Consider the following 143764-nt stretch of genomic DNA (forward strand, 5'->3'; position numbering starts at 1 on the left):
TCTATCAGGACGCAGTACAGTATCTGTCTGCTATTCCATGTCGCTGCTGGTTCTATCAGGACACAGTACAGTATCTGTCTGCTATTCCATGTCGGTGCTGGTTCTATCAGGACACAGTACAGTATCTGTCTGCTGTTCCATGTCGCTGCTGGTTCTATCAGGACACAGTACAGTATCTGTCTGCTATTCCATGTCGGTGCTGGTTCTATCAGGACACAGTACAGTATCTGTCTGCTGTTCCATGTCGCTGCTGGTTCTATCAGGACACAGTACAGTATCTGTCTGCTATTCCATGTCGCTGCTGGTTCTATCAGGACACAGTACAGTATCTGTCTGCTGTTCCATGTCGGTGCTGGTACTATCAGGACACAGTACAGTATCTGTCTGCTGTTCCATGTCGCTGCTGGTTCTATCAGGACGCAGTACAGTATCTGTCTGCTATTCCATGTCGGTGCTGGTTCTATCAGGACACAGTACAGTATCTGTCTGCTGTTCCATGTCGCTGCTGGTTCTATCAGGACACAGTACAGTATCTGTCTGCTATTCCATGTCGGTGCTGGTTCTATCAGGACACAGTACAGTATCTGTCTGCTGTTCCATGTCGCTGCTGGTTCTATCAGGACACAGTACAGTATCTGTCTGCTATTCCATGTCGCTGCTGGTTCTATCAGGACACAGTACAGTATCTGTCTGCTGTTCCATGTCGCTGCTGGTTCTATCAGGACACAGTACAGTATCTGTCCGCTGTTCCATGTCGCTGCTGGTTCTATCAGGACACAGTACAGTATCTGTCTGCTGTTCCATGTCGCTGCTGGTTCTATCAGGACACAGTACAGTATCTGTCTGCTATTCCATGTCGCTGCTGGTTCTATCAAGACACAGTACAGCATCTGTCTGCTGTTCCATGTCGGTGCTGGTTCTATAAAGGCTCTATCTCCAAAAAGATGACTCCTGAGATCATTTTCTTTCAAATTCTGAACCATTGTTGGTTTGAATGGTGTCCATCAATGTTTATCTAGTATTCTTTTGAACATAACAACATGCATTTTGGTATTTAGAGTACTATACAGGTAGAGAACATTGAACAGAACATGGCTACATCAATAGCAACATGTTGACAAAAATGCAGATAGAACCTCAGTCCCAAACTCTCCAAATGTTGAAGTGGTGAATGAGAGGAGGGAGATGGAGGGAGGTTAAGAGACTCTGTCCCTTGATCTGACAGAGAGAGAGATGGATTTTGTCAGATCAAGGGACCAAGAGTGAAAAATGGAGGGATGGAAGGAGAGAGAGATGGATAGATCTGTTAAGTGCAGCATTACAGCTGCTCTCTCTGATCACAACACACTTCACTAGAAATCACTGGGGTAGGATTGCCAGCCTGTTTACCCAGAGTAGCAGCTGGTGATGCAAATCATTGAGTCAGGTTCAAACCTCCATTACAGACAATAATGACTTATTATTTTCTCAAGAGAGAAAAACACCACTGCTTCAGTGGACAATGGTAATTGTGAGTAGGTTTGTTGGTTATTAGTTTGATCAGATAAGTCATTATCTTCATCCCATATGGCACCCTATTCCCTTTATAGTGCACTACTTTTGAAGGAGTGCACTATATAGGGAATGGGCCGCCATTTGAGGCAGAGGCATAAACTCGTTATGCCAGAAGGTGGCAGCACTTGTTTACAAACATGATGCGGATCCAAGAGGATCTTTCAACAACTGTTCAGATTTCTCCAGCTGGTCTTTTATAATGGCATCCGTATTTATCTTTATCACAGATACTCCAGTGAGTAGAGGAAATATCATTAGGATCGGATTAAATCATCAAAAAGGTCTGAAGGATAGTGAAAACGTCACCTGTTTCCCAAATGCCTTGTGCACAATACAGTGATTTTACAGCATCCAAAAACAAAACGCAACTAAGATTTTTGCTGTTATTATTCCCTCAAAAATACCAAAACATGACTCATCTCTCATCATCATTCAGGCACCACCAGCGTTTCCAGACCAGGTCTGATCCACGTGATGGATCATCTGCAGCTGATGAAATCACTGAAGAAAGGAGCTTCGCTCTTATCTATCCGTCTATTTATAGGAGAGTGTTGACAGTCCAATGACATATGGGCTTCAGTCATGGTCTATGCCCAGAGGGTCTGTGTCTTTTGACCACAGCTCATAGGGCTCTGGTCAAAAGTAGTGCACTATGTAGGGAATAGGGTGCTATTTGGGACACAGACAAGGACTTGATTCATTGGGAATGTGGGACAGGATCCATTATGATGGATTGAGCCGCCTCTGCCTCCATTTGAAACGCTGAAGGTTCCCAAAGTGTCAACTGAAGAGAATTGATTTGATTCATGACATTACAGATAGTTTGTTGTGGTGTTGATTGGTTGCCAGGGTTGGAGAGTAACTGAATACATGTATTAAAAAAACACTTGATTATTACTTCTTGTATCACTTAAATTCAGAAAAGGACGTTTGCGAAAAAATACATTGACACCTTTCTTTTTTCACAATTACATTCAATTCAACATTGAAAAGCGCAATTTCAAATTTGTTCACCAGAGCGACTCTACCCACAAGTCAGAGACCACTGTGACACCAACTGCGTAAGATGGATCCGTTTTATCTTCCTCTAATGACTCTAAAAGGGGAAGTGATCCAAAAGTAACTGAAAGTAATCAGATTACGTTACTGAGTTAAGGTAATCCAAAAGTTACACTACCGATTACAATTTGACAGGTAGTAACTAACAGATTACATTTAAAAAGTCACCTACCCAACAACCCTGTTGGTTGCTGTTATAGATGTCTAATTCTCATTCTAACATATTATACAGTGAATCTTTCAGGGTTTTGGTTGCTATGGCTAAAACTATTGATCTTTGGTGGGCATTCGTTGTGTTCAAGTTGTGTTATACATCTCAGGTTTTTACTGTGGGTAAAATTTTAACTTAAAAAAAGGTCAATGAACTGTGATAGCAAATTTGACTTGATTCATTGGACATTAGACGGTCGATATAAAGGACAAAAATACACCTGCTATCTGTGCAGGGCAGGCTGTATTTGTTTAGCTGTTGCTCTGGGTTGCAACCCCATGATGATTGACCCTTGTAATGAAAGCAGACACTACAACAGGTGTGTGTTCACTATCTCTTTGCAATCAAACATAATATGCCTTGTGGTCACTCTCTTTTCAGCATCCCTGGGCAGCCCACTAACTTTTAATAGAACCCTTTATTACAACAAATTCCCCTAGGCTATGGTCATGGTGCTTATTTCATGCCCTGGCTAACATATTGAATATCCAGCTAAATAAACTGGGCCTACTGAAACAGCAGCCGTAACGGCTTTCTGGCACTGAAAGTATGCCCTCCTTATTGGTTTACTCTCTGTTGGAGTGAAAAGCTTTTTCTGTGTCTTTAGGAGACTACAATAAATTGATGTGACTTATTTGACAATAAAAAAAAACAAAGGCACTCCAGCTGAAGACAGCAATACATACTGTATATTAAAAGGTTTATTCCCATTGTTTCCCTTGTACAGTGGATTGAGGTAGACGAAGAGCCTTCCCTTCACTTATTTTCTATGTTCTCCTTGGGTGTTCTCACTGGAACCAGGTGATGTCACCAGGGTCCCAGCTGCTCATGTCACGTGTTCTGGGAAAAAGCTAGGTTATGATGTCTATAGTGTAGGCATCATAGAATTAGGAATACTAGTAATTTAGCACATTTGTAATTTAATATGATCTCTATGGTATTGTAGCTAGGTCAAGAGCTTCCTACTGCTCTATATGATAATACACAGAACCATTTCCCTTTGGTTACTGGAGCGCTAGCTCTTTGGTTACTGGAGAGCTAGCTCATTGGTTACTGGAGAGCTAGCTCTTTGGTTACTGGAGAGCTAGCTCTTTGGTTACTGGAGAGCTAGCTCTTTGGTTACTGGAGAGCTAGCTCTTTGGTTACTGGACTATTTGCATAACCGTCTGTACATTGTGATGTGGTATCACACCTTTGACAATGGATAGTTTGAATCTTCTACAATTATGCAAATGTTTCGACCATGTATGCTACAGTATCTCTAGTGACTGATGTGTTAGTCTTTCTACCGTTTTGAAAAATGACGGACAGGTATTTGAAACCTGTGTGTCAGGGCCCTTTCCTCTCTGGTCCCACGTTGGCCACAGTGGTATGGACGGCGGGTTGCATTTTAAAATGTCCGTCATCTGGAAAGGGAGAGGCAGGTCTTCTGCTTAACTTTACCTTGGGTCTTACCAAAACACTACTTTACCAAAACACTACAGGACACATTTTCCACAACACTGTGTTGTCCTTTCCCACAGACTAAACAACACCGAGTCTACTGAAATGAACTAGCATCTAGGGAGGCCATCCTTTAGACATGAATAACATTGAACTTTTGACCCTTGCCTCTGTCTCGGTCCTCATAAAATCTACCATTTCATTGTTTTTAAAGTCAACTCCACCTGCTGAACACATGCTTTCCTAGAGGCTGAAGACATACCATATACAAACACATAATCCCACATAACTACAGACAATGCTGCACTAAATAAAACTAACAACGTGTGCAGTATACAGATTGTTTACCGTTTAAGTTTTTATCAAGCACATGCCAGATAAGAACCAGGGTTTGTATTCCTCCCCCGTGGTTCATTGGGCTTCCTGCTCTTATTTTTTACTTTCTCTTTTTCACGCTGCCAGACTCGAGGTGAGTTCTCTTTTTACGTTTGGATTTCTTACTTTTACATGCTAACCTAGCCCTTGTTTTTAGACAGATCTTGTGTGATGGTAGGTATGCAGGTCTGAAACTAATTATTTAAAAGTTTTTGAAATAATTTGAGAGTAGATCAGCCATTATAATGAGTTAAATGGACATACAATAACCCCACAGGGCATAGACGTCAATTCAACGTCTATTCCACATTTGTTCAAGGTAATTTCATTGAAATGACGTGGAAACAACGTTGATTCAACCAAAAAAAGACTGTATAAAGTAATACAATGCTATTTTTTGGTGAAAATTATATTTTATACTAATACAATTGCTTTGTTTAACAAATAAAAAAACAAATCTAAAAAAAGAAAGTCAAAATAATTGGCACTCCTGTTTTCAATACTCCTACACTTCTTTCAAAGATGTTTTATGAGATTGCAGAACACATTGGGAGGGATCTTAGACCATTTCTATATACAGAATGCAAAACACACATTTATTGAGGTTCAAGTCTGGAGACTGAGAAGACATTTGCAAAATGCTGATGTTGTGGTCAATTAACCATTTCTTTGTGGATTTTGATGTGTGCTCGGGGTTATTGTCTTGGTAGAAAATCCACTTGCGGCCAAGTTTCAGCCTCCTAGCAGAGGCAACCAGGTTTTTGGCTAAAATGTCCTGGTACCTGGTAGAGTTTGATGCAGTTGACCTTAACAAGGGCCTCAAGACCAGTGGAAGCATAACAGCCCCATAACATCAAGGATCCACCACCTTATTTTACAGTAGGTATGATGTACTTTTCTGCATATGCATATTTCTTTCAAGGCCAAACCCACCACTGGGTGTGCGTGGCCAAAGAACTGTATTTTCATGTCATCCAACAATTGTAAATGCCTGGAGTTTGCTAAAACAGCATTGGCACTTGGATTGGAACCGGTGCTACGATCAGATGACACACAAATCGAGCCCTTTGATCACGCACACCAGTGGTGGGTTTGGCGTCGAAAGAAAGATGCAAGGAGAGGGTGCCGGAGTATTGAAAACAGGGGTGCCGATAATTATGTTTTACTACTTAGAACAATATAATTGTTTTGAATATAATACCCGACTGTACATCTATATAATCCGTCATGACCCTATGTAAAAAAATATTTAAAAAAACTCTTGTAAACAGAGTTAAGTGACCAACACAGAGGAGAGGCAATTATGTCGACCAACAAAATAATAACAGGAAGGGTTTGAAGCTGTTGAGGCATTTTTATTAAGCTGTTGAGGCATTTTTATTAAGCTGTTGAGGGGTTTGAAGCTGTTGACATGGTGCACAGTTGACCCCAGTTAAAGCTAAGGGGGACAGGAAGAGATGGAGAGACCTTGTGGAGGCCTTACACGCCACTCTGTGCAATGAGGCCCAAGTAAAGGGGACATAGCATCCCATTGCATACTCAGCAGAATTACCCTCAAACTTGACGGTGTGTTTCTGCACAACTAGAGCCACATAGGGAATAGGGTGCCATTTGGGACTCAGCCTACATAGTCCTATGGGCCCTGGTAAAAAGTAGTGCACTATATAGGGAATAGAGTGCCATTTGGTAACCATCCTACTGTGGACAGCTCTCAGCCAGAAGCAGGAAATAGGTCACAGCACAAAATCGTTTGCATCACCACTGTAGCAGCAGCCATCTTATTCCCACAGAATATGTACCTCCAGTCTCCTGTGAAAGTGAAGTGCAATGATCAAAGCTTTAAATAGAAACAGGTACTGACAAAAGACGTTGTCTTCCACTTCAGTGTTTGGTTGAGTTTATGGTGGCCAGCCAGTCACTCACTACATCACACTCCAGATTTAAACTGGCATTCCTACAATGGGAATGCAGTAAACTGGGAATCACACAGATAAAAACCACAAAACACATTTGATAAAAACTCGAATGAATTGCAGCATGACCTTGTGTTTGTTCTGTTGGTTTAGAGCCCTGTCGTGGACAGACTACCTATCTCACCAAATGATGCAACATTCGTTGTTTGTTTTCCTTCTTTTTGAGTTGACTTACTTCATTGTCCTTTGGGCCTAGTGTTGACATGTGCTATTGGTTTAGCCTTTTTTGTGGGATGAAGACATCAAGTGTACTAATCCCGTAACCTGGAAAGCCTATGACTAGATGACTCAAGTACTGGCATAAAAACTTTCCCCATTTAGTTTATGCTTGCAGTTACATGGTGTGCAACAATTTCATGAACATAAAGGAGCACATTTTCTGAAGGATTGTGCATGTAAAGCAGAGCACCAAGATTGTTTCACATAGGCCAAGGCTTTAGTTGACTGGTTGTAGGTCTAGAGTCATAAAAACGCTCAGAATATCAAGACGTTAGATATATGAAACTTCAGGAGCTAGTAAATGAGTTGTCAAAGGGATGATACGGCAGACATGTCCTAAGGTTTACAACAATCCTTGCCATATCTTCATCTTATAGGTTAGTGTTACCTTTACAGGGTCAAAACCTTTGAGGCAACAATTTTCATTGTCACCCACCTTTTGCCGGTTTAGTCCCTTCCCTCATGGAATGTAAAGCCAAAGTGAGACCATAAACAGTCTATAATAGTGATTGACAGGTCTAGGAGGCATGTGGCATTACACAATGTGTCGACAGGACATTGGGCATGGGCTAAATTGAATCTAGGCACCACCAGGTCTAGGGACACCTGCATTCCAAAAGCACCTGGAAGAAAGGGAAGGAAGGGAGAGAAAAAAAAGTGTTTGTCACTATCTCTGCAGCCTCTAAGGTCAAAAGGAGGTGAATTTACTACCACAGATGTAAGATGTGCTTGGAAAAATGATAAAGGATGCATCTTGGAGCTGGTAGTGGTTAGTTATATGTTATACAGTAGACTATATTATATATGCAGTAGAAGAGAGATAGTTTTAGAAACTATCTGGATAGGCAGTTCCTCTGTCCTTGAGATGGTTTTAGAGAACAGCCGGGTTTGTTTCCTTTCCACAACCATTATGATGATACCCTGTATGTATGTGGTGCACAGTTAGCCTATTTAAAGACTATCAAGTATGGGACATGTCAACGCAGCATGATAAGAACACAGTGAATAGAAAGGGAGTCACTGTCGCTGCACGGAGTTGAAGCCGAGCGCATTTTTTCCTGCTCAAGTCTCTCAGGGCATGACATATCTCACTATTTAGTTTCCAGACTAATGACGTGTGTTCAATTTATGCTTTAGAGCAAACACACCTGATCTCATCAGGTTCTCTTTCAGGAGCCTGCAGCCAGGCACTGTTCAAACCCCAACTGCATGGTAGCAGTGATATAGTCAACACGACTTCTCAGCTGGGAGCAAAGATGCTGGTTTATGAGACCATCAAAACAAAGGCATCATCTGCCAACAAGCTGCATGCTACCATCTTTCTGCCCTGTTAAATGGAAGGTAATAGAAATACAGAACTGCTGCTGGGGTCTACACATGGCACAGAATAAAAAGGGGACGACAGAGGCGCATTACTACACAAATCAGCTCATTTTTACAAGAGCACAAAAATACAATTGCATTATTAATGTTCATGCAGTAATTCTTGCTGGATTAATATGATTCTTATTCATTTGGATTTTAATGTGGATTTCCTCCCGAGTGCAAAAATAATCCCTTTATCTGCCTTCTTCTGAATGGAAAAGTGCTGTTTTCTTCCATAACACATCTGCGGTTTTACTGAATTGGCTGGCTAGGCCTTGGCTTTGGATAAAGTTTGGCAGTGTTTTCCATTGAATACAAAGATTTTTATTTTAAACACTTCAGGGGGGAATAACATGTCCAACAGTGAAATGACTCCAGATTCCCACAATGCCCTCTCTCTGTGAATGGACAATGATTATAAAAATATGGGTCACACTTTATTCGGATAGTCCCATATAGAGGATGTACAGATGGTCATACTATCAACAAACTGTCTGTTGATGAGCAAATACTTGCTACGGGTAGGTTTAGAATAAGGGGTGGGGTGAGGTTAAGGTTAAGGTTAGGCTAAGGGTTAAGTTTAGGGTAGGGCTAGGGTAGAGGATAGTTAGTTGAAATGTTGTTGACGGTTATTGAACATCTACTAGGGACTATCCAAATAAAGTGTTACCAAAATCTGTTACACATTTACTACTGGCTAATACAGTCCTCTACAGATGACTAATCTCACACACACACACACACACACACACACACACACACACACACACACACACACACACACACACACACACACACACACACACACACACACACACACACACACACACACACACACACACACACACAGCCATGTAAACCCATTCCTGGGATACAGTATTCTATGGTCATTTCTATGTAAAAAAGGACCCATGAGCACCAACATGGGAAGTTTATAGGTACATATCAAATTGTGTCAAATGAAAGCGAAGAGTCTATATTTTGGGGAAATGAAGGCATAGATACGTTTACAAAAATGTTTTACATCGTAACCATTAAGAATAAGCAAAGGCTTTGATTTATTGTCACGCAGACGCAAGAGAGGTCTTAAAAACATCTACTACAAAGTCTTAAAATGTATTTGAAATATATTAAAACACAATTACATTGAAGTTAAGGCCCTTGCCAACTAATATCAACATTTATATTTAGTTTTGCAGAAATGATTTGCCTTCTATAAGTTTAAGAAATATTGTCTAGGGTCTTGTCATTCTGTGACCATAACCCCCATATCTTTAAGATATTTTCACATTTCTCTCCCTCTGTTATCAAATCAGAGTGACCCGAAAAATCTGTAACAGAATAGCTGCAATTGAATTGGTCACAATGGGAAATCATAGTAGTCACAAACTAGTTGCAGTAGAGCACAGTACAGAGCTGTAAAATACAGTACAGCACAGTAGAGTATAGTGTAGTACAGTACCGTAGAGCACACGAGTAGAGTACAGTATAATGTAATATGCTCTACTTTACTGGACAGTAGTCTACTGTACTATACTGTCATGTCCAAACATATGACTGGAACAGATTTAGTCAGGTCTAGACCAAACAAATTTGGTCTTGTTTGGGGGAGGAGCTTGTTAGCCAGTGTGTAGAATAAGACCCAAACATGCAATGGAAGATATGAAATGTTTCTACCTTTGTGTACATATTTCAGGATACATCACCATGAAGAGAATTACATAAATAAATGATGCATTTACAGTATGTTTAGTACAGATCATGGACCAATAATGTAATTATGTTATCATCATCCGAGTGTTGATCCACTTCACTTACTGTAGCTCAATAAACAAGAGATTTTTTCAAACTCAAGGTATCATATCATAGCTGACACCACAGGAGGCTGCTGAGGGGAGGACAGCTCATAATAATGGCCGGAACAGAGCGAATGGAATGGCATTAAACATATGGAAACCATGTGTCTGATGCATTTGATAGCATTCCACTCCAGCCATTACCACGAGCCAGTCCTCCCCAATTAAAAATGGCACTGGGTGCTCTGCCTCAAAAAAAATAAAAAGATTTTACTATTCAATTACAACATCAACATAGGCCCCCAAACAGATGGCCTTCATCTCCTCCTCACACACAAATTGGGTTGAGGGGTACTATGACACCCTAACTAAAATAGAGTGTTGCTTTGTGCAAGTTATTTACAGTTATGAACTAGACACAAATCAGATTAAGCTTCCTGTTGGCCTCATTGAGGGGCACCTACTGGGCTCAGACGTCAGTTCAATGTCTATTTTTTTAATTTACATTCGGTTGAGCCGTGCGAATTCAACAAAACATTTCACCACCATATCCGCCGATGTTGCACTTCCGCATCTTGCAGTGAAAGGTGACAGCTAGAGCGGTGTTTGTCAGACCATGAGATATCCCAACAATCGGTCTTCTCGTGTCTTTATCGTCCAAACGGGTTGGCCTACAAACTATTATGACCCCTCTATGAAAAGGTGAGACTCTCACTAATATTTCAGTCTCCGGTTGGCTCTACGACCCCCACAAACGTCTTGGGACTGTATGATGTCGGTACAGCCGATCTGCCAACTTCTGAGACTTTTAAACAGGTACATGTCGGTTGTTTTGCTCTAGGACGCCCACAGGCCTCACAAGACTCTTCTGAAGGCCCCCCAGTACCCATTTTTTTTTTTTAAATGAATGGAAGTATCTCTTATAGTCTTATATCTCCCTCTCTAACTTTAAGCATCAGCTGTCAGAGCAGCTTACAGATCACTGTACCTGTACACAGCCAATCTGTAAATAGCGCACCCAACTACCTCATCCCCATATTATTACTTACCCTCTTGCACCTCAGTATCTCTACTTGCACATCATCATTTGCACATCTATCACTCCAGTGTTAATCGCTAAATTTTAATTATTTCTCCTCTATGGCCTATTTATTGCCTTACCTCCCTACTCTTCTACATTTGCACACACTGTGTTATTGACTGTACGTTTGTTTGTAACTGTTGTTGTCGCTTTTTTTAATATATATATTTTGAACCTTTATTTAACTAGGCAAGTCAGTTAAAGAACAAATTCTTATTTTCAATGACGGCCTAGGAACAGTGGGTTAGCTGCCTACATGGTTAAATAAAAATAAATACATGGAAACTGTTTAGTACCAAAAATAATGGGTTAAATGCATGTAAAAAAATAATAATAATACAAATCTTTATATCTCTCAGGTACAGTACCAGTCAAAAGTGTGCACACCTACACATTCAACAGTTTCTTTATTTTTTACAATTTTCTGTATTGTAGAATAGTAAAGACTATCAAAATTATGAAATAACACATACAGAATCATGTAATAACCACAAAGTGTTAAACAAATCTAAATATATTGTATATAGTAGCCACCCTATAGCGTCGCACACTCTTTGTATTATCATCCAGCTTCATGAGGTAGTCACCTGGAATGCATTTTAACAGGTGTGCCTTTAAAAGTTCATTTGTGGAATTTCTTTCCTTTTTAATTTGTTTGAGCCAATCAGTTGTGTTTTGACAACGTAGAGGTGGTTTACAGAAGATTGCCCTATTTCAATTAAGTCGCACTTTCCTTTTCATTAGGGACAGATAGTTTGGACAGGTAGCCAACTGCTTGTAAAATGTACGGAACATTTTAGAGTATGATGAAGCAAAAGGGGGTGAGCGCATGTTCATTGAGGTCAATACTGGTAGAGGAAACAGTGCATCCTGTAATCTATTTCGAGCCCAAGAAAATACGTCTCATCAGGAAAGCACAATACATTGCAAGTTCAGGTAATATTTTACAGTAGTAGCCTACAGTAGCTACTGGATGACTGATTGGCAGCATGATTTGAATAATCCAAATAATAATCAAATGAGATGGGGGACCAGCCTTAATTAAAGATTTGACAGGGAAATCTAGGAAGGAAATTTGACCTCAGTCAAAGAGGAAGAGGCATAGCAAGATGTTTCACTCTCGCCAAAATGTCTAAAATAAGCATAATTTGTTCCTATGGGCTTATTTTGGAGCTAATCACCTGCCTTCCTGCCTTTGGGACAACGACGCCATTGTTGGGGCGGAGATATGAGCATCTCGTCATTATATTCCGATCTCTGCCTCACTAGCCTACTGCTGCTGCGTACTGTACCTTACGACTCACACTGGTGAGGGGACCAAATGGCTCAATACATTTGGTAGCTAGCGTACGATACATTAGCTACGATATCAGAAATATGTATGTATTTAGCAGAAAATTACATTTATGACTTCGGGTAGTTAAGTTAAATACCGACCGTGCAACTGCGTCCTCTTTGTCAGGGGTAGAGTTAACGTTATTCCGTTGCTTTGTCGGAAAGCAGCAGGAGCGTATTGGTCTGGTTTGGCTAGCAACACAATTTAGCTAACTGTTAACATTTTATTTGTATTAACAAACAAGCTAGCTAATTTAGCCGTGTGAAACCAGTCTGAGGTAAGTGAAAAGGCATGTTGTTTTATAAACCAGTTATTTTACCTGTTGACGTCTGCCAGTGAAGCTAGTTAGCTAGCTAACGTTAGCTACCCACCCCCTAGCCGATTACACTCAACTCCAGTTTAGTCGGCTACTTACCCTCTGCTCTCCAGCCAGGTAACTAGTCACTTTAATACTAAAATAGTGTAGTTAGCTAGTTAACCAACTAAAGTGTAACCCAGTTTACTGTAAAAATTGACTAGTTAGGTAGTTAGAAAACGCCATTCTAGCTAGCTACCTGATTTTATATAGTTAATCTTGTTCATTATTAGCCTTGATTTGAGCTAACTAACTAGCCACAATGTATATGTACACTGACTGTTCATGTCCATTACTCCACTACTAGCTAGAGCAGCTGTTTGCCTCTAAACATAGCTATGTTTGCCAAGCACATTAGGATAATTAAACAGCTAAATGAGTGCAAAAACAGATGTATTCACCAACTGTTAATGACCTAACTAACGGGCATCAAACAGTTGCTGTCATCTGTTTTTGGGGGGGTTGTATAATGTAGCTTCATGTGAATTCAACAATAGCCTACAGTATTGTAGCCAGAATTTTAAATAATACTCCACCAGCATTAATCATGTGAGTAGAAATACATCCTTGAAATATAAGCTTATATCTTTTGATTGACCAAAGCAGACCGATCCCATGTCAATCTGGCAACATTTCAGGGACTAGAATGCTCCCAATCAATGTCAATATTTAAATGAGATTGCTCTAGATTAGACGACTCCGCGGTTGTCACTAGCCAGTGAAAATTGCTATATCAAAAATTACTGAAGGGATAATCCATCCCAAAACACAAATTATTGAGTGATAAATAACACTAACGTAAAAATAATTTGGACAAATGTTTCATTTTGTCGTTAAATTCCTTAAGGAAATCTGTTGCAGCTCAAATCTACTACAAAACCCACAATGCAATTCTCTCTCGCTGGGCTAGGTAGCTAGAAAACATAGCTACACACAATAGTAGCAGAGTCAATATAAGCATGTGAAGTAACTAGCTAGCTGTACAATCGCCTAAACAAACAGCACTATCAATTTAGAAGTCTTACTCACTGAGTTCAACTTCCAGTTCGTTTCTGCCACTGAGCTATAAACGGCGTCTCTACCCAGAGCGAGAGCTATCCCACAGAGATGTTTTTGAGGAGATGGGGTACACCATTAGAATCGTATTAACGCCCATTGTGAACATTGCCCATAAATCGTCCATGGGCCGCACGGTGCATTCTGTGACAATGAGCTCTCATTCAAGGAGTGAATGGGAGTCAATTGAGCCCTAGCTCAAAAACCAAACATTAGCATGAATTTCGAGAAACAAGTACAACGTTGCAAACCATTTCCAAGGTGTGAAATAATTAACTTGTTCGCTGTAATATCATATAGCTTTGGAATCATGACATTACGTACTTTTGAGGAAAATAGGCAACTTTATTTACTCTAAATTTGAGAAGGGATTGCGTGACGATTAGTTTAGCAACCGTGTGATTTAGCATGACGACGTGAATGTGATGGTTGGATGGGGCGTTTCTTCATTCCTTTATTTAATATCTCTGTTTCACAGACACAGGGCGCATTGCGACATGGTACTTGAAGGAGAAAAAGAGTTGAATCATTTTGGACACTGTTTAGATAAACCACATCTAAGTGAAATATTTCATTTTTCATGACGATATAAACGGATGGATGTGTTCTAGACAATTATGCTCACACCATCTTTTGGCTGCTTTGGCGATCTGGAGTGCATTTCATTGTTTTAAAAGCGTTATGAAATATGATAGTGTTATTTCCAGTGACGCGTTAGGTTGGGATTAGTCATAATTATGATTTTGTGGTGACTAGTGAGGACCCGACTCTGCATTCAATACTCAGTAACAAGAAACCGAGGCTTACAACTCTTAATATCATTATTTACCGAATATGTTCAACCACAGGGCTTAGGCTGTGTAGGCTATGTCATAATTTAAAGCTTCAACGTGTAACTTTTTTTTGGCGACCTGACCAAATTCAGATAGAAATGGGATTGTAGATATGTAATTCTCATTGAAAGCAAGTCTAAGAAGGGGTAGATCTGTTCTGTGCTCCATTTCAATGCTTCCAGTTAAGTTTAGTTTTTACTTTCCGTTTTGTACACCAGCTTTAAACAGCTGAAAAATACAAAATGTGATTATTGAAAGTATATTTCACAGCTGTTTAGATGGTACGATGATTCTCTACACTAGCTTGTTTTGTCACATACACAGCATTTGTATTTATTTATTTCACCTTTATTTAACAAGGTAGGCTAGTTAAGAACAAGTTCTCATTTGCAACTGCGACCTGGCCAAGATAAAGCATAGCAGTGTGAACAGACAACAACACAGAGTTACACATGGAATAAACAATGAACAAGTCAATAACATAGTAGAACAAAAATAATTATATATGTTGTGTGCAAAAGGCATGAGGAGGTAGGCAATAAATAGGCCATAGGAGTGAATAATTACAATTTAGCAGATTAACACTGGAGTGATAAATGATCAGATGAACATGTGCAGGTAGAGATACTGGTGTGCAAAAGAGCAGAAAAGTAAATCAAATAAAAACAGTATGGGGATGAGGTAGGTAAATTGTGTGGGCTATATAGCGATGGACTATATACAGCTGCAGCGATCGGTTAGCTGCTCAGATAGCAGATGTTTAAAGTTGGTGAGGGAGATAAGTCTCCAACTTCAAAGATTTTTGCAATTCGTTCCAGTCACAGGCAGCAGAGAACTGGAAGGAAAGGCGGCCAAATGAGGTTTTGGCTTTAGGGATGATCAGTGAGATACACCTGCTGGAGCGCGTGCTACGGGTGGGTGTTGCCATCGTGACCAGTGAACTGAGAGAAGGCGGAGCTTTACCTAGCATGGACTTGTAGATGACCTGGAGCCAGTGGGTCTGGCGACGAACATGTAGTGAGGGCCAGCCGAGCATACAGGTCGCAGTGGTGGGTGGTATAAGGTGCTTAAGTAACAAAACGGATGGCACTGTGATAAACTGCATCCAGTTTGCTGAGTAGAGTATTGGAAGCTATTTTGTAGATGACATCGCCGAAGTCGAGGATCGGTAGGATAATCAGTTTTACTAGGGTAAGTTTGGCGGCGTGAGTGAAGGAGGCTTTGTTGCAAAATAGAAAGCCGACTCTAGATTTGATTTTGGATTGGAGATGTTTGATATGAGTCTGGAAGGAGAGTTTGCAGTCTAACCAGACACCTAGGTACGTATAGATGTCCACATATTCTAGGTCGGAACCATCCAGGGTGGTGATGCTAGTCGGGCGTGCGGGTGCAGGCAGCGAACGGTTGAAAAGCATGCATTTGGTTTTACTAGCGTTTTAAGAGCAGTTGGAGGCCACGGAAGGAGTGTTGTATGGCATTGAAGCTCGTTTGGTGGTTAGATAGCACAGTGTCCAAGGAAGGGCCAGAAGTATACAGAATGGTGTCGTCTGCGTAGAGGTGGATCAGGGAATCGGCCGCAGCAAGAGCAACATCATTGATGTATACAGAGAAAAGAGTCGGCCTGAGAATTGAACCCTGTGGTACCCCCATAGAGACTGCCAGAGGACCGGACAACATGCCCTCCGATTTGACACACTGAACTCTGTCTGCAAAGTAGTTGTTGAACCAGGCAAGGCAGTCGTTAGAAAAACCGAGGCTACTGAGTCTGCCGATAAGAATATGGTGATTGACCGAGTCGAAAGCCTTGGCCAGGTTGATGAAGACGGCTGCACAGTACTGTCTTTTATCGATGGCGGTTATGATATCGTTTAGTTCCTTGAGCGTGGCTGAGGTGCACCCGTGACTAGCTCGGAATCCGGATTGCACAGCGGAGAAGGTACGGTGGGATTCGAGATGGTCAGTGATCTGTTTGTTGACTTGGCTTTCGAAGACCGTAGATAGGCAGGGCAGGATGGATATAGGTCTGTAACAGTTTGGGTCCAGGGTGTCTTCCCCCTTTGAAGATGGGGATGACAGCGACAGCTTTCCAATCCTTGGGGATCTCAGATGATACGAAGGAGAGGTTGAACAGGCTGGTAATAGGGGTTGCGACAATGGCGGTGGACAGTTTCAGAAATAAAGGGTCCAGATTGTAAAGCCCAGCTGATTTGTATGGGTCCAGGTTTTGCAGCTCTTTCAGAACATCTGCTATCTGGATTTGGGTAAAGGAGAAGCTGGGGAGGCGTGGGTGAGTAGCTGCGGGGGGGGGTTAGAGCTACAGGATGCAAATTTCTGCTTGAAAAAGCTGGCCTTTGCTTTCCTGACTGACTGCGTGTATTGGTTCCTGATTTCCCTGAACAGTTGCATACCGCGGGGACTATTCGATGCTATTGCAGTCCGCCACAGGATGTTTTTGTGCTGGTCGAGGGCAGTCAGGTCTGGAGTGAACCAAGGGCTATATCTGTTCTTAGTTCTGCATTTTTTGAACGGAGCATGCTCGTCTAAGATAGTGATGAAGTTACATTTAAAGAATGACCAGGCATCCTCAACTGACGGGATGAGGTCAAGATCCTTCCAAGATACCCGGGCCAGGTCGATTAGAAAGGCCTTCTCGCAGAAGTGTTTTAGGGAGCGTTTGACAGTAATGAGGGGTGGCCGTTTGACCGCGGACCCGTAGCGGATACAGGCAATGAGGCAGTGATCGCTGAGATCCTGATTGAAGACAGCAGAGGTGTATTTGGAGGGCAAGTTGGTCAGGATAATGTCAATTAGGGTGCCCATGTTTACGGATTTAGGGTTGTACCTGGTGGGTTCCTTGATGATTTGTGTGAGATTGAGGGCATCTAGCTTCAATTGTAGGACTTCCGGGGTGTTAAGCATATCCCAGTTTAGGTCACCTAACAGAACAAACTCTGAAGCTAGATGGGGGGGCGATCAATTCACAGATGGTCTCCAGGGCACAGCTGGGAGCTGAGGGGGGTCGGTAGCAGGCGGCAACAGTGAGACTTTCTGGAGAGATTCATTTTTAAAATTAGAAGTTCTAACTGTTTGGGCATAGACCTGGAAAGTATGACAGAACTTTGCAGGCTATCTCTGCAGTAGATTGCAACTCATCCCCCTTTGGCAGTGCTATCTTGACGGAAAGTGTTCTAGTTGGGTATGGAAATCTCAGAATTTTTGGTGGCCTTCCTAAGCCAGGATTCAGACACGGCAAGGACTTTTTCGATCACAGAAGTCAACAAATGAGGGTGTCTGGGGACATGCAGGGCCTGGGTTTACCTCCACATCACCCGAGGAACAGAGGAGGAGTAGGATGAGGGTGCGGCTAAAGGCTATCAAAACTGGTCGCCTAGAGCGTTGGGGACAAGGAATAAAAGGAGCAGATTTATGGGCATGGTAGAATATACAGTGGGGCAAAAAAGTATTTAGTCAGCCACCAATTGTGCAAGTTCCCCCACTTAAAAAGATGAGGCCTGTACATTTCATCATAGGTACACTTCAACTATGACAGACAAAATGAGGAAAAAAAATCCAGAAAATCACATTGTATGATTTGTAATGAATTTATTTGCAAATTATGGTGGAAAATAAGTATTTGGTCACCTACAAACAAGCAAGATCTCTGGCTCTCACAGACCTGTAACTTCTTCTTTAAGAGGCTCCTCTGTCCTCCACTCGTTACCTGTATTAATGGGCTCTGTTTGAACTTGTTATCAGTATAAAAGACACCTGTCCACAACCTCAAACAGTCACACTCCAAACTCCACTATGGCCAAGACCAAAGAGCTGTCAAAGGACACCAGAAACAAAATTGTAGACCTGCACCAGGCTGGGAAGTGAATCTGCAATAGGTAAGCAGCTTGGTTTGAAGAAATCAACTGTGGGAGCAATTATTAGGAAATGGAAGACATACAAGACCACTGATAATCTCCCTTGATCTGGGGCTCCACGCAAGATCTCACCCCGTGGGGTCAAAATGATCACAAGAACGGTGAGCAAAAATCCCAGAACCACACGGGGGGACCTAGTGAATGACCTGCAGAGAGCTGGGACCAAAGTAACAAAGCCTACCATCAGCAAGGGCATTGAAGATGAAACGTGGCTGGGTCTTTCAGCATGACAATGATCCCAAACACACCGCCCGGGCAACGAACGAGTGGCTTCGTAAGAAGCATTTCAAGGTCCTGGAGTGGCCTAGCCAGTCTCCAGATCTCAACCCCATAGAAAATCGTTGGAGGGAGTTGAAAGTCCGTGTTGCCCAGCAACAGCCCCAAAACATCACTGCTCTAGAGGAGATCTGTATGGAGGAATGGGCCAAAATACCAGCAACAGTGTGTGAAAACCTTGTGAAGACTTACAGAAAACGTCATTGCCAACAAAGGGTATATATCAAAGTATTGAGAAACGTTTGTTATTGACCAAATACTTATTTTCCACCATAATTTGCAAATAAATTCATTACAAATCCTACAATGTGATTTTCTGGATTTTTTTCTGCTCATTTTGTCATTGTTGAAGTGTACCTATGATGAAATGTACAGGCCTCATCTTTTTAAGTGGGGGAACTTGCACAATTGGTGGCTGACTAAATACTTTTTTGCCCCACTGTATTCAGGGCATAATGTGCAGACGGGTATGGTGGGTACAGCGGAGGTAAGCCCAGGCACTGGGTGACGTCCAGAGATACAACCTCTCTTATCATGCTGGTTATAATGGGTGAGATCAAATTAGTTGAACTATTAGAATTTTAGCAACCAGGAAATGTCAGTGATTTATGCATATGGTACCTTTTGGCTTTGTATGCCCTATCTTTGTATATACACTACTGTTCAAAAGTTTTGGGTCACATAGAAATGTAGAATACATTAAATGAGTTGCAAAATGAATAGGAAATATAGTCAAGATGTTGACAAGGTTATAAATAATGATTTTTAATTTAAATAATAATTGTGTCCTTCAAACTTTGCTTTCTCAACGAATCCTCCATTTGCAACAATTACAGTTTTGCAGACCTTTGGCATTCTAGTTGTCAATTTGTTTAGGTAATCTGAAGAGATTTCACCCCATGCTTCCTGAAGCATCTCCCACAAATTGGATTGGCTTGATGGACACTTCTTACGTACCGTACCATACGGTCAAGCTGCTCTTACAACAGCTCAATAGGGTTGAGATCCGATGACTGTGCTGGCCACTCCATTATAGACAGAATACCAGCTGACTGCTTCTTCCCTAAATAGTTATTGTATAGTTTGAAGCTGTCCTTTGGGTCATTGTCCTGTTGTAGGGGGAAATTGGCTCCAATTAAGCGGCGTCCACAGGGTATGGTATGGCGTTGCAACATGGTGATAGCCTTCCTTCTTCAAGATCCCTTTAACCCTGTACTAATCTCCCACTTTACCACCACCAAAGCAGCCCCAGACCATTGCCTCCACCATGCTTGACAGATGGCGTCAAGCACTCCTCCAGCATCTTTTCATTTTTTCTGCGTCTCACAAATGTTCTTTGTGATCCGAACACCTCTGCCCATAACACTTTTTTCCAATCTTCCAGCTACAATAGTCATTTACAATATTAACAATGTCTACACTGTATTTCTGATCAATTTGAAGTTATTTTAATGGACAAAAAAAATTGTTTTTCTTTCAAAAACAAGGACGTTTCTTACACAGAACCCAAACCGGCTGCGTGCGCCATCGTGCATAAATTAGTTTTGTCCCCCCACACCAAACGCGATCACGACACGCAGGTTAAAATATCAGAACAAACTGAACCAATTACATTCATTTGGGCACAGGTCGAAAAGCATTAAACATTTATGGCAATTTAGCTAGCTTGCACTTGGTAGCTAATGTGTCCTATTTAGCTAGCTTGCTGTTGCTAGCTAATTTGTCCTGGGATATAAACATTGAGTTGTTATTTTACCTGAAATGCACAAGGTCCTCTACTCCGACAATTAATCCACACATAAAACAATCAACTGACTCGTTTCTAGTCATCTCTCCTCCTTCCAGGCTTTCTCTTCCCTCAACTTTTATATTGCGATTGGCAACTTTCATAAAATATGGTGCATTACCTCCACTGACCTCGTTTGTCTTTCAGTCACCCATGTGGGTATAACCAATGAGGAGATGGCACGTGGGTACCTGCTAGAGGTCGACCGAATAATCGGAATGGCTGATTTAATTAGGGCCGATTCCAAGTTTTCATAACAATCGGTAATCTCCAAAAGGACACCGATTGTGGCCGATTTAAAAATATATATATAAATAAATAAATAAAAATAATAAATAATATTTTTTTACCTTTTTTATTTAACTAGGCAAGTCTGTTAAGAACACATTCTTATTTTCAATGAAGGCTTAGGAACGTTGGTTTAGGAACGGTGGGTTAACTGGCTTGTTCAGGGGCAGAACGACAGATTTTTAACTTAGCTCGGGGATTCGATCTTGCAACCTTCCGGTTACTAGTCCAACACTAACCATACAGCAAGAAGCCGCAAGAAGCCAAGGTAAGTTGCTAGCTAGCATTAAACTTATCTTATAAAAAACAATCAACCTAACATAATCACTACTTAACTACACATGGTTGATGATTTTACTAGTTTATCTAGTGTGTCCTGCGTTGCATATAATCGATGTGGTGCCTGTTAACTTATCATCGAATCACAGCCTACTTCTCCAAACGGGTGATGATTTAACAAGCGTATTAGCGAAAAAAGCACTGTCGTTGCACCAATGTGTACCTAACCATAAACATCAATGCCTTTCTTTAAAATCAATGCACAAGTATATATTTTAACCTGCATATTTAGTTAATATTGCCTGCTAACATGACTAACTTTTAAGTAGGGAAATTGTGTCACTTCTCTTGCAAGCAGTCAGGGCATATGCAGCAGTTTGGGCTGCCTGGCTCGTTGCAAACTGTGTGAAGACCATTTATTCCTAACAAAGACAGGAATTAATTTGCCAGAATTGTACATAATTATGACATAACATTGAAGGTTGTACAATGTAACAGCAATAATTAGACTTAGGATACCACCCATTAGATAAAATACAGAACGGTCCTGTATTTCACTGAATTAATAAACATTTTGTTTTCGAAATTATAGTTTCCGGATTTGACCATATTAATGACCAAAGGCTCGTATTTCTGTGTGTTAGTTATTATGTTATAATTTAGTCTATGATTTGATATTTTATAGAGCAGTCTGAGTAGTGGTAGGCAGCAGCAGGCTTGTAAGCATTCATTCAAACAGCACTTTCGTCCGTTTCAAGCAGCTCTTCGTTGTGCTTCAAGCATTGAGCTATTTATGACTTCAAGCCTATCAACTCCCGAAATTAGGCTGGTGTAACCGATGTGAAATGTCTAGCTAGTTAGCGGGGTGTGCGCTAATAGCGTTTCAATCGGTGACTGCACTCGCTCAAGGACCATGCAGTAGTTGTTCCCCTTGCCCTGCAAGGACCGTGGCGTATGTGGAGCAATGGATAACGATGCTTTGAGGGTTGCTGTTTTCGATGTGTTCCTGGTTCGAGCCCGGGTAGGGGCGAGGAGAGGGACGGAAGCCATACTGTTACACTAAAGTGCCTATAAGAACATCCAATAGTCAAAGGTACAGTGCCTTGCGAAAGTATTCGGCCCCCTTGAACTTTGTGACCTTTTGCCACATTTCAGGCTTCAAACATAAAGATATAAAACTGTATTTTTTTGTGAAGAATCAACAACAAGTGGGACACAATCATGAAGTGGAACGACATTTATTGGATATTTCAAACTTTTTTAACAAATCAAAAACTGAAAAATTGGGCGTGCAAAATTATTCAGCCCCCTTAAGTTAATACTTTGTAGCGCCACCTTTTGCTGCGATTACAGCTGTAAGTCGCTTGGGGTATGTCTCTATCAGTTTTGCACATCGAGAGACTGAATTTTTTTCCCATTCCTCCTTGCAAAACATCTCGAGCTCTGAGGTTGGATGGAGTGCATTTGTGAACAGCAGTTTTCAGTTCTTTCCACAGATTCTCAATTGGATTCAGGTCTGGACTGACTTGGCCATTCTAACACCTGGATATGTTTATTTTTGAACCATTTCATTGTAGATTTTGCTTTATGTTTTGGATCATTGTCTGTTGGAAGACAAATCTCCGTCCCAGTCTCAGGTCTATTGCAGACTCCATCAGGTTTTCTTCCAGAATGGTCCTGTATTTGGCTCCATCCGTCTTCCCATCAATTTTAACCATCTTCCCTGTCCCTGCTGAAGAAAAGCAGGCCCAAACCATGATGCTGCCACCACCATGTTTGACAGTGGGGATGGTGTGTTCAGCTGTGTTGCTTTTACGCCAAACATAACGTTTTGCATTGTTGCCAAAAAGTTCAATTTTGGTTTCATCTGACCAGAGCACCTTCTTCCACATGTTTGGTGTGTCTCCCAGGTGGCTTGTGGCAAACTTTAAACGACACTTTTTATGGATATCTTTAAGAAATGGCTTTCTTCTTGCCACTCTTCCATAAAGGCCAGATTTGTGCAATATACGGATTGTTGTCCTATGGACAGAGTCTCCCACCTCAGCTGTAGATCTCTGCAGTTCATCCAGAGTGATCATGGGCCTCTTGGCTGCATCTCTGATCAGTCTTCTCCTTGTATGAGCTGAAAGTTTAGAGGGACGGCCAGGTCTTGGTAGATTTGCAGGGGTCTGATACTCCTTCCATTTCAATATTATCGCTTGCACAGTGCTCCTTGGGATGTTAAAAGCTTGGGTAATCTTTTTGTATCCAAATCCGGTTTTAAATGTCTTCACAACAGTATCTCGGACCTGCCTGGTATGTTCCTTGTTCTTCATGATGCTCTCTGCGCTTTTAACGGACCTCTGAGACTATCACAGTGCAGGTGCATTTATACGGAGACTTGATTACACACAGGTGGATTGTATTTATCATCATTAGTCATTTAGGTCAACATTGGATCATTCAGAGATCCTCACTGAACTTCTGGAGAGAGTTTGCTGCACTTGAAAGTAAAGGGGCTGAATAATTTTGCACGCCCAATTTTTCAGTTTTTGATTTGTTAAAAAAGTTTGAAATATCCAATAAATGTCGTTCCACTTCATGATTGTGTCCCACTTGTTGTTGATTCTTCACAAAAAAATACAGTTTTATATCTTTATGTTTGAAGCCTGAAATGTGGCAAAAGGTCGCAAAGTTCAAGGGGGCCGAATACTTTCGCAAGGCACTGTATATGAAATACAAATGGTATAGAGATGAATAGTCCTATAATTCCTATAATAACTTCAACCTAAAACTTCTTACCTGGGAATATTGAAGACACGTGTTAAAAGGAACCACCAGCTTTCATATGTTCTCATGTTCTGAGCAAGGAACTTAAATGTTAGCTTTTTTACATGGCACATATTGCACTTTTACTTTCTTCTCCAACACTTTGTTTTTGCATTATTTAAACCAAATTGAACATGTTTCATTATTTATTTGAGGCTAAATTGATTTTATTAATGTATTATATTAAGTTAAAATAAGTGTTAATTTCAGTATTGTTGTAATTGTCATTATTACAAATAAAGAAATAAAATAGTCCGATTTAATTGGTGTTGGCCTTTTTTGGTCCTCCAATAATTGGTAAAATCTTAATCGGTCAACCTTTAGTACCTGCTTCTATAAACCAATGAGGAGATGGGAGAGGCAGGACTTGCAGCGCAATCTGTGTCACAAATAGAACTGACTTCTATTTTAGCCCTTGGCAACGCAGACGCTTGTTTGCGCTCGCGCAATAATTGAATAATATAGATTTCTAAATGTATTTTGCAACGCTCGCGCACGCGATGTAGTCAGGGTATTAGTGACCTCAAACTTTTAAACCGCAGTCTATATGCTAGGCCTGCGTGTGCACTAGGATAGGTCCCACATTTAGTAACTACAGGCTCTTTTTGTCTGCCTGTATGTTGACCAGAATTAGAAGCCTCTTACTGTGAAAAAACCTGAACTCTAGCTGGGTATGTGACTTGCACTTCTCTGTGAGAGACTACTGCTTAGTTGAAGTGTAAACTTTTATGTCTGAATGAGTAACATAGCGAAGTCACAAAGCCATGTTCTTCAGAATCTGTGAAAGCTGAGGATCTAGAGACCTAGGTTGTAAAGGAACTTTCTGTCAGATTTCCTGTGTACATGATGTGTCAACACTTCCCAAGACCCCACCTCCCTTGTCTCGTTTGTACACTACAACCCCTTACCAGCATACTGTTCAAGAAGGGGAAGAACAACACATTGTGAAATATTTATTCTCTGTTCTGATTGCTTGACTTAAGTTTGAGAGGGGGTAAGGGTATGTCCCAGATGGCACCTTATTCACTACATAGTGCACAACTTTTAGGATCTGGTCAAAAGTAGTGCACTATGTAGGGAATAGGGTGCTATTTGGGATGTAGACAGAGAAAGCCGGTTTTGATGAATAAGGTTGACAATGCGGGCCAGGGAAAGTGAAGGAAGGCACTGAGGCATTGCGGAGTAAATACAATACAGTGCTTGTAACATGCACTCTGCAGGATGCACTGCACAGCCATGGGAATGAGGAAAGGAGCATCAGACAGTGATGATTCACATACAAACCTTCCACTGCTAATTATTAACCAGTAGACAGCCTTGTTTATCATAGGTCTACCTCTGTCTTTTCTGTATTAGGCTACTCATTATAGTCTATGTCCCAACATTAGGCTCTAACTGGTTTGGTGAGAACAATAGGCAAGAAATAGGCCTACAAGTGCAAAATTGCAAATGCTCATCATTGTGTTGATTGCAATGTATAGATACAACCTGTGAGAACAAGTTAATCATATTTTGGCAGTAGATTGAAGAAAACCATTTGTTTGTGGTTGAAATACCAATTGGACAAGAAATCTAAATCTAAGTTCATTAGTCGCATACACAGATTTGCAGATGTTATTGCAGGTGCCGTGAAATGCTTGTAATTTTAATTGATAAATGATTTACCATTTGATGGTGTGTGCAGTGCATCCTCATTCGCTATGAGCAAATACAAAGGTTGGGCCTAATTGCTTAACAGCGTCTTTATGCATTGCTAGTTAGTGTTATGTATGTGGACTACCTTAAAGTTAACTCCTCTAAATATTTGAAATAATGTTTTGTTAGCAATGAAATAGAAAAATGCAGAGCACTTGACCCCTGACTTCTGCCACTCTCTTGGCCCATTTGGGCCATAGTGTCCTCTCTACTGTCAATCGCTAACAGTACTACAGAACAATAAAAAATCATTGTAATACTTGTGTATTGTTGGGAAGTGTTTCCAAAATACATTTGAATACCAAATTTGACATCCTAACCCTACAATAAGTACCCAGTTGCATAATTTTGTTTACTTGTCTTCCTCCTCTGCTATTCCAGAGAAGACTGCACTGTTAAATGATGGTACATTGTGTCCAATTATATTGATGCACGTGTGAGGAGGCCAGTTGCCTTTGACTTGTCCTAGATCACATGTCAAACTCATTCCACAGAGGACCGGCTTTTCACTCCTCCCTTGTACTTGTTTGATGAATTAAGGTAGCTGATTAGCAAGCAATTCCCCTCATCTGTTTTTTTATTCTTATTCTTATTTGAAAGAGAAACAAAAACCAGCAGACGTTATGCCCTCCATGGAATGAGTTTGACACCCCTGAGATGATTGTGTGGCTGGAAGTTAGACGTTATCTTTTCTAATAACTTCACAAGGAAAACAATATAAAACATGTTCGTGCTGCCTGATATTCAGAAGGATGTTTGGGCCGGAGCACTAGATTTCTGTCAGGATTTTTAAAGCTATGTTCAAATCCTTCGTGTTATGTCTGATCTTGGACTACGTCCCCATCCCTCCTTTCTGTTTTGATGGAGGCACCTGTCCTTTGGGCTGAATATTACCCCCATGGAGTTGCCAGAGGCTGTGTGTCTTGTGTCCGAAATAGTGCTGCTCTATTCCCAGCCCCCACCTGCACTATCATGCACTATGGATATGGCTGCAGGATAAAGCCGGCGCTAAAAGCATTCCTCACCATTCTCTCTTGTTATATATTCGGACAGTGTAGTTTCTATTTTTAGCCAGTGCCAGGTTTAGCCTTTTTCCACACTCGCCGTGAAGGTCGTGTGGGGCTTTTGGCGGTACTGCTGGTGACAGGCAGGGGTTAAGCAGGTGAGGGCCGCTAGGCAGTGGGTCTTGTAGACGGGGGACAAGGTGTCAAGTCATTGTTCCAGACCTGAGGTCACAACAGCTCTAGAAATAGGCCGTCTCAAATGGCACCTATTCCCTAAATCAACTAGATTTAGTCTGTTGACAACCCCTGCCTTATATATAGTGCACTACTTTTGACCAGGGTCTGTAGGTATAGGGTGGCATTTGGGACATAGTCAGACAGGCCTCTGGTTGCTGATAGGCTCCAAGATTCTCTGGGGGCCATGATTTTGAATTTGTAGAGTTGATTTTCTTGGACATTGTTTTTAAGTTGTGTAGTGATTTTATATACAGTATTTGTCAACATTTTGTTACTCATTCAAGTTTTTTTAAATTTGATTTTCTACATTGTAGAATAATAGTGAAGACATCAACTATGAAATAACATATTGAATCATGTAGTAACCAAAAAAGTATTTTATATTTGAGATTCTTCAAAGTAGCCACCCTTTACCTTGATGACAGCTTTGCACACTCTTGGCATTCTCTCAACCTGCTTCATGAGGAATGCTTTTCCAACAGTCTTGAAGGGGTTCCCACATGCTGAGCACTTGTTGGCTACTTTTACTCCACTCTGCGGTCCAATTCATCCCAAACCATCTCAATTGGGTTGAGGTCGGGTGATTGTGGAGGCCAGGTAGTCTGATGCAGCACTTGAATCACTCTCCTTCTTGGTCAAATAGCCCTTACATAGCCTGGAGGTGTGTTTCAGGTCATTGTCCTGTAAAAAAAAAAAAAAGATTGTCCCACTAAGCACAAACCAGATGGGATGGTGTATCACTGCAGAATACTGTGGTAGCCATGCTGGTTAAGTGTGCCTTGAATTCAAAATAAATCCCTGACACTGTCACCAGCAAAGCACCATCACACCTCCTACTCCATGCTTCACAGTGGGAACCACACATGCAGAGATCATCCGTTAACATAATCTGCATCTCACAAAGACACAGCGGTTGGAGCCAAAAATCTAAAATTTGGACTCCTCAGACCAAAGGACAGGTTCCCACCGGTCTAATGCCCATTAATCGTGTTTCTTGGCCCAAGCAAGTCTCTTCTTCTTTATTGGTGTCCTTTTAGTAGTGGTTTCTTTGCAGCAATTTGACCATGAAGTCCTGATTGTCTCTGAACAGTGGATGTTGAGATGTCTGTTACTTGAACTCAGTGACACATTTATTTGGGCTGCAATTTCTGAAGCTGGTAACTCTAATGAACTTATCCTCTGCAGCAGAGGTAACTCTGGGTCTTCCTTTCCTGTGGCGGTGCTCATGAGAGCCAGTTTCATCATAGAGCTGGATGGTTTTTGCAACTGCACTTGAAGAAATGTTCAAAGTTCTTGACCTTCATGTCTTAAAGTAATGTGGACTGTCGTTTCACTTTGCTTATTTGAGCTGTTCCTGCCATAATATGGACTTGGTCTTTTACCAAATAGGGCTATTTTCTGTATACCAACCCTACCTTGTCACAACACAACTGATTGGCTCAAACGCATTAAGAAGGAAAGAAATTCCGAATGTACTTTTAACAAGACACACCTGTTAATTGAAATGCATTCCAGGTGACATGAAGCTGGTTGAGAGAATGCCAAGTGTGTGCAAAGCTGTCAAGGTGAAGGGTAGCTACTTTGAAGAATCTCAAATAGAAAATTGAATTTGATTTGTTTAACACATTTTTTGGTTACTATATGATTCCGTATATGTTGTCTCATAGATTTGATGTCTTCACTATTATTCTACAATTTAGATAATGGTAAAAATGAACACTTGAATTAGTAGGTGTGTCCAAACTTTGACTAGTACTGTATATTTTTGCAAGTAAACTAGTTTTATTGTAGATCTGTGCTTATTTCAAGGATGGCAACTTCCTGGTTTTAGGCGTATCAATTTTGTTCAATAGGCATGAAAGTTGAGAACTGTCTAAAGCACAAGTGTATTACCCAGTGCATACTAACATCACCCTGTTGTTGGACAGGTAAACCTCTAGACAGTTGTGACTGCGGAGATGTCCAAGGCTCCAGATTCCCCTGCACGGTCCCGCTCCAGATCAAAGTCCAGATCCAGGTCTTACACTCGGTCTCGCTCGAGAAGCCGCTCCAGATCCAGGAAGCACCGCTACAGGTGAGGTTTATTTGAACTTCCTTCCCCTATTTGGTGGTCAATTACGAAACATTTCTGTAAAAAAAAAACTACGATCAAGCCTTGCAATAGTGTCGGACGATTTTACGATTGCATCTTCTATCAACCATGTTTTTCAGCCATCGTCGATGATGATGACATTGTGATGTCACAAACTATGTTTTAGCATATTTTAGTCTGGCAGGGCAGCAAGCACACAGCAGGGCGACATGCCAAATGGCCTATTCCCTATTTGCCAAACCTAAAATGTTCAATACATGTGTGGTAGTTGCTAATGCAAGATCACAATGTAGAAAGAATGGAGGGCACCAAAGCAGCGCAAAATGTCAGATGGGGCTTAACGTGTTTTTTGTTATTTTTCCCTCCCCTCTCCAATGTTAGATGATGTTTACAGCAGACACTCTGTCTGGCTTATTGTTTTAAAATCTTAATTTCCCCTTTTCTCCCCATTTGATTTGAATGTGACTTGTTGGCCTAGCCTACTCAGAGAGAGACTCTCTCCTTGCAAACCAAACCAACAATAGGCTATAGACCTACACATAGTAGCCTATCATTAAAAGTTTAACTAATATTTACGAAGTGTTTATTATTGTCCGTAAACTGAGCATATAAGTTCCCGTAGCAGAACTTTCAATAAGCGGGAACAAAAAATGAATTGATGATGAGTTGGTGTCATAGTTGTCTGAAAAACAACATTTTATTTTGAATAACTTACAAATTGTGTATTTTATATAAAGGTTCACCACAGTCAGAAAACTATTACCACTTGCATGAACATTGGTTTAGGCTTAAAACAAATAGGCCTATTAACCAGGCTATGCCTTTTGCCTAATAAACTGTACAAATCCTAAATATAGGCATATACAGTGCCTTGCGAAAGTATTCGGCCCCCTTGAACTTTGCGACCTTTTGCCACATTTCAGGCTTCAAACATAAAGATATAAAACTGTATTTTTTTGTGAAGAATCAACAACAAGTGGGACACAATCATGAAGTGGAACGACATTTATTGGATATTTCAAACTTTTTTTACAAATCAAAAACTGAAAAATTGGGCGTGCAAAATTATTCAGCCCCTTGACTTTCAGTGCAGCAAACTCTCTCCAGAAGTTCAGTGAGGATCTCTGAATGATCCAATGTTGACCTAAATGACTAATGATGATAAATACAATCCACCTGTGTGTAATCAAGTGTCCGTATAAATGCACCTGCACTGTGATAGTCTCAGAGGTCCGTTAAAAGCGCAGAGAGCATCATGAAGAACAAGGAACACACCAGGCAGGTCCGAGATACTGTTGTGAAGAAGTTTAAAGCCGGATTTGGATACAAAAAGATTTCCCAAGCTTTAAACATCCCAAGAAGCACTGTGCAAGCGATAATATTGAAATGGAAGGAGTATCAGACCACTGCAAATCTACCAAGACCTGGCCGTCCCTCTAAACTTTCAGCTCATACAAGGAGAAGACTGATCAGAGATGCAGCCAAGAGGCCCATGATCACTCTGGATGAACTGCAGAGATCTACAGCTGAGGTGGGAGACTCTGTCCATAGGACAGCAATCAGTCGTATATTGCACAAATCTGGCCTTTATGGAAGAGTGGCAAGAAGAAAGCCATTTCTTAAAGATATCCATAAAGTGTCGTTTAACGTTTGCCACAGGCCACCTGGGAGACACACCAAACATGTGGAAGAAGGTGCTCTGGTCAGATGAAACCAAAATTGAACTTTTTGGCAACAATGCAAAACGTTATGTTTGGCGTAAAAGCAACACAGCTGAACACACCATCCCCACTGTCAAACATGGTGGTGGCAGCATCATGGTTTGGGCCTGCTTTTCTTCAGCAGGGACAGGGAAGATGGTTAAAATTGATGGGAAGATGGATGGAGCCAAATACAGGACCATTCTGGAAGAAAACCTGATGGAGTCTGCAAAAGACCTGAGACTGGGACGGAGATTTGTCTTCCAACAAGACAATGATCCAAAACATAAAGCAAAATCTACAATGGAATGGTTCAAAAATAAACATATCCAGGTGTTAGAATGGCCAAGTCAAAGTCCAGACCTGAATCCAATCGAGAATCTGTGGAAAGAACTGAAAACTGCTGTTCACAAATGCTCTCCATCCAACCTCACTGAGCTCGAGCTGTTTTGCAAGGAGGAATGGGAAAAAATGTCAGTCTCTCGATGTGCAAAACTGATAGAGACATACCCCAAGCGACTTACAGCTGTAATCGCAGCAAAAGGTGGCGCTACAAAGTATTAACTTAAGGGGGCTGAATAATTTCGCAAGGCACTGTAAAATAGTCTAAAAAAACAAATGCTGCAAATAAGTCTTTCAAGATTTGACAGAGTATTTTTGCCTATAAGAAATGTATTTTGAATATAGGCTCCATTTTAAAATTAAAGTGCAATGAGGAACAATTAGGTCTAGTTGTTTTTGTTGCCAAGTCTTAGGTAGACCTAAAGTTTTCTGGCAAGGAACACAAGCATGTTCACCTCTTCTGCCCCAGAGTTGAGCACTCAGCAGGATGATTCACTTGTTAATGTTGACGGAGGTCCTTTGCCCTGATATTTTTTTTTGCATATTCTGCAAGTAACTTCAGTCAGGTCTGCTGCTGATCCCTCACATTTATCAGTCGGCCTGAAAGCAAAGACCTGCTTTCTTTTCCACCAAGTCAGCCATGGTTTTCCCCCTTCTGATTTAGCATAAGGCAGGCTATACTATAAGTGAAATCCCATCACTTCCTTTTTATGTCGGAAAGTAGCATTTGTCACTAGTTACCACAGCCACAAAGTCATAAAGCCAGCTTATTTATGTAATTTATCTTCTTAAAATGTGATTTTAACCTTAACCACACTACTAACCTTATTCCTAACCTTAACCATAAAGCAAATGTAGCCTAATGCCCGATGTCCACCAGATGCATTTTTCTTTTCTGGATGTCTAGCCAGCATTTTCCGCACTTGATGTCCAAGTGCTTCACTTTTCAACTAGCTAAAAGCTAGCTAGTTGGAGTCTGTGTACTAATGTTTGTACCACCGCGTGATAAAGCAACGCAGGAGTTGAAAATATTGAACGTATGTGGTACACCGAAAACACCGTAGCCTAGTGCCGTACTAGGCTACGGTGTTTTCGGTGTACCACATACGTTCAATATTTTCAACTCCTGCGTTGCTTTATCACGCGGTGGTACAAACATAGCACCCCCAACATAGCGTTACGGACTGCTCCATTGACAATGAATGACTTCCGCCAGAACACAGTTTGCATCTGGTGGACATGAGGCGTAATGGAAGAATGGCGTGAATGCGCATACCTAGATGATCAAGATGAAATAACAATGGCCTACACTTGATATGGCTATAATATTTGTTTTTAAAAGGTAGGCTAATAACTGATATCTGAGTATTTTTATGGATAAGAGAAACATGGCCCTACCAATTTGAAAATCATTCTATAGACTAGATTTTTTTTTAAATAACTAGGCCTAATACTGTTTTTTTGTTTTGAACAATGATTTGATGACATTGTTTGTGGCTTAGTAACAATTTAAATAAGAAAAATGACACGCACCTAATCACAGTTCTGGTATCACCAATGTGAACTTGTTTTCCCCACCATTTGACCCCTCTGTGTCTGTCTGCAGCTTCCTCAAATGCACAGAAAAGTAAGTTGATACTGTGACTTCAAAATGTCTAAAACCATGACTAAAGAGAGACTATCAACAAATACAACAGAGCTTCTGTATTTGAGTGAGTTCATGTTTATGTTTTTATTCAACACGTTTATAAACCATGAAATGTGCTTCGCCACTCGCGCTGCAACCAGCATTGCAGCTTCAAGAAATTAGTAGCAAAATGTATTGATAGGCTGGAGTTATTGGTAGATGTGTTTTTTAATATAGAGGAATATCACTTTCTCTGGTCATAGGAGTAACAACATGAATTTGTGCATGAGGCAGAAATAATGTGGTATGACTCGATTTTTGCTATCAGCTGGAAGACTCCCCTTTTTGGTCAGTCTACATGGAGGGCTAAGGGACTGTCTGATGGTGGGAGGTTGACCTTCTGATGCTCTCCCTCCACTGAGACAGACCATCAGATGCAGGCACAAAAAGCACATTTATTTAAATGTATGCTCACTCAGCTGTGCCTCACAAGTAATACCACAAGTGATCTATAACCAGTGTGATCATATTCCTCAAGTTTTAAAATCTATATTTTTATGGTCTGAGAAGAACATTGGCAGGACAGTTCGAGCATAACCGATATGCAGTGATAATGTATTTGGCATATAGCCTACTACAAACCTCATTGTTACAGAACTGCTGTAATAGGTTAGTGTTGCACAGGCTTACGTTTTTTTTAAATGTTATGTTTTAAAAAATTCTGAGCGGTAGATCTTGGCCTTCATTTTGACTCTGTGATCTCAGCTCAAAGTTTGGGGACCACTGTGTATGAAGTTGTAATCCAGTCCTGTTTCTCATAAGATTACTGGGATGGAAAGCCTACCCACCATGAGATTTGAATATGTGTATTTCCTGTTCTTCAGCCTGGAGTTGGGCTATATCGATTCTTAGAATATTTGGGTAAAACAAACTTTCAACTAATGTAGGTTTATTGCTTGCTCTTCTTTTGCTACTAGAATACTAACCTCTCTTCATATTAAGGCTGATGTGCTGTATCCATTGAGGCTGTGACAATACCAGTATCACACATTTAAAAAACGTTTTAAAAACATTTTTTTATAGTAAAATGAAAACACGAAGCCGACAAACTCTTTGGTCCTTTTTTAAAGGGTAACTCTCAACTCCAATTTGAGCCTTTGCCCTACACTTTAAATTTGTTTTAAAAAATGCATTCACGTGAGAAGTTGTGGGTGGGGGGGAAATTGCTCAAATATTTATTTTGGTGGTGGGTAAATGTAGTTGTATCTGATCCCAACACATTCTCACTAAAGCATACTTACCAGAAGTCCACTGGCACACTCTGATAATAAAAATATGTGCATTGTAAACAAATACGGCTCTGGGGAGTTAGCTCACGGTGGTAAGGCGCCGAGTTCCAATTGCTACTTGGGGTGTAAGTTCAAATCCCATGGGATGGATTTTTTTTATTTTTATGTGGTATTGTGAAAAGTGCAATCACCTTGAAAATGAAGGTTAGGGGCTCAATTCAATCCAACCTGTATTGCAGTATTTACGCAGTAGCTCTTTTTCCAATGGTCAAATTAATTCACAGGTTGGTCTTGGGTACTGTATAAAAACCAGTGTGACCCCTGGTAGTAGGCTTTCACTTTTCAGAATTAGAAGTGTGTGGGCATCGGATGAATATTGTAAATATAGGATCAAAATAATATCTGCCCTGTTTGGGATTCAAACTCATATTTTTAACTATGAGCCAACTGCCTTTGCAGACTGCACCATCAATCAGTTATAGCAGGTGAGAAAAAAACATGACCACCATTGTCATGTATTTCTATGAATATGAACATCATATAATCCTCATAGCCTACACATTTGTTCTTAAAACCACATAGATGTGTATGAAAGGGTAAGCAAAAATTTTGAATTTGGTCATATGCGGAAACGTGCCATACTGATTTCCCAATTATGTGTAACGGCAGTAGTCAAGGAAGCATCATGCAAAATATATTCGCCGTGCTGTCACCTGCTTTTATAGTAAGCCTTGAGGTGGTACCACTCAGCACATCTAGAAGGGAGTGTAGCCTACGAACTAGATTTACTACCAAAAGACCAAAATACACTGACAAGGTGAATCCAGGTGAAAGCTATGATCCCTTGTCGATGTCACTTGTTAAATTCACTTCAATCAGTGTAGATGGAGAGGAGACGGGTTAAAGAAGGATTTATTTTACGCCTTGAGACAATTGGGTCATGTATTGTGTGTCATTCAGAAGGTGAATGGGAAAGACAACATATTTAAGTGCCTTTGAACGGGGTGTGGTAGGTGCCAGGCACACCGGTTTGAGTGTCAAGAACTGCACCGCTGCTGGGTTTTTCACACTCAGCAGTTTCCCGTGTGAAGTGTGTCAGTAAAACTAAGCCTAAAATGTTTTTCCATGAAAGTTACTCTTTAACCTCCTGTATGCTAAATGTTGTGTGCAATAGCTTGGAAAATAAATAAATGTGACTCAATGACACCATGATGATGTTTATTTCCAACATGAGGGCTGTTTTCCCAATACTAATGAGTATTGTGAGACTGGTATCATCCTGGCCCTAGTATCAATGCTCTGGTACAGTCTACAGCCTCTTTTCCAGATGACACATAGGACCTGTTACACAACCTCGCACCAGTCTTCTGTTGAGTTGTACATTTTGTGAGTGACATAATAAAGTAGTGCACTTACATAACATGCAGGGAGTGACACCATCAGTTTTGATAAATTATTTAGTCAGCCTTTTGTTTCAGAGGAATACTTAAATCCTTTTGATTTGACTCATAATTTCGGTTGGTTCTTTGCTCTGAAGTAGATGGGCTGCCAGACAGCGTTCAGCACTTTGTCGGTACGTTTTCAGCTGGTAGGACTTTAATGAGGGCCCGGCGTCAGTTACGTCACAACTTAGTTTTTCATGACTGAACTTTGTAATTAATAAAATATATATATGGCTATTGTTAAAGTTTGATCCCACTCTGGCAGGAGATGTTGTTTTTATGCCATGCTTTAGGGCTCTTGGGACCTCTTTCAGTTTAATGGTCAGCAATGCATAAGACAAGTGACATACATTTTGAGTGATTTGTCCAAAGGGAAAGTAATGGCTGGAAGTGCATGCTTTTATAAAGAGAGAAGGAATTGGCAGAAGGAAGGAGAGGGAGGTGTGGGGGGGAGAACCCAGGCCAAACCCTCTTCTCCCCACTCCCTTCAAGGATTAGAGTGAAAATGCTTCCCCTTTTGGCCCAATGTGTTCCGCCTCTTTCCACTGCTCCAGTCCCACCACACGCGCTCTCACCAGACATGGGGAGTCCCTCACTACTGTGAGTGTTATATGTTGCTCACTGCTTAGCACATCACCTCCAGAATATTACAATGAAAAGGCGCAAGCGGTAAGTTATGGGGGATTTTATTAGAGGCTTACATGACAGATTTGGCTGTTTGGGGGTTCTCCCCCATCCCCTCTGCTGTACATGGTGTGGTGTGTTGTGTAATTATTAGATATTACTTGTTAGATATTACTGCATGGTCGGAGCTAGAAGCACAAGAATTTCGCTACACCCGCAATAACATCTGCTAATCACGTGTATGTGACCAATAAAACTTGATTTGATGGGTAGAAACTAATCTCCGGTTTGCTTGCTGCATGGGTTCTAATTTGGCTTTTGTTGCGAGGCCCCAATTTGCATTCGTCGTTTTTAAAATTTGCCTGCTAGTTAGTATTTTCCATGATATGTAAGGTGTGCTGATGTACTGTAGGCACGGTACTTTCAATGTTATTGTACTTCTACTGCTACCACCATGTGGTTTTCCCTTTCATTCTTTGTACATTATTTCCATTGATTTAAAGAAGAATGTGTAACAGGCAAGACATTATCTTAAACTATTCGAAGGTGTTAGACCTAGATAGCAGACTTTTATGCTCTCCAGGAGTTAACCAAATGCATTGGCTTGTGGCTACATTTGCATGAATAGGCCTACATTTAATTTGTTTTCGTAAGAAACGCTAGCTATTTTATTCCATATAATGCTAGAATGGGCACTTCTCCTGCTCTTTCCATCTGGTCAAAGGGCACCTTGAAGTGAAGATGTTGAGACTTCAGAGGAAAATGGCAGCAGTAGAATATTTGCTGAGTTGTAATTGGTGATGTAGTGTATGGTTTTGTAGCTCCCCCGAGTGGACAGAATACTCCATAACACAGTCCCTCAGTCCCATCCACTTGGAGCACAACCAGTTAATTTACAGTCAGTTTTCTTTAGCCTGATGGTCTGTGCTGTTTTGTTTTATTCACTCCCAGCTATTGAATACATCTGAGGGGCAGTTGTGTAAAGTACTTAAGTAAAAACACTTTAAAGTACCACTTGAGTAGGTTTTTTTGGGCATCTGTACCTTACTTTACTATTTATATTTTTGCAAACTTTTACTTCTACATTCCTAAAGAAAATAATGTACTTTTTACTCCATTTTCCCTGACACCCAAAAGTACTTGTTACATTTGGACAGGAAAATTGTCCAATTCACACACTTACTTTTGATACTTAAGTATATTTTAGCAATTCCATTTACTATTGATACTTAAAACCTCTTACTTCTACCCCCTCCTTTTTCGAACATTCTGTTAAAAATCGTGCAACTTTTCAGCGTCCTGCTACTCATGCCAGGAATATAGTATATGCATATGATTAGTATGTGTGGATAGAAAACACTCTGAAGTTTCTAAAACTGATTAAATCACGGCTGTGACTATACCAGATCGTGTGTTTCATTGAAAAACGCAAGAAAAACTGCTCTCTGAAAGCTAAAAATAATTTCCATAAGTCACTTTCATGGGTTGTTAAAAGAGGACAAAATGTAATATCGACCTGCATGCAATTCATACAAATTTCACACGATGTCGCCATTGTCGTCATTTTCAATTGAATTTGAATTTGAATTTTCAATTGAATCCAACTATCTGGCTTCCGTTTCTTCCAGTCTCCACCAGGACGCTGTAAATGTGGACTATGGCAGCCATTGATTTGCAGACGAGGAGCTATTGAATATACATCGCCCTGTAATCATTTTGATAGATTATAAACGTTTACTAATACCTAAAGTTGGATTACAAAAGGATTTCGAAGTGTTTTGTGAAAGTTTATCGTCGACTTTTTTAATTTTAAAAAATGACGCAGCGTTTAAAAACGATGTTTTTTTCTGAATGACACAGCTTCCATAGAAAGCTATTTTGGGTATATATGGACCGATTTAAACGAAAAAAAGACCCAATAGTGATGTTTATGGGGCATATAGGAGTGCCAAGAAAGAAGCTCGTCAAAGGTAATGAATGTTTTATATTTTATTTCTGCGTTTTGTGCTGCGTCGGATAAGCAGAGTCTTTGTTTACGTCGCATTCAGGCATTTTGAGGTGGTGCATGCTATCAGATAATACCTTCTCATGCTTTCGCCGAAAAGCATTTTAAAAATCTGACTTGTTGGCTAGGTTCACAACGAGTGTAGCTTTAATTCAATACCCTGCTTGTGAATTTTGATCAAGGTTTGAGTTTTAACGAGTACATTTAGCATTTAGCGTAGCGCATTTGCATTTCCAGGTGCCTACTTGAGACATATGCGTCTCAAGTAGAATCAAGAAGTTAATTATATTTAAAAGCAAATACTTTTACTCAAGTAGTATTTTACTGGAAGGCTTTCTCTTTTACGTGAATCATTATCTATTAAGGTATCTTTACTTTTACTCAAGAATGACATTTGAGTACTTTTTCTACCACTGCTGAGGGGTATACTACGAAGCAAGCTAGGTCTACTCAGGTTTTTTTCCCGCTTCACATTCCAGTTCATTTATGGATAGCCAAGGGCACACTCCAACACTCAGACATAATTTACAAACAATCCGTACTACAACGGTGGATATTGCTCCTTTTCTGGATCTGTTAATGTTGTGTTACTATTTAGCCAAATACATTTTCTGGTCAAGCGACCATATTCTTCAGGCAATTAAAAACGGCTGGACGGACGGGCAAGTAAGGTGCCTTTTTGAGAACTTAATGTCAATCCCTGTGGGGTTTATTCATTGTTTTCTGTGAGTGAATTGTCTGGTGACGGGCAAACGCACACCTGAGTTGGCAAAGTGCAGGCTGGCGAAACAATACTTTTCCTCTCTGTCTGAATACACCAGACTGGATCTCAACATGTGTTTATGGTTTACAATGTTTTAGGCTACCTCCTGAAACTTGTATGGGCATTGACTACACAGTATCTTTTAACATACCTCTTCCTCCTCTTCTGTTTTCTTCTCCTAGTTCCAGGTCTCGCTCCCGCTCCAGATCTCACTCTCCGTCCCACGGCAGGAACTATCCCACCAGAGACTATCAGAACAACCAGGGTTACCAGGGTTACCAGAGAGGCTACAACCGCGGCTTCCGCAGACCCTTCTACTTCCGAGGTAGAACCCGGGGCTTCTACCCTCGCCGTGGTTACCAGAGAGGAGGGAACAGCTATGGCTACAGGGCCAACAACTGGCGGGGGGGTGGCCACCGGGACGGGCCACACCGCGACCAGGATCACCACGGTCCGCATAGCCCCAGGAGAGGCCGCTCACGCTCCCGCACTCCTAGGAAACGCTCGGGCAGCCGCAGCCACTCGCGGTCTCGATACTCTGACCGCTCGTCCTCCAGGGGTTCTCGGTGGTCTCGGGGGCGCCACAGCTCGTCTCGCTCCCGCTCCTCATCCCCGCGGCAACGCCGCAGCAGCCCTAGCTCGGGGAAGCCCGGCTCCAAGGATGTAAAGGACAGGCCTACGCCAGCAGAGGCCAAGGGGGAGAGCGGAGGAGGGGCTGGGGAGAAGGCAGAAGGACAGGGGGGAGAGGCCAGTAGTCATGATAAGGATTCTGCTGGGAAATGGCAGGGTCTGAGTGACTATGACACCAGCCCCAAACGCAGCAGTCCTGCTGTTGGTGCCAACCAGGGAAAATCAGAACCCAAAGGGCCGTTGTGGAGAACTATCGGCAGCACTGGCAGTGCTCCCTCCACCAACAGCCCACCGGGCTCCACCAAGGCTGGGCCAACCGCCTCCTTCAGCGGGTTTGGCTTCCTTGGCAAGGAGGATCCCACCAGGGCAGACGATAAGAGTGCCATTTCCTCTGCTTTCAAAAAGTATGTTCCATATTTCCCATTATATTCTGCTACATTTGTCTTTCGTCATACCTGTTTTGTTTTATTTTCTTTAAGTTGAGTTTTCCTCATCCCACTTTGTGATTGTAATTATTCTTTTAAAATTGTTCAGTCTGTGCTCAGCTACAAAGATCCTTGGAAGAATACAGCTAAAACTGTATGCTGTAGTCAATGGCAGTCCTCTTCTCATTTCAAATGCTAGTGATAACAATTAAAAAGTCGCTGGCTGTTGTCCTCTGCTATGCATTGAAAGTAGGTTCAGTTGTATGAAATCCCACTAATTTTGGAGGTGGAGATTAAGTATAATTATTTCAATACCAGACCTATGCTATTGTAAGTGTTACATGTCATTCTGTGGTGTTGTCACCTCTATGGTTGTGCTGTCTTGTTTGTTGATCATCCAATATTTGTACCCCTTGTGACGAAAAGCATTCAAATTTAATCAGTGCCCTGTTACAAAACTGGGATTCTGTAACACAACTAGACATTCTTCTTTGTATAACATGTTGTAAAGGTCCATTTACTTCTGTCTGATTGTCCAGGTTCTTGGCAGAAAACAAGAGCAAAAAGCAGCAGGCGGCGGCAGAGTGGGAGAATGGCCGGGACAGGGACCAAAGCACCACGGACGGAGACGGCAGAGAGAAAGGCAAGAGCAGGACTAGCAGTGGCCTCTTAAACATAACAGCAGGATCCTTCAGCTCCAAGGCCGATAAGTCCCTGCCCTTCCTGGACAAAGCTGAAGAGGCCTTCCTCAAGTCTCAGGCTGCAGGGAGAGAGAGGGAGAGGGAGGCAGAAGAGGAGGCCAAGCCCAAAGGAGCCACCCTGACAACACGGGACGTGTTTGGGAAGTGGGAAGACGAGCCCCATTACTACCCCCCAGGGAAGGATGAGGAGAGACTGAGAGACACGGCCGAAGATGTGGTGGAAGACCTGGAGCACATGGAGGAGGAGCTCTACCGCAGCCGCAAGCAGGCCTCCAAGAAAGAAGAGAAGTCCAAGAAGAAGGAGAAGAAAGACAAGGAGAAGAGCAGTACGTCCCCAACCATAGCAACCGTGGCCCTTAGGGGTTCAGGTAGCAGGGAGAAGGACAGGCCCCTGGCCCTATTCCCCATCTCTAGGGTGGAGTCACCCCTACCCAGGCCCTCTGGAAAGAGGGATGACTTTGAGCTTAGTATCAACTCCTTTGACAAGATGCCCAGGTAAGCAGCATTACCATTATTGTTCATCAACAGACTGCTTGGAGGGTTAATGTTTTCTGAAAATATAATTTTTAACACAGGATAGTTTTTGATCTGCCTGAAAGTCAAAAATGTTATGGAACTCATCATGGTCTTGAACAAAACAGTTTTGTATCTGCTTGATCCACCTGGTCTCTCTTTCTCAGCTCCTCATCTGGAGGTCTGACCAAGGAGCGTGGTATGTCCAGGGATCTGGTGCATCCCGCTAAGAAAGATCACGGAGAGTTCCGTTCCATCTTCCAGCATATTCAGGCGGCTCAGCTCAGACGCAGCCCCTCTGAGCTTTTTGCGCAGCACATTGTCACCATTGTGCACTACATCAAAGGTAAGGTCTCTTATTGGGGACCATAAAGTGCTGTCTATGAAGCCACAGACACAACAAGGACAGCAGTGGGGTTTAGCTTTGAAATATTCACTATTTCCATGGACTGTTCAATCACTTGTCCCTTTGTAGGATTTACCAGCCACTCAGATTATTTACCAGCCAAAATATATATTTTCTGCTAAAATGACACGATCTTGGGTTAGCTATAAACATTTTTGGTAGGAGCGTTATATCTTCTCTTCCTTAGCAGTTGAAACTAATACAGAGAAAAACAACCTAGCTTGTGAACAAAACAATGTAAATAGCCAAGAAACAAGGACAAAGTCTAACTTCAGTAGACTTTCGCTTCAAGTAAACTTTCATGCCTGTATGCAGCGTTTCTGAAAATGAATCTTTCACTCAGTTCAGCCAGGTAATGTTGCAGCACAAGGTGGAATGGGTTATATAGGATTTGTAGTTATTTTACTTTGTGCGATTTTACTATAAATGTGGTTATACTTTTATTTATTCACAAAGGCACGTGAAATGTTTGCACTGTGGAGCCCTGAACACCCGCCAACGTGGCTGGTGAAATAGATCTCTTACCCGGTCTAATCTGTTAGAGATGTCCATTGACTAGAAAGACTATATAGATATTGTATCTGTCCTCCATTTGCAGCCCAACATTTCAGCTCTTCAGGCATGACTTTAAGTGAGCGATTTGCCATGTACCAAAGAAAAGCCGCTGAGATGGAATTGATGAAGCCAAGGAAGAGTCCAGAAATCCATAGGTAAGGCAGTCTTTCTCATAAGTGTCAGCCAGTATTGGTTGCCTTCTTTTCAGATTGCTATGAGTTTACGTTAAGCGTTCAATATAGCTGCAAAGTTGTGTGTTCAACAAATTAAATACTCTCAAATACTTTGACACTATAGTGTGTTAAGTACATGCTTTGATGAAGCCATATCCAACTCACCTTGTGCCTTTTCCTTTTGTGTTCTCCAGGAGAATCGATGTCTCCCCCAGTGCGTTTAAGAGACACTCTCACCTGCTAGATGAGCTGGAGGACTGCAGCTACAAGGTGACCGGCCTTTTTGACATTTAATGTAAAAATATAAGGTGATTGAGACGATCCAAAGCAGCAGTGTTCAGCTTGTGCTTTTCTTTTAAAGGAGATGCATAAGCCTAAATCAAAAAAGCCCAATTTGTGTATTGTAATCCCAAGCGAGCCCCCCAGCCTATGAGATATGGTTATTGAGCGGGTATGTACGTACCCAAGAAAAAGCTAAAAGGAGGTGACTTAAGATGCTGTGTCCAAGCCTCTCATGGGACCCTAAGCAATGCCATCGTAAGTATTTCTCCTCAAACAAGCAACATGTTTTCAAGTTCAGTAAAATGATTTTGTTTTTAAAGGATATCTTAAAAGCATGCTCCTGTTTCCCATGAGTGTGTATATGTCTGTTGATGTGAATGTCTGTTACTTGGCCAAGTTACTCCGTTTAATAAAGCCTTAGAAAATGAACTAAGATTACATTAACACACGTGATTGATCTGTTTACTTGAGTACATCAATTCAAAATACTTTGATATAGAGCTTAAGTTATTTGGAAGAAAACATTTCAAGATGGCCTTGGCTCTCTGGAGGGATGCATTTATTGTGCAATCACCAGCAGATGGGGTGCAATACTACAAACACACACCTTCCTTATTTCACTGCATGTATTTTTATTTATTTTTTACTTAATCTTTGATACATTCATAGGTTGCACCTCAGTCACTGTCACGTCATGCCATTGTTATGAACGTTCTCAAGATGCCCTCGTGATAAGTCCAGTCATTCTGAACGGAGGCTAATGACTGTTTTGTTTAAATTATACGATAGTGGCCTGGAAATTTGACATTGCTAAAGTAGGAAAATATTTTGTAGGCAGCAACTTTGCCATCATTATGCTGCATGCTGTCAAATTTACTTTAGAAAGATGGAAATGTCATTATCTTGCAAAGTTTCTCAAAAATAGCTAGCAATGCTAATGTTAGCCAGCTAAAAACTGGTGGTCTTCCCTCAATCTTAGCTAGCTAGCTAATGTTATACTGCATCTAAAGTCAATCTGGCGACATCACAATGATGACTATTTTCTTACTAATTATTTGCCTCCTTTTGAAATGTGATTGTATTTCCAAGACACTGTACTGCACTTTTTAATAAATCTCCATCAGCGCTCATTGACAATGCATTGAATAGAATGCTCAGTTGGGCACCAGTCCTAAAACGAATGTTCAAAACAATATTGTGACGAAACGTGCAACCCATGAAATGGAAAGGCATCATTACTTCATTATGTTGCCCACTTCTAAGTTGTGGTATCGGAAGTGGCAAATAACATAGACCGCACTTCCATATCTCCACAGGATCAGGGTAAAAAACCTAAAGGTGACCCAATGGACCTGCGTCTGGATATAGAGCGCCGTAAAAGGTTTTCTGGGAAGGAGCCTGGGCAGCATAAACGGGACGGGGGCAAGGGCTCCGGAGGCTCCCGAGGACCCAGCCAAGAGAGGTCCTCAGAGAGATCTGCCAAACACCACAAGAAATCCAAGTAGGCTTATTATAGTTTACTTTAAAATCACCTCCCCATAGTCTCCTCCATCCCTGAATTGTTTCTTTCATTGGAATGTGGTTATATAAACTATATGCATGTCATTTTCTCCACCCCAAGGTTTCTTTGCGATTTCATGTTCAGCACTTAAAATATAGATCCAGTTAAAATGGAGTCTAGTTTGTAATTTCCCCCTTTTTACCCCTCTCGCTCACAGAAAAACCAAGAAGAAGCGTGATCGCTCTCCATCCTCCTCCTCTTCCTCCTCCTCTCCCTCTCCCTTCAGAGGAGGGTTCAGAGGTAAAGACCACATGATGGGGGAGGAGATGGAGCACATGGACCAGGGCTACAATAAACCTCGCTTTGGGCCCCGGGACTACGGAGGCCCCATGGATAGGGGTCTCTCCCGGGATTATGAGGGCCACATGGAGAGGGGTCCCCCCCGGGATTACGAGGGCCACATGGATAGGGGCCGAGGACGTGGAGGAGGATTTGTAAGTTCTGCTCTCTGTGTGACGTATTCTACTGTTTCACCTAGCCAGCCTACTGTATGGACTGGAGTGCACTATGGAATGACTTTGATTGTCTTGTAATTTTCTATCTTTATAACTTCGCTATAGACTGTGCTTCTCTGCTCTGTTCCTTCCTCCTAATGATGATGATGATAAGGAAAATGAGGAGGATGATGATTCTATTTCACACTTAATCCATACCTGATTACTAAAGGTAAAGTAATACTCATGTGACATTCAGAAACACAATACTCAATGTAGAAGCCTGACTCCTCCTTCTCTCCACAGCCGACTGAGAGCCCCTGGTGTTCTCATCCCGCTTACTCGCTCTCTCGCTCTCCATCTCTGATGTATTTGATCTTTACATTGGGAATGCTTTCCTGCAGCTATAATTTTTTATTCAGGTCCAAGCCCTCAGTCCAAGCCCTCAGTCCAAGCCCTCAGTCCAAGCCCTCAGTCCAAGCCCTCAGTCCAAGCCCTCAGTCCAAGCCCTCAGTCCAAGCCCTCAGTCCAAGCCCTCAGTCCAAGCCCTCAGTCCAAGCCCTCAGTCCAAGCCCTCAGTCCAAGCCCTGTGAATATTGGAAATTATAATAGTTGATTGTGCTCAGACTAAGTTTCTCCTAGGTACATATCTAGGACCAGCTTCCCCTCCCTCAATCCTAACCTTAGCCATTAATAGGGGAAATGCTAGATCAGTGTTTATGGGCAACTTCACTCTTCACCCCCAGTCTGACCCTGTTTGTTTTGGTTTCAGCTCCCCAGAGTGAGAGGAGGTGGAAGGGGCTGGAACAGGGGCAATTACCAAGGAAACAACAACAGCAACCCCCCTCCTAATATGAGCAATGCCCCCCCAGAGCGCCCGCCAGACGAGGAGTGGGACCCAGAGTACACTCCTAAGAGTAGGAAATATTACTTTGTAAGTTTCAGCACTTACTCTTTATTTGAGTATACCATAATTACTCTTTATTTGAGTATACCATAATTACTTTTGTGTGAGCACTTCTCTGCACAATACCCCTAGTGGATTTGAATCCAAATAGTCTCTCCTAACATTCAGAGCTGATTTTGGTTCTGTTTTTACCAGATTAGAATATGAAAACATGGTCTTGATTCTGTTTTCATATTGTGATAGGTGATCATCTTTGCTCTTAGTGACATTAATACAAGATGTATACATGTTAAATCTGGAATCGGTAGCGGTGAAACTGCCACGTCTGTTTGCGATATTACAACAAAGACGTAGTTTTCCCTTGAACAGCATTGCACACGCAATAGAACAGCAGAGTATGTTCTATGATATTTTTTTACCATGATGTAGAATGCTCTGCCCCGTTTCAAAAGAAAACAAATGTGCTTGGGGCGACCAGTGGCACTGTTACACCAATGTGGATCTCGGCTTTAATAATGAACATTAATACATGTTAACACATTTTAATTTGCTGATGTTGTCTTGGAATCCTTTTCACTGATCTGACCGTTTACTTATTTGGCAGCATGATGACCGAGAGGGAGAGAAGACGTGGCTGGAGAGCCGTGGCCGAGGGGCCTTCCCTCGCAGCAGGGGACGCTTCATCTACCGCAAGGGCGGCAGCAGCCCCAACAAGTGGACTCATGACAAGTTCCAGGGGGATGGGGAGGAGGGGGGCGAGCATGGGGAGGAGCACCACACAGAGATGGACCATAAAGACAACATCCAGTCCGGAGACCCCTCAGCTTCCAAGCTGTAGTAGACACTCCTCTTCCTTCTTCCAGAGCTTTCTGTTCATCTGTTTGAGGTCATCTGATTATCTGCCGTCATCTCTGTGTAAGCTTGAAGAGTCTAAACTCTGGCTACCTGCCCTGCACCTAGTCAGTCACAGCATCAGAATGTACACGGTTGTTTTCCTATCGTTGACTCAAGCCACTTTCAGTAAGGGTTATATGGGAGAAAATGTTTAATTTAACTTGAATGAAGGGGCAAGCTACTTTTTTTTTTTTTTTAATTACTACCAGTAATTTGTATTTGTTTCTGGGTGTTTGATATGTAAAGATGTGCTTTGTTTGTCTTTTTATCTATATTTGCTTGTTTGTTACGAACAATAGCAGACTGGTTTCCGATCGTCTCCTGTGGGATATACTACAAACAGGATAAAGGAGTTGGTAAGCTAACTTGCCTACAGTAAATGTTATGAAATAAGAAAGTTATTTATTTTTGGAGTCAATTAGACCATGCCCAGATTGAAATAGGCATGGTCTAATTGACTCAACAACCAAAAATACCTATGTAAGTTTAGCTTTCTTAATGAACCAGAATATCTGTAGTTATTTCTGGTTGGCTAACTCATTGATCTTGCTTTGTAGTACACCCCTCTGGGTCCTCTGAAATGGTTACGTTATTGTAGCTACGTTGATTTAAAGCAAAGTAACTTTCCTCAAGACATAAAAATGACAAATGGATTTGTGCCTTAAAATTGATATTCATAGTGATATGTATTGCTCTTATACTTTCGTCGTACAGCTTTTCTGCTGTACTAGCTAAAGCAAGCCTTTAGCTAAACAGCTGTTTTGGGCAGTGCTAGGTTTTTGATGGTGTTTTGCATGACACTTTGGTCCCATGGGGTGGTAAGGTTAGATTCCAATCTCTACTGTGGGTACAGGGCTCATACTAGAACTGGGCGATGTGGACAAAAATCCATATCACGATAAATTGCCTGAATTGATGCGAGAACAATACATTTCTAACAATTAACACAGTTAATTATTTTTTTTAAATGATACTTTCAACTACTACTAGTTTGATGGTTGTAGCCATCAATTATCCAATTAACAATCACCCATATTAGCAAACTTTATTTAAAGGTTCTCATTTCTCTACTATAGGCTACTTATCGTATTGAACGATATCAGCAAAATGCCTGCGATTTAAATTTCGGTTTATCGTCCCAGCTACTGCTCACATACCAGTATGTCCTGCCACGTTGAGAATTCTCCATCCTACATAAGCATTCTCATTACCACCAATACTTCTGGTCTTCTACTTGTTGGAGAGTTGAGCTTGTTTCTGTGTGGTTTGTTCCCATTGATACTTCCTGTTTTTAAGCATCAAGAGGACTTTCACTGTGTAAAATGAAAGGTCTGCTACAAAAAAATATTTTGTTTCACAGCTGACAAATAGCAGGTGTATGTTTGTGCCTGTGTCATAATTGTAGGTAAATCACTATTTAGATTTTTTTTGAATATAATTATAGGAAAAATAAGTAGTTATGTAACAAACAAAATTATTGATATTGAGGCCTTTTATATTGGGAGTTTAAATGTTTTAAATATACAGAACAAAAATATAAACGCAACATGTAATGTGTTGGTCTCATGTTTCATGAGTTGAAATAAAAGATCACAATTTTCCATACGCACAAAAGCTTATTTCTCTCATTTTGTGCATAAATTTGTTTACAACCCTGTTAGTCAACATTGGTCCTTTGCCAAGATAATCCATCCACCTGACATGTGTGACATATCAAGAAGCTGATTAAACAGCATGATCATTACACAGGTGCCTCTTGTGCTGTGGACTATAAAAGGTCACAACATGTCTCAAGTTTTGAGGGCATGTACAATTGTCATGCTGACTGCAGGAATGTCCACCAGAGCTGTTGCCAGTGAATGTAATGTTCATTTCTCTACCATAAGCCGCCTCCAACGTCGTTTTACAGAATTTGCCAGTACGTCCAACAGGCCTCACAACAGCAGACCACATGTAACCATGCCAGCCCTGGACCTCCACATCCGGTTTCTTCACCTGCGGGATCATCTGAGACCAGCCACCTGGACAGCTGATGAAACTGAGGAGTAGTTCTGTCTGTAATAAAGCCATTTTGTGGGGAAAGACTCAGTCTGATTGGCTGGGCCTGGTTCCCCAGTGGGTGGGCCTAAGCCCACCTATGGCTGCGCACCTGCCCAGCCATGTGAAATACATAGATTAGGGCTTAATGAACTTATTTCAATTGACTGATTTCCTTATGAACTGTAACTCAGTAAAATAAGTGAAATTGTTGCATTTTTATATTTTTGTTCAGTCTAGAATAGCAGTTTATGGGCTTCATCATTTTTGTTCTTCCGTAATGTTCTACATCAAAAGGTAAACCTATACTATTGAGGTTATGGCACAAGATGACATAAGTATAACTTTTCCCTGTATGTGGCAAATAAATACTGTCAAACTATACTTGTTGGTGGAGCACGAATACAGGTGAGTAGATGTCAAGGAGCAGGTTTAGTCAGCAACAGTGCAAGACTGCTGCTTTGTGCAGTCTACCCCTAGACTACATTGTGTCCATACTGTATGTGTTGAGCATACTGTAACTGTAGGACTCTATTCTTTGTTTTTACGCTCTTACTCAAAACAGAAGCTGACATCTTTTCTACTGTTCCCTAAGAGATTTTAAGTACTTGTCATTAATTTTCAATAAATATTTTCTCTGGTTCACTTGAATTGTTTTGTCATGTACTACTTGCCTTTTCCTTCTGCACTCCTCATTTTAAAGTTCTGAGTTTTCAACATTCTTATCAAATGCCTAATGGAAACTCTAAAAGTTGTACACATCCACGGTATTTGTTATATTGCAATTCTTTGGACTTGACAAGATATACTGCAACATGTCTAACTAATTTTAGACATGAGTGCCTGCTTAGGACAATTTGATAAGGACTGCAGGAATTTAGCTGTGGAATTTGGTAATGAGCACATACTCGATATGCGACTGCAGACTAGTTGTGCGCGGTTCAGCTGTTTGTTCACCTGGAATTGCTAATAACCCATCCATCACTAGTGCAGACTGAAGTTACATAACCTCAAAAGCAAACACGGGTCACTCACTCAAGCAAAATTCAAGGAATACATGCCAGCCCAAATGGCACCCTATCCCATAGTGCACCACCTAACCCGAGCCCAAGGTCCTGGTCAAAAGTAGTGCACTATACAGGGAATAGGGTGCAATTTGAGACATACACCAGTTTTTTTTTTTATATGGCTGTTACAATCCCCAATTGAAGTAGTAAAATTAACAGGACACTTACTGGCACTGGACATGAACACTCCAGTCATAACAAGCAACCTTTTCATTCAGCATAGAACAGTTTGGGTTTGGAGGGAAAAACTCACCCAGGGAAGCCAAAAACAGAGGATCCCCTGGGACATAGCTGGGATGCACTGGATTTTGCACAAGGGAAGTAGTACCTTGGTAAGATGTACAGCACAGGTATGTCCAAAATGACACCCTATTCCCTATATAGTGCATTACTTTTGACCAGAGGCCATGGTCAAAAGTGGTGCACTTGGTAGGAAATAGGGTGCCATTTGGGGCAACAAAAACAGGTATTTTGCCCAGGGACAAATTACCTTTTCATAAGTCCTGAACAACCTCTTCAGGAGAAAGAGAGAGAGGCTGCAGGGAGTGTGGAAAGGGAAATCGAGTGTGCATCCCAAATGGAATCATTTAGGAGTTTGGTCAAAAGTAGTGCACCATGTAAGGGAGTAGGGTGCCATTTATGGATCCACAGTGTTGCTGCTGCTGTAACATAGACTGCTGGGACTGTGGAAAGGAAAACAGGAAGTTACTAGTCAGAGATGGTGGCAAACGAGGGGTTAAAGGATGGGGGATTCTGTGGGAAGACTTGTAGCCGGCTAAGATTAACATGGAGGGTTGGAGCTTGGAGCTCTTGTGGAGCAGCCTAACAACCATGTAAGTCAATAAGCAAATGTTAACATACATAAGACAGTGATATTGGTGGTTTCTCTAAGCTGTCTGCATTGTAAATCAATGTGTGAATGTCCAGTGGTCATGAAATTCTACTTTTCATTACCAAAATAAAAATGTATATGGATACTCATTGAAGTATAAACATAAAAGTGTGCATTGTATTGTGCAACACATTTGCCATAGTCATACATTAATGAAAAACGTTGAAAATACACATTGAATGAAAAGATGAAGGTGAATCTGTGCCTGCCCAGTAAAGTCCTCTACAGTCTCTGTCTGAAGTAGATAAAGTTCAGGGTTAATAAAATGTTAGGTCATTGAGTCACTTTAGGTCCTTTAGAGGTAGTGTACCCGTCCGATGGTCCCTGTCCCAGTGGTCATTATATCAGGCTGCCTGTTTCTCCAGATTTCTCTGATGATGCGCTCCCTCTCCTCCAGTTGCCTCGCCCTCTCCAGCTCATCTGCCGACGCAAACGCGTTCACGCTCCTCAAAGTACCATTTGATTGGCTGCTGAGGTTGCTCATAGGCACCGCAGTTAATTTAGGGATCTCAACCTCCTCCCCTTCTTCCACATCCACTTTCTCCTGTTCCTCATCTTCTTCACTAGACTTCAGTTGTCTCCTCTCTAGGGAGTGGGGAGTGTTGTTGTTCTTGGTGCGACCACGACGTGTGCTACAGGCGATGCCAGTGACCAGGAGGCACAGGGCCAGGAGCAGGCCAAAACACACACCCACCATGAAGTACAAAGCCAAGCTCTCTGGGTTGGCTAGATGGGTTTAGGAAAAACAGTTTAGATCACTCACTTACATAGCCTTGTGAAAACAGATTGTGTGAGCTTGCAAGATCAGGTTGGTTTTGATGCTATCAGCTACATTGCCAGGGGTTCAGTCAATTCTTCATTTCATTTAAACTAAATACAACAGCATGTGAATTGACTTTAACAATGCCTTGTTTGGTATCAGTTCTTGGCAAATCTCTTCACAAAGGGCCCCTGACTGGTCTTACTGTATAATCCACTTTCCTTTGGCTGTAATATGAGTGCAGGAAATGAGGAACTTTACACAATATTTGAGAGGTCAAGCATGCAGACACTTTCCCGGTACAGGGGTACAGGGGTGTCAAGCCAAAGCTAACAGAACACACAAGTCCCTGGAAAGGATTGTGGTTCTACTCAGAGGTTACAGATCTTTCGGAAAGCTTTCTTAAAGCATCAGAATTAATAAAGGGTTGCTTTATCCTAGAATTATAAGAAGAACAAACACGGATGTCTCACCTTTGATGTGAGCATAGCTCGCCATGCTGTTACTTAGCAGCTCCATGTCTTTTCTAATTGGTTCCATTTTGACCTCTGTTTGGTTGACACCATCCACCAACAATATGACGAGTTCTTCTGTTTTGACGACTTCTCTGGTCATCACATCTCTAGGTCTCTATGGTGTCAGTTCCGGGCCTGTCTCCAATACAAGGACCTGCAGTTCAAAAATAATTAACATACCGTCAGAACTGCCCCCACAAACAGGAAACAATCAACATTTCCTCTTCTACTATGACGCCAGTGTAATTTCCAATGAGAGGAACGGACTGTCATTTTGGACAGCCAGCACTCAAAGTGTCTAACTGTCTGAGCTCATTCTCTGGTCCTTAGGAGTCTCATAAGGCTTAGAAGAGAGTGTAACAGAATGTCTCCACCTATTTCCCACCCAATCATCCTCACTACAATTCAATGAGGTGTCAGAGGTCACTGGGATGTACACATTGTGCTCCTGGTAGTACGTCCCTAGTGCCCCACAGAGGACACCATAAACACAGAGTCAGTCAGTGTGCTTGCTTAACCACTAATTACTTCGTATTTCTGGTATTTCCGTAGCAGTGGCCCAGCTATTCCTTTCCTGTGTGCTCAGAGTGGGGGGTTCACTTTTCCCACAGAAACACGTATTTCACATGCACGCTAACAGTCTGTCTGTGTGGAGTCTCACCTCGAGGAGGAGCCAAAGTGAAAGGGAAGGAGAGATCTAAAAGACAAATAACACTATACAGTGTTACAGAGGTTGAGAGTGAATCTGGGGATTGGGGGAGGGAATAGGACAACAAAGTGTTGATGAAATCCAATGACTGCTGACTGATTGCTCCCTCCCTCATTGCCTGCATGCAATTCAACAACATCTGAGGCACTGGCAGACTGTTGCTCTTTCGCTGTGTCTTTCCTCTGGGAGTTTAAAATCATGCCAGCTATCATCAGGCCCATCAGGATCCTGTGTTTTCCCACCCTGATCTTTATCCCGCCGAGTCTTGGCAGCAGACCCTGACCCTGTTCACTCTCAAAGTACATTTTGCCAATTAAATGTTGGCCGCAATTGGCAGCATTGCTGCTTTGTTGGTCCACAGACTCATGGGAGATGGTGGGACTTGCCGCCTTGCCCCATCAGGGGTTCTCTGCTTATAGTTCTCTTGGCTAGATAATTGATTTGACTTTTGGAAGGAAATAGCTCACCAACTTCATCCTCAGTTTTTTTTCAGGCTTTAATGACAAGTGCTGTGAGTAATTTTGTTTGCAGTTCATTTAAAGACAAACAATATTTTCATTTAATTAGGCCTTGCTTGGCCTCGATTTTAATTTCCCAAATCCTACAAATTACCAGGATGGTGTTTCATCACCATGAGTCAGGCAGATTGAAAAGGATCAAGGTTAGGAAGGCTCTTTTTTTAAAAGAGGCACAAAAGCTCTCTTCATTTGAAAAATGCACCAGACACATTTCTGTACTTTTTTGTGTGTTTATAGTCTACTTCTTGGCATCTCGAAATCTAATCCCTTTCAAGCACATTCTCCTCCCTGTGCATTCTCCTTCCCCTCCCTCCCTCTCTTTGAATAGCCATGTATACCAATGCACTCCAAGCAGTTTTATCACAAACAACCATAAAACTTTAGCACAACAAACAAGAAATGTTACCGTCATAAGTTTCTCTCAGTCTCAAAATGTCTGCATGCTACATACCGGCGGTAACTGGTGATGGCTCTTTAAGTTACACAGTTCTGGTCAACAAATTCTAAGACAGACAGCATTAACACCTACCAGACAAGTTCAATAACTCCTGAAATGAACTGTGGACGTGCGTGTTTACATACCTCATTAAACCCTCTGCCTTCAACCCTACACATTTCCTGCTTGGATAAATCAATCAGATTCAAACAATGACATTTTAAACCTTTCAATACCTAAGGGAAATTCTACGGTAACACAGACTCAGATTTTTCACTTGAAAATGTATGTCAAACAAAAACCAATGACTGCAAAGTTAAACAAACCATACAACTATGTACAAGGACAACTTTTAACAATTTCCACAGAATTTTACAAAAACACATTTACTTGAAGAACAGTGCAGATGCAAAGTTTGGTAACAGAATGACGGCATCAAAAGCACAAACCTTCATTCTGTTAAAATCTCAATATCACTCTGTTGCCGTGGATTTTCCCGTAAGTATTATTCTTGTCACTGGTGCCTTAAAACAGATATCATCCAACAACACAGTAACTTTAATGGATAAGGTTGTTGTCATAATACAAAAAACATAGAGACAACAAAACTGCCAAAAGCACATATGGTCTTTAACAACATACATGTGTGGCAGGCTGGGAGACAGACTGCTCTGATCATGTTTAAGTGAGGATGTAGAGGCGTTTTGGGTCTCTGCTTCTGTTACTGCTACAGTGCCTATAAAGAGTTTTCTAGATGTGGCATTATGAAGTACAGACATGAATAAGAGTTAATAACAGTCTCTACTAATAAACCTCCATGTCATGTTGTTACTTCCAGAGTACAGGATCACTTTTTTAGGTAAACTCAAAGTGTTTTCCTGTACCATCACTCATTCATATATCCTTATGTACATATTCTTTATCCCCTTACACTGTGTATAAGACAGTAGTTTTGGTATTGTTAGTTAGATTACTTGTTGGTTATTACTGCATTTTCGGAACTAGAAGCACAAGCATTTCGCTACACTCGCATTAACATCTGCTAACCATGTGTATGTGACAAATAAAAAAAAAATGATTTGATTTTTAAATTGTTAGGAAATCAATCTCTTCCATAGAAAACATAACATGTAAAAAGGCAAGTGAATACATCCTTATCACTTGTGAGGACATCAACAGTCGGTCCTACATACAGAAATAGTGACAACACCATTCAACAACACAAGTGAACTGAAACCACTCACTCACCTTAATTTTGATAAAGTCAGTTGAATTTGTGGCTTCACAGTCAATCCACAGATCCAACAATGATTCTAAGTCTAGACTGAGCAGCTGTCCATCTCTGTGGAAAGCAAATACTGCCCCAGGCTGTGAAAAAAAGTGGAGGAGAAATCAGAGGATCTCAGAGGCGTAGAGGAGTAGGAGCAGTTAGTCCCATCGGGCTGTTATACTGCTGGTTAAGATGAGGAAAGATCCAAGGCTCAGGGGTGCTTAACCTGGCCTCTCTGTAAAGCTGAAGATAGTCCATTAGAGAACAGCCTTCACACATGCTGCCTCTCTCCTCAACATCAGCTGTGCTCCACCACCACTGCCTCTCTCCTCAACATCAGCTGTGCTCCACCACCACTGCCTCTCTCCTCAACATCAGCTGTGCTCCACCACCACTGCCTCTCTCCTCAACATCAGCTGTGCTCCACCACCACTGCCTCTACTCAGAGAGAGGGAGGACTGGCCAAACCTGGGCCAAAAGAGGCTGTCAAAAGGGAGGTGTTGAGAGAGAAAAGAAAAGAGAGAGAGGAGAGCAAGAGATGAGCTTGATTAGCATTTTCCAAAAAACACAGAGAGAAATTAGCTTGATTAGCATTTACCAAAAATCCCCAAACAACATTAGTTGCATTCCACAGATCTTCATACATACATACTTACACTCAGTCTGAGGTATACTTGTGCTATAGTCAGTGTCCTGTTAACTTGGCCTCTGTGTGTGTGGGCTATCTCCAGCTCTAGGCCATGCCACAGTGAGGAAGCTCTGTTCAGCGTTAACCCAGGAAGGAGGGACTGACTGGGGATTAATTAAACTTTTTGTGTTGTGATCTCAGGGGTTACATTCCAAATGGCACCCTATTCCCTATATAGGGAACTACTTTTGACATAAGCCCTATGGGTCCTGGTCAAAAGTAGTGCACTGTGTAGGGTATAGGATGCCATTTAAGACAGGCACATGGTTTTAGGGATTAATTTGTCCCTAGCAAGGTTTAAATAAACTGTTTCACACCCCCATAAAAGTCATACAAGTTTTTTTATGTGGTTCTTTGTGTTTGTTGTGTAAACCATAGTGATTTGTCCACATATTTCAGATTGATGAGGTAAACAACCATTTTTTCTTATTATTCCAAGGGGCTTTTACAACCAAAATGTTTATTTTGAATTCCTCTGTAAAGAACTGTTCTGAGCTAAACAGTGTTGATGTGGCAGTCAGTCCAGTGGCTTTCAAAAGCAGTTATGTGGTTGTTGTCACTGAGAGGTTTCTCAAGGTTGGTCTTAGAGAAAACATTTGTTTTTTTAAAAGAAGGTTCAAAACCAAAATCACACCACAGCTCAGACCACAGGTCCCCGACTAACAATAATGGAACGGCATAGGGAAATTCCTGAGATCCAGTGGTGTAACTACATTCTTTATCTAGTGGTTAGAGCATTGGGCAGGTAACCGAAAGGTTGCTGGATCGAATCCCCGAGCTGACCAAGGTAAAAATATGTCGTTCTGTCAGAGCAAGGCAGTTAACCCACTGTTACCTGGGCGCCGAAGACGCGTGGATGTCGATTATGGCAGCCCCCCACCTCTCTGATTCAGAGGGGTTGGGTTAAATGCGGAAGACACTTTTCAGTTGTATTCAGTTGAACTGACTAGGTATCCCCCTTTCCATATGTACTACATTCTGTAGGGACATATTGACCCCAGGTGAATTCATCTCCTCCCCTTTGTAGTACACTCTATACATGTAACTGACTGGTAATGGTGAAACTCTATCTGAACTCAAGCGTTAATCTTCTTCTCCAGCCAACACGTGTTATGTCAGACCTGTCCTCTTCCTGACACTGCTAAGAAATAACATACCCATTTAGAAATTCCTCTAAATCACAAACACCATCGAAACATTTAGGAAAGTCATTTCCAAGGGAAACACTTCTTTCTTCCTCTTAGTTTCTCTATGCCATTGGACCCAAGAAGTTCCATCCTGGTTCCGTGACTGCCAGTCCACCAATCACATTCAAGAGTGAACCAAAAGGCTTTTATGAGTGGGTTCTGTTTGGGAGAGGGAGAGCTAAAGTTTGGAAACAGCCCTGTTTTTTTCCCCTCATCCAGACTGGTATTGATCATAAGTAATCTTTTCCCTGGCTGGCCTGTGGGTAGGGAGGGAGACAGAGAGCTGGTTCCTCAGACAGATGGGCATTGTGGTCTATCCTAGCCAAGGCTCCTGGCCATGTTTGCATCCCAAATTACACCCTATTCCCTTTATAGTGCACTACTTTTCACCAGAGCTCATAGGGATATTGCACTTCAGTGCAATACATAGGGAATAGGGTGCCATTTGGGTCACAGACATGTTCATGTCCAGTAGAGAAAACACTGCCCCCACACAAACACACCCTCACTGTAGTGTGCTGTATGTATTGGTTCCTGTTCAAATTCTATACAATTAAAACATTTCCTTGCTTCCTTGAATTCATAAGTACAGATCTAACACAGTTGGACAGGTGAAAGCAAGGACACCAATACATAGCTTACAGGATCAACCGTCTGTGATCACTTCAAGGAAGGGACGAAAGGTATACGTAATGAAATAATGGTATACAGATGTGTAACTTACATGGTGTGCTTTTACATCTGAAATGCTTGCTGTTTGGGATTTTAGGCTGGGTTTCTGTACAGCACTGTGACATCTGCTGGTTTAAAAAGGGCTTTATAAATACATCTGATTGATTGTTTCACAATAAACCAAATTGCATTGTGCCTATATCAAAACCAGTTTTCCCCAAGACAAAAGGACAATCTAACTAACAAAATATAGCAATCACACATCTTGTCATCTTACCAAACAGCATTTAAGACTACATGGCTTGGAATTACTCAATTAGTTTTGTTTTCTGAAAATGCAATGATTTCTTTAAAAAAGGAATGTTTATTCAAAGTATTTCAACAAGAGATGGAGCAAAATGAGAATCAAAAACACTTAAGCATCCAAAAGAATACTCTTTATTTACCAAAGAAAAGTCTTTACAATGCCAACTATTGACATTCTTAAACTTTAGTTGTTTTCTTTCCTTGGATAAGAGGAGAACCTGTCACCCTCTGTGAGTTATAATGTTAAAGCATTATGAACATAAAGACTCAAGGATGACACATGTAACTTGTGAGAATCAATTCAAATTCATATTCTTCTGTTCTGGAGTCACAATTTCATTAATGAAACAAGGAGAAATTGCACAATGTGAAATGAGCGGTAATGGAAGGCTCCTTGGGGCAACACAACCTCCACCCTTCTAACCTCGTCCCCTGGTTCAATTGCTAGCCAACCACATACAGACAGAGAGAAAGCCAACTGGTGGATGAGAATACCACTCTTCAAGTTCAATTATTTTATCAATTCAGTATAGCCTGGTCCCAGATCTGTTTGTGCTCTTGCCAACTCCATTGCCGATTGTCAAGCCACACGTTTGAGGTGACCATGAGTGACAAGGAGCTGAAACTCAGGTCAGCCCCTTGGGGCCAACACAACGTCCTCCACCCTTCCAAGTTCAGTTCTTTTTCTTTTGATACTCCTTCCTGCCACCTTTATTGCCGGCAAAGTTGCGAACGCGTCTGATCCTGGTCAGCTGGGTCTGTATGGTCTCCATGATGTCCACGTGGTCGGGAATGTGGACGTAGCGCACGTTCCTGGCCGTGATAAACAGATCGGCCAGCTGACTGAGCTGGCCGCGACGGTCCCGGTACAGCACCTGTGGTCGACCACATTGGAAGGATTAGGATATACTTTATTGTCACCAAAGGGGGAAATCGTCTTGGATGATTAAAGAATGTGCTGCTGCATCCACATAGAATAAATAAATACATAAAATCTAATTGTGCAACACATATCATTATCATCATCACCATGAGTGAACATTGGAAAAACGTGTATTTAACACTTACATGTGTCATCCTCTTGAGTTATTTGTACTTTAACATTATTGTTTCTAAATGTAAAAATCTGTTTTACCCCAAAATCAACCCAAAAATCACCTCCTCCAGACGCACGTTCATGAAGGCGTCCACGTTGACCACACGTCCCCTCGCCGTGCTTTCATCCCTCAGGTCCACGGTGGTCACCTCCCCCTGAAGCCCCTGGAGAAGGATCACTAGACTGTTCTCTGCTATGGTGCGCTCCCTGATCGAATGGGACACCTCCATTGGTCCTGCTTAGGTTGAGGATACAGCCAGGGAAGACTATGGAGAGGCTGGAAAGGGTCTGTGTATAAAATGTAAAGCCTTGTTATTGATTCGTTTCCTAAACGTTTCACGGTACAGCACAACATCTTTACTTTGGTGGGTTACTAAAGTATATATAAGTCAAGTCACTAAGCATAGAGAAAGAATATCCTAAAGGATCAATGGAAGGCGACAAAGCTAGATAAGTCGTTGTAGTAGCGCGATGGACTAAAGGTACAACAGAAGCTAGATAACACTGACTTTACACAAAGCTAAGAAGCGAGCGTACATTTTGGTTGATTCGTTTACATTCAGGAGAAACCAAGGTTAAGTGTACTTAGAGAACAACTTTGCAGCTAATCATGTCAACGGAGCAAACTTGAGGATGAAAGTAAACCGCCGGAGCAGTTTGATGACGTTTCACAACTGTGTCGTCTACGTCACCACCAACTGCCACGCAGGGCCCATGTATTTCGTAACTTGCCAACGTCTTGAACAACACTACCAAGTCGAGTACTCCTCGCTTCTTTCTCCGCGGTGTCTACAATCATGGCCAATAACATGACACTTCTCTGGTGCACCTTCTCGGTTCCGTGCTGGCGGGTTATGATCGCTCTGGAGGAGAAAATGTTGCAGGGATACAACCAGACGCTGTTGGACTTTGATAAAGAAGAGCACAAATCTACAATAGTCATGGACCTCAACCCCCGGGCACAGCTCCCTACATTCAAACACGGGGACTGCATAGTGAACGAGTCCTATGGAGCATGCATGTATTTGGAAAACCAGTTCAGGTCCCAGGGGACCCAGATGATCCCTGAGGGTCTAGCCGAACAGGCCCTGATGTACCAACGCATGTTTGAGGGCCAAACCTTCTACAAGAAACTTAGTGATGTGGTCTACTATGAGTATTATGTCCCTCAGGGAGAGAGACATGACTCTGCTATCAAGAGGAACAAAGATAACCTTGCAATTGAAATTAAACTGTGGGAGGGATACTTTCAGAAGATGGAGGCAGGCTCTTACCTGGCAGGAAAAGCCTTCTCGTTGGCTGATGTCCTTGTCTTCCCCACCATTGCCTATTCCTTCCGCTCTGGGCTGTCAGCAGAGCGTTACCCCAAACTGAGAGCATACTACTCTATGATGAAGGACAGACCAAGTGTCAAAACTACCTGGCCCCCACACTGGCTGGAAGACCAGGAAAAACCTCAGTGGGGTGACTTTCTCAAAGAGCTCTGAGACTCACTCTACGCACATTATTTAAAGTATTATAGGCACTTAAAATCTACGTACACTATATATACACAAGTATGTGGACACCCCTTCAAGTTAGTGGATTCGGCTGACAGGTGTATAAAATCGAGCACACATCCATGCAATCTCCATAGACAAACAGTATAATGGCCTTACTGAAGAGCTCAGTGACTTTCAGTGTGGTGGCGTCATAGGATGCCACCTTTCCAGCAAGTCAGTTCGTCAAGTTTCTTCCCTGCTAGAGCTGCCCTCGTCAACTATAAGTGGTTATTGTGAGGTGAAACGTCTAGGAGCAACAACGGCTCAGTCGAGAAGTGGTAGGCCACACAAGCTCATAGAACAGGATCGCAGAGTGCTGAAGCGCGTAAAAATCATTAGTCCTCGGTTGCAACACTCACTACCGAGTTCCAAACTGCCTCTGGAAGCAATGTCAGCATAAGAACTGTTCGTTGAGAGCTTCATGAAATAGGTTTCCATGGCTGAGCAGCCGCACACAAGCCTAAGATCCCTATGCACAATGCTAACCGTCGACTGGAGTGGTGTAAAGCTCGCTTCACCATCTCGCAGAGTCCTGACCTCAACCCCATTGAACAACTTTGGGATGAATTGGAACACCAACTGCAAGCCAAGCCTAATCGCCCACATCAGTGCCCGACATTACTCCTATGGCTGAATGGAAGCAACATCCTCGCAACAATGTTCCAACATCTAGTGGAAAGCCTTCCCAGAAGAGTGGAGGCTGTTATAGCAGCAAAGGGAGGGGACCAACTCCTTATGAATGCCCATAATTTTGGAATGAGATGTTCGTCAAGCAGGTGTCCACATACTTTTAGTTATGTAGTGTAGCTTCCCTTGGTTGCACACCTCATGAAACAGAAAAGTTGCTTTTTTTTGTGGATTTACACATTTGTTTTTGTAACAAACAAAGGCTGTTTTGTACTGTAACACCATCTATGTTTGTAAGAACATGACTTAACAAGAAAACATGTTTTTAGAAATACATGGCTCTGCTGGCATGTTGTTACTACTCCCCCTGCTGGCGATCTGTGGATCCTTCAGAAAATAACATGATCTGTGCAAATCTACAAAAATACAAATGTGGAAAAAGATGCTTGAGTGTTGGTTTATTGAAGACAACTGCTTCTTATATTCAATGACTGGTAGATCATTTACCAAAATATGAAGTGCCACCGAATACAAAAATAAAACTCATACATACTATATATAAATATTCTCTATATACACAAGATTTTCTTCATAGAATCATCTACATTACAAATATACAACATAACAGCTATTCATATCTACAATAATTTTCATTTATTTTTACAGTCTTATACTTCCCTTTTTGCACTCGTTTTAAAATGTAATCTACAAACCAAAATAGCACCACCAGAAGGATGAAAAGATTGACTAAAGTAATACGTGATTCAACTTTTGTCCAACAAACGGGCCTAAGAGGTAATGTTGAGTTTGTGTATGTAAGCATTGATTGACCAGCTCCAGTATAGTGGATAACCACAGTAACATTAAGCACCCAAACTACAATAGGCATCTTGCCCAAACTACAATACTGATTGTACAGCTCTACCCACCAAAACCTCATCATAATCAACATTATAGTTCAATAAGTTCATCCATCATGGCCAGCAGGTCATCCCCCTTGTTGCTTGGTCCCTCTGGCGATTCAGTCTGTTCAGGCTCCCCGGTAAACTCTCCCGCGATCCGAGCCAGTTCTGTGTTGACTTGCACGTCCTGAGAGGGGAAAAACCCCCACTTCATTTGATGCATAATCAGTACAATAATGAACTACAATTGTTGCTTGATACAGATATGCTGTTGAGCTTAAAGGGGTTTTAGTGGAGATTGTAAATGAGAGCTGAGCAGGAATACACACCAATGACATGGTGATCTTTGGTTTGTCAGTCTGATGCTAGGTTGCCTGCCGAGAGTACTTAGCACCTCTGAACAGAGTGCCAGCCGTAATTTGCAAACTGATCTACATGTAGAAACGCTTGAAAATATCAGCAGTCAGACAGTCCCTAAAACACATACTGCGGCGAACAAACGCCAGATGAACGGCAGGTCGCATTCGGTGTGTGTAATTGCTATGAAATTACTCAATACCATCATACCTGTGTTGCTTGAATATTAATCACTTGGAATGACTGATCCCCATTCGTTCCTGATGCTCCACTGTAGAAGACAAAGATCATTCCTTCACATATACCAATTACTTGCTCTGATCAAACCAAATTATAGATGATCAAGATGCTGCAATATGCATCACAACCACTGTTAAACAAAGAACTAAGGCACTAGTAGTGAAAGAGAACTCACGCCTCCTCTTCTTCTTGGTCTGTGGCAAAGAGGTTGACCCGGAACCCTGTTTCAGTGTTTCGGTTCTGAACCTTCATTCCACCCAGCAGTCGAGCCAGCAGGTGCAGCTCCTCTTTGGCCAGGGGGTTGGGTTCAGAGTTTGCCTGTGAAATAATAAGTATATATAGTGGGTATGCATCCCAAATGGCACTATATAGGGAATAGGGTGCCATTTCGGTTGCAGATTGGGTTACTTGGGTTTACTGCCCCCCATGTGGATCAGCTGGTAGAGCATGGCGCTTGGCGCTTGCAACGCTAAGGTTGTGGGTTCAATTTTCATGTTGGACCATTATGAAAAAGTAGAAAAAATTCATGCAAGTTGCTCTGGATAACAGTGTCTGCTAAATGACTCAAATGTACAGTAAGTGCTGGTGCCTCAAGAGGGCAGTCTTTACTGTGCTTGTAAGCATGCACACCTGGGGTTGTATGGATCAAGTCTCTCAGAGTAGGAGTGCTAGGATCAGGTCCTACCTGTCCATGTAGTCTTATTCAATGTAATCTAAAAGGCTAAACTGATCCTAAATCAGCACCCCTACGTTGAGATGCATGATACATACTGCCTGATGACAAAAATGAGGGCACTTTAAGTGGAATGAAGTGTGTTCAGAGTTCAACCTTTTGAGAGTAGTTCTTGGATGTGTGAGTTTCTTCTGGTTGAGTCACACTGTACCTGTTAGAATTCAACAGATACATATCGATTTAAAACAAACAGCTAATATAGATTTCCGACTCTGATGTTTAATGGTCGAGCCTCCATGCCAGGTGCAGTAGGTAGTTACTTACATATTTGTCCCAATTCGGGTGACTCTATCTCCAAACCGCTCAAAGGAGCCCACTCGGATGGAGCTGGTGTAACTGCCTCCAGTGGGGAACTCCCATCTCTTCCACTCCTTCCCATTGCTACTAAACATCCTGTGATAACAGGAAGTCAGAGATGAAACCCTGAATTCAGATTGGTTACATTGATGTCTTCAGGTTGAAACGCATCTAAAAGGGAACTAGTAAAAAAAGGAACAGACTAGCAAAATACTACCACTAACTGTAGCATGCAATGCATGACCGTCAATACAATTCCTCTTGGCCTTTACAATGAATATCTATATGACCTCTCAGTCACTACTCATGGAGACCAGGTAGTTGATCCGCTAACTAGCGGTTGAAATATGTTTAACACCTCCGTCGCGTTACTGCCAAGTTAACCTAACGTAGCAGGTATAGAAAGATGTCTGAGCGGAGTTCCCACTTCAGTTTTTTCAGGGGAAATGGGAGGTAGGTTGAAAATACTATATCCCTGAAAACCAGATCTTAGCGTTTTCTGGAGACTCCACATTGGCTACTGCCAAATAGATTACCTGATTAACCCTGGCACTTCTGTCCCATGGGGCACTGGGCCTGTGGTCGAGAGAGCAAAGCGTCCATTGGGATTCTGCACTTTATCCTTGAGGAAAAGTGATACCTGTCAGAGACAACATTCATATTTGTTTTTGTTTTTGTCAACAGCAGAATCGGTCAAAATACACTTTTTTTGTATGGATTTAAAAAAAAAAAATTATACAGAAACATTTAGTTTTCAACAGCCGATAAAGATAAAAAGGGACTTACCCTGACATGCATGTCTTGAAGAAATATGAGAAGCGTTTGTCGGAGGAGTTGAAATTCCCCATCAGACAAGGGTGTGTACACCTTTAACAAACAGGAAGAGTAGAAAAGGATACATCAGACTTAGCTTGGCATTACAAGCAGGATGTGGGCGAGACAGCAAAGGCCATATTTTTGTAGTTTAGGTAAAGCATGCATGTAATCTGTCACAATGAATCAGGTTGCGTCCCAAATAGCACCCAATTCCCTACAAAATTGCACTACTTTTGACCAGAAATAAGATCACATCTGACTCCAGATGCAGCTCATGTAAATTAGGAAACACCTAATCAGATGGCTATTGTCTACATCATCACAGGTGTCAGAAGATTGATTACATAGCAAGCTTGAGAGGCAAGGTAAAATGTCACAAACAGAGCTAGATAGAATAACCCAGAGGAATAATATACTTGTTGAGTATAGCTATAGCCATCAATCTTGTGTTGTCGTTGTCAACACTTACTCAGTGCTAAGTTTGTCAAGGTCCTGACATCAGTGTATAGCTCTCTGCTACAGGGCTTTTTGTTGCGAGCATGTACACAGATCACTCGAACATGATACTTTTTTGTATAAAAGAAAATAAAAAATGCCATATGGGCCCTCATCAAAAGAAGTGCACTATATAGGGAATAGAGTGCCAGTGACAGGTCCGTACCTCAATGATCTTTCGGTGTGTCTCGTCCACTTGGTTGAGAACACTGGGGGTGTCTCTCACAAACTCCCGGATGGCGTCTATGTGATTGTATGAAATAATCAGCAGGTCTCTGGGACGTGGACACAGCAGGAGTTGATATTTGAAAGCCATCACCATCAATTCATAAAGCTATGCAGAAAACAGCAGACAAAAGAAAACACAAATTACAGTACGTTGAATGCCAAATAAGATGGCATGACCAGTATTTTCTAATCTACTCATATTTGAAAGGGGTCTGTTGACGGGCCTAGTGGTCGAGAGTAAAAGGGATAGGCCGCAATGTTTCACATTTAAGCTGTGTTCGAATACTCATACTAACCGCACTATTAGTGATGTGAATTAGGTATATAAACCCAGCAAAAAAAGAAACATTCCTTTTTCAGGACCCTGTCTTTCAAAGATAATTAGAAAAAATCCAATTAACTTCACAGATCTTCATTGTAAAGGGTTTAAACACTGTTTCCCATGCTTGTTCAATGAACCATAAACAATTAATGAACATGCACCTGTGGAACAGTCGGTAAGACACTAACAGCTTACAGACGGTAGGCAATTAAGGTCACAGTTCTGAAAACTTAGGACACTAAATAGGCCTTTCTACTGACTCTGAAAAACACCAAAAGAAAGATGCCCAGGGTCCCTGCTCATCTGCGTGAACGTGCCTTAAGCATGCGGCAAGGAGGCATGAGGACTGCAGATGTGGCCAGGGCAATAAATTGCAATGTCCGTACTGTGAGACGACTAAGAAAGCGCCACAGGGAGACAGGACGGACAGCTGATCGTCCTCGCAGTGGCAGACCACGTGTAACAACACCTGCACAGGATCGGTACATCCCAACATCACACCTGTGGGACAGGTACGGGATGGCAACAACAACTGCCTGAGTTACACCAGGAACACACAATCCCTCCATCAGTGCTCAGACTGTCCGCAATAGGCTGAGAGAGGCTGGACTGAGGGCTTGTAGGCCTGTTGTAGTAAGGCAGGTCCTCACCAGACATCACCGGCAACAACATTACCTATGGGCACAATCCCACCGTCGCTGGGCCAGACAGGACTGGCAAAAAGTGCACTTCACTGACGAGTCGCGGTTTTGTCTCACCAGGGGTGATGGTCTGATTCGCGTGTATCGTCGAAGGAATGAGCGTTACGCCGAGCCCTGTACTCTGGAGCGGGATCAATTTGGAGGTGGAGGGTCCGTCATGGTTTGGGGCGGTGTGTCACAGCATCATCGGACTGAGCTTGTTGTTATTGCAGGCAATCTCAACGATGTGCGTTACAGGGAAGACATCCTCCTCCCTCATGTGGTACCCTTCCTGCAGGCTCATCCTGACATGACCCTCTAGCATGACAATGCCACCAGCCATACTGCTCGTTCTGTGCGTGATTTCCTGCAAGACAGGAATGTCAGTGTTCTGCCATGGCCAGCGAAGAGCCCGGATCTCAATCCCAATGAGCACATCTGGGACCTGTTGGATCAGAGGGTGAGAGCTAGGGCCATTCCCTCCAGAAATGTCAGAGAACTTGCAGGTGCCTTGGTGGAAGAGTGGGGTAACATCTCACAGCAAGAACTAGCCAATCTGGTGTAGTCCATGAGGAGGAGATGCACTGCAGTACTTAATGCAGCTGGTGGCCACACCAGACACTGACTGTTACTTTTGATTTTAACCACCCCTTCGTTCAGGAACACATTATTCCATGTCTGTGGAACTTGTTCAGTTTATGTCTCAGTTGTTGAATCTTGTTATATTCATACAAATATTTACACGTCAAGTTTGCTGAAAATAAACGCAGTTGACAGTGAGAGGACGTTTCTTTTTTTGCTGAGTTTAGTATGCTTATTGGTCATAGTATGGATATAGTTAGCATGCCAAAAGTTTCTGGATGTCGTACTAAATTCGCCAAAATTCGAAGTATACATGCAGTGGACACTATTGCCGTGCTTTTATGGCCCATAATGCTATTCTTCCAAAAATGGGCATGGTGTCACGTTTTCAGATTTGAAGAAAATGGCAGAAAATATGTAGCCGAAGTCCTACAAAAGCGGATACAAATGCATTGCTTTAACCAACTATGAAAATGTTTAAATGTTGAGCAATGTAAAAAAGTAATGACTTTTCTAATAAGTTACATTACACGTTGTGTTGGCTGACAATTTGTTAGCTACGCTATCCTTACGAACCGCATAGCATTACAGCAGTAGGTACCGATATGTTAGCTAACGTTAGCTACCTAACGTTAGTTGGCTACAAATACATCCAACTTGCCAGGCAGTATTATTGGCTATCTGCTATCTAACTAACTACCCAACGTTTATTGACTTGATTATTCACATCATTCTACTCCGATTTCAGAGCACTCTCGCCCAGAATAACTGATGAATTTACGAACACTCAACACCCGTTGAATATGGCCGGTGTTAGTAAACGTTGGCAAAAAAATTCGTTGCCAGCAGCATAGTTAGTCATCAACGCTCTAGACAACATGAAAACAGCCTAACCAGCTCTGCTAGGGCGAGTAAAATAGTCAGAGTGAGGTGTTCTCAGTCTCATTTGTGTCTGGAAGTAGCAAGCCAATGTTAGCCAGTTAGCTTGGGTACTTGACTTTCGTTGAACGCTCAGATCAACCCTCGGCCAGAGCTTCCAGTGTGCGCTCTCTGAATGTTCCGAATTTATGAACAGAGTCTGTTCTAGATTCGCTATAGATTTACGAATGCCTAGAGTACACTCTGGCACTCCGGACTGAATTTACGAACACAACCGAAATCATAATATGTTTAGCTAGTCATTTGTTATGCTAACAAGCTAGCAAGAGGTTTCATAGCAACAGTACCAACTTCCAGTAGACAGGCGAAGCTCTAGTACGCTCAACTGAAATGATACCGTTCGTTTACAGTATACTAAAATAAACTAATATAGTATGTAGTATATACTCATTAAGTATAGTACACAGTATGTTAGTATGGGTATTCGAACACAGCTTTAGTTTTTCTCCTAGCACTACACAGCTGATTTAAAAGGGGCAGATTGAAAGTGGCAGTGCAGTCAAAAACGTATTTTCCTCCCTTTTTTTATTCTGCACCCTATGAGGTCGATGTAACACTCTGAAATTGTGAAAATGATGATAATGCCTTTTAGTGCAAGAGCTTTTTGAAAATAATTTCAGTCTGCTCAGGTGGGATGGAGTTTTTGGCCCATAGCGTCACAATCTGATCTGATTATTCTGACCAATGACCAGTCATCTTTTATTTGCATATGTATCCTCCTACTTTGAAGGGGTAAGCGGGGTAGAGTTGATTCAATCCACCAATCAGGGCTGTGTATGTAAATTCACTGGCAACAAAATATATTTTGAGTTATTTTCATGAAATAAAGTGATTTATTAGCCATACAGTGATGATTTACAGTAAACAGACTACATGGAGGCTTTAAATTATCAAGTAATTTCTAAACTTGGATTATTTGAATTTGGGCCTCTAGTCTACTGTATGTTGCCTACCCTATCCATGCTGGCAGGGTTGAGCCTCATGATGGAGGCATGGGCTAGTCGTGTTAGCACTGTTCTCAGAGCCCTATTACTGTAGAGGTCCTGAGGCTTCAGCAGTTCCTCCATAAAGGCCTTACTGAACATGGTGGCTATGATGTCATTCATAACTATAGACATGATAGGACAGACAGAAACAGTTAATTTATTAAGGACTTGAACAAAAGAAAAATGTAAAAAAAAGTCAATTTGGTTATGAATGCATTTTAGGTGATTCAAAATAAAGGTGATAACATGGAGGCACAGAAAGGAATCCAAACATTTTGCAAATGTGACAGCAATAATTAATTTGATAAATTCAACACATGCCCAATATATACGATTGTTGAACATCATAGAATTGCAGTGCTGTCTTGTATAACAAGCTTTCTGAACCAGTACCATTTTTCACTAATGTACTGGACCTGGGGCTACACTGACTAATAGTACAGTAGTACAGAATACAGGCTACAGCTAGGATACATGGGGAGAGGGATGTGACTGGCTAGGAAAATACCTCTTTTTCTGTCGTCATCTGACCATACACCTGCAATAAAATGAAGTTTAGGGAAATAAATATGTTAAGGAGGAAAAATATATAATATGTTGAGGGGGGGGATGGTTAAATTCAAACTGCTACTACACCAAAGATACTTGCAATTAACTCATACATTTAAAGATTGGCAAAGTAACAGAGTGACATGGTAACAGAGTGATGCTGAGACTTTTTTTTTTTACTTGAACTGTGCAGATGCACAGTTTGGTAACAAAATGACAGAACAAAAATTCATTCTGTTACCAAACTTTACATCTACACCGTTCTGCAACTGTGTTTTTGTAAAATATTATGTTGAAATTGTTAACAGTAGTCATTGTGCATAGTGCTTTATTGTTTGTTTAACTTTGCAATCATTGGTTTTTGTTTGACATACATTTTAAAGCACAAAATCTGAGTCTCAGCATCACTCCGTTACCATAGAATTGACCAGATCAGGGGTAGGCAACCCTGTTCCTGGAGTGCTGCAGATACTGCAGGATTTAGTTTCAACTAGGCACCACACCTGACCAACTGAGCTAATTGATCAGTTCAATGATCGTCTGAATTCAACACCTGGTCTTCCAGGTTGGTTATATCAAAACATGAAGTGGCACTCCAGGACCAGGGCTGTCTACCCCTGGCCCAGATGAATAGGTTTCCCCTATTCATGTGTGACTGAGGTTAGTCATCTAACTAGTTAGGCTAATTAGAAAGGGTTAGGATTAATTGGGAGCCTACTGTGTGCGCAGCTAACATGCCTTCAGTAGCTAGCTATGATAATCTAGTTACAGACTACCTTTCTGTGTATTATCATCGGCGGTATTCTGAGTTTGAAGACGTTGGTCCAGAATATAGAGCATTTCTCCGCCGAGGTTAATAAAAACTAGAGGAAGTGTTCTCATAGACATCTTGTAGAACCAGAGGATTAGCTAGCAAGCTAGTTAGCTCACTTGCTGTATTTGTGGACCGTGCTGTACTGAGACTGTGGATAACTACCTTTATCTGCTAACCTTGTAGTAAATGCATAATGTCAAAAGGCTCAAATAGACCGTTAAAATTAGCCTAGTCCAGGTAACAGTTAGTCGATGGGTTCTTCAACCTCTGCTCCGCTCTTCAATCACAAAGTGGACAAAGTGCAACAGTTGCGCATGACAGGTGGCTAGTTGAGTCGCTCAAAGTCACGTGGCACAGCAGAACACAACCAACCAGACAAATTGAACCACATCATAGACCAACCTCTATTTTTCCAGTAGTGATGGGCATTCCGGCTCTTTTCAGTGAGCCGGCTCGTTCGGCTCACCAAGTGATTGGTGTTAAAACAATAAGAATTAAATTATTAAATGAAATCATACTCTACCTTAACCACAATGTATTTAAAAATGCATTGGTTTGTTATGAAAAGTAATGCTATTAAACATTTGCATTTAAAGTATAATTTTTTAATGTATTGTAATGAAACAAGCAGGGAGCAGGTCTCGAACCCTTGATCTTCTAGCCCGGAGTCCAGCGCGCTATCGACTGTGCCATAAAAGCATACTCGAGCGGCTGAGTCGATATCCACGCTTATAAACCCAGTGTCGTTACAGTATATGAACGAAGTGCATATAAATCTAACCATTCAAAACGAATATAATCTGAACAGCATAATAGAATATTGCACCATATCAAAGGGAAATGAATAACAATTTTCAAAACTGCAGCATCCCACAAATTTAAATAAATGTAAAAAAGAAGGATGCTATTACACATGTGCATTTAAAGTATAACTTTTTTAATGTATATAAACAAAGTGTATATAAATGTAACAATTCAAAACGAATACAATCTGAACAACATAATAATACAATATTGCAAAACTGCAGCATCACACTTAAAACATTAAACTGGTCCCTCTTTTCTCTCTCTTCTTTATTGCCATGTTATAACTAGCAAGCACACAGCAATGCTGACCATATTTTGCTTTTATGAGGGATTTGCATCCAGAATTGCAAGCTGCCTCTCTTTCGAGGGGCTGATACAGTTTCTTCTTTCAATAATTATTTGTCCTGTTTTCGAGAAGACCATCTCAGAGGGAACGGATGTGGCCACTATGCAGAGTCTCCCTGTCATGACTTTAGTAAGCCGTGGGTAGACAGAGGCCTTGTACTTCCACCAGCTCAGAGGATCTGGGGCTCCTCCAAATAGGATCGGGCCTCCGTTATGGCATCTGCTGAGAGATTCCTTCGTACGGCATCCCCAGTTGCTCTCTTGTCAAACAGCATCCAAACAGCAGACGTTTGTGGAACTACTGCTGGTGCTTCTGCTCCATCTGTTCCCTCTTCTTCCTGTTGCCCTGGTGCCTGAGTCAGCTGACTGCTGGGGCTGTCCCTCCCTGCTGCTGAGGTTATTCTTTGAAGAGCCTCATCAATCGCTCTGGCATCACTGACGGCTAACTTCTTAAACCTGGGGTCAAGTGCAGCGGTTTCTGATAGCACGTGATTATATTCCATTCTTTGGAACTTTCTGTCCATTGATGAACATAGGGTGTCAACTCTGTCCTGTGGTTACATTTGCTTCTCTCTGGCGGCTGGCTGTGATTCGCTGCAGACCCTGACACAGGAGTATCACTTTTGATGCTGTCACATAGCTGAAAAGAGAGAATAGTAACTTATTAGTTCAGGTTCATTTTTTTATCTACTGATACTACATTCTCATCTACTGCTCATATACATATATAATACTAGATTAAATAATGATGTAGTAATAACTGCTTACTGTACCTCTCTCCACTGATCTCCACAGTGACCTGCTCAAAGGGTTCCAGGACTCTGCACACCTCCTCCACCACCTCCCATTCCTCTTGGGTCAGAGCATCAACAGGTGCATTGACAATGGCCAGGGTAGAGATGATGGCATCCTTTGACTCAAGAAACCGCTTCAACATATAAAATGTTGAATTCCACATTGTAGTGCAGTCTTGTTTAGGCCTCAGCTCAGGCATCCCCATCTGGCGCTGTGTAGACTTTAGTTTTTCAACATCTACTGTGCTCCTGTGGAAGTATTCCGCAGCTGCTTTCACTTTGTCCACGGTGGGCTTCATCCCCTTCAGAGCATCTCTTACAATCAGGTTGATTGTGTGGTGAGGCACATGGGCTACGAACAGCTTGATACACAACATACACTTAGTATTACTTTCTTAGCTACAGTATGCATATCTCCCTGGCATATCATATAATTTATGCAGCAGCATACAAGACATTTTTGGACTCACCTTGTTGTGCTATACTTACTTGAACAGGAAGGTGGCGCGGAGGTCCTTCGTGGGCAAATTTTGTTATCAAACTTTGTCATCAAAGTCCCGGATTTTCTGCTAGCTTGCCGCACTACCACAGAAAGCACTGAGCTAGGCTGAAACACCTGCAATTTGGAGCTCCCTTACTCAAGAAAACAAAAAAGAGACCATGTTTGTATGCGGCTTTATTAACTCAATGATATATATCTTTTTACATTATTTGCAAACTGATATGTGACATGTATTAATGTCAAAATAACATGCAAAACAGGAAAGCCCCCTCCCCAAAAAAACAGGTGCCCCACCTGCCCTGAATGACGGGTCGCCACTGATGCCCTTTGAAACAAATTTGTCCACTGAGATACTTTTTTGATAGGACATCTCATCTCATATCTGGTAGGGGATGATCAAGCCAAACCTAAAAAAAACTGTTGCATATAAATAGTGCCTATTCGAAATATAAAATAAAAGTTGAATGCAAGCATGGTTGGTACCTGTTGTTGAGGAGTCATAAGAATTGAAAAGTTGTATTACCTGAAATCAAACATGGCAATGAATAGCTTCTTTCATGCCACTGATGGCTGTGTTACAATATGAAAATACTCCCATTCATGACTGGCTCGTATTTCCATGATCATCAAAGGGGAGATCAGTACTCAAACATTACAGTTTAACTATTGTGTCTACTCATAATGTTTCTGTATTGCTAAAAGAAACCATTCCAAGGCCATATTGTCCCACAACTCTCTCATCGTCATCTTTTATGCATTCCTTGGAATCTATATTAACTTATTGCAATACAGTATCATGAGATGTATTAGTGTGTGACTTAGGGCAGGACAGGTACAGTGAAAGATGCAAATTCCTAATATCTTTTATGTACATTTGTGAGCCACAGAGCAGTGTGGGTGTAGTCCTAATAGTCTTACAGTCAGTTATCCAATAGACAGTTCCACGAACAGGATCATTGTCAACCTTTGATACAAACTGGGGGATTAGAAGACTCTTAAACACCTGTAGAGGTAAGGAAATATCATGGACAAAAAAATTATAATATATATACACTGAGTGTACAAAACATTAGGTGTATCCAGGTGAAAGCTATGTTCCCTTGTTGATGTCACCTGTTAAATCCACTTAATTCAATGTAGATGAAGGGGAGGAGACAAGGAATAAAAATCTTTCTTTAACCTGAGACAATTGAGAAATGGAATATGTATGTGTGCCATTCACAAGGTAAATGGGCAAGACAAAATATTTAAGTGCCTTTGAACAGGGTAAGGTAGTAGGTGCCAGGCGCCCCGGTTTGAGTGTGTCAAGAATTGCAACGCTGCTGGTGTTTTCACGCTCAACAGTTTCCCATGTGTGTCAAGAATGGTTCAACTTGACACAACTTTGGGAAGCATTGGAGTCGACATGATCCATGTGGAACACTTGACACCTTGTAGTCCATGTCCTGATGAATTGAGGCTGTTCTGAGGGCAAAAGAGGGTGCAACTCAATATTAGGAAGATGTTCCTAAAGTTTTGTACACTCAGTATATATCATGGACTAATTGGCTGATTGAAAATTACAGAGCAGTATTTGTAACATAGCTTTTGAATAGGATACAGCTTGGATTTTAACATGGGATATTGTTATTAAAAAGTTTTGTAAGTTCACTTTTTGTATTGTGTGTGTCATTACTATACAGTTCATGGGACAAGTGCATCCGCTCTTTTCATTCCCAGATTGGCTTCATTGGAAATACTACAACCATGGGCTTCCCTCTATGCCTATGTCTTCTCTCTTTGTAAGTAAAGAGTTATTTGCTTGCATTAGGCTCGTTTGCCACATGGTACTGGAGTTATTCAAAGAAAGCAAAATTACATGATCATTTAGTTAATGTAGGTTGACAGAAATGTGATGTTATGTCTCTTCCCTTCTAGGATTTTCACAACTGCTTGTGGTTCAGGTTTTAGTGACGACTCAACACTTAATGAAAACTCTTATAAGGAAAAGTGGATGGAGTCTATACCTGATGACAAACTCCTTTCAGCTGTTACTATCCCCGGAACTCATGAGAGCCTAACTCTGTACGGTGGACCACTTATACAGTGTCAGGCTTGGACCTTGGAGAACCAGCTGAAAGCAGGATTGCGGTACTTTGATATACGTGTAGAGGCCAGTATGTTCCACAACATCCTTGATGTCATGGATGGGCATTTAGTACACACAAAGTTCCATGAGGTGCTGAACATTCTATGGGAGTTCTTGGACAAACATGGAAGTGAGTCTGTGCTTTTGAGAGTGACACTGCAAGGAATAAGCATGAAAAAAGCTGGAAAATGTATCAAAACATTGATTGAGAATTCTGAAGATAGAGTATGGACAAAGATATTTGTCCCCAAAATGCAAGAAGCAAGGGGGAAGATCATCTTTGTGCAGAGTACCAATTTCAATGTTGGAACACTAAACCATGACACTTTTGTCACAGGCGACGACACATTCAAAGACCTTGAAAACAAGATGAAGAAGATCACAAAACACCTGAAAGAAGCTAAAGAGAATTGTGGTCATGCATTGGCACTGACCGATTCCTCCGCCACAGCCATTTTCAAAGGCCCTAAAACTGTGGCCAAAATGGTTAATGGTCAGCTCAATAAGCTCATAGTTGAACTACAAACAGGCTCTAACAAACCAGACTGCTTGGGGGTAATCAGCATGGACTTCCCCAGTCCAGACCTCATCCATAACATCATTGAGGTCAATGGAAAACCAGGGAGTGGTTCATCTGAGCACTCAGAAGAGCCTGAATCAGTAGAGCCTGCACCAGCAGAACCTGAACATACAGGTTTTAGTGATGACTCAACACTTAATGAAAACTCTTATCAGGAAAAGTGGATGGAGTCTATACCTGATGACAAACTCCTTTCAGCTGTTACTATCCCCGGAACTCATGAGAGCCTAACTCTGTACGGTGGACCACTTACACAGTGTCAGGCTTGGACCTTGGAGAACCAGCTGAAAGCAGGATTGCGGTACTTTGATATACGTGTAGAGGCCAGTATGTTCCACAACATCCTTGATGTCATGGATGGGCATTTAGTACACACCAAGTTCCATGAGGTGCTGAACATTCTATGGGAGTTCTTGGACAAACATGGAAGTGAGTCTGTGCTTTTGAGAGTGACACTGCAAGGAATAAGCATGAAAAAAGCTGGAAAATGTATCAAAACATTGATTGAGAATTCTGAAGATAGAGTATGGACAAAGATATTTGTCCCCAAAATGCAAGAAGCAAGGGGGAAGATCATTTTCGTGCAGAGTACCAATTTCAATGTTGGAACACTTAACCATGACACTTTTGTCACAGGCGACTTCACATTCAAAGACATTGAAAACAAGATGAAGAAGATCACAAAACATCTGAAAGAAGCTGAAGAGAATTGTGGTCATGCATTGGCACTGACCGATTCCTCCGCCACAGCCATTTTCAAAGGCCCTAAAACTGTGGCCAAAGTGGTTAATGGTCAGCTCAATAAGCTCATAGTTGAACTACAGACAGGCTCTAACAAACCAGACTGCTTGGGGGTAATCAGCATGGACTTCCCCAGTCCAGACCTCATCCATAACATCATTGAGATAAACAGAAATCCAGGAAGTGGTTCATCTGAACAACCAGAACAGCCTGAACCATTAGAGCGGGAACCTGCAAAGCCTCAGCCAGCCGAAGAGCCTGAACCAGTACAGCCTGAACCGGCACAGCCTGAAACAGCAGGGCCTGGACCAGTAGAGCCTGAGTCAGCGGAGCCTGAACCAGCAGAAACTCAGCCAGTAGAAGAGCCTGAACCAGTTGAGTCAGAGCCAGCAGAGGCTGAACCAGCAGAGCCTGAACCAGTAGAAAAGCCTGAACCAGCAGAGCCTCAGCCAGCAGAAGAGCCTGAACCAGCAGAGCCTGAACCAGCAGAGCCAGAGCCAGCAGGGGCTGAACCAGCAGAGGTTCAGCCATTAGAAGAGCCTGAACCAGCAGAGCCTGAACCAGCAGAGCCAGAGCCAGCAGAGGCTGAACCAGCCAAGCCTGAACCAGCAGAATCTGAGCCAGCAGGACCTGAGCCAGTAGAACCAGCAGAGCCTGAACCAGTAGAACCTGAACCCGCAGAGCCTGAACCAGTAGAGCCAGAGCCAGCAGAGCCTGAACCAGTAGAACCTGAACCAGTAGAGCCAGCAGAGGCTGAACCAGCAGAGCCTGAACCAGTAGATCCTGAACCAGTAGAGCCAGCAGAGGCTGAACCAGCAGAGCCCCAACTTGCAGAAGAAGCAGCAGAAGAGCCTGAACCAGCAGAGCCTGAGCCAGAGCCAGCAGAGGCTGAACCAGCAGAGCCTGAACCAGCAGAGCCTGAACCAGTAGACACTGAACCAGCAGAGGCCGAACCAGTAGAGGCTTAACCAGCAGAACCTGAACCAGCAGAACCTGGACCTGAACCCCCAGGGTAGCCCAAAGAGCCTTACTGGAATAACCAAGGAAGAAGAGATGCAATGAGAAACATAAAGAGATTAAAAAACACAATTATTGTCCATTTAACCTCAGTAAAGAAGAATCCCATCTAAAACCTTAAAACAATAAATACAAAATCAAATGCTCCCTTCAAACAGTAAAACAATTGTCTACTATGTGGTATTTTGTATATTAACTGCATGTTTAACTAGGAAAGACCAACTGTTCCATGTTGCAGTTGAAATATACAAATCTGATAGTTACTTTAAAATTAACCCATCTGTGCTGAGATCTGTCTGAGGGTATTTTTTTCCCATCAATACGTTTAATAAAATAGCATAGGGCCTTTCAGAAACTTGTATCTAAACCCACAGTGACACCCACAGGTTACAATGCATATTACTGCTTGTTTTGATGATGATTCATCTGGACATGTAAATGATTAAGTCTCTAAGGCGATCACTTACACCCTCTTATAAATGTACGTATGTAACATTTCCGTTTAAAATGTTTTCTAAAAAAAATCTCTATTATGTATGTAGAAGAGCTGCTTCAAATAATATATCTAAAACAACGTATAATGTCAACATAAATAGTTAGATACAGTGGGGCAAAAAAGTATTTAGTCAGCCACCAATTGTGCATGTTCTCCCACTTAAAAAGATGAGAGGCCTGTAATTTTCATCATAGTTACACTTCAACTATGACAGACAAAATGAGATTTTTTTCTCTCCAGAAAATCACATTGTAGGATTTTTAATGAGTTTGCAAATAAATTCATTAAAAATCCTACAATGTGATTTTCTGGATTTTTTTCCTCAATTTGCCTGTCATAGTTGAAGTGTACCTATGATGAAAATTACCGGCCTCTCATCTTTTTAAGTGGGAAAACTTGCACAATTGGTGGCTGACTAAATACTTTTTTGCCCCACTGTACAAAGGCTGCGTTTACATACAGTGGGGCAAAAAAGTATTTAGTCAGCCACCAATTGTGCAAGTTCTCCCACTTAAAGAGCAGTTGTTCTTCTTTGCTCAGCGGCCTTTCAGGTTATGTCGATATAGGACTCGTTTTACTGTGAATATACAGTGCCTTGCGAAAGTATTCGGCCCCCTTGAACTTTGCGACCTTTTGCCACATTTCAGGCTTCAAACATAAAGATATAAAACTGTATTTTTTTGTGAAGAATCAACAACAAGTGGGACACAATCATGAAGTGGAACGACATTTATTGGATATTTCAAACTTTTTTAACAAATCAAAAACTGAAAAATTGGGCGTGCAAAATTATTCAGCCCCCTTAAGTTAATACTTTGTAGCGCCACCTTTTGCTGCGATTACAGCTGTAAGTCGCTTGGGGTATGTCTCTATCAGTTTTGCACATCGAGAGACTGACATTTTTTCCCATTCCTCCTTGCAAAACAGCTCGAGCTCCGTGAGGTTGGATGGAGAGCATTTGTGAACAGCAGTTTTCAGTTCTTTCCACAGATTCTCGATTGGATTCAGGTCTGGACTTTGACTTGGCCATTCTAACACCTGGATATGTTTATTTTTGAACCATTCTATTGTAGATTTTGCTTTATGTTTTGGATCATTGTCTTGTTGGAAGACAAATCTCTGTCCCAGTCTCAGGTCTTTTGCAGACTCCATCAGGTTTTCTTCCAGAATGGTCCTGTATTTGGCTCCATCCATCTTCCCATCAATTTTAACCATCTTCCCTGTCGCTGCTGAAGAAAAGCAGGCCCAAACCATGATGCTGCCACCACCATGTTTGACAGTGGGGATGGTGTGTTCAGCTGTGTTGCTTTTACGCCAAACATAACGTTTTGCATTGTTGCCAAAAAGTTCAATTTTGGTTTCATCTGACCAGAGCACCTTCTTCCACATGTTTGGTGTGTCTCCCAGGTGGCTTGTGGCAAACTTTAAACAACACTTTTTATGGATATCTTTAAGAAATGGCTTTCTTCTTGCCACTCTTCCATAAAGGCCAGATTTGTGCAATATACGACTGATTGTTGTCCTATGGACAGTCTCCCACCTCAGCTGTAGATCTCTGCAGTTCATCCAGAGTGATCATGGGCCTCTTGGCTGCATTTCTGATCAGTCTTCTCCTTGTATGAGCTGAAATTTTAGAGGGACGGCCAGGTCTTGGTAGATTTGCAGTGGTCTGATACTCCTTCCATTTCAATATTATCGCTTGCACAGTGCTCCTTGGGATGTTTAAAGCTTGGGAAATCTTTTTGTATCCAAATCCGGCTTTAAACTTCTTCACAACAGTATCTCGGACCTGCCTGGTGTGTTCCTTGTTCTTCATGATGCTCTCTGCGCTTTTAACGGACCTCTGAGACTATCACAGTGCAGGTGCATTTATACGGAGACTTGATTACACACAGGTGGATTGTATTTATCATCATTAGTCATTTAGGTCAACATTGGATCATTCAGAGATCCTCACTGAACTTCTGGAGAGAGTTTGCCTCACTGAAAGTAAAGGGGCTCAATAATTTTGCACGCCCAATTTTTCAGTTTTTGATTTGTTAAAAAAGTTTGAAATATCCAATAAATGTCGTTCCACTTCATGATTGTGTCCCACTTGTTGTTGATTCTTCACAAAAAAATACAGTTTTATATCTTTATGTTTGAAGCCTGAAATGTGGCAAAAGGTCGCAAAGTTCAAGGGGGCCGAATACTTTCACAAGGCACTGTATACTTTTGTACCTGTTTCCTCCAGCATCTTCACAAGATCCTTTGCTGCTGTTCTGGGATTGATTTGCACTTTTCACTCCAAAGTACGTTCATCTCTAGGAGACAGAACGCATCTCTTTTCTGAGCGGTATAACGGTTGCGTGGTCCCATGGTGTTTATACTTGCGTACTATTGTTTGTACAGATGAACGTGGTACCTTCAGGCGTTTGGAAATTGATCACATGGATGAACCAGACTTGTGGAGATCTACTTTTTTTTCCTCCTGAGGTCTTGGCTGATTTCTTTTGATTTTCCCATGAGGTCAAGCAAAGAGACACTGAGTTTGAAAGTAGGACTTGAAATACATACACAGGTACACCTCCAATTGACTCAAATGATGTCAATTAGCCTATCAAAAGCTTCTAAAGCCATGACATAGTTTTGGGGAATTTTCCAAGCTGTTTAAAGGCACATCCAACTTAGTGTATGTAAACGTCTGACCCACTGGAATTGTGGTGCAGTGAATTATAAGTGAAATAATCTGTCTGTAAACAATTGTTGGAAAAATTACAAAGTAGATGTCCTAATCGACTTGCCAAAACTATAGTTTGTTAACAATACATTTGTGGAGTTGTTGAAAAACGAGTTTTAATGACTCCAACCTAAGTGTATGTAAACTTCTGACTTCAACAGTACGTGGTATATGGTCTTATATACCATGGCTGTCAGACAATCAGAATTCAGGGCTCCAACCACCCAGTTTATAAAAGAGAACTAAACGGGACTGCCACGTTAGAGCTCCTGACAGACAGAGGTGCATCAAGTTTGTTGGAACCTCTCCAGCACGCTGGATGATTATGATTAATTTAAGATTGACTTTGAGTGTCCCTTAGTAAGAATTTCCACAACACCATATCCACTCTTTCCTTTCCCAGACTGTCTTTTTTGGAAATACCACAACCATAGGTTTCCCTCTATGCCTATGTCTTCTTTCTTTGTAAGTCAGAGTTACCTACGTGCATACTTTTCTTTTTCCACATGGAGTTAGCCATATAAAATAAAATAACATCATCATGATATTAATGTTGGTTGATAGAAATGTGATTTTCTGTCTCTTCCCTTTCAGGATTTTCACAACTGCTTGTGGTTTATCGTGGCATATATACTTGATGACAAACTCCTTCAATTTCTCACTATCCCCAAAACTCATGAGAGCCTAACTCTGTACGGTGGACCACTTATACAGTGTCAGGCTTGAACCTTTGAGAACAAGCTGAAAGCAGGATTGCGATACTTCGATATACGTGTAGAGGACAGTATTTTCCATAACATCCTTGATGTCATGAATGGGCATATAAAACATACCAATTTCCACGAGGTCCTGAACATTCTGTGGGAGTTCTTGAGCAAACATGACAGTGAGACTGTGCTTTTCAGAGTGACACTGCAAGGGACGAGCATGAAGAAAGCTGGAAAAATCTATCAAGGAATTGATTAAGGAATCTAAAGAAAAAGTATGGTTGAAGTTGTTTGTTATCTTACTTGTGAGATTCCAATAACCAATCATATTATACTATATTGCTGTTGATATGTTTAAATTGACAGCTATTATAAATCAGCTGTCAGAAGCTGCATGACGAGCAGCCAATCAAAACTCAATATTCTCTTAGTCCCTCTCCTAACACAGCTAGAACGAACGTGTAGAGTTACTGTGTAGGGCACTCACTTATCTATACAAACATGCTGTGAAGTGATTGAGGGAAAGATTGACGCCAGGATTTGGTGAGTTTTCATAAGGAAAACGAGCTGCTAGAGATTAGGCTAGCTAAACTATTGCTAGCATTTTGTGCGTGTTCATACTGAACCAAGCATACGCACAAGCCTTTAACATTTAGGCTAGCTCAGTTATCGATCAATTGAAATAGCAAACGTTAGGGATCATGCTAATCATGCATGGCGAACTATTTTATTTTTCATACTTTAAAAAAATGTGATTAACTAGTATCATAATCCATTTCAGCATATCAGTTTCCCTCAACTGTTGGACACTGAATTTCCACAGGCTGTGGGGTATCCACCGCCATATCTTCAGCTTCACTCGCTCTTGCAACAATTTTGTGTGGCTCCGTGTAGGAGACCTGCTGCTCAAACCCTTGCCACTTCATACTCCTTTACCCTAACCGGGCACTCCGGGGAATTGGGAACATGATTTCCAGCACAATTGCAACACTGTACATCCACAGATTCTTCAACATTGCTTTGGCACACACTTGATACATGGCCATACCTTTTGCAATTCCAGAAAAACAATGGCTTGGATGCGAAAGCTCACATCATATATCTCACATATCCCAGCTTCACATGTGAAGAGAGATTATTCTTCGGCAAACATCAATAATACTGACAGATTTTCCTCTTTTCTGCTATCCACTACACACGGGCCCAGCTCCATAAGGGGGCTTAGCCCCTCAGAGGAGTCACTAACTGTGGGTTTAGTTCCGTCCGCGCCCTCCCAGACAGGGGTGGGCAACTCCAGTCCTCGGGGGCCTGATAGATGTCACACTTTTTCTCCATCCCTAGCAAACACAGCTGATTCAACTAATTGCATTCTAAACTGAAGATCATGATTAGTTGATTATTGGAGTTAGGTGTGTTAGCTGGGGCTGGGGCAAAACTGTGACACCAATCAGGCCCCCGAGGACTGGAGTTGCCCACCCGAACTAAACCCAGTCAGTGAGTCCTCTAGGTTTAAATGTAATAGTACTACTGTAAATATTACTTTAAGTGTAGTCTTAAGTTCAAGGTGATCAGATCATCCCTGTCTAAATTCGTCTATCCAAAGATTTTGGGTTTATATTTGCTTGCTGTGATGAAACAGGAAAGAATTTATAAAAGTTATACGACACAGATTCTAAAATATTTATATCGAGAGGTAAGGCAAAACTAATTACATATTGCAAGCAAGCAGACAAACATGACTGATTTTAATGCATAAGTATGACCCATAAGAAAATAGCCCAAGCATCAATGCAACCTTATCCTACTCCTCAGACTAAACTGTATGCAAATAAAGACAAAGGGCTTTCTGAGTTTCTCTTGAGTATGAAAAACAGCTCAGGAACATGCCTAAATGCCAAAATCAGGTAAGAGCCTTAGGAAAATTACAAGTGCAGAAAAAGGGTGTATTGTTCAGTCACGTCATCAGACCACACAGCTGATCTCTGTCTGTTTCTCTGTCTGGTCTAAGCTTATACAGTTGGCCTTTATCTTCCTTTTATGGTGAAGGAAAATGTAGAGCAGTTATTTACCAATGTTGTCAATGGAATCTCAAATGCATATTTCCTGTACATATTGTGAGTCGTACAGTAGGCTATAGACAGTAGAAAATAGACAATGTTTACAGACAGTGTAAAGGGAAAAACTCAACCAATACTACCAGCCTTTGCCCTTTACATCAACAACCCCTATTCTATACATTACAGAAATAAGAAGAAATGTATACTTTTATATTGTATCAGCCAATGACCACTTCAGATATAAGATAATGCTTGATTAACTATATGATGTGAGTCAAAAACCCATCAATGGTAATCAAAGTTAGGCAATCTTAAAACTGATGACACTACTGGCTAAATATCTCATGTTGACTCTGTTCCTTTACCAGGAGGTAAATACAGGTAGAGAGGGGATATGTGAACCTATAATAAAACAAGCAGAAATCAAAATGTCTTATGGTAGCCTAGCCTACAAAAATAGGATAGGCAGTAGCAATAATAGCCAATACGTCTCTGGCCTAAATACATTTCATACCATCGATTAGTTGATAACAATATTGGCGCCCTTGAAACTTATTTGTAAAAGGCTTTGAATCAAGTGTTCAGTCAGGCAATAAATGATCAACTGCCGTTGGCCTGTTTCCTTTCCTTAATAAAATAAAACGGAAAACGCTCTATTTCCTTTTTTATTTTATTTTTTAAAATCGTTTATTCATAATACAAAATGATCAACAACTTACATTGATTGCTACATCAAACAGGGGCGGTAGCCCTAGTGGTTAGAGCGTTGGGCCGAAAGGTTGCTGGATCGAATCCCCGAGCTGACAAGGTACAAATCTGTCGTTCTTGCCCTGAACAAGGAAGTTGTTCCACGGTAGGCCGTCATTGTAAATAAGAATGTGTTCTTAACTGACTTGCCGAGTTTTTAATAAATAAACGTGTAAAAAAAGTATAGCGAAACAAAACACTATTTCCTTGTTCAGAGTTTGAAGCGTATGACTGACGTCATCGCCTCCAATATGCTGTTGTAGCCTACTGTCCACCGTGAAACTGCTCATAAGAGAGCAAGATATTTCACACGGATAACAACACGAACATGAATGGCCGAAACTGTTGGACTATAAATTACTGGTAAGTAGGATAACTACGTTAACGGGTTTACTTCGTTTCTTATTTGGGAACATGTAGCCCTTGATCATTGGACAAAGGAGTCTTCTGTATGGGGGACTTTTGATAAGAAGCGCAACGCTCGGTCGGAACATAAAGACACATCGCTGGGGGTATGGTTTTGAAAGCTTAAGGACCTTATCTTTCATATCCGCGAGAGATAATTTACAAAAAACAAAACGTTAAATTGATACACACCTATTGTAGAGTTAGGGTTCCGACACTGCCATATTACAGCGCTTGTCCACGGAAGACAGTCAGTGGACTCGCCTACCTGTGCTAACGTTAATTGAATATCTGCAACTCCAAACACCTGTGTGTAAACAAAAGACAGATGCCACAGACAGATGCCACAGACGTGTTGTCACTGAAAAATACCATCCGCTACAATTGTGCTAAATTCGGTTAACACAGGGTACAGTAAGTGTGGATTTTGTATTTGTTAAATGTATTTAGATTTGATATGAAAATAGAGGGATTTGTTTATTGTACCGCAATTGAGAATCGATTCACGTTGACATGGAGTATTTGGCTGTTTCAGAGCCAATTCGCTCTTTAAACAGAACATGTACGGTCTTTGGACTAAGGAGTAACTAATCAGTCCAACATTGGGCTAGATAACGGTGTCAAAATCTCATGAAGTCAGACGTTTTAGATTTTCCAAAACTAACATGTAGAACAAATCAAAGAAGGTAAACTCAGGCTGGTAGGATACATTTTACATGTCTCTGACACATGTCTCTGGGAATGAACACCGAAAATGTATTTAATTTCCTGAAAATACTGGAGTGGTTGACAATAGACATAGGCAATGATAAAATTAACCGAGACACTATAGGCCGAATTAATCAATAATCGCCGTACAGATGTCATACATCATTGACATACAGATGTCAATTTCAATACTAAAGTGAGATGTGATCTGTCATCAGATTGTATTGTTTTTAAACCTAATGGTATTGATATGATCGGGGAAACAATTTTTTTATACCACTTCACACAACCAAAACAATGTTTTTTTTAAACAGAGCACTGCCCGAAGGGGGGAGAGGGAGAGATGAACACAGAAGTCAGTCCCATCCCAAAGCTGTACCCAGTCGCAGAGGTCTTCCCATGGAATGAGTTCTCCTACACAGCCCGTCTGAGCCCCACAGAGCCCCACGACACAGACGGATGGCTCTCCGCTCTGCCTGCCTTCCACAATCATCATCCACCCTATCCCATCTGTGAGAGAATGCAGCAGAGTGGCACCCAATGCTCTGCTCCAGAGGAGAGCGGCAAGATCGCCACAGACCCTGGAGAGGCTCAGCTGGACTTCTACCGTAAACTGGGCTACTCCCCAGTGCAGGTCCAGACCGTGCTGCAGAAGTTTGGCCTGAACACAGACACTAACAGGATTCTGGGGGAACTGGTGCAGACTGGAGCCAGCCCAGAAGGGATGGAGAAGGAGGGAGCCCCAACTACCATGTCTGTCCTGATTGCTAGAGGGGAGACCCTTAGTAGCCTGCCCCTCACCCCTCCACCAATTTGGGAGGATGCAGCCAGTGAGGAGGAAGATGACCTGAAACCCATAGTGATCGATGGGAGTAATATAGCTATGAGGTGAGTAGAGAATTACATGCTGTGGGTCTGAGGACTGGTTTCCCAGACACAGATTAAGCCTAGTCCTAGTCCTAGATTAAAAGGGGCGGCAGGTAGCGTACCGATTGACCTTGTAAATCGCTCTGAATAAGAGTGTCTACTTAAATGTAAAAAGCATGCTCAATGGAGATTCTTCAAAGAAAGTAATTTTTAGTCTTGGACTAGGCTTAATCTGTGTCTGGGAAACTACCTGTGTCTTGAATTGCTGTTTGCTGGTGATAGTTATAGCAGAATGTATTATTCAGCTGTGTTTTGATAGGGTCCTGAGGACACCTAATTGATTTGCATTGAGGAAGGTATCAGGGGTCTGTGACATCTGCATGTTATGTACATTACTGGCCACTCATCAGGACTCCTCGTACCTCCACCTCCACTACTAATAAGTATTTGAGTCAGCATTAAAGTGCTCTTCAGTTGTGAACATTACAAACAAATCAGTCGTGCTCTCAGATCTGTGCTCTAATTGTAGAAAGTGGAGGGGTGGACATAATGTAGACATATAATCACTCTTAATGGATAATGTTCATGGAATACACGTAGATACAGGCTTCGACCAGCTTTAATCTAATCTCTCCAGTGACTGTTTCTAGGAAGGAACTTGTGGTTTGTACTTTACCGGCAGAATTCCCCCTCCTGTCCTCAAGAACAGATCATTTCCTTATTACGCTAAACTCCTGCCCTAACCTAATAATTACGATTCAGCCCTCAATACTCAATCACTATCAGGTGACACAGTCAAATAAAATAAAATTGTATTTGTCATATGCACTGAATACAACAGGTACAACATACTTTTTTAAATTTTTAATTTTTTTATTTCACCTTTATTTAACCAGGTAGGCTAGTTGAGAACAAGTTCTCATTTATAACTGCGACCTGGCCAAGATAAAGCATAGCAGTGTGAACAGACAACAACAGAGTTACACATGGAATAAACAATAAACAAGTATAACATAGTAGAAAAAAAGAAGTCTGTTGTACCTGTTGTATTCAGTGCATATGACAAATACAATTTTATTTAATTTGACTGTCAAATTTAATTTGACTGTGTTACCGGGAAAGGGTTCCTTACAAGCCCTTTCCCAACAATGCAGAGTTAAAAATGTAAGAAAAATTTTCAAAAAATAAAATAGTAACACAATAAAATAACAGTAACGAGACTATATACACAGAGTACCGGTACCGAGTCAATGTGCAGGGGTATGATGTAATTGACGTAATATGTACGTATAGGTAGGGGTAAAAGTGAATAGGCAAACAGGATAAATAATAGAGTAGCAGCGTATGTGAAAGTGTGTGTGGCATCTATCAAATCAAATTTTATTGGTCACACACACATGGTAAACAGATGTTATTGCGAGTGTAGTGAAATGCTTGTGCTTCTAGTTCTGACAGTGCAGCAATATCTAACAAGTAATATCTAACAATTCCACAATAAATACCTAATACACACAAATCTAAGTAAGGAATGGAATAAGAATATATAAATATATGGATGAGTGATGTCAGAGCAGCGTTGGCTAAGATGAAATAGATAGAATACAGTATATACATATGAGATGAGTAATGCAAGATATGTAAACATTATTAAGGTGGTCAATGGTTACAAGTCTATATGTTTGCAGAAGCCTCTCAGTGCTAGTGATGGCCTTGAAATAGAAGCTGTTTTTCTCAGTCTCTCGGTCCCAGCTTTGATGCACCTGTACTGACCTCACCTTCTGGATGATAGCAGGGTGAACAGGTTGTGGCTCGGGTGGTTGTTGTCCTTGATGATCTTTATGGTCTTCCTGTGACATCGGGTGCTGTAGGTGTCCTGGAGGGCAGGTAGTTTGCATGTGTGTGTTGGTGTGTTACTGTAGTATGTGTGTGTGTGGGTAGAGTCCAGTGAGTGTGCATAGAGCCAGTGCAAGAGACTCAGTGCAAATAAAAAGGGGGTCAAAGCAAGTGGTAATGATAGCCATTTGATTAACTGTTCAGCAGTCTTATGGCTTGGGGGTAAAAGCTGTTCAGGAGCCTTTTGGTCCCAGACTTGGCACTCCGGTACCGCTTACCGTGCGGTAGCAGAGAGAACAGTCTATGACTTGGGTGGCTGGAGTTAGTCTGGAGGAAGCCTCAACCTTTTATCTCCCTCCCCCAGCCACTGCTCCTCGTACTTCTTTGGCTTCCTTCCCACTTTGATACACACTCACACCTGTACAGGCACATCTCTCCCTTATTGCTCAGGTATGCAAATCTGAGCATGCAAATCAGTTCAGTCTAACAGGAACAGGCTTGATTGCGTTGCATTTACTGACTGTCCTTTGATGAGGATAATACATGTACACTGCGGTCAGAAAGTATTCAGACCCCTTGACTTTTTCCACATTTTGTTATGTTACAGCCTTATTCTAAAATGGATAACATAAATTGTTTTCCTCATCAATCTACACACAATACCCCATGATGACAAAACAATAACAGGTTTTTAGAAATGTTTGCAAATGTATAAAATAAAAAAATGAAATGACTTATTTACACGTGTGTTCAGACCCTTTGCTATGAGACTTGAAATTGAGCTCAGGTGCATCCAAGTTCCACGGATCATCCTTGAGCTTTTTCTACAACTTGATTGGAGTCTGTGGTAAATTCAATTGATTTGGAAAGGCACACAACTGTCTATATAAAGTCCCACAGTTGACATTGCATGCCAGAGCAAAAACCAAGCTCAGAGACAGGATTGTGTTGAGGCACAGATCTTGGGAAAGTAACAAAAAAAATTCTGTAGCATTGAAGGTCCCCAAGAACAGTGGCCTCCATTATTCTTAAAATATAAGAAGTTTGGAACCACCAAAACTGTTCCTAGAGCCGGCCGCCCTGCCAATCTGAGCAATCGGGTGTGAAGGATCTTGGTCAGGGAGGTGTCCAAGAACCCGATGGTCACTCTGACAGACCTCCAGAGTTCCTCTGTGGAGATGGGAGGACCTTCCAGAAGGACAACCAGCTCTGCAGCACTCCACCAATTAAGCCCTGCATTGTAGAGTGGACAGACGGAAGCTAGTCCGAATCTAGGGAAAGATGAACAGAGCAAAGTAAAGAGAGATCCTTGATGAAAACCTGCTCCAGGACAACGACGCTAAGCACACAGCCAAGACAACGCAGGAGTGGCTTCGGGACAAGTCTCAATGTCCTTAAGTGGTCCAGCCAGAGCCTGGACTTGAACTCGATCGAGCATCTCTGTAGAGACCTGAAAATAGCTGTGCTGCGACGCTCCCCATTCAACCTGACAGGGCTTGAAAGGATCTGCAGAGAACAATGGGAGAAACTCACCAAATATAGGTGTGCCAAGCTTGTAGCATCATACACAAGAACACTTTAATCGCTGCCAAAGGCGGAAGACACATTTCAGTTGAATGCATTCAGTTCAACTGACTAGGTATACCCTTTCCTTTTCCCAAAGGTGCTTCAACAAAGTACTGAGTAAAGGGCCTGAATCCTTTAAAAAAATTGTTTTTTTTTTTACAATTTAATCAATTTTAGAATAAGGAATACTTTCAGAATGCACAGTGTACATTTACCAGTGCAACAGTCAATCTTTACCATAACACTTTTTTGTTAAAGGTAGACTCAGCATAATGACGTAGATGCAAAAAGTAAACGGCATAGTAGGGCCCTATAAAATATATATTTTTTGTCTGATTCTGTAATTTCCACATTTAAGTTTTCTCCTGTGTTTTCATGTTTTTGCTCTCAAGGTTACACTTTATTAATAGAAACTCCAATTTAGTTATTTAGTTCACAATTCTTCCACCACATCAGGAGACAACTTTTGAAGTCTGGTTAAAAGAATTTTAAAAATCATTTTTATTTTTGGGTATAGTTACCCTTTAATTCCAGTGCTCACCTAGCAAGATGCTGTTTAGCTGTGTTTATGTGTGCATATATGGTACGGTTTGCCAAATAAATACCCACTAGATTGATACAAATAATCATTCTCATTCTGCTAGGTAAGCAAGCATAGGCAACTTTTTAGTTAACATTAAATTGAGAATGTTTTTGGGAAAGCCTTTCCATCTACTAGAATAATTTTCATTAGCATCATCTGGGGGAATTCAAATCCAATTGATTCATATAGCCCTTCTTACATCAGCTGATATCACAAAGTGCTGTACAGAAGCCCAGCCTAAAACCCCAAACAGCAAGCAATGCAGGTGTAGCAGCACCTGTCTCTTCAGAAAGTTAGGAATTACGAATCACTGATGTATTCTGTTCATGTCTTATGATAAACTTTTAACATTTTCCCTACTAAGTTCAATAGATTTTTGAATATTGGTCATCAAAAAGAAAGAAGGACCAAGGCACTCTTCATATAATTAATTAAAATGCGATTACAAAATTGATTGGACACACCTAGTAAGCAATACTATACACATTAAAAAGTGAAGAACTGTAGCTATGTTATCATAAAAATACAACTCCAAGCTAGAAATATCAGAACACTTAGAAAGGTAGTTCTAACCTTAAATATGACTGGGAGAAGTGTCAAGAATAAGAAAGCAATATATTCCATAGTACACTAGAACACAGCAAAACATGAACAACAACAGTTTAAACATATTCCCTATATAGTGCACTTATATTGACCAGAGTCATAGGCACTATGTAGGTTATAGGGTGCCACTTACCCTGACCACACAAATAAGTAATTGCGAACGTGATTTGTTTGCTTGCTCAACAGTTAATTTCTATTGCCCCTCTGTTGTAGCCACGTGAACAAGGAAGTGTAGTGTACAAAGAAGGATTTGATTGGCTTGCTTGCTCAGCAATATTTATTTCTATTGCCTCTGTTGTAGCCACGGAAACAAGGAAGTGTTTTCCTGCCTGGGAATCCAGCTGGCTGTGAACTTCTTCCTGGACAGGGGTCATACTGATATCACTGTGTTTGTTCCCTCATGGAGGAAGGAGCAGCCCAGACCAGATGTTCCCATCACAGGTAGGATGTTGGGAATACACCACACAGGGCCCAATATTTACTTCCTTTTCTGTATCACACAACAGCCCTCATTGTAGCCTATGTAATCCAGTAGATTTCCTCCTCAATACATATAGTGGATGGACATTTTGTTTTCGGCACTCAATGGAATTTTGAGTTTATATGCTTTTTAAAATCAGAGATGGCACATAGAAAATTATTTAATACCTTCAGTGGTGTAAAGTACTTAAGTAAAAACACTAAGTACTACGAGTTTTTTTGGGGTATCTGTGCTTAACAATTTATATTTTTGACAACTTACTTTTACTCCACTACATTCTTAAAGAAAATGATGTACTTTTTACTCTGTACATTTACCTTGACCCACAAAAGTATTTCTTACATTTTGGATGATTAGCAGGACAGGAAAATGGTCCAATTCCCACACTTATCAGGAGCCTGGTCATCACTCCTGCTTCTGATCTGGCGGACTCACTAAACACACATGCATTGTTTGTAAATGATGTTGGAGTGTGCCCCTGGCTATCTGTAAAAAAAAAAAAAAAAATATAATAAAGGAAATCGTGCCACCTGGTTTGCTTAATATAAGGAATGTGAAATTATTTTTCACTTTGAATCGTTAAGTATATTTTAGCAATTACTTTTGATTCTTAAGTATATTTAAAACCAAATACTTTTAGGCTTTTACCTGAGTAGTTTTTTTTACTGGTTGACTTTTACTTGAGTCATTTTCTAATAAGGTATCTTTTACTTTTACTCAAGTATGACAATTGGGTACTTTTTCTACTACTGAATACCTTATGGGATATATTGACTGCAGGAAATGTGCATACAATCTCAATGATTGAGTAGAGAGTGTCTCTTTGGTCTGGAAAGGTAAAACATTTTTGTGTTTGAGCAAGAAACAATATACCATTTGGCCTTTCTCAGTTACGGAACTTGAGGCAAACCAAACAACGTAAGCACAAAAACGGATTAGGGTTCAATGTGATGCAACTCCCGTACTCTTGGTGAGAGCAGTGTAGAGAGCAGGAGGGGAAATAGTATTTTTCTGTTTCCAAATTGCAACTTGTGTTGAACTTTATCTCCAAACCACCTCTTATTCATCTGATTAAATTAGGGACTTTTCTAAACATCTTTATTACTTCCTGCTGTAGCACATAAAAATTGTCCTCTCACGATGAGCTGCTGCTGTGATGACAGGATGCTTGGCTTGGCTGACTTATAGTAACTGTTATTGCCATAGCCAATTATCCTCATGCCTTATCCATTGCCAATTTATGCCAAAAGCCAGCTATATCGTGTATGCTCAAATGTTTATATGATGTTTGTCTCAAACATTTGATTGAGATATATATATATATACACATATACATACACATCTCTCTAATATATACAGTGAGGGGGAAAAAGTATTTCATCCCCTGCTGATTTTGTACATTTGCCCACTGACAAAGAAATGATCAGTTTATCATTTTAATGGTGGGTTTATTTGAACAGTGAGAGACAGAATAACAACAAAATAATCCAGAAAAAACGCATGTCAGAAATGTTATAAATTGATTTGCATTTTAATGAGGGAAATAAGTATTTGACCCCTCTGCAAAACATGACTTAGTTCTTGGTGGCAAAACCCTTGTTGGCAATCAGAGGTCAGACGTTTATTGTAGTTGGCCACCAGGATTGCACACATCTCAGGAGGGATTTTGTCCCACTCCTCTTTGCAGATCTTCTCCAAGTCATTAAGGTTTCAAGGCTGACATTTGGCAACTCAAACCTTCAGCTTCCTCCACAGATTTTCTATGGGATTAAGGTCTGGAGACTGGCTAGGCCACTCCAGGAACTTAATGTGCTTCTTATTGAGGGACTCCTTTGTTGCCTTGGCTGTGTGTTTTGGGTCATTGTCATGCTGGAATACCCATCCACGACCTATTTTCAATGACCTGGCTGAGGGAAGGAGGTTCTCACCCAAGATTTGATGGTACATGGCCCCGTCCATCGTCCCTTTGATGCGGTGAAGTTGTCCTGTCCCCTTAGCAGAAAAACACCCCCAAAGCATAATGCTTCCACCTCCATGTTTGACGGTGGGGATGATGTTCTTGGGGTCATAGGCAGCATTCCTCCTCCTCCAAACACGGCGAGTTGAGTTGATGCCAAAGAGCTCCATTTTGGTCTCATCTGACCACAACACTTTCACCCAGTTGTCCTGTGAATCATTCAGATGTTCATTGGCAAACTTCAGACGGGCATGTATATGTGTTTCTTGAGCAGGGGGACCTTGCGGGCGCTGCTGGATTTCAGTCCTTCACGGCGTATGATCTCATGATCATTGCAACTCCACGAGGTGAGATCTTGCATGGAGCCCCAGGCCGAGGGAGATTGACAGTTCTTTTGTGTCTCTTCCATTTGCAAATAATCGCACCAACTGTTGTCACCTTCTCACCAAGCTGCTTGGCGATGGTCTTGTAGCCCATTCCAGTCTTGTGTAGGTCTACAATCTTGTCCCTGACATCCTTGGAGAGCTCTTTGGTTTTGGCCATGGTGGAGAGTTTGGAATCTGATTGATTGCTTCTGTGGACAGGTGTCTTTTATACAGGTAACAAACTGAGATTAGGAGCACTCCCTTTAAGAGTGTGCTCCTAATCTCAGCTCGTTACCTGTATAAAAGACACCTGGGAGCCAGAAATCTTTCTGATTGAGAGGGGGTCAAATACTTATTTCCCTCATTAAAATGCAAATCAATTTATAACATTGTTGACATGCATTTGTTGTTGTTATTCTGTCTCTCACTGTTCAAATAAACCTACCATTAAAATGATAGACTCATCATTTCTTTGTCAGTGGGCAAACATACAAAATCAGCAGGGAATCAAATACTTTTTTCCCCTCACTGTACATATAGATATTTTTCAATTGAGTTTAATTGAAAGATGTAAAATATCTGATGCTCATCAATTAAACATTGTCCTTTTTAATATGTGTGTGCCAAATATCATATCAACGTTGAGCATACATGCTATAGCCGGCACACTATCAGAGCATCTTAGTTGCTCGAGTTCCAATTAAGTTTATCAACAAAGGATGACATGTTTCCCCCATGAGAGAGAGAACATGGGAGAAAGTAAAGTGTTTAAAAAAAACATCTTACACAAAGATCAGGGGGAAACAAGTGAATGAGTATGTGAATGCATGATTGATCTTAATACTTAATTGATGATTAACTAATTTAATAGTTATCTAACATTAATATTTTTCTCTACTCTAAAGATCAACACATTTTGCGTGAGCTGGAGAGAAAGAAAATCATGGTGTTCACCCCTTCGCGGCGTGTAGCGGGCAAACGTGTGGTCTGCTACGATGATCGCTTCATCGTCAAGCTGGCGTACGAGTCAGACGGTGTCATCGTATCCAACGACACATACCGTGACCTTCAGGGCGAGAGACAGGAGTGGAAGCGCTTCATCGAGGAGAGGCTGCTCATGTTCTCGTTCGTCAATGACAAGTAAGTCTTGTGGTAGCTTATTATTAACCGTAAAATGGCACACTGGATTAATAACTCATGTTTTAACTGATAATGCAGTTGTTACAGATCTATAACTTTCATGAATGAGACATTATAAATGCTTATGAATGTTTAACTATTAATATATGCAAATTATGCATTATTGTTTAGTATACATTAGCCACAATGTAGTATCAATCTAAACTCCACTCCCCCTCTCTCAGGTTCATGCCCCCTGATGACCCCCTGGGTCGCCATGGTCCCACCCTGGAGAACTTTCTACGGAAGGTTCCTCGGTTACCACGCAAACAGCCATGTCCTTACGGTGAGATCACATCTCTACTGGGGTCATCCTGTGGTTGACCTTACATATGGGTGGGGGGAACATTTCCAAATAATTATTAACAAACGGACACAAATACTGTAATGGATGTAATAAATGTACTGTATGTGCTTAAACTCAGCGGTACTAATTAACTCTTGTTTATATTTCATGAATACAGGAAGGAAATGCACTTATGGAATAAAGTGTAAATTCTACCACCCGGAGCGAGTCAACCAATCCAATCGCTCTTTGGCTGACGAGCTGCGGGAGAAGGCCAAGCTGCCCTTGTCACAACAGAAACACCCCACCACAGGTCCTGGACTTGCCTATGGCCTTTCCCTGGAGGAGCAGATGGCTCAGAAACTGACCCTAGAACAGTGGAATGGCTCCTTGAAGAAAGGCCTCACCAGTGAGAATGTTCTTCTTCTCAAGGGAGGCCATCGCTCCAGCTGGACGTCCCCAGCTAAGAAGGCCAGCACCAACCGACATTCCCTGACCGACCTGGACTCGGCCCTGGCCAGTGGCTCTCAAGAGAGGCTAGATTCTGGGCTGGGCTCCTTCGAGAGCCAGGCATCTGACCCCTCTAGAAACCACTGTGATCACTATAGCAACGCTGGGTACAGGAACTGCCAGTCAAAGTCCGCCCCCAGTATGAAACAACAACGCTATTCTCTCCCTAGCGACCTGCCTTGTAACTGCTGCTCCCATGCTCCTCAGCCTTCAGGCCCCAGTGCAGGATACCAACAACACCACAGCCCACACCATAGCATGGGCCCAGCCAGCACCCACAACCCAGACATGATGACCTACTACCCCCCTTGTTACCCCAACTATGGAACACCAATGTATCCAGTTAGTATGCATCAGTATAGCCACCCCAGTGACTTCCAACAGCAGGGCAGGGTCCACCGTTCACAGCAGACCTTCTGGTCGGACCCGTTTGGGACTTATCCTCAGACTCTCCACTGCATTGCTCAGGAGCAGCAGAGACACTGGTCCCTTGCCCGGACACAGCCGAGCCCCCATGGGGAGTGCAGGGAGAGGGAGGATGTCAGGAAGAAGCTGCTGGCCATCTTTAACGGCCGTCTGGTGGACAGGGCCATGGACATGTTCCCCCATCTCATGGACCCACAGAGACTGGCTGCTGAGATCCTCACCCTGAGATCCTCTCAGGGCCTGTGATTGGCTCGTTGCTCTGAGATGGAGGGATTTGTAGTTTTTTTTCAGTTGAAAGAGTCTCTTGAAAAAATGTCCAAGCTACTATAAAGATCTGTGTTTCCACTTTAGGGAAACATTGACCTTCCTAGTGTATTTGCTTTGCCAAATGTGTTCTTGCCAAGTGTTTCAGGAACTAGGTCGCTTATATTGCCTCGAACATAAAACCGGAGGCAATTGATTGTTGATGCAAGTTGTATCTATTTAATAAATCTTTCTAGACCCTCGAGTGTATTCGATGGGTAAAAGTAATGTATTTGAGGAGCAATATTCTTACAGAATGCATGTACAGTGGGGCAAAAAAGTATTTAGTCAGCCACCAATTGTGCAAGTTCTCCCACTTAAAAATATGAGAGAGGCCTGTAATTTTCATCATAGGTACACTTCAACCTTTCCAGAAAATCACAGCAATAGTTGCCCAGCAATAGCCCCAAAACATCACTGCTCTAGAGATCTGCATGGAGGAATGGGCCAAAATACCAGCAACGGTGTGTGAAAACCTTGTGAAGACTTACAGAAAACGTTTGACCTCTGTCATTGCCAACAAAGGGTATATAACAAAGTATTGAGTAACTTTTGTTATTGACCAAATACTTATTTTCCACCATAATCTGTAGGATTTTTAATGAATTTATTTGCAATGTGATTTTCTGGATTTTTTTTATCTAATTTTGTCTGTCATAGGTGAAGTGTACCTATGATGAAAATTACAGGCCTCATCTTTTTAAGTGGGAGAACTTGCACAATTGGTGGCTGACTAAATACTTTTTTACCCCACTGTACATAGGCCTTAGGGCACTATTATAGACAAATGTTTCAAGATGAATTATGACATAAAGGGTATTATCGGCACAGTGTGCCATAATGGTGGTCACAGCTAACTGTCTAATACGGTAGTGAAGTAGATGCTCTATGGGTCAAGTTCATTGAAGAACATTAATGTCCAGAGAAGAAGTATAATTGTATTCTTAATTTAAAAAAAAGACCTCTATAATACAAAAACATACAAAATAGATCTAAAGTCAATAGATATAGACCAGTATAATATTTTTTGCTATATAAAAATTTTCTACTATCTACTTTGTATTCATTCTGTGTGTAGCAATGTGAGAGCAGATGGCTTGTGTATTACAATGCATTCAGAAAGTATTCAGACCCCTTCCCCTTTTCCACATTTTGTTATGTTACAGCCTTACTCTAAAATTGATTAAATAAAATATTTTTCTCATAAATCTACACACAATACCCCATAATTACAGATCAAAAACAGGTTTCTAGAAAATTGTGCAATTAAAAAAAATATATTAAACCCAAAAAGCAGAAATGATTTACATCAGTATTCAGACCCTTTGCTATGAGACTCGCAATTGAGCTCTGGTGCATCCTGTTTCCATTGATTATCCTTGATGTTTCTACAACTTGATTGGAGTCCACTTGTGGTAAATTCAATTGATTGGATATGATTTGGAAAGGCACATACCTCTCTAGATAAGGTCCAACAGTTGAGAGCATGTCAGAGCAAAAACCAAGCCATGAGGTTGACGGAATTGTCCATAGAGCTCCGAGACAGGATTGTGTCGAGGCACAGATCTGGGGAAGGGTACCAAAAAATGTCTTCAGCATTGAAGGTCCCCAAGAACACAGTGGCCTCCATCATTCTCCAATGGAAGTAGTTTGGAACCACCAAGACTTCCTAGAGCTGGTCGTCCCTGTCAAACTGAACAATGGGGGGAGAAGGGCCTTGGTCAGGGAGGTGACCAAGAACCCGATGGTCACTCTAACAGAGTTCCTCTGTGGAGATGGGAGAACCTTCCAGAAGGACAACCATCTCTGTAGCACTCCACCAATCAAGCCTTTATGTTAGGGTGGCAAGACGCAAACCACTCCTCAGTAAAAGGCACATGACAGCCCTCTTGGAGTTTGCCAAAAGGCACCTAAAGACTCTCAGACCATGAGAAACAATATTCTCTGGTCTGATGAAACCAAGATTGAAGTCTTTAGCCTGAATGCCAAGCTTCACGTCTGGAGGAATCCTGGTACCATCCCTACTGTGAAGCATGGTGGTGGGAGCATCATGCTGTGGGGATGTTTTTCAGTGGCAGGGACTGGGAGACTAGTCAGGATCCAGAGAATGATGAATGGAGTAAAGTACAGAGAGATCCTTGATGAAAACCTGCTCCAGAGCACTCAGGACCTCAGACTGGGGCTAAGGTTCACCTTCCAACAGGACAACAACCCTAAGCACAATGCCAAGACAACGCAGGAGTGGCTTCGAGACAAGTCTCAATGTCCTTAAGAGACCCAGCCAGAGCCTGGACTTGAACCCAATCGAATATCTCTGGAGAGACCTGAAAATAGCTGTGCAGTGACACTCCCCATCCAACCTGACAGATCTTGAGAGGATCTGCAGAGAAGAATGGGAGAAACTCACCAAATACATGTGTGCCAAGCTTGTAGCGTCATACCCCAAAACACTTGAGGCTGTAATCACTGCCAAAGGTGATTCAACAAAGTAGAGAGTAAACGGTCTGAATACTGTTGTAAACATTTTTTTTTAAATATATTAGCAAAAATTCTGAAACACTGTTTTTGCTTTGGCGTTGTGGCGTATTTTGTGTACAGTAGATGAGGGGGGGGAACGGTTTAATCAATTTTAGAATAAGGCTGTAACGTAACAGAATGTGGGGTCTGAATACTTTCCGAATGCACTGTGTGTGTTCATTAGCTGCCAAGGGAGTTTTTTTTATTTTCTTCAGTGTGCATGGAGTTGTGGTGTGAATACCGGCAATTAATAATTTCAGTTTTCGTATCAAGACGTGAGATGGGTTAGATCATGCACAGTGTGACCAAGTAGCAACACAGAGACACAAAGTGGTGAACAGCCAAAACAGATGGAATCTGATGTGGAGTATCAGAATGAAATGTAATAAATTAGTCTGTGAAAGTTTATCTCCCCAAATGTTTATAATGTTTTAGACAAAGCTTTACAGATGAAACATGATGTGACAATGGATAATATGTAGGAAAGTTATTTAGTTTTGTCACAGTTTTGGTAGTGGTACTGATAAGCTTTCATCTTTTGGAGGAGTTGTAAGTCTTTCTACTGCAAAACTTCTGTTGTGACTCACTGTGCTGGGAGCTGTTCATACGTGCTATTCACTGCTATTATTACTGATGGGAAAATATAATAGTTATTTTGAGAATGAGGAAATTCACCAAACTGCTGTTGTGGGTTTAATAAATTCATGACTCATTTTGAGGGAACAGTTTCTCCATTATTGCATTGTCTTACTTTATGTTGTCACTCCTTCGCAACACTCGTCCCTCTCAGTGCAGGAGGAATAGTTGTGCTATCTGACATAAGACAATGCCATCAGTGTGCTTCCATTGTACTGCTCCTTCCACTAATAAGGTAGCCTAGTGGTTAGAGCGTTGGGCCAGTAAACGAACGGTTGCTGACTTGCCTAGTTAAATAAAATATTGACTAGGTCGCTTGTCAATACACACACACACACTGTTTCTCATGACGAGGAACTAGACCAGGGGTGTTTTTTAATCAAACTCAACTGTTCAACTTTTTCAGTGATGAAGACATGGATGTCTCATGGTAGGGTGGGGTATTCAAAATGGAGGACCATTTCCTGAATGTTTTGGCAAATGTCAGGTCCAAAATAATCCCTTTCTGACCACTTCTACCATGGGCAAATATTTATGCAAGGTATAGAATTCACTAAACACACCCGGTTTCACACAGATATACAGATAAACAAACACACATCCAGACTTGACCTGTCATTTTCCCAAAGAAGGCAGAGAGATGTTTGTTACAGTTTTAAAGGTTTAAAACATAATTACTGCTGCAGGGTCACATGAGGGCTGACTGGGGAATTAAGGTTACGTCTCAAATGGCACGCTGTTCCCTATTTAGTGCACTACTTTTGACCAGAGCCCTATGGGCCATTGTCATTAGTATGTCATTTGGGACGAAGCCATAATGTTGACTTGACAGAAAAACAGTTACTACTGTTATTAACTTTTTTTCTAGTGAAAACTGACTTAAGACAGTCTGTCACAGTTGATGTCAACTGTTATGATGTTAATGACCGTTATAATGTATGGTGGTTACAGGATTACTGATCTAAGGTCTTGTTATAACAAAGCTACCAGCGGTGTAACAGAAAACAGAAAGATATTGTATGCCATCATCCTGCGAATTGCACTGTCATCAGGAAGGAAGCATAAGCAATAACAAAGTGTTCAAGAACAGTGTATCGGGTAAAGCTTAGGAAAAAGTTTAGGGCCTCAAAAATATCAGATGTGGATGTACAGTAACACCCCCTGCGGGACTGATGATGATGGACAAACTGACAGCAGCCCGTCAGTGAGATGATGTGATCTTGTTGGACAGAAATACTCTCTGAGGGACTGTATGTGTGGAACATGTTGCAGTGTTCTTTCATCTCCACAATTGCACAAAAGTCCTTGAGTGCAAATATATGACTTTGTTACATATGAATCGGAAATGTATCAAATATGACGGATGATTCAACGTTTTGAGGGAAGGGGTAATTATATATACAAAATTATAGTCTCTGCCTGTATCAACTTCACATTGACCAATGTTTCGCATGACCTCAGTGCGACCTCAATGCATGCTTGTTAGGCAGCCAAGAAGACTCCCAATCACTTGGACATGCTGTAATCAGTTTCTAGAACTTCTATACTTCAGTACATGGTGAAATAAGGCCAGATTAGAGATTCCTCCAAACTGATCTTAAATCTTTGTTGAAAGTGTGGAATTTTCTCAGAAACATCCTGTAGGTCGTGTTGGGTTCTAGTTTGAAATACTTGCTAAACTAGAAGTTAATGGGTACATGTATGAGTAATGTATATTGTGGGGTCAATGGAGGTTGGATAAGAGCTAGGGGCTTGGAGAGTTACTAATTAAGGTCAAAGACAATCACATGGTTGTGGTCACTGATAAAGGTGGATAGCTGTGGATTAGTGAGGAATGTGGGCAGAGGTCAGGTCACTTGAAGGGAGAAGGAACAGTTTTATCACACACATCACTTAAGTTCCTGCCTAGCAACAGAGATGTATTGGCTGTCGAGATGTGCAAAGAGTTGACTATGCCCAGTAGAGGGTATATATGTACTTGTGGAGACAATGTTAGTTTTTAACCTAATAGCCGTAATAGGTGGTTATACCTGTTTTAACTGAAGTATGGGAGAGGAACAGAAGATTCAGAAGACTGCCCTTGGGCTTTTCCCATACAAGGGGATCAACCTGATCAGAGGGGTACATCAAGTTGAACACCTTGAGTCTCTGGAGACATTTGAAGTACATGATGATGACATATTTGCTGTTACTTACCCACGGTCAGGTAAAACCATGCATCTGACATAGTGTAGGTTATAGGACTATGCAGTATTTACTACAGAGCGACATGTAGACTACACTACAAAACATATTAAATTCTGCATGAATTTTGGGATTGTACTGTGAATGTGCAACGTAATCTCACAAATGCCCAGATTATATTTCTTTAAAAAACACAGGAACTACATGGATACAGAATATTTTGTCCCTATTGTATCATGGCGATCAAATGACAGAGGGATGTAACAAACAATCAATCCAACATCTGGTGCCTTGGTTTGAGGAGAATATAAGACAAGTGGACTACAACAACATGCCATCACCAAGGACCTTTGTGTCTCACTTGCATTTGTCTTCACTCCCTCAAGGACTGAGAGAGAAGGGAAAGGTAAGAGAGAGAGAGATCACATGCAATGAAGGCAAAATGGTAACTGCCAGTGAAATCCATGGTATGACACAGTTTAGTGTATATGCTATTTCTGTAGTGTAAAATGTATAAAACTGTACACAGATTATGTTTGAAAATCATCTTCAGAAAGACATAATTTAAAAAAACCTGCATGCTAACAATAATTCTTTAAGAAACAAGTTAATGTACATTAATCTACTTTATTTGTGAGTGAAAATCCACTGTATTTGCGAGTGAAAATCCACTGTATTTGTGTTTTTATTGTTGTATTAAATGTCTATTGATAAGGCTGCATTTTAACTGTGTAAATTGTTTCAGGTGGTCTACATAGCCAGGAACCCAAAATATGTTGCAGTGTCCTTATTTCATCTCCACAATTTCATGAAAGCCCTTGAGAGCGAACCTGACTTTGATACATTTGTTATTCAATTTCTTTTGGGGAATGGTAATCATAACACAACATTTCAGTTATCTCCATTTTTCCTGGCCACTGTGTTTTCACATCTGCTTTGCTTGCTCTTTGGGGTCTAAGTCAAGTAACTGTAAAGCACTTTGTGATAACTTCTGATGTAAAAGGGCTTAATAAAATGCATGCTATTGATTTAATTGATTGATCAAACACATCTATAGCCTCTTCAATGCACATGATAAGTGTGTCATTGTGAAATAACCTAAATATATTTATTTCTTAGTTCTCGGGGGCTCTTGGTTTGACCATGTTGCTGATTAGTATGCTCAGAAAGATTCATTTGATACCCTTTCACTGACATTTGAGGATATGATCAAGGTAAATTAATTTCCATAATGATCAGATCACAAAACAATGGATTGCATATTGGTAAGACTAATCAAACAACAACACAACAACAATTGCTTTCAGGACACACGAGGTGCAGTTGTCAGGATATCAAACTTCTTGGTTAAAAACCTGGATGATAAAACCATTGACACAATAGTGGACAAACCCTCCTTCAAGAACATGAAAGAAAATCCACAGGCTCAAAATGATATACAGCATCCTGCAATTTTTGAACAAAGTGGATCCTTGAATCGAAAAGGTATGGTATGTTCATATTAATGAAGTTAATTTAAATTAATGGTAAAAAATTCACCAAAGAAAAGATAAAAATACTAGTGGATAGTTAGTTGAAATGTTGTTGACAGTTAGTTGACTACTGAACATACAAATTATCTATTTGGGACTATCCAAATACTGCGCATTCACACTGCACCTTATCCCAGGGCTAAGAGCCTCCAAGCCCTGGGCTAAGGGAGATTTTAGCCCGGGGCTAAGCAAGTGTTCTTGCACATTCTAAAGTGGGAAAGCACCAACCTTAGCCCTGGGCTAGTACAAACTTTTTGGGGCTAGCCCCAGAAACACGGTGCCAAAATATCCAGTGAAACTGGATTGTTCTATGTCTAGAATGCACACTGTCCAATCACAAAATCTGCACTGTTACTTCATTTACATATACTCGTGATGCCTGCACGCTATTTTGATAAGGAAATTGGTACTATTTCATCCTGAGGACAAAAACCCATAGGGCCAGATCGAATTTCAAAAGTGAAACATATTGATTGTTTCTGAGGTCAGATTGGCAGACAGCAAGGTTTATACAAACAAACTATCACTGTTGGAAACTAAACGCTAGGTTAAAAGCAAGAGCAAATAATGTGCTAATAAATGTCTTATTGCTTATAACATTGGTCGTGTGTCAGAGAACGAATGTTGGTAGCATGTTGTTTGTCCGTTAGCTCAGGGTTTTGGAATACAAGCTTAAATCCTTAGCCAGGGCTAAAGCTTAGTCCAGGCTTAATAAATGCTTGTGCGAATGCAGGCTAAGCTAGCCCAGGCTAGCCTGGGGCTAAGATAGCCCAGGGCTAAGACCAATGCAGTGTGAAAAGGCCTATAAAGTGATACCATACTGTCTGTCATGTCTCTAATCGGGGAAGGTGGGGGACTGGAAGACTATGTTCACAGTGGCCCAGAGTGAGATGTTTGACAAGATCTACATGGAGAAGATGAAAGACCTTCATTTGACTGGGAGCTGTGAAAACGTGTCCTGAACACAATGGTAGTGAAAGCTTTCACCAGCTTGGTTGAAGATGTCAGAAAAACGGATCCAGATGCTTGTTGTTGATTTTACTTGTTGATCTGTCGTTGTTGATCTGACAAATTGTACTCCAGTTGTGTGAATCACTCTAAATATGTCACTTTTGGGGGATATAGGTCTAACTAGATTGGAAGAAATAATAGTCAGTAACCGAAAGGTTGCTAGATCGAATCCCTGAGCTGACAAGGTAAAAATCTGTTGTTTTCCCCCTGAACAAGGCAGTTAACCTACTGTTCCTAGGCTGTCATTGTAAATAATAATCTGTTCTTAACTGACTTGCCCAGTTAAATAAAGGTTAAATAAAATAAATGTAATTTTTAAAAAGCACTTAAAGGCTTCATAATTTATAAATATCATGTTGATATTATCTCATAGATCTCATAAGCTTGTGTTAACCTCAGACTTTATTTTCGGCGTTTATCCCAAAACCCTATTCTTTCCCCATTCACTTTCACATTGGAACTGTTGAACGAACCAGAGGTAAATCATTTCCGGGTTTTAGAACTAAAAGCTGGCGAACTCTATTGACTATTGTACCTAAAATGCAACGCGTATCTTAAGCCTACTGCGCATGCTCATTTCCACCATTTGTAATATCTACTTTCTTTTCCAAGTGTAATCGTTCAGGTTGCAATAATGCAGCTAAATATGAACGGTACTTTATCCGTCCATGATTTTGGCACTGCAAACCGACGTTGACATTTTTGCAGGCGGCGAGACCGATTCACTCAGCAACGAGGGATTTATTTTCCTTCGCCGCAGTAGCTAATTAGGTGACGTTATTCTCCACTAATGTTGAAGCAAGGAATTATGTTGTAACGTTATCTCTGTGGCAAACAACAGTTGTAAACTGTCTGTCAGTGTCAGTCTGGTGAATGAGTTAATGGACTGAACGGTAACGCGAATTGGGGAGTTCACGTAGCTGTCAACAACTTTGACTTTGTAACGCCTTCGCTAACTAGAAGCTAGCTGGCTAGTTAGCCCTGACAAGAAGACAACCATGTGGCAAAGCGTTGGTCTAACTGTGCTGGTTATTGTGGCAACCCTTGTGTGTGCGTTGCTCTTCATGGTGTTTGGTAAGTAACATAATATTTTGACTTAATTTTTTCAGTTTTCTTGAATGTAATGTGAAATGACATTACTCGGACACAGCTGTGAAACGTATTAGCTGTTAGGTACAGTAAGCTAGCTATGTAGCATTCAGCCATGATTATACTTAGTGCTTGCCATGGTGTTTCATATCCAGAGCTACCTGCCATCTATCTTTCTTTAGTGAGCAGTGACTGTCTTGACCTTTTTCATTCTCAAAATGTTGAGTAGGTAGATCAACGTTGTCTATACAAAGAATAATCTCTCAAGACATCATGTTATTAGAGGTTTGTCCCTCATAGCTGTTATTAATTGGATCAGTTTAAATAATTGATACATATCAGTTTAGTCTTTTTTTGTGCTTGAGCAGTGTTCGACAGGATTGTCTTGAAGCATCATCCAGTCAGGCAGTCTCCTGTTTCATTATCATATCTTTGTAGGCTACATCTAATTTTACCTATAATAATAACCCTATCTGTCTATAATAATCACAAAGTGTGAAGATCAATTGTTGAGGCCCAGTTACATTAATTTATGCATACCTGTGTGTGGAAAACAAAGACTTATTTGATGTTACGTTTTGGACTTTATCTTGTGTGTATATACACTGAACAAAAATATAAATGCAACAATTTAAGATTTTACTGAGTTACAGTTAATCTAAAGAAATCTAGTTAATGAAATACATTAATTATGCCATAATCTATAAATTTCACATGCCTGGGAATAATTTTTTGGCAGTATCTGGTGTGACCACCATTTACTTCATGCAGCGGGACACATCTCCTTCGGTTTTGCCAACCCACAGTTTCATCATATGTCCGGGTGGCTGGTCTTAGACGATCCTGCAGGTGAAGAAGCTGGATGTGGAGGTTCTGGGCTGGTGTGGTAACACGTGGTCTGCGGTTGTGAGGCCAGTTGTACGTACTGTCAAACTCTCAAATGAGGTTGGAGGTGGCTTATGGTAGAGAAATTAAATGATCTGGCAACTGCACTGGTGGACATTCCTGCAGACTTGAGACATCTGTGGCATTGTGTTGTGTGACAGGACTTCACATTTTAGTGATGTGGCATTGTCCCCAGCACAAGGTGCACCTGTGTAATGATCCTGCTGTTTAATCAGCTTCTTGATATGCCACACCTATCAGGTGGATAGATTATCTTGGCATAGGAGAAATGCTCACTAACAGTGCCGTAAACAAATTAGTGCACACAATTTGAGAAGCTTTTTGTGCATATGGAACATTGGTGGGATTATTTATTTCAGCTCATGAAACATGGGACCAACACTTTGTTACATGTTGTTTATATTGTTATTCAGTGTGTATATAAAAAATAAATTACAACAAATTAATTGTTTGATTCATATATGGTCACTGTGCACTTTCTATTGAGGACTTTTGTTCTATTTGGCTCCTCAGGTTGGTATGTTGTCTGGCAGCTCTTTCTGTCCAAGTTCAAGTTCCTGCGTGAGATGTTGGGCGACACCGGATCTCCACAGACAGAGACCCAGCCATCCGAATCAAAGAGCAAGCATACCTCTCCTCCTACCCAACGCCAGAGGCTCAAGACTGCCCGCCAGAGGGTCGTTCCTCCTGAAAACACTACATAGATGACCACACCCATCCGCTACCAGTCTCACCCTGTCCCCCTATTCACCAACCCTCGTCACTCTAGGAAACCGCGGTGGACAAAATGAAACCCCTTACTAAATGGCATGATGTCGAATGTCATACTATTCCGATGTCCATGCATACTACTCCCCTTTCCACTACCTTACGACGTCCTCGTCGTAGACACTTGATACTCTACTTTTCTCTCCTGGACACTCTTATGAGACTACGTATAGCTGCTGATGTTATAAAGGCACAGACCATCAAATCATGAGACATTCTGTATACAACTTGTTCATGTTTCAAATATGTATTTTAGCTGTTCACAGTATATGTACTGAGCAGCACATCCAGTCTCTTCACTTGGCCTTAACTGACACTGCAACATGGTCAGCTCTGACTGGCTGACACTGCAATATGGTCAGCTCCCACTGGCTGTCATGCTGCTAACACCTGCACAGGGAATCGCTGCTAACACCTGCACAGGGAATCTGTTTCTCCATGATCACACAAGTGAATTCTCTGTCATGGCTGTGTATGTGTGCATTTTGAGAGTTTGTTTATTTGAACATGTTTTTGTAACAAAGCCTATATTCTGACAAACCTAGACAAACTGTTGTATAAAACAGGCTCATTTGTTAGCATTTGCTTTCAGAAGCAAAACAACTGCTAGAAGAAAAAAAACGGAATGTAACAATTTGTATAACTGATAAAGTTCCTGGTCGTGTTCATTTCACTTTATTTGTAACCAAAGTGCAATGAAAGGAATGTTTATTTTTGAGGTTATTTTATTGTTGGTCAGAAATTAATACATATACAGTACATTCAGAAAGTATTCAGACCCCTTGACTTTTTCCACATTTTGTTATGTTACAGCCTTATTCTAAAATAAAAAATAAATAAAGATGTTTTACCCTCATCAAGAGGAAACACAGATCCCCAGACCTGTGCCTCGACACAATCCTGTCTTGGAGCTCTAACGGACGATTCCTTTGACCTCATGGCTTGGTTTTTGCCCTGACATGCACTGTCAACGGTGGGACCTTATATAGACAGGTGTGTGCCTTTCCAAATCATGTCCAATCAATTGAATTTACCACAGGTGGACTTCCAAGTTGTAGAAACATCTCAAGGATAGTCAATGGAAACAGGATGCACCTGAGCTCAATTTCCAGTCTCATAGCGAAGGGTCTGAATACTTATGTAAATAAGGTACTTCTTTTATCAATCTGCAAAATGTCTAAACAGTTTTTTTCTTTGTCATTATGGGGTATTGTGTGTAGTGGTCTGAGTACTTTCCGAATGCACGAGTACTTTCCGAATTCGGCTTGCAAGCGTCCCCCTTTTCCTCCAAACATAACGATGGTCGTTATGGCCAAACAGTTCTATTTTTGTTTCATCAGACCAGAGGACATTTCTCCAAAAAGTACAAGGTTTAATCCCCATGTGCAGTTGCAAACCATAGTCTGGCTTTTTTATGGCACTTTTGCAGCAATGGCTTTTTCCTTGCTGAGCAGCCTTTCAGGTTATGTCTATATAGGACTCGTTTTACTGTGGATATAGATACTTTTGTACCTGTTTCCTCCAGCATGTTCACAAGGTCCTTTGCTGTTGTTCTGTGATTGATTTCCACTTTTTGCACCAAAGTATGTTCATCTTTACGACACAGAACGCGTTTCATTCCTGAGCGGTATGACGGCTGCATGGTGTTTATACTTGCCTACTATTGTTTGTACAGATGAACGTGGTACCTTCAGGTGTTTGGAAATTCCTCTCAAAGATGAACCATGTTTTTTCTGAGGTCTTGGCTGATTTGTTTTGATTTTCCCATGATGCCAAGCGAAGAGGCGCCATGTTTGAAGGTAGGCCTTGAAATACATCCACAGGTACACCTCCAATTGACTCAAATGATGAAGCTTCTAACGCCATCAGAAGCTTCTAACTCCATGACATCATTTTCTGGAATGTTCCAAGCTTTTTAAAGGCACAGTCAATTTAGTGTATGTAATCTGACCCACTGGAATTGTGATACAGTGAAATAATCTGTAAACAATTGTGGGGAAAATTACTTGTGTCATTCACAAAGTAGATGTCCTAACTGATTTGCCAAAACTAGTTTGTTAACAAGAATTTTGTGGAGTGGTTGAAAAATGAGTTTTAATGACTCCAACCTAAGTGTATGTAAACTTCTGACTTCAACTGTATCAAGCATCTCAGAGTAGTAGGAGTGGTGATCTAGGATCAGGCTCCGCCCTGTCCAAATAATCTTATTCATTGTGATCTAAAAGGCTAAACTGACCCAAAGTCAGCATTCCTACTCTGATATGCTTGATACATACTGCCCCAGAACTCCCTATTAAGGTAACAAATAAATAGGCTATAGCTCATTGCTCTGGCTAGTTAGCCTCCCAGAGGTGATAGCTGGGGTGTATTCAATAGGGACCAAATGGAAGCGAAAAGCTGAATAAGGGAGAACCTAAACTTGTCCAAAAATAATAATTTGTGTTTTCCGTTGTAAAGTATTTCGCTATGGTGTGCCCTAAAGACTACACCCGATGCTACAGGGTCGTCACTAGCTTCCATAGTCATAAAGATGGCATCCTTCCCTGTAGTTCATTACATTATCTCTGATCCAGCTATAAGCCTGACATTGTAAAGCATGTTAATTCTCTATGTAATGGTTTAACTTGTGATTGTCCAAATTTCACTTTTGTTTTGGGCTATTGCTGTAATTTACATCCAGAATAAATATATTTCTTAACTCTGTATAGAAATACATTTCTTTGAATTGCATTGTTTCAAAGCTGAAATGGTTTATTTAAGAATATAGAACTGACATGTGGGGGGGGGGGGCTGTAAGCATATTTGTTTAACTGCATGTTCAATTTGATGTCACAACACGGACACATTTTAAGGCTTGTACATCTTTTTGAGACTTGAAATTGAGTCTTTCTTTGACCCTCCACACTTACTGTCATATTTGCATACAGTGACTGAACGACAGGGGGCAGTGTTGCTCAACATGAAACAGTGATGGAGAAAATAACTGTTTTTCAAACTGTAGTCAAAGGGAGTATTGGAAGAGTTTAAAACCAGCCAATTTACATTTCAGATGTAGGTGTATTTAAAGTCTATCAAGCCATATGTTGTGACTGTGTAATCCCAGTTAACCCAGAACTAAAATCTAGAATTTAGTCAGATTGGTATGTCCTTGAGAGATAACAAATCGGAAGCACAGCCGAGAGCTGCCCAGTGACACGAGTCTACCAGACGAGCTAAACTACTTCTATGCTCGCTTCGGGGCAAATGGCACTAAAACATGCATGAGAGCACCAGCTGCTCCGGAAGATTGTGTGATCACGCTCACCACAGCCGATGTAAGACCTTTAAACAGGTCAACATTCACAAGGCTGTAGGGCCAGACGGAATACCAGGACGTGTACTGCGAGCATGTGCTAGCCAACTGGCAAGTGTCTTCACCGACATTTTCAACCTCTCCCTGTCCGAGTCTGTAATACCAACATGTTTTAAGCAGACCACCATAGTGCCTGTGACCAAAAACACTAAGGTAACCTGCCTAAATGACTACTGACCTGTAACGGTCACATCTGTAGCCATGAAGGGCTTTGAAAGGCTGGTCATGGCTCACATTAACACCATTATCCCAGAAACCCTAACCCCACTCCAATTTGCAAACCGCCCCAACACATCCACAGATGATGCAATCTCTGTTGCACTCCACACTTCCCTTTCCCACCTGGACAAAAGGAACACCTATGTGAGAATGCTGTTCATTGACTACAGCTCAGCGTTCAACACCATAGTGCCCTCAAAGCTCATCAATAAGCTAAGGACCCTGGGACTAAACACCTCCCTCTGCAACTGGATCCGGGACTTCCTGATAGGCCGCCCCTGGTGATAAGGGTAGGTAACAACAAATCCACCACGCTGATCCTTAACAAGGGCCCCTCAGAGGTGTGTGTTCAGTCCCCTCCTGTACTCCCTGTTCACTCATGACTGCATGGCCAGGCACAACTCCAACACCATCATTAAGTTTGTTGATGACACAACAGTGATAGGCCTGATCACCGACAACGACGAGACAGTCTATAGGGAGGAGGTTAGAGACCTGGCCATGTGGTTCTAAGACAACAACCTTTCCCTCAACGTGATCAAGACAAAGGAGATGATTGTGGACTACAGGAAGAAGAGGACCAAGCACACCCCCATTCTCATCGACTGGGCTGCAGTGGAGAAGGTTGAGAGCTTCAAGTTCTTTGGTGTCTACATCACCAACAAACTAACATGGTCCTGGCACCCCAAGACAGTGGTGAAGAGGGCACGACAAAACCTATTCCCCGTCAGGAGACTGAAACGATTTGGCACGGGTCCTCAGATCCTCAAAAGGTTCTACAGCTGCACCATCGAGAGCATCCTGACTGGTTGCATCACTGCCTGGTATGGCAACTGCTCGGCCTCCAACCGCAAGGCACTACAGAGGGTAGTGCAAACGGCCCAATACATCACTGGGGCCAAGCTCCCTGCCACCCAGCACCTTTATACCAAGCGGTGTCAGAGGAAGGCCCTAAAAATTGTTACCACAACTAACCGGTGCCCCCGCACATTGACTCTGTACCGGTACCCCTTTGTGTAAATAGTCTCGCTATTGTTATTTTACTGCTGCTCTTTAATTACTTGTTACTTTTATTTCTTATTCTCGTCCATATATATATTTTTTAACTGCATTATTGATTAGGGGCTCGTGAGTAAGCATTTCACTGTAAGATCTACACCTTTTGTATTCGGCGCATGTGACTATTACGATTTGATTTGATTAGTGACTGTGTGTTGTTGAGAAAAAAAGCGAACAACAAAGTTATAATTTGCTTCATTTGGAGGAGAGGTGAGCATCCCTGGCAGTTATATGACCAATGGTGAAAGGTTTAGGTTTAAAAATTATTTTGAAGACATTTTAATATTAGAGAGGCCTGAAACTTTTGGAAACCCTATATATACTGAACAACAATATAAACACAACATGTAAAGTGTTGGTCTCATGGTTCATGACCTGAAATAAAATATCCCAGAAATTTTCCATACATACAAAACGCTTCTTTCTCTCAAATTTGGAGCACAAATTTGTTTACATCCCTGTTAGTGAGCATGTCTCCTTTGTCAAGATAATCCATCCACCTAACAGGTGTGGAATATCAAGACAAGATTTAACAGCATGATAATTACACAGGTGCACCTTGTGATGAGGACAATAAAAGGCCACTAAAATGTACAGCTTTGTCACGCAACACAATGCCACAGATGTCTGTTGCCAGAGAATTGAATGTTAATTTCTCTGTCATAAGCTGCCTCCAAAATCGTTTTAGAGAATTTGGCAGTATGTCCAACCGGCCTCACAACCACAGACCACGTGTATGGCGTCGTGTGGGAAAGTGGTTTGCTGATGTCAACATGATGAACAGAGTGACCCATGGTGGCGTTGGGATTTTGGTATGGGCAGGCATAAGCTCCGGACATAGAACACAATTGCATTTTATTGATAGCAATTTGAATGTACAGAGATACCATGACAAGATTCTGAGACCCATTGACGTGCCATTCATCTGCCACCATCGCCATGTTTCAGCATGAGAATGCACAGCCCCATGTAGCAAGGATCTGTACACAATTCCTGGAAGCTGAAAGTGTCTCAGTTCTTCCATGGCCTGCATACTCAACAGATATGTCACCAATTGAGCATGTTTGGGATGCTCTGGATTGACGTGTACGACAGCGTGTTTCAGTTCCTGCCAATGTCCAGCAACTTCGCACAGCCATGGAAGAGAAGTGGGACAGCATTTCACAGGCCACAATCAACAGCCTGATCAACTCTATGCGAAGGAGATGTGTCACGCTGCAAATAGTGGTGACACCAGATACTGACTGTTTTTTTGATCCACACCCCTACCTTTTTTTAAAGGTATCTGTGACCAACAGATGCATATCTGTATTCCTAGTTGTGAAATCCATAGATTAGGGCCTAATTTATTTATTTCAATTGACTGATTTCCTTATATGAACTGTAACTCAGTAAAATCTTTGAAATTGTTGCATGTTGCGTTTATATTTTTGTTCAGTATATCTGCCTTCATGAGCACCTTGCTTGCCTGCGTTACCCACTCTTCCTACACTGTGAGAAATAGGGTGCCATTTGGGACGAGCAACACAGCACCGACTGACCTCCAGTTCTGAAACAGGTCATTCATTCATCAAGCGCTCTCGGTTTCCAGATCTGTAGCGTTAACTCAGCCAAGGCTCTCAGTCTCCAGATCTGCAGTGTTAACTCAGCCAAGGCTCAGTCTCCAGATCGGCAGTGTTAACTCAGCCAAGGCTCTCAGTCTCCAGATCTGCAGTGTTTACTCAGCCAAGGCTCAGTCTCCAGATCGGCAGTGTTTACTCAGCCAAGTCTCAGTCTCCAGATCTGCAGTGTTTACTCAGCCAAGGCTCTAAGTCTCCAGATCGGCAGTGTTAACTCAGCCAAGGCTCAGTCTCCAGATCGGCAGTGTTAACTCAGCCAAGGATCTAAGTCTCCAGATCTGCAGTGTTAACTCAGCTAAGGCTCTCAGTCTCCAGATCTGCAGTGTTAACTCAGCCAAGGATCTCAGTCTCCAGATCTGCAGTGTTAACTCAGCCAAGGATCTAAGTCTCCAGATCTGCAGTGTTAACTCAGCCAAGGCTCTCAGTCTCCAGATCTGCAGTGTCAACTCAGCCAAGGCTCAGTCTCCAGATCTGCAGTGTTTACTCAGCCAAGGCCCAGTCTCCAGATCTGCAGTGTTTACTGAGCCAAGGCTCTCAGTCTCTAGATCTGCAGTGTTAACTCAGCCAAGACTCTCAGTCTCCAGATATGCAGCCAAAGCTCTCAGTCTCCAAAGGGCTATTTCTTTCTATTGTTTGTTTCAGAGCCAACCACGAGATGTGCCTGGATGCCATTATTAGCTGATGGTAAATCAGTACAGAGTCTTGTCACCCGGGACCTGAGACTTGGGGGGAATGACACATCTTCCTGATTTACCGTGTCAATCCACATTCTGGGTTAAATTAAGCCTTTTAAAAGCCATTCCAGAGCGGATTCCGTTTTCTCGTCTCGTCCCCTGGGATAGCAGTGAATGGAATGCAGCAGGTGATAATACCACTGATGGCCTGTTAAGACCCAGGCTCTGTGAGTTAAGTTTTCTGATTGGGAGCTGATAGGGGTTTGGCATAGGCATCTCCTCCATACCCCTTTACCAGTCCCTTATAGCCACAGGCCCACCTCTCCACAGGGAGAAACTACAGTATATGGTCAGTGTATTTCAGTCAGGCTGTAATGAAAAGGAGGGTCAAGAGGGGTAGAGGGAAAATAAACGATTAATGTTTTTTAGCTGTATCTTAAGGCTGTGTGCATATCCAACCCACAATGCCTTTCATTAGATGCTGTTGCACTATTCAGTAGGCCGTGCCATAAAACGATGGTTCATCTGTGTACTGTGCATCAAGAACTATGTTATGACCCTTAACCACTGTGTTATGACACGTTCTAGATGAAAAGAGAAAATGCTAAAGATAGTTTCCAGATCAAGACCAGTTGGGCGTGATGTTCTGTCCCCCTCTCCCACCTTCCTAACTATGCCATAAAAGATGTTCCACAGGCTAAGACTGATCATTTGGCATGGATGGACTCTGCGCTGGCCCTGCCCCGCTTACCGTGAAATCCTTTAGCCCCGTCTTTCATCGTCCCATCTGAGGCTTACATGGTATTAAAAAAATCCTCATTGAATATGACATGGAATGGAAAATAACATGAGGATCCAGGAGAATAAGAGCGAAGGTGAGGCAACTTATCTTGATGTTAACATGATTGACTGCATCTACTACTGAGTATTCTAAGAATTCCAAGTCTACTTCTTTAACATACTGTACATTTCTGTTGTTGTTACGTTCTCATTTATATTCAAACATGACTAGTATCTTCGTCCGTATGTGAAAACGTGAGCGGTTTACCATCTGGTCGTTATCATACCCATTTTATTTATTTCCACCACACCCAGCACTGGGTGAATGTAAGAGATGAATACCAGGCTTTAGCTGTGAGTTTCACTGTTGATGCCAATATTGTGTACCAGTCCAGCCATTTTGGTCTTTGGTCTCTAGTTACTCCAGTTAATAATATCTCTGACGTGTGTGTGTGTGTGTGTGTGTGTGTGTGTGTGTGTGTGTGTGTGTGTGTGTGTGTGTGTGTGTGTGTGTGTGTGTGTGTGTGTGTGTGTAATAACATAGGTCGGTGAGCTTTAACAACTCATGGTTATGTCATGTCATGTGCACTGTCTGCAAACAAAGTGGAGCCCACTAGTCTCCAGCAGTTCTTTTTTTTTTTTTAATAAAAAGACAGTCATATGGGTAAGAACAGTCCTTTACTTTGTCTGTTGAGAACCCTACCGCTTTCAATAAAATAAGTACGACATCAAACCATTTACACAAAGTACTACTGTCATTTCCAGCAGTAGGGCACGTCAACAATTTACAGGTGAAAATGAAAGAAAAACCGGACATGTCGTCATCATCACAAGTTGCTTTATAATATATGAAATTGGAATGTTACGAAAACATGTCCAAGTAACCCTAAAAAGCCACGGATATCACATCTATATTTCCATATCATAATTAATTATATAAAACAATCTACACAAAAATAGAGCCTAATATTTACAGAACAGAGAAAACGATACTATTTACAACAGCCCAAAAATGTACTTTTAAGATTAACAATAAGCAATTATATATATATATATATATATATATATATAGATATATATATAGATACTGTATATACGGTATATAAACAGGTTGCTGTGGTGAAATAGGCGGGACCAGAAAGTGACAAATGACAACGCAAACTATCACAAAGCAGCCATCTGCAGCAGCTGTTCTTTGAACTGTTGAGCGTGGTGTGAGAGATCCGTGACTCTGTCCACCATGTCCTGCACGTAGGCTGTGTTGGGGTAGTGCAGCGCGGCCGTCTTGGTAGCTCCCACCACTGTCTTCAACAGGTCACAGAGCACGTTGCTGGAGTTCATCACCCGGTTGGCCACTTCGGGCGTGGCTGCCTGCCTGGACAGGGTGTCACCGATGAACACCAGTTTGTGGGCGCTGAGGATGACGAACTTGCTGTGCGCCACGAAGATGCGCGGTGGCTGGCCGGCGCCCACGCAGCCGAAGAAAGCGTCCACTGCGTTGAGCAATGTGACAAAGTGCTGCTGGCACTGCTCTGCATAGAAGCCCAGCAGCTGACGGTCCCGCCCACACAGCTGGGCCCCGCCTCCAGCCAGGGAAGGGGAGGGAGAGGAGGAGGAGTCTGAGGGGGAGGAGGAGGGACCTGTCGGGTGCTGGTGGGCGATCCACTGTGTAATGTCATTCTCCACTGGTTTGATCACCTCTTGCTCCAACTGTATGAACTGGTTAATCTGTGACATGAAAGAGTAAAGTCTGATCAATATTTTTGGTTCCATTTCTCAATTGTCTTAAAATGTACACAAGTAGATAAACTGTGTGGTATTATGGAGACGGACATCTCTAATGTACACAATAAACATGATGAAAATACATCCTACATATCAATTTCATCATGGAATTCTCCTTCTTCTTCCATAGAGAAGATAATTGCTGCATGATTACAGGAGTGAAAAGGTTAATCTCCTGTTCTACGGCAGTATGTTTGACTGCTCTGTCAGAGTGGGCCAGATGTGTCCTCCTGGCTCTGCTCTATTCTAGGAGGTAGGCACTGTCTCTGAACCCATGAAGGAAAGGTCATCCACTGTGAGCGTTTGAATATATTGTATGTTCAATAAATTATGTGAACAGTATGAGAAGTCTGTTTGAGAGTGGATACATTTCTCTGCCCACATCTCTCAGCTTTATAGAAAACCAACGTGGCGGAGCAACCGTTTTGTTGTTTTTCAAATTGAGGAGTGGGCCTTTAATACTGTAAATCTAGTGCATAAAAACAATACTAATACATGAATATGCATGACTAAGTATGGTGGCCCAGACTGGCCAAAAGAGGAAAGAAGCCGTTACCTGTTCCTGTCCCAGCTGTAACTTGCTCTGCTTAATGATGTTCTCTTTCTCCAGGAGCTCCTTCTGCTGCCGCTCAAAGTCCTCTTTGCCCTGAGGAGAAACAAGAGTGTGACTGAGGAGAAGACTAACCAAAGCAGCAGATTCAAACAGCAGAGGGTAAGTACACATGTAATTCCCAATGCATAACCTGCGATACAATTCCTGCTACTCAGATTAGGATTGAAAACATAGTCCCTCTCATATAGTCCTACATGTTGATGCTCAGTAAAACAAAAAAGGGTTCTTTAAAGGGTTCTCCTATGGGGGACAGCTGAAGAACCCTTTTAGGTTGTAGATAGCACATTTTTCTAAGAGTGTACTGATAATGCAGCTAGCATGCTCAACACCACCTGATTAGCGTTTCCCTTAAAGGTTAAATATTGTGTCAACACACTTAAGACACTGTATAGGAATCTAGTGATTCACATCTAAACTCTCACGCATAGATCAGGGATTATATGTTGATGTGATGGGCTAACATTTGACCTAGCTACCGTTTGTCTTACCATCTAAATTGAATGCTCGACTGTAAGTCGCTCTGGATAAGTGTCTGCTTAATGACCAACGTTTTGTGTACAGTAAATGTAACATCTGTGTGGTAGGTCAGGCTAGAGTCAGAGTCAAACATACCTGCAGATGGACGTAGTCATAGTCCTCCATCCAGCTCTTCACACATTTCTCACTATTGTTCATGTTGCCTTTGTCTTGGTTGGAGGTCACAGGAAAGGGCTTGGTCTGGCCTACGTAGTTGTCGCTGTCCGAGGACGGGGAGGTGAGAGGATGGAGGACGGCTTCCTCTGTCGTGCCCCCCCTGGGGTAGGAGGACCCATTCATGGTTGGCGCCCGCCTGAAGAGCAGCTCGGCGTTACCCCCCACGGAGGAGGCCAGCTGTTTGGCATCGTCGGGCACCGTCCTGGAAACCATAACGAAGCGGTCCAGGTTGTCACTCTTAATCTGGTGCTTGGTGCTGCTGGAGGTGGCCAGGGCGTTGAGGGCCCAGCCGCAGTTCTCCAGGCTCTGGTAGGTCTGCAGGATGATCTGCTGGGAGTCCTCCAGCCTTCCCAGCTGCCTCCTCAGCTTACTGTGCAGGCTGGGGTCTGACAGGGCCGTGGCGTTGGCCACAGCACCCCTGCCAAATACCACAAAGTCTGCCAGGGCTGCCCGTACCCTGTCCAGCACGGTGCGCACCTCGTTGGTGTGGCGCTCCATGAAGGGGTAAGTCCTCCAGTGGGAGGAGGAGGCCAGGGTCTGCAGGGCCCCCACAGAGGCCTCCACGGCCTGATGCAGGCGGTACAGCCTCTGAACTGCCTGGTCCACATCTAGGGCCAGTCGGCCCTCAGCGCTGGAGACCGTGGAGGTGGAAGAGGTGGACATGGAGCTGCGTGTGGAGCCCGTGCTGGAGAAGGACAGGCGGTTCACCCCGTCTGTCATGTCCCCCAGAGCAGGTGGGATGTCATATACGCCCTGGCCCTTCCCCATGTCCCTCTCCTGGGGGGTGGAGCGGTGCTGGGAGGGGGGCTGCTGCATCCCCCTGGGGATATCATACAGATCGCCACGAGGCCCCGCCCCTGAGAGCTGGTGGGCGGGGGGCGGCACGTCGTAGATGCCTTCGTTGTCGCTGGCGACAGGGCGTTGGAGGTGGTGGGGTCCGATTGGCTCGGAGCTGGGGGGAAAGTCATAATTGGACTGGGGGGGCGGGGAGGGTTTGGTGAGGGTGGGTGGGGGTACGTCGTAGATGCCCTCCTGTTGTTTGTGTTGTTTGAGAGGTTGGGGGAAATCGTAGTTTCCCTCCTGGAGGGCTGGGGTGTTCCGGCAGGGAGGCACAGAGTACACCTGTACAGAAAAGACAAGCGTTTGGATGAGTGCCTCATAGACTACAGTATTAATATTTTTTTATTTATTTAACCTTTATTTAACTAGGCAAGTCAGTTAAGAACAAATTCTTATTTACAATGACGGCCTACAGTAAGGAGGGGAGTAGACAGCGCATCAACCAGCATGCAACAATGAGTCATAGCTACAGAAATACAGATTACCAAATCAATAACAAACAGGCTTTGCACCACATTATTTCAATTAGATATTGAGGAACTGACAGAACCGACTGTTTCGGTTCATACTATATTTGCAAACCTCAGTGCTCAGCTTCCTATTCCTTCCCCATAACTCAGTATCAGCCTGAATATGGCAAAACGCATAAGCAATAAACATCTAGCATTGTCCTGACAGTGTGGAATATGGATTGTGACGTAAATGGCACGTAGCGTGAAAGCGGAGCTGGATAAATAAAAAGAGTGGGCTGTAAGTGATTTCAGTCAGCCTTGAAATGTGCTCCTCACTGCGAGACAGCCCGAACCCAACCGTAATTAGGAGCGACGCAAATAACGGGTTCCCACATATTTCACGTTATTACAAACAAACTGATGGCCCTAAGCCTTGGCTGGGCCTAGAACACTGTATCCAGGGTGTAATGTAAGATGCCCCAGACTACATCCCAAATGGCACCCTATTCCCTACAAAGTGCACTACTTTTGACCAGAGCCCTATGGGGCCTGGATAAAAGTAGTGCACTATATAGGGAATAGGGTGCCATTTGGGATATATCCCCAGAGACGTAATAATTTAGTCCTTGACTTCCCTGCTGGAGTGAATGCAGAAAGAGAGAATGCTACTCAGCGAGTTTTGCTCGAACACTATTGGCAGGCAACACTTTCATTTAGGGAACCGCGAAAATGTAATAAATATGATAATTTGACATATTCATTTATTACCATGCAATTAAGAGGGATACTAGAGCATGTATCAATAAATAAATAGTAAAATGTTCCGGACCTAAATGGCTACCGCTTCCTTTTGACTTTATTAGAATGTAGAATGACCAGGTTATAAACCTTCTAAATGTGGTCTCAGTGTGGGTAGTGTTTCTCTGTGTAGTTTGAGTGGTCTGACATACCCTTTGCGTAGAGGGAGGGATATCGTAAACCCCTTGTGTCCGGGGGTCCATCTGAGTGGATTGGGGAACATCATAGACTCCTCCTTGGGAAGGAGAATTGCAATGTTGTCCAGGAAAAGGCGATCCCATAATTTTCCCAGGAGGAATGTCATACACCTGGAAAACAGTGACATTCCCAAATCAGGATACCATAGATTACATTGAATGGCAGAAACAGCAAAGTAAAACACTGACGCTGTGTCTCAAATGGCTCCCTGTTCCTTATATAGTGCACTATTTTTGGCCAGGGCCCTGGGGTGCCATGTCAGACAAAGCCTCAGTGTTTCATACAAAGTAGCTAACTGCATAGAGAATAGGGTGCCATTTTAGATTTTCCCTGATGGATTGACATAAGAATTTCTATGTTATGTGTAGAGGTAGAGACACTTACCCCCTGTGGTCTCATGGGAGGAACGTCATAGAGGTCCTGTTGGGTGTGCTGGCCAGGGCTGTAGGCGTAAGACTGTCCCACTTGTGTTGGGGTCACCACCTGTCCACACCAGGACACACACAAGAAACAACACTATAAGGACCTCTGTCTCGACAACTGTTTCATGACAGTTCCACAACAGTGATAGTCTTACAAATTACACACAGTACACACAGTTCACCTCATACGTCCTATGACTTGTTACTGCAGGCCCTGAGTCATTCTGACGAAACCTATGGTTCTCGTGGCTCCCATAGTTGGTTTGTATTCATTAGTGCACAATGGAACGGCAAGCGAAAACCAGCGTTTCTTATTGGAAATGTTCAGGTAGTCCCTCCCTGGACTCCCTTTAAGTATTCTTCTGCTTGGTGCCTAGTGAATGTAGGCACTGTTCTCTGTTCTCTCTGGGTAGATCCCAAATGGAAACCTATTCCCAATAGGATGCTATTTGGGATGCAGCCACGTAACCGTGAAGTAGGGGACTGAGCTGTCATGAGGTGTGGTGCTGCGAGAGAACAGACGTCCCAGAAACATGGGTGTCACATTGGCTCCTCAGGAGAAGGGAGGCGAGAAAGAAAGGAACAGACCGCTTTTTCCTCCCTTTCCATCACTTTTTCACTCGTGTCACATTCCTCCACCTCTCTCTTTCCCGTAAGTGTTAATCACCCTCCCAATCTTTCTTTCTCCCTCCCATACCTCTGTCAGTTCTCTACTCTTACCCTGTATATCCCAGCCTTCCGAGCTCCAGACTTCCTCGCTGCGTCAGACAGACAGAAGAATGTACGGAATGCTCTTCCCCCTTCCCTGTATCCCGCTACCCCCTCCTCTCTCTCCCTGTCCCTTCCTCCCCCTCCATAGACACACCACCATCACCACACTGGAACATGCAGGGTTCACTGACAGGGCTTGAAAATGGGAACCATACGTATGGCTTCCTGCTCTAAAGACAGAAAGACTCCAGGGAGGTAGCAAGAGGCTGCTTCCCAAATAGAACCCTATTTCATAGGGCTCTGGTCAAAAGTAGTGCACTATATATTGGGAAAAGGGTGCCATTTGGAATGCACTGAGGCTACACTGAGATCTCTATGGTCTCTTCTTTAGTCCCTGTGTAGCCATCCTAATACCTCCTATTTTTGAGAAGTTATAAGCTGAATGATGGCATCCAAAACCCCAGCATTAGACCCCATCCATCCACCAGACGAAGATGAATGTCTCAGTGGAGAGAGAGAGAGAAAGAAAGAGAGAGAGAGAAAGAGAGAGAGAGACACAGAGAGAGATACAGAGAGTGAAAGAAAGAGAGCGGTATAGAGAGATACAGAGAGAGATATATCTCACCCTCAAATATATAAGGTTTGAGGTCATCTGCCATTAGCCTAAAGAGCAGGGACCCAGACTTCATCAAAGAAACATGATTATAAACAGATCCAATGGTTGCCCTCTAGGTTACAAAGATATGGTAGTCCCATCCACCAAACAACCAGGTGTGAAACAGAGAAAAGACTCTGGGGGTATGCTAATTTGGTATAAAGCAGACTTAACCCACTCTATTAAATTAGTCAAAACAGGAATATTTTACATCTGGCTAGAAATTAATAAGGAAATGATCTCAACAGAGAAACATTTCCTCATGTGTGCTACCTATATCACCCCAATAGAATCCCCATACTTTAACGATGACAGCTTCTCCATCCTAGAGGGCGAGATCAACCATTTCCAGGCCCAGTGACATGTGCTAGTCTGTGGCGACCTAAATGCCAGAACTGGACAAGAACCTGACACCCTCAGCACACAGGGGGACAAACACCTACCTGGAGGTGACATCCTTCCCTCCCCATATGCCCCCTTAGACACAACTACGACAACATAACCAACAAAAACGGGTCACAACTCCTGCAGCTCTGTCAGAGGCTGGGTATGTACATAGTCAATGGTAGGCTTCGAGAGGACTCTTACGGTAGGTACACCTATAGCTCATATCTTGGCAATTGTACTGTAGACTAATTTATCGCTGACCTCAACCCAGAGTCTCTTAGAGTGTTCACAGTCAGTCCATTGACACTCCTATCAGATCACAGCAAAATCACACTCTACTTGAACAGAGCTATGCTTAATCATGAGGCATCAAAGCCAAAGGAAATGAATAATATTAGGAAATGCTATAGATGGAAGGAAAGTAGTGTGGAAATCTACCAAAACAACAATTATGCAACAGCAAATTCAATCCCTTCTAGACAATTTCCAGGAAAAAAAAAATCACTGTAAAACTTGACAGTAGAAAACCTGAACAGTATATTTGACATATCAGCTGCCCTATCAAATCAAAACATTTCAAGCAGACAATCTAAGAAAATGAACAACAATGACAAGTGGTTTGATGAAGAATGAAAAAACTTAAGAAAGAAATTGAGAAACCGATCCAACCAAAAACAGAGACCCAGAAAACCTGAGCCTACACCTCCACAGCACATCAGAAATCATCAGAAATCAGAAATCAGCTCAATGTAATTGAAGAATCCATAGAATGTAACCCCTTCTGGGAAAATTGGAAAACTCTAAACAAACCACAACACGAAGCGTTATCTATCCAAAATGGAGATGTATGGATAAACCACTTCTCCAATATTTTTGGCTCTATAACAAAGAACAAACAGCAAAAACATATATATGATCAAATACAAATTTTACAATCAACTTTTAAAGACTACCAGAACCCACTGGATTCTCCAATTACATTGAATGGACTACAGGACAAAATACAAACCCTGCAAACCAAAAAGCCCTAGGGGGTTGATGGTATTCTAAATTAAATGATAAAATTAACAGACCACAAATTCCAATTGGCTATACTTAAACTCTTTAACATCATCCTCCTATTTGGAACCAAGGACTGATCACCCCAATCCACAAAAGTGGAGACAAAATTGACCCCAATAAGTACTGCGGGATATGCGTCAACAGCAACCTCTGGAAAATCCTCTGCATTATCATTAACAGCAGACTCGTACATTTCCTCAGTGAAAACAATGTACTGAGCAAATGTCAAATTGGATTTTTACCAAACTACCGTACAACGGACCACGAATTCACCATGCACATCCTAATTGACAAACAAACAAAAACAAAGGCAAAGCCTTCTCATGCTTTGTTGATTTCAAAAAAGCTTTAGAATCAATTTGGCATGAGGACCTGCTAAACAAATTGATGGAAAGTGGTTTTGGGGGAAAAACATACAACAATTTAAAATCCATGTACACAAACAATACGTTTGTGGTTAAAATTGGCATGAAACACACACATTTCTTTTCACAGGGCCGGGGGGTGAGACAGGGATAAGCAGCTTGAGCCCCACCCTCTTCAACATATATATCAACACATTGGCGAGAGCACTAGAACAGTCTGCAGCACCCGGTCTCACCCTACAAGAATCTGACGTGAAATGTCTACTGTTTGCTGATGATATGGTGCTTCTGTCCCCAACCAAGAAGGGCCTACAGCAGCACCTAGATCTTCTGCACAGATTCTGTCAGACCCGGGCCCTGACAATAAATCTCAGTAAGACAAAAACAATTGTGTTCCAAAAAAGATTCAGTTGCCAGGACCACGAATACAAATTCCATCTAGACACCGTTGGCCTAGAGCACACAAAAAACAATACATACCTCGGCCTAAACATCAGTGCCACAGACTTCCACAAAGCTTTGAATGATCTGAGGGACAAGGCAAGAAGGGCCTTCTATACCATCAAAGGGAACATAAAATTCAACATACCAGTTAGGATCTGGCTAAAAATACTTGAATCAGTTATAGAACCTATTGCCCTTTATGGTTGTGAGGACTGGGGACCGCTTACCAACCAAGAATTCACAAAATGGGACAAACACGAAATTGAGACTCTGCATGCAGAATTCTGCAAAAATATCCTCCGTTTACAACGTAAAACACCAAATAATGCATGCAGAGCAGTATTAGGCCGATAACCGCTAATGATCAAAATCCAGAAAAGAGCCATTACATTCTACAACCACTTAAAAGGAAGTGATTCCCAAACCTTCCATAACAAAGCCATTACCTACAGAGAAATTAAGCTGGAGAAGAGCCCCATAAGCAAGCTGGTCCTGGGGCTCTGTTCACAAACACAAACAGACGCCACAGAGCCCCAGGACAGCAACACAATTAGACCCAACCAAATCATGACAAAACAAAAAGATAATTACTTGACACATTGGAAAGAATTGACAAAAAACAGAGCAGAACTAGAATGCTATTTGGCCCTCAACAGAGAGTACACAGTGGCAGAATACCTGACCACTGTGACTGACCCAATATTAAGAAAATATTGACTATGTTCCGACCGTGAGCATGGCCTTGCTATTGAGAAAGGCCACACTGGCAGTCAAGAGAAGACAGGCTATGTGCACACTGCCCACAACAAATGAGGTGGAAACTGAGCTGCACTTCCTAACATCCTGCTAAATGTATGACCATATCAGATTGCACAGACCCACATTTTTTTTTTAAACAAATCGATTTTTGATAAACTCCCATATGTATTGGTTGAAATACCACAGTGTGCAATCACAGCAACAATAGTGTTGCCACAAGAAAAGGGCAACCAGTGAAGAACAAACCATTGTAAATGCAACCCATATATATGTTTATTTATTTTTGTTACATCTGCCCCTGACACACCCTCTACTTCTCATCCTGTGTCTCCCTAACCTGCTGCCATTCCCCCAGTGTTATCTCCCTCTCTCTCTGTGTGTGGGTGCATGTGATTGTGTGAGTGGAGACAGGTGTGCTGGAGGCACAGCTGCAACCTGTTTCATAATCAAGACCTCTACAAATACTCAGCCCTGCCACTTCCATGCTGCCAGATTGTAATCTCTGATCATTCCGTCCGCTCTGCTGCTGGTCCCTGTCTCGGCAGTCCTGCGTCCCTGCTCAGGACCCCCCGCTCTACGGCTTCCTTGGATTCTGCTCCGGACCTGCTTACCCTGCCTTCGCTCCCTTTGTCCCAGCCTCAGTCCTTGTTTCCCTGCTACCTGTCTGAGGCTCCCCTGGCCACCCCATCTTCCCCCCGCTGTTCAATAAATACCTTAGTTACCTTATCCCTGTCTCCTCACCTGAGTCTGCACTTGGGTTCACTTGCTACGCCCCGCTTATCAATTTTCCCCTTTGTACTTTAACTATTTGCACTACGTTTCAACACTGTATATAGACATATGACATTTGAAATGTCTCTATTCTTTTGGAACTTGTGAGTGTAATATTTACTGTTTTTACTTTTTATTATTTATTTAACTTTTGTTTATCCATTTCACTTGCATTGGCAATTTAAACATATATTTCCCATAGAGGGAGGGAGGGAGAGATCTGTAAATACCCTCCCAGTGTAATTAAAGGTGCTCATGGTTGGGATTCCTATCCATACATATGTATCCATACATACAGTCCATACATATCCAGGCTCCGTATGCACAGTTGAAGTCAGAAGTTTACATACACCTTAGCCAAATACTTTTAAACTCAGTTTTTCACAATTCTTGACATTTAATCCTGGTAAAAATGCCCTGTCTTAGTTCAGTTAGGATCACCACTTTATTTTAAGAATGTGAAATGTCAGAATAATAGTAGAGAGAATGATTTATTTCAGTTTTTCTTTCTTTCATCACAATCCCAGTGGGTCAGACGTTTACATACACTCAATTAGTATTTCTTAGCATTGCCTTTAAATTGTTTAACTTGGGTCAAATGTTGCAGGTAGCCTTCCACAAGCTTCCCACAATAAGTTGGGGTGAATTTTGGCCCATTCCTCCTGACAGAGCTGGTGTAACTGAGTCAGGTTGTAGGCCTCCTTGCTCCTTGCTCGCACGCACACAACATTGCTCCTTGCTCAGTTCTGCCCACAACATTTTCTATAGGATTGAGGTCAGGGCTTTGTGATGGCACTCCAATACCTTGACTTAGTTGTCCTTAAGCCATTTTGCCACAACTTTGGAAGTATGCTTGGGGTCAATGTCCATTTGGATGACCCATTTGCGACCAAGCTTTAACTGATGTCTTGAGATGTTGCTTCAATATATCCACATAATTTTCCTACCTCATGATGCCATCTATTTTGTGAAGTGCACCAGTCCCTCCTACAGTAAAGCACCCCCATAACATGAGGCTGCCACGGATGGGATGGTGTTCTTCGGCTTGCAAGCCTCCTCCTTTTTCCTCCAAACATAATGATGGTCATTATGGCCAAACAGTTTTATTTTTGTTCCATCAGACCAGAGGACATTTCTCCAAAAAGTACAAGCTTTGTCCCCATGTGCAGTTGCAAACCGTCGTCTGGCTTTTTAATAGCGGTTTTGGAGCAGTGGCTTCTTGGCTGAGCGGCCTTTCAGGTTATGTCGATAAAGGACTTATTTTACTGTGGATATAGATACTTTTGTACCTGTTTCCTCCAGCATCTTCACAAGGTCCTTTGCTGTTGTTCTGGGATTGATTTGCACTTTTCGCACCAAAGTACGTTAATCTCTAGGAGACAGAACGCGTCTCCTTCCTGAGCGGTATGACGGCTGCGTGGTCCCATGAATTTATACTTGCGTACTATTGTTTATAAAGACGAACGTGGTACCTTCAGGCGTTTGTAAATTGCTCCCAAGGATGAACCAGACTTGTGGAGGTCTACAATGTGTTTTTCTGAGGTCTTGGCTGATTTGTTTTGATTTTCCCATGATGTCAAGCAAAGAGGCACTGAGTTTGAAGGTAGGCCTTGAAATACATCCACAGGTACACCTCCAATTGACTCAAATTACGTCAATTGGCCTATCAGAAGCTTCTAAAGCCATGACATCGTTATCTGGAATGTTCCAAGCTGTTTAAAGGCACAATCAACTTAGTGTATGTAATCTTGTGACCCACTGGAATTGTGATACAGTGAATTATAAGTGAAATAATCAGTCTGTAAACAATTGTTGGAAAAATGACTTGGGTCATGCACAAAGTAGATGTCCTAACCGAATTGCCAAAACTCTAGTTTGTTAACAAGACATTTGTGGAGTGGTTGAAAAACTAGTTTTAATGACTCCAACCTAAGTGTATGTAAACTTCCCACTTCAACTGTACTTCACCCTGTAGGACCTACAGACTAAACTTTTACTCACTACAGGTTAGTGTGAGTCAACCAAGCTATGACAGACTGAAAAAAGCCATGATCCTATTATTAAGACTAGGCATGGGAACCAATAGCCATGCTACATTTTATTCTTCTCACGCACACACGTGTATCTTTGATTGGGTACAAGCTCCCAGGGCATGTGTAACCAGACACACCAGCATAGCTTCCCTTTACACAACAAAGGAAAGTCCTGGACTAAAAGGTCCTTGTTGCTTTCTCTGTAGTTCCTATACTCCCTGTGGCGTGGCTATGTGTGGGAAAGTTGCAGTGAATGTGCATTGCACAAAAGGAGATCTCTGTTTTTGAGTTACCCTCTCTCACACACAGTCCGGAGATGGCTAACATGGTACCTATGAAAGCCAGAAAACCACAGTGACCAATCTGGCTCCTCAACAGGTGCATGTCAGGGTATGTCCCGAATGGCACCCTATCCATTTTGTAGTGCACTACTTTTGACCAGAGCCTTTTGGGCCCTGGTCAAAACAAGTAGTGCACTATAAAGGGAATAGGTTGCCATTCCTTGACGCAGACAGCCACTCTCTACTCCACTCTTCCCATAACGAGGTCTTGTCATTCACTGCCAGACAAACACTGCTCATTTATTTCCCTTCTTCACCCACTGTTTACCCAGCAGGCTTTGCCGCTGCGGCGGGCTCTGCCGGGGTACTTGGCGCTCCTAATGGTGGTTGGGTAAATATTGACCTGACTGGTTCCTTTATGGGGATGGGCAGGCAGACGGCAGCATCAGAAAATACAGTCTTGGTGGGTGAGTGTTGATGACATCATATATGCCAGGGACTGGGTAAATACTTTTTCCCACTCAGGTGATGGGATCTGTCCCAAATGGCACCCTATTCCCTATATACAGTAGTACACTACTTTTGACCAGAGCCCATAGGGAATTGGGTTCCGTTTGGGATGCAGACAGGCTCTTTAGGTGGATTCTATCATGGACTAGTCACACAGGACTGTGGGTGACTACAGAAGGATCAGGTTCAAAATGGTGTCCCCAAGGTGCTGCATGCATTGTTGGGATAGTACTGGGTTGTTCTGAGTGACTCATTATTCTTTCAGCCCACACCACATTTACTTTAATGTGCTGACAGATTCTAGTTGGGACAGGCTGGGTTTTTCCCCGCATATGATTTCAGTGGTATTCTTCGTGTCATGTTGCCAACAATGACTTCATGGGTTTGATAAATACATACATAGCCTAGTATTTTAAGTAGATTTAAAATGTCATTGTCAACTGTTCACTACTTTGACCTTTTTAAGTTAACCCTGCATTGTGATGACAGTGTTGCTTCAGCTCTGAAAGAAAGCTAGTTTGAGTGTGAATGTTTGTGTAGGTTTGTGTGTGTGAACACTGGAAGGTGTGAGCGTAGGTGCAGAAAGGCACACTAGGTTGTCATTTCACACGCTGATGACTTGATGACACATGTCAACGGTGGCCAGATCACCCTAATGGTGACAATCATATTGGGGCGGCAGGGTAGCCTAGTGGTTAGAGCATTGGACTAGTAACCGAAAGGTTGCAAGTTCAAATCCCTGAGCTGACAAGGTACACAATCTGTCGTTCTGCTCCTGAACAGGCAGTTAACCCACTGTTCCTAGGCCGTCATTGAAAATAAGAATTTGTTCTTAACTGACTTGCCTAGTAAAAAATAAAAATAAAAATAAAAAAAATAAAAATATTGCCAGGCAGCCATTGACCCCTGTTAGAACTGGATGGGGTGATTCCATCCATCCATTCCCCCCTATATCGCCATCCTGACATCACCATCCTTACCCACTCCTCAGTGTGTGTGTGGCTGCTGCTGACACAGTAAAGCCACCATTCTCTCATATACTTCCCCGCCCCATCCCTCCTTCATCCCCCTTTATCCCTCCCTTCACCCCCCCATCTTCTCATTAGCAATTGTCAACACAATGGTGTTGTTTCAGCTTTCAGTCACTGAGGGTGGGCAGAAGCCACACAGGGAGCCATGTCAGTACCAGGGAAATTCAATCCGTTGCCACCCAATACACATTATTAATGATATGACTAATAGCGTGTAAGAGAGTGGCATTAGTGATGTTATTCTTTGTAAGTGTCACTCAAAAGGGAAGGGGTGTGGCAGAGTTCCTATAATAGCCTTTCAAGAGGGCACCTTGGTTTACAGAGGGCACCTGTCGTGCTGAATCATGGGCTTGCGTCCCAAGTGACACCCTATTCCCTACATAGTGCACAGGTTGAATGTAATGCACTACATAGGGAATAGGGTACCATTTGGGATGCTACCCTTGTCCTCTACCCTGCTGACTCACAGTCGTATAGCTTTACAGTGTTATTATAGGTTATTTCTCAACAACGTTCACTTCAGCTGAACACTAATGTTCCCTTCCACAGCTCAGAGCGACGGTGGCCTATATAACATGGCAAACTAATTAATGCAGGTAATTAAGTGGCCAATCCCACGAGGCCTCGATCTCCATGATGACGATGTGACCATGTGGTCAAAACCAAGTAAAGATCGGGCATTTACCAGGGGCGTTAAAAGAGCCCTCACACACACACTTATGCACACATGCTCACTGATTCCATCGCTAATAAGGATAATCTTTTATTCCCTCTGATCAAAGACTTTTTTAATCTCAAAATGGGCAGAAATTATACTAATAGGGGGAGTTTTAATGATGGAACGGCCATTTCCTGTTTACTTTCCAGGAATTTATTCATTATTAAGATGTCCTTTTCGATTTGTGAGACAGTGAAAAAGCAGGGAGAAGGGAGACCTACTAGCTGTCCCTGTCAGCATAGATTTTAAACCGGGGAAAATGGAGTTACCTATCAGACAAACATTTCCTGTCCTCTCTTTCTCCCTCCACACTTTCTTACTCCTTGGCACTGCAGAAATAGCATTTTTCTTCTATCTTTACTTTTCTGGAAGGATCTCTCTCTCTCTCTCTCTCTCTCTCTCTCTCTCTATTTATGTTGGTGTGCGGTGGATGGACACCAACACCAACATGGACACCAATTCCCTTTGATACAATGGGATTTATGACCTTGCCCTGGGTCAAATTACACAGGCCAGTGATTCGTCACCGCGGCGACAATAGAGAGCAGACACGTGTCTAAAGGAGGGAGCCCAACAGGAAGGAATAATTCATTTTTCACACATGATTAGAGGGAGAAAATACTTCTGCGTCCCAAATGGCACCCTATTCCATATAGAGTGCACTACTTTTGATCGGGCCAAAGGGCTCTAGTCAAAAGTAGTCAAGCAATGTCTTGCAAACCTCACAAACAAGCCATTTATTGGAGCTTAACCTGGTTACCTCCACTCTAACGGCCAACTCAGTTACCCAAGCAGTTCACTTCCTCAATCCTCTGTGACTTGTGGGAGTTTATTAACTCAGTCGCACTGTGTTTCTTACTGTTGATCACAGTCCACGAATCAGCGAATGATAGGATCTCTACATGTGTATAAGACAGAGACAGGAAGTGGCCATAGAAGGAGCGAGCCTTGTCTTGCTGAGGCAGGATGTGAGGAAGAGGACTGGTAGGAGTAGATAAGAGGCTCGGCGGGGCCTTTGAACACAGAGCGAGAAACAGACGCACCTTTGAGAATCAGAAGAACCAGGGCCAGTGACTGATGATAAAACTGCCATCTAACACCAGTGCGACAAAGGGGGGTGCAAGGCAGCTCCTGGTCTCTGTGAGGGGCTCTTTGTGTGGCAGAGAGCCCCAAGGATGGCTCCCAGCTTCGGGCCAGCTATGGGCCAACACTGGGGCCTTGAATGGGGCAGCTGTGGTTGGGGCGCTTTAGCTCACCCTCTCTGAAGGGTTACACAAGGACAGGCAGCCAGGGCCGCAGCATCAAACTGAGTAGCCTGAGAGAGATAGCTAGAGCCAGTGCCAAACCTCAGTGTGCATTTATATACCAAAGCCCTACGTCACATGAATATAAAAATAACCAGTTGCCGATCTGAAATTTCACAGAGGGGTTGGCATGCTAGACACACACACGCACGCACACACGCACGCACGCACACACGCACACACACACACACACACACACACACACACACACACACACACACACACACACACACACACACACACACACACACACACAATTAGTTCTGTTTATCCAGATCCCTATGAGCTTCTGCACATGCAGCAGCTACTCTTCCTGGGGTCCACATAACATTTACAAATGCATGTCAAAGTACAGACAGTTATAGACAAGAAGAACAGATATTACATTTCATTCAAAATAATACAAAAAAGTTAGATATAGGAATGACAACAAAAATACTATTTACAAACTATTTATATATACATATTCATATTCTTAAATACAGTACAGTTAAGTGGATCTTTAGAGAGAGGAGAGGCGCTGTGATACAACATGTTTATTATCTGTTTTTTAAAGCTAAACTTGCATTTTGCCTGAGTAACAAAGCTGTGTCCTTTCACAGCTGTGACATGGTGGCTTTGGTGGGATATGAGAGGGGCTTCTCAGTATAGGAGGCTGTCTGCCTCAATGCCCATAATCATTTGACTCCTTGAAAGGAGGAAGTGTGTGTGTGTGTGTGTGTGTGTGTGTGTGTGTGTGTGTGTGTGTGTGTGTGTGTGTGTGTGTGTGTGTGTGTGTGTGTGTGTGTGTGTGTGTGCGCGCGCGTGTGCGTGCGTGCTTGGCAACCAGGAAATCCCCCTAACCTCCCTTTTAACCAGCTTAATTAGCCAGAACATCACACCTGAACAGCCCTTAATGCAGTAACCACTCAGCCATTCAACAACGGAGCTGGCCTGCCTCTTTCTTCATCAACCTAGACCAGGGCAATGTCCCAAATGGCACCCTATTACCTATTGGCTAGTCAAAAGTAGTGCACTATATAGGGGATAGGGTGATATTTGGGCCAAGCACAGCTCGGTGTTGGCAAATCAGTGAGTCACTCAGAACTCAGTGGAAAACAACACAGCACTGTCTGTCTGGACTCCACAGAGCACACAGAGGCATCCGTTGCGGCTTTCTTTAATGGCCAGTATTCAGGAACACAGCTGAAATCTGCAGTGGCACCACTTTGCTATACACAGATTGCACTTTTCGACATTGACACAGTCTAAATTTAATCTCAAACAAGTTGATTATACATTGTAGCGTGTAGACACGAGGCACATTCATATAGACTTATTTAATTGACCTTTTCATCAAAGCCTTAATTCCGTTCCCTTAGTAAACTACTTATCAGTGAGAGGGGGAGTGATAGTGATGGTAGTAGCACTGTTCTGAGTGTGATTATGGTTGTGCCTCAAATGGCACCCTACTATACCCTACGTAGTGCACTACTTTTGACCAGAGCTCTATGGGCCCTTTCAGACGGAGACTGCATGTTTGCACAGTACAGGTGGGATTGATTGACAGGCCTTTTTGTTCTGAGCTAGTGTCTCTGTTCTCTGAGTCTCTTGCTCAGGCCCCTGGTGCCTCCTGATTGGCTGACTGGCTTATCGCAGCTCCATTCCTGGATCCGAAGTGTATCCCAAACGGCACCCTATTCCCTACATAGTGCACTACTTTTGACCATGGGCCCTGGTCAAAAGTAGTGCACTATAAATGGAATAGGGTGCCATTTGGAATGCATAGCTAAGCTCCAGGCGCCTGCTCCCTATTTACCCCACAAACACACACCTTAGTTTGGTAACGTCTCTGTTAACTCATGCCTTCCTGTTGAAAATACCCCCGGATAGAAGAAATACCACCAGGATATAATTAATTTCTCTCTCTTAAGGGGATGGAATAGAGTGTCTTATCCATTTTTTTAAGATTTTGAATAAACAAGAAAAAAAATAAATATATATATATATATATTTTACATAACTTCCAGTGATGTACCTCCGCCACTCCCTTTCCATTGACTTCCATATGTTGTAATTATTTTTTAAATGTTTTAAATGCGATGTGAAACTGCTTGGAAACTACCTCCGAGAAACGGCCAGATACTGTGCATTCGGAAAGTATTCAGACCCCTTAACTTTTTCCACATGTTGTTACGTTACAGCCTACTGACCGCAAGGCGCTACAGAGGGTAGTGCGAACGGCCCAGTACATCACTGGGGCCAAGCTTCCTGCCATCCAGGACCTATACAAGAGGCGGTGTCAGAGGAAAGCCCATAAAATTGTCAGAGACTCCATTCACAAGTTATAGACTTTTTTTCTCTGCTACCGCACGGTAAGCGGTACCAGAGTGCCAAATCTAGGACGTAGTCAACAGCTTCTACCACCAAGCCATAAGACTGCTGAACAATTCATAAAATCACCACCGGACAATTGACATTGACCCCCCCCCCCCCGTTTGTACACTGCTGCTACTCAATGTTTATTATCTACGCATAATCACTTCACCCCCACCTACATGCAAAATTACATCAACTAACCCGTACCCCCGCACACTGACTCGGTACCGGTGCCCCCTGTATATAGCATCGTTATTCTTATTGTGTTACTTTTTATTGTAACTTTTTATTTTAGTCTACTTGGTAAATATTTTCTTAACTCTTCTTGAACTGCACTGGTGGTTAAGGGCTTGTAAGTAAGCATTTCACAGTAAAGTCTACACTTGTTGTATTCGGCGCATGTGACAAAGTTTGAGTTGATTTGATTTATTCTAAAATGGATAAAACTTTTTTTTTTAAATCCTCATCAATCTACACACAATACCCCATAATGACAAAGCAAAACAGTTGTTTTCTTTACCTTCGAGACGGACAACCATCTCTGCAGCACTCTACCAATCAGGCCTTTATGGTAGAATGGCCAGATGGAAGCCACACCTCAGTAAAAGGCACATGACAGCCTGCTTGGAGTTTGCCAAAAGGCCCCTAAAGACTCTCAGACCATGATAAACAAGATTATCTGGTCTGATGAAACCAAGATTGAACTTTTTGGCCTGAATGCCAAGCGTCACTTCTGGAGGAAACCTGGCACCATCCCTACAGTGAAGCATGGTGGTGGCAGCATCATGCTGTGGGGATGTTTTTCAGCAGCAGGGACTGGGAGACTAGTCAGGATCGAGGGAAAGATGAACGGAGCAAAGTACAGAGAGATCCTTGATGAAAATCTGCTCCAGAACGCTCAGGACCTCAGACTGTGGCGAAGGTTCACCTTCCAACAAGACATTGACACTAAGCACAATGCCAAGACAACGCAGGAAAGGCTTCTGGACAAGTCTCTGAATGTCCTTGAGTGGCCCAGCCAGAGCCCGGACTTGAACCTGATCAAAAATCTCTGAAGAGATCTGAAAATAGCTGTGCAGCGACGCTTCCAATCCAACCTGACAGAGCTTGAGAGGATCTGCAGAGAAGAATAGGAAAAACTCCCAAATACAGGTGTGCCAAGCTTGTATAGTTATACCCAAGAAGACTCGAGGCTGTAATCGCTGCCAAAGGGGCTTCAACAAAGTACTGAGTCTGAATACTTATGTAAATGTGATATTTCATTTTTTAAATGTATTTATTTATTTTTAGTTACTTATTTACCATTTTTTTCTAAAATGTCTGAAGACCTGTTTTTGCTTTGTCGTTATCTGGTATTGTGTGTAGATTGATGATATTTGTATTTTTTTAAATTCATTTTAGAATAGGGCTGTTACGTAACAAAATGTGGAAAAAGTCAAGGGGTCTGAATACTTTTCCGAATGCACTGTATGTATTTATGTGCTTTTATTGATATACTGTAGCGTATAGGTTATTACACTACAGAAATACACAACTATACTGTACTGCATGGAACATAAATAGACATATAGACGACTGGTGAATCCATTTGCACTGGGCTTGGTTGTTGTCTGTGACCTGAGTATTGTGTTTGAGTGCAGAGACCTAAGTACAGGCATTTGGTGGTGCACTGTTTGCTTTTCCATGAGTTGTGCCCCGTTTAGTGCACTTCTGTGGCTTCCCTGGCCCTACACACAGCTCGCCAACACACAAAAAAGCCAAATGGGAGTCTTGCTCTCTCTATGCATAAAAACACTGACCTGTTCTGTGGTGAACTAACATCAGGGCACACCCTGTCCACATTTCATTTACATTTGCAGCCCTGCAATCCCTCTGGCCTGTGACTATGTCTGTGTAATGACTTCCATAAGACAGGTCTGAGGCCAGTGGCGTTGCAGGAGAACAGAACGGCCCATGGTTTAAACTGTAAAGCTCCAAGCCCTGTAGTATTTAATGTCTCCTGTGTCTGATGGTGTTTATGGGGTTTCCAATCCCCTTTGATAATCCCAGAACCCTGCCTGAGGTCAGGGGACCAGCTTTAGCTGAGCAGTAACTCTCTCTCTCTCTCTCTCTCTCTCTCTCTCTCTCTCTCTCTCTCTCTCTCTCTCTCTCTCTCTCTCTCTCTCTCTCTCTCTCTCTCTCTCTCTCTCTCTCTCTCTCTCTCTCTCTCTCTCTCTCTCTCTCTCTCTCTCTCTCTCTCTCTCTCTCTCTCTCTCTCTGAAATAAATAATAAAAACATTTTAGGGGGTAGATAAAACCCCATATATTTTTGGGGTAAATATATATATTTATATATACACATACATACAAATACACATGGAGGGTTTGTATTTTGTCCTGTAGTTCATTCAATGCAATTGGAGAATCCAGTGGGTTCTGGTAGTCCTAAATAGTTGATTCCAAGATTTGTATTTGATCATGATAGATAACTCTTCGTGTTGTTGTTTGTTTTCCCAGAAGTGGTTACATTCAATGGATTCTTCAATTACATTGAGCTGATTTCTGATGTGCTGTTTCTTCTTTTTCCATAGTGTATTTCTGTATTGTTTTAGTCATTCACCATAGTGACGGTGTAGGCTCAGATTTTTCTGGGTCTCTATTCTCTCTATTCTCTCTATTCTCTCTATTCTTTCTATTCTCTCTATTCTCTCTCTCTCTCTCTCTCTCTCTCTCTCTCTCTCTCTCTCTCTCTCTCTCTCTCTCTCTCTCTCTCTGTCTCCCCCCAACCCTCTGTCTCTCAAGGTCTCTTACCTTGCTGGGGGTGTTGTCTGCAGCCAGGACGCTCCTCTGTGGAGGGACCTGGTAGACATCCTGCCCTGGAGGCACCTGGTAGATGCCCTGCTGACCCGGGCTCTGGGAGGGCGGCACCTGGTACAGCCCCTGGGACGACGACACGCCCACCTTCTGCTGGTAGGCTGAGCCCGTAGGTGACGATTGGGCGGCCGGGGACTGGGTGTCGAACATGGGACCAATCAGCAGCTTGAGGCGGTTGCCGGGGGCGATGCCCTGGCGCCCATGCAGCGAGCAGAGCCACCATCCCTCAAGGCCGCCCGTGTTCTGCTCAATGATCGTTAGGATGTCTCCCTTCCGGAAGGCCAACTCCTCCGGGGACTCCGGGACGTTGTCGTACAATGCCTTGGCCATCAGGTTCTACAGAGAGAAGAGAGGAAGTCAGTCTACATTTAGCAACATACAGTTTATAGTCTTTCAGCCTGTCACTGCTTAAAGGAAAAAACTGTAGGTTGGACTATATGCTAGTCTACAGTGAGCATTGAGCAACATACAGCTGAGTTTATAACCTAGTTTTAGCCCGTCACTGCTTTTAGCAACATGTCTACAGGCTTGAGCACATGTAGTGAACATTACCGTAAACCTATCTAACGCATGTAAAATGATGGTCTTCTAGTCCAGGGGTTCCCAAACTTTTTCACTTGGGGACCCCCTTCCAGCATTGGGGAACATCCCCCCCTGCACACACACACACACACACACACACACACACACACATACACACACACACACCTATTCTTTTTTTTTTTATTCAACCAGGCAAGTCAGTTAAGAACATATTCTTATTTACAATGACTGCCTACTCCAGCCAAATCCAGAAGACGCTGGGCCAAATGTGCGCCGCCCTATGGGACTCCCAATCACGGTCAGATGTGATACAGCCTGGATTCAAACCAGTTACTATAGTGACACCTCTTGCACTGAGATGCAGTGCCTTAGACTGCTGCGCCACTCAGGAACCTATATTTCTATGGGAACAAGCACTGTTCATAACACAAACTGTTCACACTCCTCTTGTTAGTAGAGAGAATTTTGTATGTTTAAACCTTGTTTCCTGCAATTGTACACATTTTGTCATTGGGTTCAAAGAAAATGTTGCAGTTTTATTAACGCACATTTCCTTACAATTCTATACATTTTGCCATGTCTAACGTGTATTCATATGATATTTGAGTGACTAATTACACCAATATCTATGGGCTAAATAAAAAAACATTTGCTGACATGGGCTAGTTGATCTGGACATTTATGTCAAGTTATAAACACAGTAGCTCTCCAAGGTATACAATGACTAACATGACAAGGGGAACTGATGATGCTCTATCCAATTTCGACATTGCACCTTGTGCATTCTACTATTACAACTTTCAAAAGTACGTATTTATGGGGGGGAGGGGGCACCAACCCCTCGCGCCGCCCTGAGGGAGCGCTCCCCACAGTGTGGGACCACTGTTCTAGTCCATGGGGTTGTTATGTACAGTAAGTCCTAGGGTGAACTGTCACAACTGTTCAATGTGCAACTTGCAATTACCATGCAAAATTGTATTAGGTCCCATGCCAGATGTCTTTTTGACTGATTTGAACTTGATAGGATTTTCTCATTCCTTGCCGTGTGCTCCAGGGCACGGTTACCCAACTGGTTGGTTGGTGTGCAGTGGTTAAGGATAATGGTTCCCAACCACAGCACTTGAGATACGAAACCCCCACTATTGTGTCTATAGGGGACAAGCACTTAGCCCAAATTGCCTTGGTAAACACATCCATCTGAGCAAACGGACATACAGTATAGAGCAAAATAAATACATCATATAGATATCCTCCTCTAGTAAAGCCACTCCGGTGGTATTACTATCTCAACATACAACCACAAATATTATTCTCATCATCACATCCCAACCAGAGATAAACTGCCACAGAGGGACTGTCGGGATTGAGGTCACCGTGTAACACAAGTCCACCAGACTTACTGTTCATTTTAGATGTGCTTTTCTTAATTCAGTCAGTCTGCTTTACACACTGTGCTTCTGCTTTTCACTCGCTATGACACCAGAGAAGACTTAGCTGGGCTGGGCATAAAATCTGACACCAAATCTGATACAGTACAAGACCATTCATTGCAGTAGCAAACAGCTCGTTCTACAGAGCAATGAATAGAATACAAAAACATATAAGCAGTTTTTAGGGAACACTTGTATGCTGTTCCTGCATATAGCCTCTCATTTAAGAAATCAGGCTAAGTCCCCTCTCTCACACACACTCTTTCTGTCTCTCGCCCTCTCAAGCACACGTTATCGGGCCATTTGCTATGTCATTCGGGAAGCCTTCCTCTCAGCCTGACCGTTCCCTGAATGTTCCCTGAATGTTCCCCGACCGTTCCATGGCCTTTTCCTTTTTCCCACCCACTCTGATTCACAGGGTTCCCATGTGAACCTCTACTAGACCGGTGGAATCCTTATCTCTCACTGGGCATCTGGCTTCACTAACCGTTGTGTCAGTGCCACCAACACTCACTGCACAATTACAGACCACAATTACCCCCCGTCACCCGGCTGCTTGCCTGCACGCCTGAAGCTCCGCTTCTACTTGACACCGTAATGTCACGGCATACTGCTGGCCAATGGGAGAGGATCTGCTGGGATCTGTTCTTGTTCATTGGTAATCTGATGATGAACGTATTACTGTTTTATAAGAGGAAGGGAGATAAATGCTGATTATTTTGAGTATGAACTGCCATGTTAACCCCTAATACGAACATAGACATCTACATAAATCCAATTTCATCTTGCTAAGACAACAGTTCTATAAGTAAACTCTTGGCTATAGTCGTGTTCACGGTGCTTTTTAATATTTACTGGGTGAGGAGGACTGGAGAGGTATCATTTGTTTGAGGTCACTGCCATAACAGACATGATAACAACATCATCCTTTACAGACTGTTGATCTTCCACTAATTACACAGATTAATGTGATCATCTGCCAACACAAATGACCAGACAGTTCATTTTAGCACTTTGCTCAGCTAAGCTCTGAGAGTGTGAAGATAAGAGCAGTGAGATGCTGATGAAAAACGCTCCACTAATCCCAACACTTCCAAACCACCCATAGTCTGCTAGTGTTCTTCTCTGACTGCCAGCATTCAGTTTCCTCTACTGTAGGGGTGTCAAACATATGGCCCGTGAGGGGGTCCAATCCGGCCTGCGGGTGGTTTGAATAAATAATAATAATAAAAAATATCTACTAAGGAATATAAAATGACTAAAACCAAATCCAACCTGTGTAGAATGATAATGGACCTACATTCATACAGTTTCTTGACATTTTCCAGCTCGCTAATAATCACCCAAATGAAAGCTAGACAGTCAGGGAGCATCGGAAATTCCAAAAATGATGGATAGAGGACTTTTTGATTGTGTTTTTGATGGTGAGAAAATACAACACATTTTCAGTGCAGCCCTTCGGTGCAAAGTTTGACACCCCTGCCCAAGTGTCAACAGCTCAGCCTCACACACATTGCAAACACAATCACATATTTGTTTTTTTTTCCGCAGGTCTGAAGCACCACCGGGACTTACCCTGACATGACATGCTTTAAACTTATTTTCAATTGTTGTTGGCCTAGTATTTCATCTGAACAAGTGATCCCTTATATGAGTGATTCCATAAACCTCCATTTGTTCAAAACACTTTATCTAGATGCAGTCTCTCCCTGCTGTTTGATATCGATCATCTCTCTCTCTCCCATAGATGAACGAGACCGGGTACAGAAAAATACCTTCACAAAATGGGTCAGCAAGGTCTTGATGAAGGTAAGAGCTCTTGATGAAGGTAAGAGGTCTTGATGAAGGTAAGAGCTCTTGATGCAGGTAAGAGGTTTTGATGAAGGTAAGAGCTCTTGATGCAGGTAAGAGGTCTTGATGAAGGTAAGAGGTCTTGATGAAGGTAAGAGCTCTTGGTGAAGGTAAGAGGTCTTGATGAAGGTAAGAGCTCTTGATGCAGGTAAGAAGTCTTGATGAAGGTAAGAGGTCTTGATGAAGGTAAGAGCTCTTGATGAAGGTAAGAGGTCTTGATGAAAGTAAGAGCTCTTGATGAAGGTAAGAGCTCTTGATGAAGGTAAGAGGTCTTGATGAAGGTAAGAGCTCTTGATGCAGGTAAGAGGTCTTGATGAAGGTAAGCGGTCTTGATGAAGGTAAGAGCTCCTGGTGAAGGTAAGAGGTCTTGATGAAGGTAAGAGCTCTTGATGCAGGTAAGAGGTCTTGATGAAGGTAAGAGGTCTTGATGAAAGTAAGAGCTCTTGATGAAGGTAAGAGCTCTTGATGAAGGTAAGAGGTCTTGATGAAGGTAAGAGCTCTTGATGCAGGTAAGAGGTCTTGATGAAGGTAAGCGGTCTTGATGAAGGTAAGAGGTCTTGATGAAGGTAAGAGCTCTTGATGAAGGTAAGAGCTCTTGGTGAAGGAAAGAGGTCTTGATGAAGGTCTTGGTGAAGGTAAAATCAGGACACACAAGACGGCTAGTACATTAATAGAGTAGCACAAATACAACATATACAGTCTGTCACCAGCAGTCATCACTGCTTACTGACAGTGAATAAGCTCAAAAGTTAGACTTCTTAGGAGGTCTGGTGAGTGAGCGTGTGGAGAAATGCCTAACAAACACACATCATCTGGAACACAGAGAACAGGGTGAAACATACACCCACTCACACAAATTCACACTACTACTACTGATCTGTAATTGGAGACGGTGTGACCGACCAATCAGCGCATGTGTACATATATCCCCGGCATAAACATTGGTTAGTCATAACGAGGTGACTCAGCTGGCTCCTTATCCTCCAGTAAACACGTGTTTGCCATTTGTCAGAGGGTTGGGAGGCCCCGGCTCCCGGCTCCTAGGCTGCAATGTAGCCTTACTCTACTCTACATGATGAGAACCAACAGGCTTACTGGAACTTGGTAGTTATCTTTAAACTAGCTGTTAAGTAGCTTGGTGAGAGAGGCATTCCACCGCCTCTCATGACACCAATCAGGACTAGGGGCTTTCTGGTCTTTCCCTTACCTAACGTCCCTAATGGCATGGTAACACAGGGTGACCAAGGTTTACTAGAGTTGGAGAGAGATAATGAATCACCTAGGTTTCCCACCAGGAATCTACAACAAACATTCTTCAGTGTGTTGACTGTGTCCGTCGCTTGGCAGGTGGCTTCATCACAAACTGATAACGAGTTACTATCCAGCACCAGTACTTAGATACGACTTTTAAGATAAGAAGTAAACACACACAGAAACAGTTGGTGTGTCTAAAGACACGTACGCTAATGACTGAAGTGAAAGAAAACCCTGACACGACCTAGTTGGAGATGTGCCTCACGTTTCTCTGTCCTTGGCTAGCTACATCTGGCTAGTGATATATAGCCTTGGCCTCATGCTGTTGTCAGTAGAAAGTGTGGAATAGTGCTACGTTGAGCTATCCAGACCCACACCTGGAGGCTGAAACACACACACACACACACACACACACACACACACACACACACACACACACACACACACACACACACACACACACACACATACATCTAGCTGTCTAGCCCCTTTCATTCCCCTTAACTTAGACCTAACACTTTTCCATTCATTCTGGAGTGCTCTATGACTCACACACTTCTATATCAACAGGGGTATTTTTCACTGGTGTGTCTCGCCGAAGCACAAATAACAGTTCTCTCATTTGAGTGTGGGAACACGCATACTGAGTTGCTGACCAACCGAAAATAAAAAGCCCTTACGTAACGTTACCACTGAACGGGGCCCCAGCTTTCCTCCCAGTCAATAAGTGTTCAGGAAGGGCTCACTGGGTGGTTCTGGCTCAGCCTCCAGAGTACACATCAACCTAATGAAGGTGGCTTTGGGTATATGAGCTCACAAATACGACAGTCCAAATTCCCCCTCTGCCGCAGCCAACTTCACCACCACGACTACACTGCAGCACAGATCTGTGTCCCAGGGCAATGGGAAGGAGGGAGCAGCAGCCCTGTGCTGTGTTCATAACCAAGTGGGAAGGTGGAAATGACCCGTTGTGAAGTTGTAAATACCAGTTGGAGACATTCACGTGTTTTCGAACTAGCTGAGAAGCGCCGGAATGGCTAATGGCCAGCATGCTGTGTCAACCATAAACTAAAAGTGCAGCTATCATACTTGTTAACAAATAATAGTGTTAAAAAAACATGTTAATAGATAGCTTTATATAAATAATGTTTTGTTGTTGCGTTTAATTGCCGAAAATGCTCTAATCAAGGTCCTTTCCTTAGTAGGTAAGCATGTGGGAGAAGTCGGAGCTCAGGGATGATAGACGAGTTTCCCAATAGGAATTAACATTTGGAGGGGCATTCAAGGGGATTTTTCCCAATCATATGTGGTATATACCACCTTCCAACTTAGTTATGAACGCAGGGTTAGCTGCATTTAAAGAGACAATGATTTAAACCTCTCCCAAGTCCCAACAACAAGTATCCCAACAACAAGTGCCCCCCCCCCAACTGTGAGAAGATCCCGATGTTCCCATGAAGTCCAGATGTGGTACCCCAACCCCAGCAATGGGCTGCTAGTGTAAAAATTAGGGCCAGCCCACTGTAACACGTGCGCCCGGGGGTGATGGTGGCACATACTGCATAAGAACGGGTGAACCAGCACATCTCATTTGGCCTCATTACCATAGGTAAATATAGAAAATAATTATAGTAATGACGGTAATGAGGACCTGATGACTATGAACGGCCTGTTCCTCTGAGTGTACACTGCTGCTGAGGCTGAGGGTGAGAGCCAGTTCAAGGTTGTGTCCCAAATGGCACCCTATTCCCTATATAGTGCACTACTTTTGACCAGGGCACATAGGGTTCTGGTCAAAAGTAGTGCACTATACAGGAAACAGGGTGCCATTTGGGACACAGAGCGAATAAATGGGCCTTGTGAAGGGTTCTAGGTAAAACAGACTAGTGGGACTGGAAGGAAGTTCAGAGATCATGGCAATTTCTTCATTTGGACAGATCCTAGAGCACACTGCTGACCCTCTGATTACTAAGGCTTTAAACGCGAGCCAATGTGCTTGTAATAACATAATTACACAGGGAGACTGGGTAAAACCTCACGTCCTGAGATTCTCAGATTCTCTTAATGCCAGTAAGGGCTATACCACCTCACAACTTAGACTTTAACATTTCTAATGTAGCCTACAAGTCTGTATGTAGACATTACCAACCATCTATCATGGCATGCCACGTTTCTTTTCCTTGCATTAGTGTATGATGCCACGTGTATACAGACAGTACAGTAGTGAATCAATACTACTGTCTAGTTACAGACTACAGTAGTGAATCAATACTACTGTCTAGTTACAGACTACAGTAGTGAATCAATACTACTGTCTAGTTACAGACTACAGTAGTGAATCAATACTACAGTCCAGTTAAAAACTACAGTAGTGAATCAATACTACAGTCTAGTTACAGACTACATTAGTGAATCAATACTACAGTCCAGTTAAAGACTACAGTAGTGAATCAATACTACAGTCCAGTTACAGACTACAGTAGTGAATCAATACTACAGTCCAGTTACAGACTATAGTACAGTAGTGAATCAATACTACAGTCCAGTTACAGACTATAGTACAGTAGTGAATAAATACTACAGTCCAGTTACAGACTATAGTACATTAGTGAATCAATACTACAGTCCAGTTACGGACTATAGTACAGTAGTGAATTAATACTACAGTCCAGTTACAGACTATAGTACATTAGTGAATCAATACTACAGTCCAGTTACAGACTATGGTAGTGAATCAATGCTACAGTCCAGTTACATACTATAGTACAGTAGTAAAGGAATACTACTGTCCAGTTACAGACTACAGCAGTGAATCAATACTACTGTCCAGTTACAGACTACAGTAGTGAATCAATACTACTGTCCAGATACAGACTACAGTAGTGAATCAACACTACAGTCCAGTTACAGACTATAGTGCAGTCGTGAATCAACACTACAGTCTAGTTACAGACTATAGTACAGTAGTGAATCAATACTACAGTCCAGTTACAGA

At 42.1% G+C, this 143764-nt stretch overlaps 9 protein-coding genes and 1 pseudogene across 22 annotated transcripts in view; 5 read left to right on the forward strand and 5 right to left on the reverse strand.

Annotated features, from left to right (window-relative positions):
* The first annotated feature begins 4652 nt into the window (after nucleotides 1–4652).
* On the forward strand, nucleotides 4653–49014 carry LOC139392064 (thyroid hormone receptor associated protein 3b). Of its 9 annotated transcripts, XR_011629635.1 has the most exons (12): nucleotides 12358–12689; nucleotides 28890–29035; nucleotides 39028–39879; nucleotides 40440–41096; nucleotides 41282–41460; nucleotides 42119–42230; nucleotides 42443–42518; nucleotides 43847–44031; nucleotides 44249–44525; nucleotides 45298–45459; nucleotides 46037–46347; nucleotides 46626–49014. XR_011629635.1 is itself a non-coding variant. In XM_071139732.1 (11 exons), the coding sequence occupies exons 2-11, from the start codon at nucleotides 28920–28922 to the stop codon at nucleotides 46268–46270; spliced, it is 2850 nt and encodes a 949-aa protein (XP_070995833.1). In that variant the 5' UTR covers nucleotides 4653–4736; nucleotides 28890–28919; the 3' UTR covers nucleotides 46271–49014. The 9 variants fall into 9 exon arrangements, 7 of the variants coding, with proteins under 7 accessions (XP_070995833.1, XP_070995834.1, XP_070995836.1 ...); XM_071139732.1 differs by lacking the exon at nucleotides 12358–12689 and adding an exon at nucleotides 4653–4736 and having other exon boundaries at nucleotides 46037–49014; XM_071139733.1 differs by lacking the exon at nucleotides 12358–12689 and adding an exon at nucleotides 5462–5525 and having other exon boundaries at nucleotides 46037–49014.
* Nucleotides 49001–54938, reverse strand: LOC139392067 (protein eva-1 homolog B-like). 2 transcript variants are annotated; one of them, XM_071139752.1, is made up of 3 exons: nucleotides 54509–54938; nucleotides 51556–51751; nucleotides 49001–51048 (listed from the first exon to the last, which is right to left on the reverse strand). In XM_071139752.1, exons 2-3 carry the CDS (start codon nucleotides 51695–51697, stop codon nucleotides 50618–50620), a joined length of 573 nt encoding a protein of 190 aa, XP_070995853.1. In that variant the 5' UTR covers nucleotides 51698–51751; nucleotides 54509–54938; the 3' UTR covers nucleotides 49001–50617. The 2 variants fall into 2 exon arrangements, with proteins under 2 accessions (XP_070995853.1, XP_070995852.1); XM_071139751.1 differs by lacking the exon at nucleotides 54509–54938 and adding an exon at nucleotides 53710–53803 and having other exon boundaries at nucleotides 49372–51048.
* A 2561-nt stretch (nucleotides 54939–57499) lies between these two features.
* On the reverse strand, nucleotides 57500–59371 carry LOC139392005 (LSM10, U7 small nuclear RNA associated). 5 transcript variants are annotated; one of them, XM_071139637.1, is made up of 3 exons: nucleotides 59309–59371; nucleotides 58542–58767; nucleotides 57500–58258 (listed from the first exon to the last, which is right to left on the reverse strand). In XM_071139637.1, exons 2-3 carry the CDS (start codon nucleotides 58707–58709, stop codon nucleotides 58058–58060), a joined length of 369 nt encoding a protein of 122 aa, XP_070995738.1. In that variant the 5' UTR covers nucleotides 58710–58767; nucleotides 59309–59371; the 3' UTR covers nucleotides 57500–58057. The 5 variants fall into 5 exon arrangements, with proteins under 5 accessions (XP_070995738.1, XP_070995737.1, XP_070995734.1 ...); XM_071139636.1 differs by having other exon boundaries at nucleotides 59233–59351; XM_071139633.1 differs by lacking the exon at nucleotides 59309–59371 and adding an exon at nucleotides 59017–59148.
* LOC139392004 (glutathione S-transferase A-like) lies at nucleotides 59194–61088 on the forward strand. The gene has a single exon (XM_071139632.1). The coding sequence runs from the start codon at nucleotides 59277–59279 to the stop codon at nucleotides 59964–59966; it is 690 nt and encodes a 229-aa protein (XP_070995733.1). The 5' UTR covers nucleotides 59194–59276; the 3' UTR covers nucleotides 59967–61088.
* Nucleotides 61089–61163: 75 nt separating this feature from the next.
* LOC139392003 (organic solute carrier partner 1a) lies at nucleotides 61164–69837 on the reverse strand. Its single transcript, XM_071139631.1, has 11 exons — nucleotides 69550–69837; nucleotides 68733–68762; nucleotides 68192–68346; nucleotides 64654–64821; nucleotides 63963–64043; nucleotides 63713–63816; nucleotides 63144–63272; nucleotides 62976–63030; nucleotides 62322–62464; nucleotides 62117–62177; nucleotides 61164–61736 (listed from the first exon to the last, which is right to left on the reverse strand). The coding sequence occupies exons 1-11, from the start codon at nucleotides 69659–69661 to the stop codon at nucleotides 61599–61601; spliced, it is 1176 nt and encodes a 391-aa protein (XP_070995732.1). The 5' UTR covers nucleotides 69662–69837; the 3' UTR covers nucleotides 61164–61598.
* A 676-nt stretch (nucleotides 69838–70513) lies between these two features.
* LOC139392457 (zinc finger BED domain-containing protein 4-like) lies at nucleotides 70514–72166 on the reverse strand. The gene is made up of 3 exons (XM_071140451.1): nucleotides 72023–72166; nucleotides 71513–71895; nucleotides 70514–71379 (listed from the first exon to the last, which is right to left on the reverse strand). The coding sequence occupies exons 2-3, from the start codon at nucleotides 71830–71832 to the stop codon at nucleotides 71280–71282; spliced, it is 420 nt and encodes a 139-aa protein (XP_070996552.1). The 5' UTR covers nucleotides 71833–71895; nucleotides 72023–72166; the 3' UTR covers nucleotides 70514–71279.
* An 11317-nt stretch (nucleotides 72167–83483) lies between these two features.
* LOC139392144 (zinc finger CCCH-type containing 12Ab) lies at nucleotides 83484–95402 on the forward strand. The gene is made up of 6 exons (XM_071139876.1): nucleotides 83484–83590; nucleotides 84655–85228; nucleotides 90097–90236; nucleotides 93504–93738; nucleotides 93963–94063; nucleotides 94242–95402. The coding sequence occupies exons 2-6, from the start codon at nucleotides 84684–84686 to the stop codon at nucleotides 95243–95245; spliced, it is 2025 nt and encodes a 674-aa protein (XP_070995977.1). The 5' UTR covers nucleotides 83484–83590; nucleotides 84655–84683; the 3' UTR covers nucleotides 95246–95402.
* Nucleotides 95403–100501: 5099 nt separating this feature from the next.
* LOC139392442 (amine sulfotransferase-like) lies at nucleotides 100502–103120 on the forward strand (annotated as a pseudogene).
* An 857-nt stretch (nucleotides 103121–103977) lies between these two features.
* LOC139392290 (small integral membrane protein 13-like) lies at nucleotides 103978–108650 on the forward strand. The gene is made up of 2 exons (XM_071140173.1): nucleotides 103978–104256; nucleotides 105691–108650. The coding sequence occupies exons 1-2, from the start codon at nucleotides 104181–104183 to the stop codon at nucleotides 105879–105881; spliced, it is 267 nt and encodes an 88-aa protein (XP_070996274.1). The 5' UTR covers nucleotides 103978–104180; the 3' UTR covers nucleotides 105882–108650.
* Nucleotides 108651–114270: 5620 nt separating this feature from the next.
* The window catches only part of LOC139392356 (enhancer of filamentation 1-like), a 43464-nt gene continuing 13970 nt past the window's right edge, over nucleotides 114271–143764 (reverse strand). Inside the window, exons 2-7 of the mRNA XM_071140289.1 lie at nucleotides 135629–136027; nucleotides 119412–119510; nucleotides 118982–119137; nucleotides 116659–117861; nucleotides 115990–116079; nucleotides 114271–115376 (exon numbers count right to left, since the gene is read on the reverse strand). Of these exons, the coding sequence (XP_070996390.1) occupies nucleotides 114813–115376; nucleotides 115990–116079; nucleotides 116659–117861; nucleotides 118982–119137; nucleotides 119412–119510; nucleotides 135629–136027 (2511 nt within the window). The 3' untranslated portion in view covers nucleotides 114271–114812. The remainder of the gene's footprint in view (nucleotides 115377–115989; nucleotides 116080–116658; nucleotides 117862–118981; nucleotides 119138–119411; nucleotides 119511–135628; nucleotides 136028–143764) is intronic.

Source organism: Oncorhynchus clarkii, chromosome 32 (assembly GCF_045791955.1).
Source record: "Oncorhynchus clarkii lewisi isolate Uvic-CL-2024 chromosome 32, UVic_Ocla_1.0, whole genome shotgun sequence".
NCBI classification, from domain to species: Eukaryota; Metazoa; Chordata; class Actinopteri; order Salmoniformes; family Salmonidae; genus Oncorhynchus; species Oncorhynchus clarkii.

Excerpts from the sequence above, each read along its gene's own strand:
- LOC139392064 (XM_071139732.1), top strand. The coding sequence starts at position 28,920 with ATGTCCAAGGCTCCAGATTCCCCTGCACGGTCCCGCTCCAGATCAAAG. Across the intron at positions 29,036-39,027 it reads TCCAGGAAGCACCGCTACAG|TTCCAGGTCTCGCTCCCGCT; the intron begins GTGAGGTTTATT and ends TTCTTCTCCTAG. Across the intron at positions 41,097-41,281 it reads TCCTTTGACAAGATGCCCAG|CTCCTCATCTGGAGGTCTGA; the intron begins GTAAGCAGCATT and ends TCTCTTTCTCAG.
- LOC139392067 (XM_071139752.1), bottom strand. The coding sequence starts at position 51,697 with ATGACCAGAGAAGTCGTCAAAACAGAAGAACTCGTCATATTGTTGGTG. Across the intron at positions 51,049-51,555 it reads GAGCTATGCTCACATCAAAG|CCAACCCAGAGAGCTTGGCT; the intron begins GTGAGACATCCG and ends AAACCCATCTAG.
- LOC139392005 (XM_071139637.1), bottom strand. The coding sequence starts at position 58,709 with ATGGAGGTGTCCCATTCGATCAGGGAGCGCACCATAGCAGAGAACAGT. Across the intron at positions 58,259-58,541 it reads TGAACGTGCGTCTGGAGGAG|GTGCTGTACCGGGACCGTCG; the intron begins GTGATTTTTGGG and ends GGTCGACCACAG.
- LOC139392004 (XM_071139632.1), top strand. The coding sequence starts at position 59,277 with ATGGCCAATAACATGACACTTCTCTGGTGCACCTTCTCGGTTCCGTGC.
- LOC139392003 (XM_071139631.1), bottom strand. The coding sequence starts at position 69,661 with ATGTCTATGAGAACACTTCCTCTAGTTTTTATTAACCTCGGCGGAGAA. Across the intron at positions 62,178-62,321 it reads GACCAAGAAGAAGAGGAGGC|TGGAGCATCAGGAACGAATG; the intron begins GTGAGTTCTCTT and ends TGTCTTCTACAG. Across the intron at positions 61,737-62,116 it reads TTAATATTCAAGCAACACAG|GACGTGCAAGTCAACACAGA; the intron begins GTATGATGGTAT and ends TTCCCCTCTCAG.
- LOC139392457 (XM_071140451.1), bottom strand. The coding sequence starts at position 71,832 with ATGAAGCCCACCGTGGACAAAGTGAAAGCAGCTGCGGAATACTTCCAC. Across the intron at positions 71,380-71,512 it reads GTGGAGATCAGTGGAGAGAG|CTATGTGACAGCATCAAAAG; the intron begins GTACAGTAAGCA and ends CTCTCTTTTCAG.
- LOC139392144 (XM_071139876.1), top strand. The coding sequence starts at position 84,684 with ATGAACACAGAAGTCAGTCCCATCCCAAAGCTGTACCCAGTCGCAGAG. Across the intron at positions 90,237-93,503 it reads ACCAGATGTTCCCATCACAG|ATCAACACATTTTGCGTGAG; the intron begins GTAGGATGTTGG and ends TCTACTCTAAAG. Across the intron at positions 94,064-94,241 it reads CAAACAGCCATGTCCTTACG|GAAGGAAATGCACTTATGGA; the intron begins GTGAGATCACAT and ends TCATGAATACAG.
- LOC139392290 (XM_071140173.1), top strand. The coding sequence starts at position 104,181 with ATGTGGCAAAGCGTTGGTCTAACTGTGCTGGTTATTGTGGCAACCCTT. Across the intron at positions 104,257-105,690 it reads GTTGCTCTTCATGGTGTTTG|GTTGGTATGTTGTCTGGCAG; the intron begins GTAAGTAACATA and ends TTGGCTCCTCAG.